Below are 144,179 nucleotides of genomic sequence, written 5' to 3'. Positions count from 1 at the left end.
CTTGAAGTGCAGATATATTCAAACATTTCTGAACCAAGGCTGTACCAGTTTAGTGCGATTAAGATTAGGGCTGTATCTCTTTAATGACCTAACCAGATCTGCGACGCAGCAGCAGAGCCCTGATTACATGTGTGCCTTCCTTGTCTTCCTGTAATTGTGCTTCCCCTGCTGGTGTCTCCATCGTTGGTATATCCCACTTTATGCACATTTATCGTATGTTTTTCTTTTGGTCTTTATTTAAGCTTAGAGATAAAGATGTATTTGCTTACCTCTTCTAACTTGGGTCTCAAAGCAGAAGTCTCTGTTCTATCAATTCATCTTCCTTTCCTAATAACCTATTCAGTACAGATATTTACTGTGCACTAATACCAGCCAAACCCTCTACCAAGCACTAGGATTCAATGGTGAACAAAACAGACAGACTTTTTACAGCCGTAACAGAATAGTCAGATGAATAAGCAGTCATAAACTGTGATCAGTCCCACAGATGAAAAGTACAGGCTATAACAAGAACTGTAGCTGGGTAGCTAATAAAGGCTAATGAGTCAGAGAAGCTCTCCTCAGGAAGTATCCTTTGGATCAAGAACTGAATGATGAATAAGTGAAGCAAGATGATGATCATTCTGGGTTCCAGGAACAGCATGTGCAAAGGCCCTGAATCAAAAGGAATTTGGCATATTAGAGGAACTGAAAGCAAGAGAATGTGGCCAGAAGACAGAGAGCTGGGAAAAAATAGGAGGCAACGTTGGAGGGGTTTGTTGGGGGGGAGCACTGGCCACATCAAGTAGGACCAAAGACATTGTGTTTTTATCTTCAAATCAGTGAGATACCATTGAAAGGCTAATAAGAAGAGAGATGTAAACAGATTTGTTAGTAAGAGATTGTGACTGCAGTATATAGACTCTATCAAAGAGGGGAGTGTAGTGGTTTTAAAGTATGTCTACAAATTCTTTGATACTCCTTGCTTCAGGAAATGGAGCCTAATTCTCCCTCCGTTGAGTGTGGTTGGATTTCATGACTCACTCCTAATGAATAGGACATGATGGAAGTGACAGTGCTTAACTTCTAAGGCCAGGTCAAGAAAGACAGTGTGGCCCCCACCACCCTCTTTAATCGTTTGCTCTGGTGGAAGCCAGCTGCCATGTCATAAGGAACTAAGACCTTTAGCCAAGAAACTGGGAACTCCTGCCAACAGCCATGTGAGAAGCCAAAGTCTGCAGCAAATCCTTCAGCCTCACTCAAGCCTTCAGATGATTATAGCCCCTGCCAACATCCTGATAACTCAAAGCCAGACCAAGCCAGCTTAGTGACTCCCAGACTCCTGACCCTCAGAAACTGTGTGAGATAATATTTGTCATTTTAAGCAGCTAAAAGTTGGGGTAATTTGTTATGTAGCAATAGATACTTACTACTGCAGGTAAAAACAGAAATAGTAGTAGAAAGTTCCTTCGGTAGTCCAGGCAGATGATGATGATGTCTTGACTTAAAGTCATTGCTACTCAAGGACAACTTCACTTCCTTTTTGTAGGAATACACCATGGAGACTAGAGCATGACCACTGGACAGCTGTAGATGTGGATTTAAACCTAGGCTTTGCTACTTAGTTATAGGTGACCTTGCAAAGCCTATTGCCAATGATTTTTTTTCTTCATATGATGGAGTTAATATCACTTCCCTTTTAGCTTACATGGAGGCAATACATGTAAAGTCCATAGTGGAGGGTTTGGAATATTGTAACTGCTTGAAGAGTATTTACTTGCCAGTTTTTATTATATAGGTAGTAATTTCTCTCTCCCAATCTTGTTCTTTGCTACAAGACAAATCCACATTAAACACTATGTCATTCTCCTTACCAAATTGCATTCAGAGATTTCCATTACTTTAGAAATAAACTTTCAATTCTTTGGCTCTGCACTGAAAGTCCTCTAACTTCTAACTTGAAGGACCATCTTGCTACCTATGTGAACCTCTGCTCCGTACGAATTCATTGTCTCTTCAATTAGTTTCCTTTTTTTGTGGCTTGTGATGTTTGGTTGAGTCACTTAATTTCTCTTACCCTCATCCATATATTGTGCATAATAATAGATGCCTGCCCTTCCTTACTGTTCAGGGAAAGCATAATAAAAGTTGTTGCATTGTGACATCATTTGCAAACTCATTCTATTGCATGCATGTTATACTTCCCACACACGCATTTATGAAATGAAATAGCCACCAAAGGGCCTCTCTCTGGACATCTCACCAGCCATGAGGTGGCATTTCAGACCTCAGGTCTCAGAGGATATTAACTCATTTTCAGGACATCAAGCCCATCAGTCTCACCTCTTCTTTCCCACACAAGTTTGAGATGTGATTAATCACTGCTGATGCATGCTCAGTCATGGTTTATTGCCTAATTAACCTCAGGCAGTCTGTTGCCATTCGCACAACAATCCAAAGCAGCTACTGCTCTACACTTACATACAGAGAGGTCGAAGAGCTGAAGACTCCTTCACAGACTGAGGCAATAGCACCTCTCCTAATGGCTGCAGAGATGACCTCAAGTCCCCAAACTGGTCTGGATCCCACTGGCCAAAGGAGCCTGAGAAATGGGTATGTTTGACCCACATTGAATGCATCCTAGATCTGTAATTTTAAATAGTGCATATTTATGGTAACTTCCAAGTTGGATAGCCCTCCCAGATTGGCTCAAAAGTATGTGAGCATAATTTTTCACTTTCTGTGCTCCCTGTTGATAATAACAGGAGTTTTTACTCCTGGTAGAAGGCCCTTCTGTGGCCAGAATCAGTGCCTGAAACACGACTTATGGGTCTCTTCCCCCTCTCCAAGCCTCCTTTAAAAAAGAGAAGCTATCCAACAGAGAGGCTCTTTATTTTGCCAAGGACCCTGCCCAAAGTGCATTTAATGTTTATTTTTTTCTCGATTGAGTTAGCACCAAAACACCATCATTTTAGTTAAGCTAAAGTATGGTAGTGACTTGCAATATGGCGTATCATGAGGATTTTTTGTAGAAATCTTTGGAACTTTTTTTATGTTCATGTTTCCAATAGAGAGGCCCTAAATTTCTCAGCAAGGTTTTGCATATGAAACATAACTACCAGTTGCAAGCAAGTAATTTCACTGCTCCATTGCTTTATCTATAGCCTTCTCACATCTATTCAAATATGTGTCACAAGTTCTTTATGTAATATGATTTTGTGATACAGTTCATTTTTCAATGGCCTCTGAACAGAAATCTTATTATTGATTGATGTAATTAAGATGCAGCCTGAGTTCTGGCGTTAAAAATAAAGTTTAAACTTTTTATTGAAATAGATAAACAGAAAAGTATGTAAGTCCTAAGTCTATAGCTCATCAAATTTTAATAAAATGAGCACAACCACATACATCCAGCCTTTATTTTTAATTGGTTATCTCTTTATAAATCATAAAAAAGCCTGATAATTTTAGCTTTCCCTTAAAAGTGTAGGCATATAAGTTGAATACTAATTGTACTATTGTGTATTGATTTCTTTCTTAGATTTTTAATTAAACTACTTATACATTGGGGCCCCTCAATATTAATAGATTAATCTAGTCATGATTATTACTGATATAGATGTTTATTGTATGTGTCTATTTGCGTGAGTGTGTGTGCACACGTGTGTTGAATATGGAGGTGGACTGATTTGACCAAGTATGAAATGAGGTAATTTTAGATATTTATGCTTAAAAAAAACCTTGGCCATTATTCTTAGTCCTTAACATAATATCTGAAAAATGAATTCCCCTCAGAATAGATTGGGTTGGCCAAGAAGTTCGTTCGGGTTTTCCATCACATCTTACGGAAAAACCCGAACGAACTTCTTGGCCAACCCGATACATATTGAATATACAGATTCAACTTTTGAATGTGAAAAGTTACAGCTGGAAGGGACCTCCAAGAGGAGACCTCATTTGCACATGAAGAAACCGAGTCCCTGTATTTGAGTGAGTGGCGCAAGGTCACACACTGAAGAGTGGCTTACCTACTCCGTTTAGTTTTTCCTCTCCGACACATTCAACACACATTGTGTTTACGCTACAACACAGTCATGTGTCCTATGATGAGTGTAACAAACAAAACCGTAGCAAACAGTGAGAACTGGAGCTCTTGCTGGTCAACAAAGAAAAAGGAATCACTTCTTCTCATGGGGAATGTCTCTGAAATTTCCTCTCTTCCAGCAACTCAACACTCAACCCCACTCAACCCTGGCTGGGGCTGCCTTTTAGATAGATATGTGCTTTGGGGGAAGTGCCAGGAGAAATACTGCGGAAAAGATGAAGAACTGTTGTTCTGAATATAAATTTTAAGTAGCCTAAAATCTATTTTGATGCGACACTCAACATGACAATTTGGGATTCAGGCTGAAACAGAAAATTGGTTTTCTATATTGCTAATCAATGAGATCATAAAACTCTGATCACAGGCATTGGTTATGCACTGGACATGCTAGTGTGACATATGATCAGAGTATTTGCTTCCAACCCCAGGTGAGGTATTCCAAGACTACAGCTCCACAAGGGAAGTATATTGTAATAGCTATGATCTTCTGCCCCACTCCATATGACCTTCTGCCTATCCAGATGTGATGTCTACATCTACATAGATACAGACACACAGAAAAACTTCCTGAAAGGAACAGAAAAGTAATAGATTCTTTCAGATCACAAGTACACTCAACTGTGGAAGATTCAGGTTAAAGAATATATAGGAGCTGAAGCTTATGGCTCTTGAAATATCAGTCCAAGTCGGTAGCACCATGATGGAAGTGCTACCTGTTATCATAGTTCTGAGCAATTTTCTCACCTAAATGCTTCAACAGTACAAGCCAGGCTCATTCGTTGAAATGTTTGCATTTCCTTACAAATATATTCTACCAGTGATGTTTCTAAAAAGTGGTTGCTCTCTAATTCATATGTAAATGATTCTCTTGCATATGTTCCTTTATTTCAAGATGCCTAAGATTGTTTGGGGAAGTAGGCAAGATATAGAAGGGAGTAGGATTCCTCTATAAATTGCCAAGGTGAAGGGGCCAATTCCTCTATTTCTGGGTGGATAGGAAGGTATATGAATTAGGCAGTAGGAGAATTCTTCCCAGAAACTTAATCTAGTTGGGGTGTACTGATCAGAAATGTTTTATGGAAGTTCTTAATTTCCAGTTGGCACATGGGGCATTGCTGACTCAAAGAAATTATGATTATATATCCTAAAAGTGGTCTATTAAATCTAAGTTAACTTTTGGTAAAATAAACTTGCCAAGGTCAACATTGTTTATATAGGACAATGACTCTGAATTTCTAAAAACTCAACTAGATGGAAGCTTTCGAGAATAATGATCACCTAGGCTTATTTAGGTGCGTTAGTCTTTATTTTATAATCATTCACTGTGATGATTGAAGTCAGTTGACTGTTCTCAAGTAAGATTTTAATTAAATTGATAAATCCTTAGGAAAAAAATCTATGAAATGCTTATAGTTACCCCTGAGGTTTTCCTCTGTCAAAAGCCTAGCAATAAATGGTAATTTTAAAATAACTCAAGTTTTTGTGTGTGTTGCTCTAAGACCATATAAGCAAATTTATGGTCTCAGCCATGATGAGTAGTTGGTATTGGACTTACCTTCCCATTTTATATAACTATAAAACCTGTATAAATCTTATAAAATCACTGTTTGCAGTGATAGGACTGGAGCCAAAGCAGAGCCCCAATCCTTGATTCACCTCACAAGGTGAGTCCCACATATATTAAGGCTTTTTCTCTAGAGACAATTTCCAGGTTGTGGTGCAGGGAAATGGAGCCCAAACAGTGAGTGTTAGATGAAAGGCCAAGTACTTTGAAAACATATTCTATAAAAATATATGCCTTTCAACTCATTTAACTCAATACCAAAAAACAAAACAAAACAATCCTATTAAAAGTGAGCAGAGGATCTGAATATTTTTTTCAAAGAAGATATACACATGGCCAACAGGTACATGGAAAGGTGTTCAACCTCACTAATCATCAGGGAAATGCAAATCAAAACCTCAATGAGATATCACCTCATATGTGTTAGAATGACTGTCAACAAAAAGACAAGAAATAACAAGTGTTGGTGAGAATATACGGAAAAGAGAACCCTATCATACTGTTGGTGGGAATGTAAATTGATAAAGCCACTGTGGAAAACAGTATGGAGGTTCCTCAAAAAATTAAAAATAGAACTACTATATGATCCAGCAATTCCACTTTTGGGTATTTATCCAAAGGAAATGAAAACACTAACTCAAAACAATATCTGCATCCCCATGTTCATTGCAGGAAAAAAAATATGCGAAAAAATATGCCCTTCATTTAAAAGTAGTGTTCCGTTGGACTTAGAAATTGAGACCTGCCAATTCACAAGCAAAAGGAAACATTTGCTTCCACTATTGTGGTATAATATCTTACCAAGCATTTTGTAACCTAAATCTTTTCCTCTTCCACTTTCTACCTTTGACTTCAAGAAGTCTAGAGCTGATGAGTGGGTGGAAGCATTGTAGTATATACCGTTCATATCTAATAAAATCAACCTTTTTCTAGTCTCTAAGAATAATTTATTGCATTGAATGTTGAATTAAGGAGTAACTTAATGTATAATATCTGAATGTAATAGTAGACAAGGCACATCCAAAGATAACTGGATGAATCAACCTGTCGAATTGGATGCTGAGTATGTCTACCAAGGCGAAGATTTTATACTGACGTACTGAGGAGGAGTTATTCTTCCAGACACTTAGCAGCCCAAAGTTTCTGTTTCAACCTGAGATCACTTTTAGGTTGGGATAGTAAGGATAAATCAGTAGCACTGGAGATAGGCTTCACCCTTGAGTGACGTTCACCCCTAATCTGCTGGAGGTATTAAAAGTGTGGTTCATCTTCTTGGAAGTTTTGAGGAAATAATCATTTCTTTTACCTTCATCCTCACACATCTATATTGTGAAAATGCAAAATATACATGAACTTAAAACACAAGACTTAAGAAAGGGAGCCTATTTGGTGCATATCCCCAACATCCCATAGGCATCTGTATTTGTTCTTTGCTGCCACTGGGGAGGAAGTGTTTGCGAATGGAGAGCACATGCTTGTCCTATCAGGCTGGGATTCAATCTTGCCTCAGCTTCTCACTAACAGTGTCATTTGGGGAAGGTTGTCTAAAGGCTCTGAGATTTAGTTTACTCATATTTAAAAACAAGACACTATTATTTACCTCCAGTGTTGCCACAAATTGGAGGGGTACCATTCCTACCTAGATGGTTCTCCTTCCTCTCTGTTTTTACCCCCTAAATTATGTGAAGTCATTTAGGTATGAGTTAAAAAGGACAAAAAATAGGAGACCAGAGTGTTTCATCACAGACTTGCACTCAGGTTTGCTTCTCAGGGGTTAATTCCTTCACTGCTTCTTTCATCGTGGTGCTGTCATAAAGGCTGGGAAGGAGTCAACCCTGAGAACAAGGCATGTGTCCCGTGTCTGGCTGCTGCCTAGGGAACCAGGCCTGGAAGGAGTCTTCAGTTGCCTCTGTCTTCTCAATTTGGTAAAGCTGAGTAAGAGCAATGTGAAATAGGAAGGCTATCCTGAAGTGCTCACCTGAGTGACTCTACAAGGAGTAGGACCCAAGGGTGCAATGGGGGCCCAGCCAGGGCTGCCCAGGGGTTCTGGTGGAGTAAAGGGAAGAAGGTTAGGGGAGGGGGTGGAGGAATGCCAGAGAATCTCTGCAAATGTATGGAGAGAGTTTGGGGTCAGGGGCTAAGTTGCTGTTCTGTCGTCTGGGGCTGTCTGGGGCCGTCTGGTGTCTGAGGGTAGCTGTAGGGTGGGAGTGAAGTGGGACCAAATGATGGTGGCAGGGAAGCCATCTCTAAGCCAGCCATCTTCCTGGCTTAGAAGAAGGCTCTTCCTGGCTCATTCCGGAAATGAGCCATCTTCCTCCCAGGTGGTTCGTTCATGTGAAAGGTGTTCCCAAGAGGGGACTTTGTAGTGTGGGGACTATTTAAAGAGTAGTTTGTTCAGTAATACCTTCATTTATTCCATTTGTGTAAATATGGAATCTCTATTAATGATTATTTGCTGAATGCAAAGCAAAACCAAGGACACCAAAATGAGGCAAGACCCTAAGATTACCATTTATCCATTCTGCCTTCATTCAGCAATACCTAGCACCCACCATGTACCAGGCACTGGGACTATCAAGTGAAAAGTTCAATGCTTACCCCTGGGAATATACATTCTACCTAAGATTGTATATATCAAGTCATTCACTTTAAAAAAGTTATATGAAATTCATATTCTCAGTATTCATTTTTATTAATGTAAAAACATTGTCAACCATTTTTTTTTTTCCATCTCCTGATCTGTCAAAAGCTCAGGGATATCTCTGGCACTATTTTTAAAAAATAAAAAATATTTAAAAATTTTATATATACATATAATCTTTGGCTTGATTCTAAACCTATTGGATCAGAATTTCTGCTCCAAAGACCCAGGAAGCTGCTGTTTAACAGATTCCCAGTGTGATCTTATGTAATTAAAAATTGAGAACTATAGTCAACTCTCTCTCTGAACATTCTGCCTTATCGTAAGATAGATGACACCAAGGACTTTAAAAGCAAAAGCAGAAGAGAGCACATCTGCCATGAAATTTCCAAACACAATCTTTCTAAGTATGTGTTGGTGCATAAACGGATTTGTTTTGACTGATTTTATCAGTGATGCCAATCCACAAAACAGCCATGTCTATCAAAAAGTCATTTCCTTTTGTTTGTGTTTTAACATTCACCAGCCCGGGGCTTGTCACAGACAAAGGCTACCTGATTACATTACTGTAGCAGGCAGTTGGGAGGCTTCTGTGGGAGCTACAGCGGAGACATCCATCAAAGTGCTTTTCAGTGGGTAGGTCAGTGCTTAATGAAAGTGTCAATGGCTTTCACGGAAAGTTTATCTTGATTCCTGTTAACACTCTTGATAATAAACTTCACACACTCTCTCAATAAATGTTCTTCCTAAATTTTTAAGTAGGCAAAGGTAATCAATTCTAAGAGGACCAAGGGCACTTTTTGAGGGGTGGGGTGGGAGGGATCCAGAAGCCTTTTTCCCTGGCTTTTGAAAGAAAGCACAGGGAAACTGGACTGTGCTGGTGTTTACAGCATGGCTCTCAGAGTCAGAGGGTGCAAACTCACTCTCACACTTACCAGGCTATTTCGGGCAACTTTTTTCAGCATGGCTAAGCCATAGTTTTCTCATATGTAAAAGGGAGGGAATAATCACTAACACTTATTGACTGTCTGTTATGTACCAGGTCCACTCCTGAGCATTTGACACGTATTCATTCATTTAGTCCTCACAATGATGCTGTAATGGAGATGATAATATTAACCCTATTTTACAGATGATGTATCTGGGGAACAGAAAACAACTTGGTAGAGTTTTTGAGAGCATTAACTATTATACTATTTGGAATGCTTAGCATAGAGCTTGATACTTATAAATGCTAAGTAAAGATTTCCATTAATATGAATTTATTCTATTAGCCTTGTTTTTCCTTTTTAAACCCTCTCCAGTAGTTATTTCAAAATTCACGTCCTCTTTGGCCTGGACCCTTGGGCCAGCCTGTTAGTTAGGATGCATTGTCTGAATGCAACGTGGTGCTCACTCTTCACACTTCAGAAGAATACACTGAGCTTCTTAAGTTTGTTCCAGGAGAGGATACTCTTTATTTCCCCAGTATGTGATCCTGACTCATGATACTGGGCAAGACCAGAAAGCACACACCACCCAGGAGAGGTTTAATCCAAAACATTACTAATCAGTCATTTTGATTACTTCCAAGGGGCGCCTAGCAGGTGCTTTGGCTGCATTGATGCACTTCGGACAGTTGATCCAGATGTGAGTTCCTTGATTGGTTGCCCTCAGAAGGGTAGAGCAAGAGGCAGTGTGGTGCAGGAAAAGAGCCACATCTCTGTCAGGTCCTGGGGAGACGAGGCAGAGCTGGAGCTGAATCCTGTTCCCTTTCCCTCCACTCAAGAGTCCTGTGATCTGGGGCAAGCTAGCTCAAGTACTTAAACTAGAATTACCTCCTAGGGCTATTTTGAGAAAGTCAACCAGAGAAAGTATAGAAAGTGCCTAGTGAAGTATATAAATACAACTGAAATATAAAGTTTATTTTTATTATCAGTAATGTTTAGATACCCTAGATAGGAGGAATAGCCTAATCCTGTGACCAGGCAGCCAGCATAGAGAGAGATTACAGAGGTATGAACTCTAGTCAGGCTGGTGTATGACTGAGTCGCGCACAGAAAATTCTTTTATTGAACCAGTAAATGCTGAGGCTTCTGCATATGGGAAAGCAGGGGCTGTATCTAAAGACAACCCCTATTCCAGTTTTCTTTGAAAACATGGGGTCACTGATACAATTTGCTAGGTGCCTTGGTAGAGAGTGTTTTGAGGGTAGCTACACAGAAAAATAAGTTCCTTCAGAATGGGAATGGAATGAAAGCTGTGGTTGCCAAAGTTGTGGGAACTTGTTCTCAGCCTCCTGAAGTCTCCTAGGGGTATTGACAAGACCTCCAATGGCATGTCTGCATGGTATTCCGCAGGAGCTAGGCCCTAGAACAAAGGTGCCCAGCCCCAGGAATGGTGTGGGACCCCAAGTCTGCCACAGAATGGCAGAATCACCAGAACTAAATGGGCCTCCTGGATTTCTCAGTGGTAACCGGAGTGGGTTGAAAACCTAAGATGACTTCCCGATACTTGCAGGTTTTCTAGAATTAACTCTCACCCATGATTCAATCAAAGACCCTTGTAAAACCGTGGGGAGACGAGGTCCTAAGATTGCCTCTGATTGGATTCACTGCCAACTTGGTGAGATGTGGAATGAACAAAAAATACACAATGTTTCCTACACACCCAATTATAGCGCAAGATTCATATTTGCTGCATATGTTAGACAGACAGTTTTTGAGATCCCTTGTTGAAATCACAGGGAGATTAAACACAAAGTAAAACTGCACTATCTAGAGTTCTTTTTCCCTTCACGAAAAGCTCCATTGAGTCTCATCTGAAAGCAGGGACCTACGTGCTTCTGCTTGAGATCCAGGATGTAGAGCCAGTTTGTATCAATACCTCTAGCACAGTGGTTTACAAACTTGAACATACGTCAGAATCACCTGGAGAGCTTATTAAAATGAAGATTGCTAGGCTTCTCTCCTAGAGTTTCTAATCCAGTAAGTCTAATGCTGCCAGAGAATTTTCATTTCTAGTAACTTCCCATATGATACCCATCCTGCTGGTCCAGGGGGTCCACTCTGAAAACCACACCTATAGAAGGCAGCCTAACAGATTCTGGGTTTGGATTTTCTTTCAACCTAATTTTTAGAGGAAATGCCTTTCTTTTATTTATTTTTTTTAAATTTATTTATTTATTTATTTATTTTTAATAATTATTTTTGGCTGTGTTGGGTCTTCGTTTCTCTGCAAGGGCTTTCTCTAGTTGCGGCAAGCGGGGGCCACTCTTCATCACGGTGCGCGGGCCTCTCACTATCGCGGCCTCTCTTGTTGCGGAGCACAGGCTCCAGACGCGCAGGCTCAGTAGTTGTGGCTCACGGGCCTAGTTGCTCCGCGGCACGTGGGATCTTCCCAGACCAGGGCTCGAACCCGTGTCCCCTGCATTGGCAGGCAGATTCTCAACCACTGCGCCACCAGGGAAGCCCGGAAATGCCTTTCTTATGTAGCATGAATTTATATTCTTGCTTTAGAACTCTGTCCCCTTTCCCCACCATCCATAATTCTGCACAATGCTTGTTACAAAAATGGAGGAAAATGAAATAAAATATAGGAAGAGAGTAATAAGAATAGCCCAGGATCCTGCCACCCAAAGATAATATTGTAAACATTTGGTATTTCTTTTTTTTCTCCCTAATCCTGTGGTTGCACTTGTATGAATGAGGACTCATTCTACCTCAGGTGACTGACAATCTGACTCAAATGGAGCTTAAACATAAAGGAGAATTCATTGGTTCTCAGTGCTAAAAGATCCAAGAGTAGGGCCGGCTTCAGGCCAGGCTGGATCAGGAGATACTGTCCCCAGTTACAGACCCTCTCCAGGCCTCAGCTTCATTCTCAGGTGGCAGGATGCCATCCATGGCATCCTGAACTGGAAATTTCTGAACTGAACTGGAAATTTCTATTTTTTAATGCCCATTTTTCTTTTTTCATTCTCTTTTCCTCTTTCTTTCTTTCTTTTTTATTTTTGGCTGTGTCAGGTCTTAGTTGCAGCACACGGGCTTCTCTCTAGTTGTGGCGTGCGGCAGGCAGATTCTTTGTGTGTGTGTGTGTGTGTGTAAATTAGTATACACACTTTTAATCTGAAAAGGCATATGTCTCTTTAAACAGTTAATAAACATATTTTGCTTCTTAGCTGCACTCAAGAAATAGTATTTGAGTTCAGTAAATCCTTTAAAAGGAAGGTAGCACTTAAGTAAATTGATATCAATCAAAAGAGTCAACGAGACTGAGCTGACTGATGTCTTGTTTAGGGGACAGAAATCAGATGGTTAAAGGCCTTTATGGCTATTGTGCATGCTTGTAAGTGGTGCAAGGTAAGGATTCACTGTTTTGTTGCGTGGGTGTAGAGAGATTATTTTCCATCCCTGTATGGCTTGAAGCTCTCTGACGGTGGTGGCATTTTGAAACACAGAAATAGCTTTAAAAACCTGCCATCTGAGCTTGTGGAAAGTAATAGGTTTCAGTACAGCATGGACATGCTATGAATTTAACAACCAACACAATTGGTGTCAGCCCCACGCTACCCCATCTCACAGGCCCTTCTTTTTTATTTCTAGGCCTCAATTTGAGGCCAAAGAAGCTCAGTCTGATGCATAACCTGGTCCAGCTGTCCTCTTCAGAGATTCATGCCTGTAGCTGTCCAAATCGTGCTGTAGTTCTTTCTTCAAAACCTGATTTCTCTTCCTATACCCCAGCTGAGCTCAAACAAAGAGCAACAGATGACATATTTCTACAAACATAGCATGTTTGTGTTGTTGTAAATATCTACAGAGATCAAGAAAGTTAAGCCAAACTTTGCAAAACCAGAGGTGCTACCAAGAGAAAGCCACTCCAGTCACCTGACAAAAAAAGGAAATGAGATTTGCCAAAGATAATAAAGAGAGAGCTCACATTTCCCCCCCCCTTGACATTTTATAGCCAAAGAGGAAAATGCAATACTGTGATGGATTCTATGCATCTTAGAAGATGATGGATTCCAGTTAGATGCCTATTAAGGCAATTAGGGTTGCTTTATGCTTAATTCTAAATCAAAGGAAACAACCATTGTATTTATTATTGACTGGGGTTACTTCATATTGAAATCATCTTCAAATACCATTTTGCTTATATTTCCCATTATCTTTGGAGATTTTCACAAAGTTTCACTCTCAGAAACAGATGCATGTACTCGGCTTAAAAAATGAAATGTCTCCAATTTCACTCTTTACTGATATAATATTTATATAGTAGAATTCCCCCCCCCCAATTAATCATGCTGTGTGAGTGTTTGATCTAGGGATCCCCTTTAGGAAATAGAGGAGAAATATATACGAGTGAGGTCAATGGGTGTATGTGGCAAATAAGAAAGATGCATTTCACAGAGCACAAGAAAATATATTCAGGCACAACTGGGACACTAGGGAAAAAAAGAACTTTTGCCTACTGGAGGAGAATGGCTTAGAGGGACAACTGGTATATCCTTTATATTAAAAAAAGTCTCTGCATTTTATATATATATATATATATATATATATTTTTTTTTTTTTTTTCTGGGGAAGGTGGATTCTTTACCGCTGGACCAATGGGGAAGTCCCTCATGCCCATTTTTCACATCAGGGTTTGTGATAGCACTAGATAAAATTATGGCACTTTTCTCTCACATTTTAATGCCTAAAGTTTTTGAATTTGTGTTTTTCAAATTTTACTGTTAAAGGGAACTCTGAACTTGTCTCTTTAGTAGCCTTAAGTATTATACATTGAACTTAAGAGTTCCAGGGTTCTAATCAACGTAGGAAAGCAGAGATTGGAATTTGTGATATATATATACCATCATTTTATTTCCTTCAAATACAAGCTACCCAAGTCTCTTATCTGAGTTGGTTTTAAAAAGCCATTTTGTGTGACAAATTGTATCCAATTTTTTCTTGCACCCTGTAGATATTTTTTCATGGACTGATGAACAGAATATAGAATCTGTTATAGAAATTAAATAGTGTAGTGGGTAAAAGCATGGGCTTTGCTGACAGATATACCTCGGTTCAAATTTCAGCTCTGTTCCTTCATAAATAAGGGGTGACCTCAGGCAAGTCAATTTTTCCTCTTTGAGCTTCAGTTTTTTCACCAAGTAAGAGATAATGCCTGCACTTTGGGTTGTTGTGAGGGCTGATTTAGATGATGTTAATAATAATAAGCATTCTAAATAGAAACTATGGTTATTTCTTACAGATGATCATTTTTCCAAACCTTTTAGCCCCTTCTACAACTCAACTTTATAGTTTAGAAACAAAAAGCTCAGTGGAAAATTAGAGAAAAAAATTTTATTTGCACATACTGGATATTACAAGAAAGTGCTATTAACAAACTACATGGTTTTCACTTGTTATGGTAAAGTAGATGTGTTTGCTTAGTGTTTACTCTTATTTTAGTGTTTGTCTGAATCAATATTAGCTAAGAGAATTCACACAGTTCAAGCAAATATCACAGGACTGGAGAGGACTTTTTTCCAGCCACGTAGATCATATTAGAATACTGGGTTAACATCAATACACATGAAACCATTTGGATAACATCTCTCTCTACAAACACAGAATATTCATGGTATAAAAGTATTTGCAGCTTGGGTGAGACAAACCTGGCAAATATATGTGTTTATATATATATATATATATATCTCAAAATGCAGTGAAATCATTTGTGCCAATTTTTAATAGCTTTTATCTTTTAAATGCAGTTCATAACATTATACTTCTCAGGCTTTAGTTCTATGTCATGTGAACCTAAATGAAGATGTTCAGATGGAGCACAGCAAACAAAAGAAAATGACTCTGGTTCACCTAAGACAAAACCAGATGTTTGAGTTGGGAGGGGCAAAAAAATTGAAATTGATTGGCAGGGTATGGGGTAGCTCACTGAATAAAAGAAAGTGGATGAAACAGACCAGGAAGGAACAAGAAGCAGAAGAGCTCAGGTATCCTGTTCAGCAGGCTGACTCTCTCCTGGGTGCCGACTGCTTCTCCATCTGTAAGTCATTCTGCTCAAGAGATAAAGGTCCCTCTCCCTTGTCTGGCTCAGGTCAAGAACTCATCTATTGTCAGGAGAGAGCAGGGAACCATGATTGACAGTTCCACCTGTACCACTGCTGCATACAATTTGTGGTGCTTAGAGGGACTCCCCCCCCCCCACCCAAATAGCCTGCTGTTACCACACATAAAAGGAATGGATGCAAAAAGAATGTAGCTTACTAGTACAAAAAGCACATAAATATATTTGTTTACATTTGTTCATTTAACTTGAAAGAAAAGATGCTATAGGCTTAGAAAAACAGCCAAAAGCATCTTAAAAATATAACTCTAGCCCACAATTTATCCAAATTCTTAAGCCAGCAATGCTATGCACATTGAATTATCTAAAAGTTAGTATTTAATGTAAATATCCAAGATGGCAACATAAAACTCATTAAAAGGAATAATGTTCATTTGAAAAGTTAATTTATTCGCATCCAATGCAATGGCTATTTTGGTGTTCACTTTTAATAGCAGCAGCAATAAAAACTTTGGCAATCCTGTTAATTTATTGAAAGCGATGCCTAGTAAATATTTAATACAGCCCCAAACATTTTAATCTACTTTCCATTAATATTTTACTTGACAGTTTTTCTCTCATATAATCAATTTAATATTTTTAATGCTTAATATTTTAATTGGTCTTCAATTTGGAGAGATGGAATAGGAATTTAAGCTTAAGATATGAAATTGTATCTATAAGCTGAAGAAAAAGTTAAAAATCTGTAAACCCCTTAGGAAATGGAAAATTACTCTATTCTAAAATGTATGTCATAAATTTTATATTAAATGAACACTGAATCATAAATGTTTCTTCTTTCACATGTTTAATATTCAACAATTATGTCTCTCCTTCATATCGTTGGCATTAAATTTAATTGACCTTGGTTGTGTCAATTAGAAGCACTTGTATTATTTATGGGTTTTTTATGAATTGTCTTTATCAGGTCTGTAGGGCTTCAGGCCACTTGCTTATTCATTACCTTCTTCATCAAATCCCCATCTTAAAACAGTGGGATTTTTGAAATAGTTTCTAATACAATAAAACATCTACTTGATGCCTATATTTTCATATAAGTGGCAAACATTTTCTGTAAAGGACCAGATAGTAAATATTTTATGCTTTGTAGGCTACATGCTGTCTCTGTCACCTCCTTTTCTTTGTAATAACCTTTTAAAATGTAAAAACTCTTCTTAGCTGAAGGGCTGTACAAAAGCAGGCTGCAGATTATATTTGGCCCATAGCCTTAGTTTTCCGACTCCTGCACACATCCTTTCATTTTATAAAACATTATAATACAGAAGGCTATAAGATATGTTTCTAAAAGTAAATAGTAATTTTGAAGTAAACTACCATAATAATCATCATTTAATTCAAGAAGTGGAATGTTGTAACCAAGGCCTCAAAATCTCCCTCTTTGCCTCTTGCAGAATTAATAGCATCTTTGGACATTGTCCTTCATTCATTTGTTTTTATCTTTTCAGGAAATTTTTTAGCTGAATTCCTTTTATAATTCAGTTCATCTAAAGATATTTAATAAGGATATTATGTGTTCCAAGCATTCTTCTAGACTCTTGAGGAACTTGTAGTGATGAAGATAAGTGTTGCATACATAAGGAAATAACACAAATTTAATACTAGCTGAAGGTGGGAAATGATGGTGGCTTGAAGATGATATGATAAGTGTTGGGATATATTTTTAAAATAGTGCCATGAGACTTACTGATGGATTAAGTGTGAAATGCATATGAGAGAGAAATCAAAGATGATGAAAATTTTGACCTGAGAAGTTGAGTAGGTGGTGATGCCATTTCATATGATGAGGAAGACTCTGAGAGGGGCAGGTTCTATAGCAAAACTCAGTAGTTATATTTGGGCCATGTTAAGTTTCATACTTCTTAGATACCCCAATGGAAATTTCAGTAGACACTAAGATGTTCAAGTCTGGAGCCACAGAGCTGGATGAAGTCACCCACAGAAATAGTAGATAATAAAAGTAGATAAGGAAGAGATGAGGATCCAGGAGCAAGCCCTGGAGAATTGAAACAACTGGAAGCCTACTGGAAGAGGAAGAGTCAAAGGGGGATGGTAAAACATGCCAAGTCATGTCAGGTAAAACACTGGATGGATGTGAGGGGATCCTGGAAACTTAGGGAAGAAAGGAAAGGGAGTTCAACCAAGATTTAAAAAAAAGAAAAAAGAAAAAAACAGGAACAAGAACTCTAAGAGGTTGAGCAAATTGAACACCTTGCTTTTGGCAAGATATTCTTTATGATCTTGATAATAGCCACTGTGGAAGAGCGGTAAGGATAAAAACCAGTAACCGGGTTGGAATGAACTGAGCAGAATGGTAGATGCACCCTTCAGAGGAGTTTGCAGTGAAGGGAGCCAGGAAATAAGGTGCTAGCTGAAGGGACTTTTTTTTCCCCAAAATCAGTAATATTACATGAGCTTATATATAATCTAAAAACAGAAATGGGGCTTCCCTGGTGGCGCAGTGGTTGAGAGTCTGCCTGCCAATGCAGGGGACGCGGGTTCGAGCCCTGGTCTGGGAAGATCCCACATGCCGCGGAGCAGCTAGGCCCGTGAGCCACAATTACTGAGCCTGCGCGTCTGGAGCCTGTGCTCCGCAACAAGAGAGGCCGCGATAGCGAGAGGCCCGCGCACTGCGATGAAGAGTGGCCCCAGCTTGCCGCAACTAGAGAAAGCCCTTGCACAGAAACGAAGACCCAACACAAGCCATAAATAAATAAACAAATAAATAAAAATTTAAAAAAAAATTTGTAAAAACAACAACAACAAAAAAAAACAGAAATGATTCCAAGAAATGTCTTAGTGATATCACCCTAACTCTGTATCAGCTATCTGAGGCTGCATAACAAATTACTTCAAACCTTACTGGTATAAAACAAGCATTTATTATGCTCAAAGACTTTGTGGGCTGTCAATTTGGATACAGTACATTCAGGAAAGTTTGTCTATACTCTACAACAGGGATTGGCAAACATTTCTGTAAAGAGCCAAATAGTAAATATTCTAGGCTTTGCAAATCCAGTAGTCACTGTCACAACAACTCAACTCAGCCATTAGAGCAGGAAAACAGCCACAGACAATACATAAAAGAAAGAGGGTGGCTGCGTGCCAATAAAACTTTACTTAAAGAAAATATAGGTGTGGCTGGACTTGGCCTGCAGGTCCTAGTTAGTAGACTCCTGGCCCAGAATGTCTGAGACCACATCTGGAAGACAAGATGTGAAGACTTGGGGCTCGGGGTGGGGACTTGCCAGCTGGGGCGGGAATGCTGCCGCTCTTCAGGCATCTCTTTCCATTTCAGTGTGGTGATCTCTCCCCGGGATCCCTCAAGCATGGCACTTCAGTTAGTTACACTCTTAAAATGGCTGTTCAGGGCTTGAAACTGAGCCTCGCAGGAAAAACTGGCAGAATCTGCATGGCTTTTTCTTACCTAGTCTTGGAGGTCATGGAATGTCACTTCTGCTGTATTTCATTAGTTGATGTAGTCACAAAGGTCCACCGAGGTTCTAGGAGAGAAAAAGGAAGAAAAGTTTTCTCTTACTGGGAGGAACGTTAAAATTTATGGACATGTCTAAAACCACCATTCTTTCTAAGAAATAACCAAAAGGTCAAGAGACTTTTTTTTTTTCAGAAGGAAAGTTTGAAGTTTCACAATGGCTCGGATGATTCCAAAATTTACGTTACAAATAAAGAATTGTGGTCACACTGTCATACTGTAATTTTCTTTGGAATGGTACTGAAGAAAAAAATGGCTCCTTACATAATTCAACTATGATGGTGCTTAATTGCATTCAGACTGCCTGTTTTACTAAAAAGAGGAAACACGTTATTGACTTTATCTTTTGGGTGTGTAGATTTAACGTCAGTTGACATTTTGTGGTTTTGGTTTGTCCACTGAGCATGAAAATGGATATCTTACTCTTAGAAATGTAAATAAGTCTATTTGGGCATCTATGGTAGACTGAATAATGGCCCCAAAGATACCTGCATCCTGGAACCTGTGAATGAGCCTTTATATGACCAAAGGAACTTTGCAGATGAGATTAAGGATCTTGAGATGGAGAAGTTATCCTGGATTATCCAGAGGGGCCTTAAGCATAATCATAAGTGTCCTTAAACGAGAGAGGCTGAGGGAGATTTGAGTAGGAGAGCAAGAGAGGTGACGAGGTGTTGTTTTAAGCCACCAAGTGGGTGGTAATGTGTTATAGCAGCCATAGGAAACTAATGAATCCTCTTATAAAAGTTCATGGAATATTTGGTTGACACAGTTGTTTGCACATGACATAAACTGAGATGACTTAGGAGTTTTCTGTAATTCTATGAGGGTTAAAATGAAACTGTAAGTGGAGTGCCTGTTCATGGTAGTTGCCCAATAGATACAAGTTAAATAAGATATATGTTAACTAAATGATTAGAAAGTAGAAGACAATAAAGGCGTGAAACTGGAAGGTGGAACTGGTAAAAGCCACATGAAGGAAAGGGCACAGTGAAGCAGAGTTGAAGTTGAAAGGCCCATGAGAGACTGAAGGGTGGATCTCGGGGTCCACTAGAAGCAGGACTAAGCTGTCTTCCCCCAGTACTTGCATCAAGCCCCCCTTGTGGGATGGAAGGATAAGGTGTGGCGTTTATTCATTCAGCCCTGAGGACGCATCATGTCCCAAGCATGTGCTTCTCCTGGAGACCCCTAGTGGGTAGCGGACTGTCTCCAGTCCCCAGTGCACAGACCAGGCAAGGTTGGTCCCAACGAGTACACATGGAGGGCAGAGTCCTCCCGCGTATCCTCACTAATTGAAAATTGTTTCAATTTCTTTTTAAATAGGAATATGTCAAATGCCAGATTTTAATGCTTTGAAGATATTTTTACATGTCAGCTAATAAAAAGCTAAAGATTCAAGGGGAAAACATTCAGGTTCATAATGCTTAGGCGCCTCACTGAATCTTTGTTTATATCATGTCTATTCCAACTGTCCCCTAGAAGCAGCAAAGCAGAAGGCTCAAGAGCATGGATTCTGGAGCAGGAACCTGGGTTTGAATCCTAGATTTTTCACTAATTAGATTTGTGACTTTGGACAGAAATCACGTACCCTCTGTGTGCCTCAACTCCCTCATCTGCCAAATAGGAAAAATAATAGTATCTACGTCACAGGTTCTCGTAAGAACTGAAAGGGCTGATCATTGTAAAACAGTATCAGCCCACACTAAGGGCTACATGTTTGTTGAATTAAAGTATTAAAAACTTCTTTAAGACCCCGAAGTTCCTAAGAAAGCACATTCATACTCTGTAAATTGCTTAACTTTTTCAGAGGACATTTTCCTGTTTGATATTTTCCATGCTTACTTTCCAAGAGTCCCCATGACGAACTTCCACTTACCATTCAACAAATGCGGACAGAGCGCCATCTGTGAAAGCCAAGTGAACCCATATGTTGCATGAGTGTCAGTAATGGGGACAGTAAGGGTTTCACAATCTGTGAGGGAGAAGAAAGCTCATGAATGCAATCGGAAATGAGATACTCCTTCTGCCATCTCTAAATCACTTCAAACCCTTTCAGACTGAAATAAGTGCTGGGTATGTGAATCACAGCTATTGCCTCAGTGTGGAGAGGTGAAGCGTGTACTGGCTTTGCCGGTTGGACAGAACTGCATTCAAATCCTGACCTAATCCTTACTATCAACGTAACAAGCAAGTTCGTTCAACTTTCTTAATCTAAAAGAGAAAACTTTGCAACTTTGGCTGAATCCTAAAACAGACACCTATATGCAGTCCAGTCATTTAGCAAATCATACCTATCCTTGGCTAAACATAGCAAGAGTGTTTGTAGTTTGGTGCTCAGAAATTGGAGCACCTACGGCCTTTGTCAGTGAGGAAAAGGAAAGCAGTGCTACCTCAAGCCTGTCTTTCTGCCTTTACTTTTGTTTAGCCTTTTAGAAATTGAGAGCATTCAGGCATTTCCTCTGGCACATAGTAAAGAGAAAGGACATAAATACTTTTTAATCTTTCCAGTGAAAGTGGATGCGTAACACACAAAAGAACAGTGGCAGGTTAGACAGCCCTTTCCAGGTGCAAGGTCCCAGGCACTCATCTCAGATTTCATTCCCTGCTGCTCCCACCATTGACCCCAAAGGAGGAACTGACTCTGCAAATGGCTAAAATCATAGTCATCCTCTTCATTTCCTGTGTGACCATCCCACTCTCCCCACAAATAATCCCACAGCCGCATCGGCCAGTGTCAGGGTCCCAGGTTTATCTCACTTCTGAGGAAAGTGATGCCTGAGAGAAAGGGCTTTGTATTTGTCTTTTAATTTTGGCTTCTTCTTAAATGAGACAGCTTTTTAGAGAGATTTTCACAGTATCAGGTTAGTTATCTAAACACTTTGTGACTTAACCCTGGATATAAAGGAACAGGGAAGAGGGCTGGATTAGGATGATTTTGCTATGGTACATCTCATTTTTTATTTAGTTTATATATTCTGTGTTATGAGCTGTATGTGGAACAAATAGGTGTAGGACATGCATTATTATCCATATTTTATGGATAAGAAAACAGAGAGGAAAGGCACAGAGAGGTTAAATGATTTGCTTATGGTCACAAAGCTTATTAGTAACCAACCCAGAACGAGAACCTAGGACTTATAACTACAAGTCCCGGGCTGTTTTTCTTTGCCAAACACCCTTGGTAATCAACATAATTGAAATCTATTTGGAGGTAAGTGGTTACAACAAAATAAATTCTTGTTCCTTTTGTTGGGTGACTTTGATTTGACCTAGATATTAAACTTTCTTGAGAAAGTCTCACTGTATTATTTGGTTGTGTCTATTCTGATTTTTTTTTTTTTTGACAATACTTATGGCTTTGAGACTGTTGATTTACATTAAGGGAGATAGCTTTGATAGCTATCAAAGTGGAAGTCGCCCAGGTGAATCTGGGCCACCTGTGGAATTCAGACGCAAGACCAGATAAGCATTTTAAGTATGCAAAGAATGGAGGGAGCTGAAGGGAGACCAAATGATTTGCTTTACTCTTGGTTTTCCCTAGAGGAAGAGGAATCCTTCCCATTTTAGACCTAAGATGGATCCCAGCCGTCAAGGTTAGAGAGCCATCCTGCCTGCTTCTTTCCAACAGTGTAATTTACTCTCTTCTTTATTCCACTTTGTCTTGTTCTACTGAATAAGTGACATTTCCTTTGGTATTGTTCTAATATCCCAGGACCAACTCACAGTGATATAAACTGGTGAGTGGCCTTGAGCCCAGAGGTCTGGTGGCTCATTCCCTGTATCTAAATCAGGGGATAACATTGATATGGCCCTTAATCTCCTCTACTCTCCAGGGAAGACCCTAAACCTCAGCGTAGTAGGTAAGTAGGAAAGCAAATGAGGAATCTTGGAAAATTCTCTATTCCCGAAGCCACACCACTGTATTCTTCCATCACTTGTTTCCTTGGGTCTGCCCCCAGAAAAGTGTGTCCTTCTTAGCATTACAACAACACTTTCCATCCCATGAAAGTAAGACTTGGGAGACAGAACGTTGCTATACTGTTTGGGGAAACTTTGCCTAGTAGTTGGTTGGCTTTTGTTTTGTTTTGAAGCCTGAGGTGGCTGATGAGGGGGTGAATGAATAAATGTTAATGTCATAAATTATCCTGCAATAGATTATTAACTGATTATAATAAATTTTCCCAAGGGGTCTAAATTCCCCAGGAAACTCTGTCCGGGATTTCTCAACTCTTTTGAGACACCATCCAAAAATGGTGACCTGGATAAAAGAACTCAAGAGCTACATGCAATTCTTCTGGATGCAGCTCTATTCATATTCTGCTAAAGCTGGTTGATATTTTAAAAAGCCCAGCCCCATGATAAGGGTTTTGGAATTTTTTCACTATTCATATCTCATTATATGGTATAGAAATTGGAGAATAATCATTTAATAATAAGGCAGACACTGACTAACAGAAATACACTCTAGAGCCTGGTTGGTGGAGCCAGAGAAAGATGTCATTTCCTAAGAAACAGACAGTAAGAGATATCTAAAAACCAATTGCAGAGTGAAGAACAGAGAAGTGATGAAGATGATTGGGGAAGAGGCGCATTGGGACTAGAGGCATAAAGGAAGAGATCTGTAGACATCTAATAACAAGAAAAAGGGGTCCAATGGCTGAGAAGGAGTAGTTTAGACTTGATCTGTTTGCACCCACAGACCAGTTAGTGAGGAACCCAACTTTCCCAGGGACCAGATTTAACAGAAATATAAAATTGATTTGGAAGGAAGGAAATCTGACTTACTAGTTAAAGTATGTCCAGCTAAATGATGTAACTCGGCTGACTATAACTCATTTATTTGAGTATTTATTTTATAGATGATGTATCAGAGTGTAATAAAACAGATCCTGTACTACAAGGATCTATAGTTGTGATTTGATTGACTTGCCTGAGAAGGATGTGGAAAGGATCCCATGTCTCTTGACAGCAGCCCCCAGGTCAGCCTAAAAAGAAATAAAACATCTTACATCTTGGTTCACAGAGATGGAAGGAATTCAGAGTAAATACAGGGTCTCCTATCTGAGTGGAGTACTGTTAATTTATTGTTAGTTTGGTATCAGTGCTGTCTCTTAAAGATGCTATAAATTTAGGGCCCTCTAATGGATTTTTTTTTTAACCTGTAAGTGTCAAAGAGTATCCTGTTACAAATCAAGCTTAATCCAGCCCTTGATGACATTGTGTCTGTAGACATTTTTTTTCAGGTAGAGTGGAGTATAACTCAGCATATTTTCTTCCTCACAGGTTGGATTAATTCTTAAAAAAATAGCTAGAAGAATCATGAAAAGTAGCCCAACCAAATACTCATTTCTTTACTTACTGTCACATTGCTTGGCAATTTTCTTCACTGTCATTTTTCAGTGGAAAAATACCTGAAGTTCATCTACTGAAATTCAACTGAACAGAGTAATTTAAAAAGAATCAATAGGCATGCTGATAATAAGGAAAAGCATTCCATTGCAATACAACATTTGTTTCTAATTACCACTTCATCAAGTCCCAGTTACAAATTAAGTCTCTTTTATTTCAATTAACAATTTAATGGTGCTTTAGAGAGATAAATAATGTTCTAAAAAGACAAACCTCTGATAAAGCACACCCAATTTTCTCCCAAAATAAAACATGATAAAGGCTTCAAGCTATGAAAAAAAGCCTGGGATAGATGCTTTGTGGATGGTACTGTCCACCATGGGTAGGAGATGCAGGTAATGTTCTTTGTTTGTTTGTTTTAAGGCTCCTCCCCTTCCTGGGACCTTCCAGTCTACTGCACATGTGGGTTCTGATATCCTAGCACGGGGGAGAGGCCAGCTAGTTAGCCATGCATCTATCCAACAAATATTTATTGAACACCTACTTTCTGCCAGACACTTAAGTGGTAGGCCGTGGGGATTCAGGGATGAATAAGATTCAGGCCCTTCTCTCAGGAAGATTATTGTTTAATGGTAGAGACAGATGTATAAACTAATAGTTATAGTGTAATGTATCTAAGACAATAACCAAATGAGAAGAGCTATAAAGATTTATAAATTTATTTACTCTGTGTTATATCATTTCATCCAGAAGTTTTTAAATGGACAGAGGAATATTTCACACACACACACACATACTCCTATGTGTGATGTGTGATGTGTGATGTGTATGTGATGAGGGTAGTGAGATGTCTGATATTCATATAGGTGACCACAAACTCTAATTCTTTGTCTTTAAGGCTGAGCTTGTTAAAAATTTTTATTCCAACTCTGGGCTGGATAAAGCCATAGAATGTTAGGACTTCAAGGAATTGCTGAGTATGTCTAAATGACTCTCTCATTTCACAGATGAGGAAACTGAGACCGAGAGAAATGAAGTTATTTGCTCAGGAAGACATAGGTAATCATTGGAGATCAATGTTAGAGTTCAGCTTTCCTAATCCTTAGTACAACATGTGGGAGAAAATGTTTTGTCTTTACTCAGAATGCCAATGCCTGGCCTTACCTGACTTGACCTCCTTGCAGTCTCAGGACCCAGAATCTTGCTCTCCCTCTTTTACACTGCTGATGAAACCTTCCAGGTCAGCAGCCACATCTGCTAAGTGAAGTTAATACTCCGCATTTTTAAAATAAGAGAATTAGACAGAATAGAGATACCCCAGATAGAAAGCCATTCTGAAAATTCTACTCAAGAACTGCAGCTTTTTTTTGAAGGGTGTCACCAACCTGAAATAAATGCCTATAGGGCATGTTTCGGTAAAACATCTTTTGTCTGATTCATGGACGAAGTATTAGTTTCCTATGGTTACTATAACAAATTATCACCAACCTGATGGCTTATAACAACAGAAATTCATCCTCTCACAGTTCCAGAGAACAGAAATTTGAAATCAGTATTGCTGGGCTGACGTCAAGATATTGGGAGCCTCTCATAGAGGCTCTAGGGGAGAATCTGGTCTTTGTCTCTTCCAGCTCTTGATGACTACTGGTATTCCTTGGCTTGTGGCCACATTGCTCTAATCTCTTCCTCTGTGGTGGTGTCTTCATCTCCTCGTCTCTGATATCTGCTTCCCTCTCATAAGAACACATGTGATTGCATTTAGGGCCCACCTGGCTAATGCAGGATAAATCCCCCATTTCAAGGCTCTTAACCACATCTTTAAGGTCTTTTTTTTTTTTTTTTTTTTTTTGCCAAAAAGATAACATTCACAGATTCCAGGTTTTAGGATGTATATCTCTTTGGGGGGCCATTTTTTAACTCACCACAAGTGGGTAACTGGTCATCCATTGTTTAATCAGAGACTATGACACAGAGTTTCTTGCTTTTGCCCCATTTATTTTGCACATAATTACTGTGCTCGGATATTTCAGGGGCTTTTACTAGAATTTTTCTTTTGCTACGTATCTCAAAAATGTCTTACAATTTTTTTCATAACCTGTCATTTGTGATTTTTTTCTAAGTGTTTGGCTATCTATCTTGGTCAGTGCTCTGAAGTAATCAAAATCACTTTGGAACTGAATAAAAAATCAGGAGGAAGAATCAAGAGATCCGTGTCTTACATGTTAGGAAAACTTTGTTGCTCTTTACGTCTGTTTGTAGAGTTGGAGGTGATCTGCTCACAATGACTGCTGTGTTCAAGGAATCAAGTGTTCTTATCCCCAGCCACATAGTCCCTCCCATAAGACAGCTGGGTGCTTTAATAATCATCATTGACTCACTGTCAGATGGATCTGTACTCTATGACAACTTTTCAGTATTATAGACTTTGCCAAGGAAAAAGGCATCCCCTTATCCTGTGTACAGAAAAAAAAAATTAGTAAATGGAGGTGACAACCAGAAGTCCTGTGGCAAGAAAATACACATGAAAGTGCCCTTTTATGCCTCTGAGAACTCCTATGCTAGAGATGGACTCTTCAGTGTGTCTTGTCTGGTTTTCCAATTCCAACTGATATCCAGGCACACAAGGCAGCTTTGTGGTAGGGCCAGAGGGCACCGCAAATTGTTATGTATGAAGCTCAGGGTCCAGCAAACAGGCCGTGCAGGGATAAGACTTAGTATTGGTCAAAGACATTGGACTGAGAACCACTGTGAGACAAGAGATGCAACCACTTCTGAGACTGGTTTCCAAAGCAGGGTGACTTGGTTCCATCCACACAGTTGACCTCTGGCCCAGTTCAGAACAGAGCTAGCTGCAAGTGGCAACTGCAGAGAGGAAGTTAGTGGGAAGGACAGAGACCCAACCCATTATTGACAACATTAATCCCTGCAGCTGTGTTCCCCATTTTCCTACTAACTTTTTCTGTGTAACAAACAAGTTTCACTCCTCCCAAAGAGAAAATAGTGAGTTCATCTTCATTCATGGTAACTCAGCTCATGCTGTAAAAACTTAGATAATGCTGTTTGAACTTCTTAATTCCTTATCATATGTATCTGCAAGTTCACTGACAGTAGGAAAAGAATTGCCAAGGACTTTAGTTAACATTTCTTCATATGATGGAGAAAAACAAATAAATTATTTTTTATATATCTACCTTGCCCTCCAAACATGATTGTGGATATCTTTCCTATAAAAATTCATTCCTATATAAATGGTACTTAACCTTTTCTCAAAAGGGAAAGATATATTCTGTTTTCTCCGGCCCAAAGATAACCATATTTCCCTCAGATTATAAGTAGTTTAGATTTAATATTCTTTTTTTTTTTAAATGTCACTTAACAACTTTGTCTTAGCTTTTTTTTTTTTAATTAATTAATTTATTTATTTATTTTTGGCTGTGTTGGGTCTTCGTTTCTGTGCGAGGGCTTTCTCTAGTTGCGGCAAGCGGGGGCCACTCTTCATCACGGTGCGCGGGCCTTTCACTGTCGCGGCCTCTCTTGTTGCGGAGCACAGGCTCCAGACGCGCAGGCTCAGTAGTTGTGGCTCACGGGCCTAGTTGCTCCGCGGCATGTGGGATCTTCCCAGACCAGGGCTCGAACCCGTGTCCCCTGCATTGGCAGGCAGATTCTCAAGCACTGCGCCACCAGGGAAGCCCTAGATTTAATATTCTTATAAGAGATCTTCAAGAATTACAAATAGTAAGGTACTGTTACTATTTTTAGTTTGGAAAATGACAGGCCATCAGACAAAGGGAGAAGAAAGGTTGAAGGTGATTTCTGAAAAGAGGGCTTTAGTATATAGCAAAAAGGATGTTAGAATGACTAGAAGCCTTGAGTAACTGTGTGATCACAAGGCTTAGCTGAGCATTAGTGTCCCAATAAGTTAAATGTGAAATAATATTGAACTTGCTGTGTTGTAAGGATAACATCTGTTTGTAAACTGGAAAATCTATGTGAGATGTTTTTAACCACGTGGCTTAGTCATGATGGAGCAATGTTCTTCAGCTGCACGATGATCCTAGTATAAATGAGTAAACTAGATCAACATTTACATTCAGGTTCTAGCTTGCTGATAATTTTCTTGGCTCTTTTTCCAAATCAAATGTGGCAGCAGTTGTGACTGAATTAGTCTAACTGCTCAGACACCTGCACTTCTGTTTGGTCACCCTGGTATCTTTTCCAAGGCCAAGTGCGGTGATCATTTATTCTCATCAGCATTGGCTGCTGTTACGGAGCGCTTGCAAGCAAAGCATCAGCATGTCCCTCAGAGAGCAGCTCCAGGGTCTGCCCCTATCATAATCCTACCAAGCCAGGAACGCCTTCCAGGGCCTCTTCTCTTTATAGAGGCGGGAGAAAGAAAACGGGATGCTGAGGCTGGGAATGAGGGGCTTCAGCCCTGCACATTTTCTACCCTTTGTTTTATTCCCTAAGGGGATGAGGAATGTTACTGCTGCTATGACCCCTCCTCTCTTCTGTTGGACCCAGGACAGATTGGAAGCAGTATACGTGGCCTTACTTGTTGCTGAAACACTGATATTCTTCTATAATGGTTTGTAAAGAAGTGCTGCACAGAACTCGGAGTAACACACACTGCCAGGTGTCAACCCCAGACCTCCCAAGACCTCCTTCATTTCCAGCCTTGAAAAGGTCAGCCTGGCACAGCAGGAGGTCTCCAGACCCTTCTGGCGCCCTTTATGTTTGTGAATAGCGATTTGAATGCCTCTCCTAGCTGTGTCCTCTTTGGCTTTCAGGACAATGCAGAAATTTTCAGGATAATGTAGAGGATCTATTGCTTTCCATCTGAAAATGTTTAATTTTCATTAAAGAATAAATATTGATCAAGAGCTTACCATGTCCTAGGCATTATTCCAGGTACTAGTGATTTTTCAGATGTGTATTTTATGGATTTCACAGGAGAAGACTGTAGCTCAGTCTACCTTGAACTGAAGAAGAAAACCTTCACAGATATTTATAGATTGGCTATTTTGTACTGATTATGACCACCTCCCATCACCATGACAGACCACATTCATGAACAAATGAGGTCAGAGGGCAGCTTCTCTTGGACACTTAACTCCTTCATCCATGAAATCATACTTTATGTGATTTATTTTTTGAAAAGTCCAGGTAGCTTAAAATTTCTATATCATACAGCCTAGGAGGAGACAGGAACTTAAAAACCTATTTTCCTCAGAAAATGTAAAATATAGCAGATGTAGTTAAAAAACAATTTTAGGGAACAGAAAGATAGCCATTATGCATCCACTTGTCAACACAGCATTAGTTGCTTCCTTCAACTTAGATCCTTTGTTCAAACTCAGAGAGCACGAAGTATGGTGATAAACAGATTTAATAAGTTTCCTGCCTGTCCTTATATTTCCCTCTAAGTTTCTTATAGTGTTAGAATTCTGCAAGATGAATCTTCCTTAGCACTGTCACACGTGGGAGGACACTTGGGAATTCTCAGATGCCACATGAATCCCAGGTATCTTTTAAGGTCTCTGAGTTACTTGATAAGATTTGTATACAGTTCACACCTAGTTAATGTATGATTAAATGAATATCCAGTAAAAGACAAATTAAATTGGCTCTCTGTCCACAAACAACAAGGTTGCAAGTATGACTTAGTAAAGCTGGCACGCAGGAAAACAGAGCCTTGTCACAATGAGTGTGTTTGTCAACTTCACAATGAGTCATAGATTTTCTGTTTGTTCTAGGATTGTAAATATCCCTGCAAAAGAAACAGTTTGGAAAGCTATAGAAAACAACTGGACTCTGTCTTAAGTCCTCAGAGATAAGACTGTGATCAAAATCGTTAGGTTGTTATAAAGAAATGTGTGTATGCTTATGTATGTGTGTGTGTGTGTGTGTGTGTGTGTGTGTGTGTGTGTCAGAGAGAGAGACAGAGATGGAGACACAGAGAAGTGGAGAGAGAGAGGATGGAGAGAAGAGAAACAGCAACAGAAAGAGAGCACTCAATGAGTCTCCTTCAGATGAGCCTGGCTTTCTGAGGGCCTCTGGGAGCACTAATCGTGGAGGACAAACCGTGATATCCACTGCACTTTAGTCAAGAAGTTACGAAACAACTCTGAATATTATCATTTCTTTCTATTTGACCACTCAGGATGTGCCTTCATGACATAAACAAATTTCAGCCACGTTTGTGCTGTGTTTGTCTTTTTCTCACAGAGAATACCATGCTTTTGCTCTGCAGTTTACACGGTGCTCTCATATCCCCTTCTGCATACAATCCTCACCTCATAGTTACCAGTAGGTCTGTTTGAGCTGGTGATCAAGCCACCAATAGGCACAGGTGGCTTTTGGGCTTCAGACATAATGTAAAAGTTGTTCTCCTCCTGGAGCTCAAGGCTAGAGCAGGACAAAGCAGGGCAGCTAACTTTCTGAGAGTTTTGTAAACTGCGGCATCCTTGGCTGATTGGATTGTTATTAGGAACCTTCGGATTCAGACATATAACATCATTGTCCAAAGCCTCTCAGAATGAAATGTGGTATAAAGTTTTTGCTTGAGAGTCAGAGCATGGCTTTTGTAGAAGCGTTAAGGAGTAGGTACGTTTATTGTCTCAAAGTGCCATCCTAGTGGGACCTGGAAAATGGTTGTGGTAACATTGAGTTATGCCACAGACCTGTCCAAATACTTCGTGCAGCCAAGGCTTAGTTACCTCAGTTATAACCAGTGTGACTGCTCTCCTCACAGAGAAACTATAAAAATTAAAGAATCATCAAGAATTTGCAAACACAGACATTTCCATAATGTCTAGCAGCTATGTCAAACCTAAGTGTTCTTTTTCTGGTAGAAGAATGGGAAAGAAGCATATTTTATTGGATTTTTATGATTGCTCAGAGCCTGACCAAATTGTGATTGGCTGGCCTCCATCCGCTGCATCACAAAATCTCACAACTGGCAGTAGGTTTAAATAACTTACACTGCAGATGAGAAAATGAAGGTTCCGAAATATTTAATTACTTGCCTAGGGTCATACGGCTTGTTGATGGCAGTGTGAGCCCTGGAAGCCCAAATTTTATGATGTCCTAACTAGTTTCTTTTCCACAAGTCCAAATGGATTTATAACTTGGAGTTAATATCTAGGAAAAGGATGGTAAAGATGTTACCCTGAGTCTTGATTGACAGGGAACCCTGACTGACTGGCACAGAATCCTGGAGTAGGTGTTAAGAAGGGTTTTGGAGTCACATTCAGGCTTCTCAGAAAAGAGCTCCCAAGGTCAAATGCAATTTTTGTCATAGGGAAAAAAATGGAAGAGAGGCCAGATGCCACATGTTTCTGATGTAGGAGCACCAAATTTTCTTATAGTCATTATCAAATGTGTTTAAACTATAGGTGATGGTTTTAGGAATTGATTGTATAAGATTTTAATGAGGGACTGCAGAGAATAAGTGAAGGCTTACAAATGGTAATAAAATATTGTCAAGTCAACAGGTGTCTCCTGTTTGCCTCAGCCTGTGCCGGGAGCCATTAGGGCTACAAAGAGAGTAGAAGACAAATCCTTATTTTCCAGCAACCTGTACTACAGTAGGGGAACTCATACAGCCCTCCTAATATTATCATGGTAATTTTATAGGAACATAGTGCTTTATATTTTCAAAGTGCTTTCAATGCATTTTCTTATTTTATATATACAGGGCAAAGGAATACATGGTCAAGTGCTAAATTTTGTGACGCTCATTTGTAGATGTTTTAGGAAAAATACCATTTGAAGGGAGACAGAGAAGAAGGGGAGTTTGTTTAGTTAAAGAAAAAAAAAAACCTCTAAAAAATAAAGGCAATATATAGTACCTTAAACAATCTATTAATGAATATTTCATTCAGATATTCAAACGGGAGCATTCTGTCAAAAAGAAGTGACTAAATGGAATCAGTAAGTTTATTGTTCACATTTCACTTCTTAAGAAATTGTTTTGAAATTCTCTTTCTATTTCATGGTTAGTTGCTTGGCAGTCCAAGCTATGGAGCCGCACAATGCCTTCAGAGTTGTCAGCATGTCTAAATGAGAAGCCAGAGTTCAAATCAAGCCGTCCAAGCATTATTTTGATCATTGCAAATCTCCTCTACCACTTCTCTATGCTTCTGATGTCTGTCTTTCACTCAGTGAACGGAGAAAAAGAAAACTCAATCGGATCTACATTTTATTTATTTTCAGTTGGATGAGAAAACTCCCTACTGCCTAAAAAGCATGAGAATACTAAAATTCACCGCAGAATGCATTTCACCAAGAGTTATCACTGTGATCTTCCCAGTGGCCAGAATGCCACAAGGAATGGCTCTGCTGTTGGTCAGTATTTCCTCAAGTGGGTCCAGTAGATTCATGTTTCTCAAAGTGTTGTCCCCAAGCATCTCTAGAAGAATTACGTGGAGTACTTTTCCTCCTGAAAATGCCAGAGAGAGAGAGAAAGAGAGAGAGAGAGAGAGAGAGAGAGAGATTTATTATAAGAAATTGGCTCACACAGTTATGGAAATGGAGGCTGGCAAGTCCAAAATCTTCACAGCCAATCCCCCAAGCTTCTGTAGAACCAGGAAGAGCTTGATATCCCAGTTTGAACAACTTCAAGCAAGAAGAATCAGTATTTCAGTTTGAAGATTACCAGGCAAGAGACTTAGGGGAAGGTCATTCCTTTGTTCTATTCAGGCCTTCAACCAATTGGATGAGGCCCACCCACATTAGGGAGAGCAAGCTGCCTTACTCAGTCTATCAATTCAAAATGTTAATATCATCCCCAAACACCCTCCTTGTAGAATACAGAAACACCCAAAGCAATGCTTGACCAACTCTCTGGGCACCCTTTGGCCCAGCAAAATTGGTACATAAAATTAACCATTACAGAGAGTATAGCAGTGACTATTTGGCCATAGGAGCCATATACACACAATTCAATTTCCCCCTCTGCTTAATGTTGTTTCCTTCACCCATCAGAGATATTGTTCCTGAGAGTACCCACCCCCTCCAGTAAACTTCCTGCTCACAAATATCTGTCCCAGAATCTGTTTCCCAGGAACTTGACCTAAGACAATAGGACATAGCAGTGACCCTTCAAAGTGGCCTTAATTAACTTTCACATAAAGTCATTTAAAAACAAAAAGAAATAGATCTACTTCCATTATGACACAACTTAACAGGGGAACTCTATCTCAGAAACATGTGGGGCACCACTGGGAACATAAGGTGATGTAATAAATAAAACAACTCTGTCCACATCTGTAATCCACAGAGTTCTTGATGCAAATGTCACATATTAAGCAGAATATGGAAACAGCCATTTTCTAAGTAGATCCTACATAATTCATATAGTACTCAGGGGTTTCCTCTAGGCCATTCTGAACTAAGAATTCTCTTATGTTCATCCGAAAGATGGATTTTGGGGCTGTTGCTGTGTTCAATTTACGTGTCCAAAAAAGAGCAAGCTCTCTTGCTAGAAGCATTTAGATATATGGATACGGTTTGCCTCTTTCCTAAGGGTCAATTTATTGGCTCTTTACCAAAATATACAGGATTATTTTGTAGTCTCAAAAAGGGAGATGCGTAAGTCTCACCGTGTTCAAAGTTTAACAGACATCTCACACTATTTTTCAAATTGACTGCAAATGTAAAGTCACAAAGCCTTAAGGCAAAAGTAAGCTGAATCTTGCTGACTCTTTTTAAAATACAATACATTCAAATACTGCTATTTTTTTAAATGTCTGGGACAGCTGGTGATATTTCAAGAGGAAAATTGGAAAGATATTCTTTTATACCTTTAGGCAAGAGTGAATTATTTCAAACAGCAAGTGTTTCAAAATCCCATTGAGCTCCAGAGGCTGGGTGGGTTTCCTAGGATTTCTAGTGGGCACTGTATTTGGCATAATAAACTTCCTCTCCTGCTTCATTTCCTCCACCTCAAATAGCCACACGCCCTCTAACCAGCCCTTGAGACAGACCCCAGTGTTGAATGATGGATAATCGTCATTTTCACCAATCCCCTTTAAGAACTATGTTTAGTTTTCAAATACAAAAGCAACGTGAATGGCTCCCTTAGGAAAATAGTAAAAATACAATCAAAACAGTTTAAATTTCAAAGGTCAAATTCATAATTCTACACTCAGCCTAGTTTTCTCCCCGAAGGCAATGTGGTATTACATCCACTGTAAAGCACTGCATTCACACGGAAGGATTAGTCATAGGCTGTCAGAGCTGGCAAGGACCTCGGAGATTATCCATTTCTGTGCCTTTCTTTTACAGACGAGACAAAAGGCTCCAGGGAAGTGATAGCAGAATGGAGAGGGAAAGAGACACAAAGTTAGATACACAAAGTTTCTTAAGTTTGTTCCTAGACGAGTTGTGACCAGCCTACGTATGGAGAGTGTTCTCCTATGCAGCGATTTCTCCCATTTCCTTCACCTGGGCTCCACCCCTCAGCCCTCATCCCCACCCCACCCTGCCTGCCCTCACCTCTGTTGCCTTTCTAGGCAAGTTTACATCTCTGTGAAGGCTTGAGGTGTTAAGTTAGAACCCCTCTGAGGGCAGCTACCATGCTTGATATGGTCTCTGCATCAACCTCTTTACCTAATGGATGAGTGCAAGGCTCTGCTGATGCTGGCTGGGCCCTGAATACGGAAGCAGGAAGCTGATTATATCTCCTCTTTCTTAATCACCTTGTGTGCAGACCCCAGTAACCAATGCCCTCCTTCTCTTATGCAGGACTGAAAAGGTCTCATCTTTGTTTTCTTATCAAAATCCAAGCACTGTGATTCCTTGGTCTACCCACTGTAAACTGTCCTGTAACAACTTCTGTCCTTCCTAAGGCTTCCTAAGGTTTCAACCTCTGCCTCAGCCCCCCATCACCTCTGTTCCTGTACCTTTTCAACTATACTTGCATGCCGGCACGTTTTTAGACAAAAGTCTCTTGTAATCCTGGACAAAGATTGAGGATCTGGGGTGGGAGACTGAGATCTGTTCTAAAATGAAGGGTTGAGAGGTTCCTGGAAGACAAAATTCTGTAAAAAAGATCAAATCACAAGAGATCTTTTACACGCCTTTCTTTCTTTTTTTTTTTTTTTTTTTTGGCTGCGTTGGGTCTTTGTTGCTGCGCACGGGCTTTCTCTAGTTGCAGCAAGCGGGCTTCTCATTGCGGTGGCTTCTCTTGTTGCAGAGCACAGGCTCTAGGCACACGGGCTCGGTAGTTGTGGCTCGTGGGCTCTAGAGTGCAGCCTCAGTAGTTGTGGCGCACGGGCTTAGTTGCTCCGAGGAATGTGGGATCTTCCCAGACCAGGGCTTGAACCCATGTCCCCTCCGTTAGCAGGCGGATTCTTAACGACTGCACCATCAGGGGAGCCCTGTACATGTCTTTCTAATGCTGGAAATCTTTGCTTTGAAGCTGTGATTTCACCACAAAAGTTAGTTTCCTATCAGGCATTTTGTATGGGGCAAATAGTGAGATGCAGTGAATTACCAAATAAATAGATTACATATGTTCTTTTTATAATGTAGACTTTGTCATGTGCAAAAGACAGACTGTTTGGCACTGGTGTTTGCTAAATAAAGGCGTTGCTGCCGGTGGTCAATGTCCGTGCCACAGCTGATCCATATAGGAAGCATGAATGAAACCTGTGCTCCAGAGGCACCACCAACAGGAGGGTATAGTGTGGATGAAAAGCAGGGGCTGTGGAGGCAAAAAGTCCCAGGTACCAAACCTAATTCAGCCACATCTTACATAACCTTACACAAGTCCTGTAATCTCACTGAACCTCAGTTTTCTTATCTGCAAAATGTTTTTTACAAAACTTACTTCATGGGTTTGAGGTGAGGATTCAATAAGATGATTATATATATGTATATAAGTATAATGCACAGATATGTATGTACATATACATATATTACCATATATGTGATGCCCGTCTATGATATAAACAGTCAATAAATTGTAGCAATTGTTTTTAGTAATCAAAATTAATTTTTAGAGATTCAAGTTAGCATACACAATGGCAACACTTTGACAATCTAAAAACTATACTACAACATAAATTTTTAAGGCAAAGATGCCCGTTAAAAACAAACAATTCGTTTCTGTTTCTTTTATTTCTGCATGTTCTGCTATGGGTAAATAGTATAGAAGAGAAGAGCTGAAGTCCAGGAAACTCACAGATTAGATAATTAGGCACTGAATGAATAACTGAGAGTCAACGGAGATGAGTATGAATATTTTAAATGATATCACAAGTTGATACCCCATCTACCAATCAGATTATAATATCATTCATGAAGGCATTTGCTTTCTATTAAAAACTGAAGAAAAGGCAGATGTTTTCATTCTTTTTTTTAATAAATTTATTTACTTTTGGCTGCATTGGGTCTTCGTTGCTGCGCGCGGACTTTCACTAGTTGCCGCGAGCGGGGGCTACTCTTCGCTGCGGTGCGCGGGCTTCTCATTGTGGTGGCTTCTCTTGTTGTGGAGCATGGACTCTAGGCATGCGGGCTTCAGTAGTTGTGGCACACGGGCTCAGTAGTTGTGGCTCGCGGGCTCTAGAGCGCAGGCTCAGTAGTGGTGGCGCGCGGGCTTAGTTGCTCTGGGCATGTGGGATCTTCCCGGACCAGGGCTTGAACCCAAGTCCCCTGCATCGGCAGGCAGATTCTTAACCATTGTGCCACCAGGGAAGCCCTTCATTCATTTTAGAGATGAGAAATTTGAGGCTTGATGAGTCTGTGATTTGTCCAAAGTAAAAGGGCTTGTTAATAACAAGGCAAGAACTCAGATTTTTTGTTGTAAACATTTTTTGAGCTAAAACGTATCTGTAGAAAAGTATGCAGACTTTAAGTGTACAGTACAGTAAGTTTTCATAAACTGAACACATTCATATATTCACTACCCAGATCAAGAAATAGAATATTAGTAGCACCCAGTGCTACTTATGCTACTCCCAGTCACTACACTTCAAGGTAAACAATATCTTCACTTCTATCACCATTGATTTGTTTTATAGTTTTAAAATTTGATATAAAGCAATATAAATGTTCTTTTTTATGTCTGGTTTCTTTTGATCATAATTGTGTTTTTTGAGATTCATCCATCTTGCTGCATGTATCAATAGTTTCTTCAAATTCACTGCTGTATAATATTCCATTATATAAATACACTGTAATTTGTTTATCCATACTTCTATAGAAAACATTTGTGTCATTTATGGTTTTTGTCTGCTATGAACATCATTGGACATCTACTTTGGTGTATATATATGCACTGCTTCTGTTGAGTATATACCTAGGGGTGCAATTGCTCGCCAATAAGGTATGTATAAAAGAAGCCAGATCTTTTGACTCTGGGGTCAGTCTCAACCTATAAATATCCTCAACATGACCGGACTTCCTTCTGATATACACACAATGCAATAGCAAGATCAGGGGGGTGAGGAGGTTAAGATGGACCTTTTGGATGCTATTGGTATTGAGTAGTATTGCACAGAAGTGCCATAGAAAGAACATTTAACAGAGAGCCTGGAAACCAGTTTCAAATACTGATTTGTTGCTCATTAGGAGGGCCATCATCAACAGTCTTAGAGTCTTTGCAGTCATTGTTACCTCTGTCCAAATTGTTCATCCCCTTCCTTTCATCTTGAGTAACTCCTGTCCATCCTTCAGGACTCAGCTTAATTCTCACTTCCTTAGCACGGCCTTTTCTGATATTCCCAATCCACATTCAGTTTGCTGTTACTTGTCTCACAGAAACTTGCACTTTTCCTTTTTATAAAAATTATTTATCTTAATCGTAGGTTTATAAATGATCATTTTTATAAGTACTGGTTTATCACCTATATCATTAGATGGTAACTTCTGTGAGGGCAGAGATGTGTCTTTCTTGCTCACCACATGTGTTTGGGGGAGCCCAAGATCACCCTCGGGTTCAATAATTTGCTAGGCGGATTCACACAGCTCAGCAGTGTTAGTGGGAAAGGATACGAATCACACTCAACAAAGGGAATATCAGGCACAAGCTTCCTCGCCCAGTGAATCCCACAGATGCACCTAATTTCCGCCAGCAACGCATTGTCACAGCACGTGTGAAATGTTACCAACCAGAGAGATTCTTTAGATACTCAATGTCCAAGGTTTTTATTGGGGGCTGGTAACATAGGTACCCTCTGCCTAGCACATCCCTAAATCCCACACTCTCAGAAGGAAAGCAGGTGTTCCTCCTAAACCACATGGTTTGTATAAATAGTTCAGGCACAGTGAGCTACTACTCTTTCTTATCAGTTCTGGAAGTGGAGGGAACACTCCCCAAACTCATGTTCCCAGACACCAGGACATCATTTCCACAGATGGTTCTCAAAATAACAGTTTAGTTCAGGAAAATATCAGGAGGTATTGGTTAACAAATTTAATTACTTTTTTGGTCTTTGTTTAATTGCGGGAATTTCAGAATCTTTAGTTGTATAAATCTCCAAGGTGGCATGGGAAGATAGAGTATATAATGTCTCCCAAATTCTTTGGCCATGGAAAAATTTTTTTCCTCTCTTATTTTTTAAGGGATTAGTGTTCCATGAAGAACACACTGACAAATGTTCTAATTCCAGCGCCTTCTTTCAGGCCAGTCACCTTCCCACCTCAGCATTCTGCTGACAAGGCTTAGGGTGCAACAGTCCACAGAACATCTTTCAGGTTTCCCATAACGTATTAGAGTTACAGTTGTTTCCCCTATTAATTCTTTTACTTCCTTCTCAGCCACTTGTAATCATGACCTTAACCCCATAACACACATCAGTGATTCTGAATCACAGATAATGGAAAAGTCAAGGGGTCAAGCATATATGGTCACTGATAACAAGACAATATTCATCCAACATCCCACCTTATATGACACAATTTCTGTTTCTTGGAAGAATTTTGCAAAGGTAACTTAGTTTTGCAGAGGTAACTTAATTGAAACTCATTAGCATGTTACTGACCATACAGCACAAATAGTGCAGAACAGAAGTAATTAACCATCGTTCCAGTTGAAAACCTACATTCAGTTCCTTTTTTACTTTCTTCACAGCTTCTGGGGTTGAGACTACTGAGGTGAAGCCTGTGTCAAAGAGGTCATAAATAAAGCCACTGCTTTGGATAATTAATATATAGTGCTTTGATTTTTTTTCAGGCCAAGACTATTACTTTTGATAAAATGCTATGTATATTCATACAGGAACTCATTTAGAAAAATGGCTTTCATATAAACATTAGAGGAACACCTTATTTTTCTTCCCAGGTTTAATTGAACAATTTTAATACAAAGCAAATTAAGTAAAATAGGGTCCAGGCTTCTCTGCAAAGCAATAGTTCACTAAGTTTAGCTAGGCGTATGCTTAATGAAAAACCATAATTTTTTCCATCGGTGGAGGAACTGAGACAATGGTTGCTTGTCAGACAATTCAGACCGTACATTTAGACTCCCCAGCTGCTTCTGAATGTATTGGTGAATTAGCTGGCATCAAGTCACAACCATGAACAATGAATACAAACAATGCCCTCAAAACTGACAAATTTTCTTCCAATCCTAAAGATAGGGACCAAGGCTTTATATTTTTATAATGAGAGTAAAAGAGAACTGCCTCAAAAATGACGTTTGGCTGGAGCCTCTTTTATGAGGTCACTAATCCCATTCATGAGGAATCGACTCTCAGGACCTCATCCCAAAGCCTCCTGAGACCATCACAATGGAGATTAGGTTTCAATCTATGAATTGGGGGTGAGGGACATAAACATTCAGTCTATAGCAGGAATGGTCCACAAACTTAGTGCATCAGAATTAACTGGTGATGATAAATTGGGAGATTGGGATTGATATATATACACCAATATGTATAAAATAGGTAACTAATAAGAACCTGCTGTATAAAAAAAATAAAATAAAATAAAATAAAAAGCCATAGGATACAGGGTCAATATATTTAAACAATCTAACAACACAAGGAAAAAAATTGTAACTATGTGAGGTAATGGATATTAACTAAACTTATTGTGGAAATTTTGCAATGCATACATATATCAAATCACTATGTTCTACACCTTAAACTCTATAGTGTTATATGTCAATTAGATCTCAATAAAATTGAATATATTTAATTTCTATACACTAGCAAATAAATAAATAAATAAATGGGTTACTCTGACTTCAAAGTTCCGATGAGGAAACCTTAGCCCTCTTAAATAAACCCTTTGATTTATGGCAATAATAATAATTGTAATTTGAACTTATCTGATGCTTTCTTGGCAATTTTTCCTGGTCTCAGTAAGAACAACATATTTGAAGTCTGTTTTCTCGGAATGCCGTACACAGCTGTGTAATGTTTAGGAAATTAAAAGGAGTCTGTATTTTAAATGTTTCTAGGCAATTATAGTGGGACATTGTCTTATGGTGTTGTGGTGTGTTGTGTATGTGTGTGTGTTTCACTGAAACACTTGAGGTGACCAACTTCATTTCATTCTGCCTGTGATATGTTAATTTCTTTAATAAACAAATCACCAAAATTGGCAATATTAAAAAAAAAAAAGAATTAACTGGTGATATTTTTTTAAATGAAGATTATGGAGCCCTATCCCAGATCTGCTTAATCAGAATCATTGGGAGTAAGGCCTGGGAATCTACATTTTTAATATGCTCTACATATGATTCTTACACACACAAAAACTTGAAAATAATCTTTTCAGATGACTGCAGGTGGACAAGATCATATCCTGTTCTCAGGGCCAGGTTAGGTGATTTTTAGCTGAGTTTTGAAAGATGAGTAGGACTTGAGAGTTAAAACTGAAAGAAAGGGGCATTCTAGGTGGAAACAATGGCACGGGTGGACACACAGAGACAGAAAAATAAATTATATTTATTGAATGGTGAGAAGACCAATTCTGTTGGAAACAAGGTATAATGTAGGACAGTAGAAGAGAAATATGAGAAATCACACAGAGTTGACCACTGGTTGTCTCACTGGAAAGCATCCCCTTCCCATAACCAAGGAAATGCAGAAGGTCCCCCGGGTATAGGTGACCTAGGCAAATAGAGCAAACTTTATAGGTTCGAAGATGGAGAATATTCTATTGGGGAGGGGGACAGGGAGAAGAGGGTTTTCTGTAGCGTATGCACTGTTTCGTTTTGAATTGTCTATTTACTTATTAATATTCAGCTTTGATCCAAAAATTTAGGAATAAGTTCTGATGATCTAATTTTGTTCATGGCATTAATAAATGAGCTTTGTTGATGTGTCTGCATTCTAACATCCTCTGATAAAGCAGTACTAATGGGCTGCTGTGGTGGATGGCGATAAGCACACAAAGACTGTGATGTAGTTGCCCTCCCTTTTTATAATTAATTTTGGAATCTGTTGTGCTGTTTAGGGTCTAAGATAAAATGGTAGGCAGCAAAAGTTTCATCATCAATTCCACTTCATAGCACCGATGGATAGTGGATCTTGCTATTCCATTTAATATTCTATTATTTTTTTTTTTTAATTTAAACTTCTGATCCTATCAGAGTCTAAATTTTCATGCTTTTTCACTCTTAAACTGCTTTAGCTCCCAATTCAGGGGTGTGTGCAGATTACTCTTATCGAGTGGATGGGCTGAACTTTCCATCGACTCTCCTTGGTGGGAAGCCTGTACACTGGGAAAACAATCTAGTGCTAAGCCACAAGCCCCCTGCAGCTGTCATGCTGGAAGGACCCTGGAGCCGCGCTCTGAGCGTTTTTCCTTCTCAGCCAGTCCTTACATCAAGCTGTGTCCCACAGCTGCAGTGGAAGAATAATCCAGGACCATGTGCTGCAGAGCATGGTTACCTGTATAAGCAACCACCTGAAAGCTCCTCTCAGACCCCTCCTTGGAAGGGAGTTGTGGTCATGATAGGTTACACTTCCGGCTTTTCCGCTCCAGGTTATGAGATGCTCGGCACAGGACGTTTTAGAGGCAGGCAACCCAGTAGTATGTAACAACGGCATGCTCCACGCTTAAAAAGAGAGCCAATTCAGCCAAACTCAAATAATGAGGGCTTGATTTGGGATACTTGACCATGACTGACAGATCTCTAGTCCATTGTAGAGAGTGGTACTTATCTGATGTGAGCCGTAAATAGTGGTATAGGAAGTGATTTCTGGCTCAAATTTGGTGGTATCAAATTCAAATGTGGCAAGACGGGAATAAAGACACAGACCTACTAGAGAATGGACTTGAGGATATGGGGAGGGGGAAGGGTAAGATGTTAAAAAAAAAAAAAAAAAATTCAAATGTATCAACAAAATAGATAGACCCTCCAGGAAGAAAAATCTGTGTGAAGCTCAACCAGTAGACCAGAGAGAGCACAAAGTGAATGTCCCAGCCTGAATGCAGAGGTGGCTCCAGCGCTTCATTCCCCAAACAAAAAAGCCAGATTAAGCAAATCACTGTGGAGCTGGAGAGACCTCTCTTATTGCAAGGCCGGGTTCTCGGCACCCACAGCTGCTAGGAGTGGAGCTGGAGGCATGTGCAGAGGACAGACCAGTGGCCTCAACTCTCTCATGCCTGGGCTCTGGGCTTCCATGGCATCGCCCCCGTCCACAGCGCCTAGGAATCCCACAGCCCAGGGCCCCGGCCAGAGGCCACGTGGCTCTGTGCTTCTCCAGCTTTCAGCTGCCGTCTCACTTCAAACTTCAGTCTCTGCTGATGCTAATGTTGTTGTGACTGAAACGACTGATGAATGATTTGAAGCCATTTCCCAAAAGCATGAAGCAGCTTGTCATTCTGGTTTAACACCCAAGCTATTATTTGTAAAAGCTACTTTAACTTCCATATTTTCTCTGCTCAGAAGCCAGCAATCAACTACGGCAATCTCTCTGTTTCCCAATGTATTTACCTAATATCCTCCCATCGGGCATGGAACAATTCCATTTCCGCCCTCCTGTCTAAGGAAAGTGTGAGTTTTAAACAGAGTAGGCAGATGCCTCCCCCATCGAGTGCTTTCTTCCTTGTTTCTGGGGCATTTTCTTATTGAGGAGTGCCCCCGCCAGGCCCCTCATTTCTGCTCCTCTTCCACTCTACCTGAGGATGCCTGAAGTGGCTTGAGGGAAAATCATGCTATTTAAAGTCTGGCAGACAAGAATTAGTTGTGTGACCATGGACACGTTATTAAAGTTGGTTGCGTTTCAGTTTTCTCCTCTGTAAGACTAGGACTGGGTGTGAGAAGTTTTGAATGCAGGGCATGGAAAAAGTACTCCAGTGATGGCTGTCAACCTCCTCATTATTGTTATATATTAGTGAGAGAGACTTTTTACCATCCCATGAACCTATAAAATAAGCCATCGTGGGCCAGCAGTGGGGTACATGGAGTCACTGAATTTGTTCTGGCCCCTGAAGCTACCCCAAGAGTCAGAGTTGGGCTGGAAGAGATACTGGCCACTTAGCAAATAATCTTCCTCTATCTTGAAATTTGACTGCCTGTGTCCTGCCAGGTTAGAACCCAGATGGAAACTGAAATACCTGTTAGCATGAGGGGTATATTCTGCTTCTCCCCCTAATGACATCAATATGTGTCATGCATGCACATTCAGTGGTACTAATATTCTGAGTTTTAGTCATTCCTCTCCCAAAACATGTGCTTTGAAGTACCTTAGAGGCTGAAAACATCAGTGAAATGCGGGGTTGGGTTCTAACAGTGGTGTGCTGGTAAACCTTTTCTCTGGAGAAAAAAAAACAATTTGTGGTGTTCGACGATTTCTGTGGTGTAGATATTCCCACTGAGGTGGATTTCAAGGTTTCAACCTTGAAACCATGCCCCATAGAGTTATCAGGAGCTGATAACTAATAGAAATTCTTGAACTTGTCTTACAGAATAACAGATAAGAGAACCTCTTTGCTTGTAAACCCTTTGATTGTAAACTGCCTTCATTGATTGTTTCAGGGTTTTTTTTCTTTCTTTCATTCTTTTCCTCTCTTTAATTGCATACCTTCCCAGCTTCACGCAGCCCAGTTGTTTTATAGGAAACTGGAGTCCACCTCTGCCCAGTGCAGGCTGGCTGGGGGTTGGTTGGGACCACTGACCCTAAAACTGGGCCTGTGCAGCTGTCTGATGAAGGGCCTTTAGACGTCAGAGGGCTGGAAACCCGACCCTCAGGTCACGCTAAGCGCCTCCACGTTGAATACGCAGAAGCATGTGACCCAGACGCACCTGCGCAGAACACGGATTTCCTCACCTTTTCCCCTGCTTCCAATCACTTTTCCCCAGCCTAAGACCACCTGCTTATCCCATAAATACCCCAACACCCTGGCCTTTGGGGAGGCAGATCTAAGACTTGTTCTCCCATCTCCTCGCTTGGCTGCCTTGTGAATAAACTCTTTCTCGGCTGTAAAGTTCTGCATCTCAGCCTTTGGCTTGCTGCACGTCAGGCAAACAAACCTGGTTATCACTAAACACAGGATTGGAAAGAGATGAGCACAACTGCTTCTTGTGAGCTGCTACAAACCAACTGTAACACCGCGGTGGTTCCAGACCCACTCTGCCACTTCCAAGACATGTGTTTTATGAACCAAACATTACTCTCTGGGTTTCTGTTTTCTCATCTACACGACAAAGAAGTTAAACCAGACTAAAGTTTCCCAATCTGGATGATAATAAACAAACAAAAAAAAATACGTCTTGGCTCAAAGAAACTTGGGGAACTTTGGATTCAACAAAATAATCTGATTACATAGGTTTCTTTATAACAGGACTCCTTAGACACTTTAATAGGACTTTAATACTTCGACTCTGTCGAAGGAAGCTATAGTATTTAGCTTTTCCCAAACATTTTTTTTTAATGGCACAGCTATTAACAATAGCCAGAACTCTGTACTAGATGATATTTTTTTGCAGCTCTAAAATCAAACGAGAGGAAGGAGGGAAGGAAGGAAGGCAGGCAGGCTCAAAAATTTACCACTCTCTCACCCACTCCTACCTCCCAACCCCAGTCCTCACTTTCTGAGTTAAGGGAGCTAACCTGTGTTGAGAGCTTACTTGCTGCTGCCTGCGAAACTCAGCTACACCAAGGTTTTTTAATTTAAAGCTGATAACTATCCTGAAAAACAGGAATTGTTTTCTTCTATCCAATTTCCAGATTAGGAATCCAAGCCTCACGCAGGGTCACAGTGTGTTTGAAGTGAAGGAGGCAACTGATACTGCCAATCCGAAAGTGCCTCTCCCAAAGACCCTGCTGAAAAACAAAATGAAAGCTAAGTTATATATGTATAATCGCATCGGAATCTGTAGGTGGAGAGCTATTTTAGCAATAGTGACACCTTGTGGCTATGTCTGCCTCAGCTTAGTAGCCAGAGAGGCTGAAAGGGACCCTGTCCTGGGCAAGTCACCCCTGAGAGCAGTGGAACGGTGGCAACACGAATACAGCTCGGAGAATTGTGAAAGATCATCATTTTGTCATTTCAGAAATAACCTGAGATGAAAAGAGTCCGTTCTATCTTTTCTCTTCTTCCCTTTTCTCTTTTTCCTCTTCTTTTCTTTGATTCCTATGATTATAAACTAAGAAGCAAATATGTTTGCTTTTACATCCTATCCTACCCATATCCAAAACAAAATAGTACATTTTTTAAATGCATGGGTAACTCTTTGATGTCATAAAGAAACACTAATGGGCTTTAATTTCAATGGGACTTTCAGATTCTGGCATGCCCTCAGTATATCCCTTTCATGTGTTTTCAGAGAGATTGCAGATTTTTCTTAATGAGATGGAAAAACAGACACATTTTTCTAAAGCAGCCAAAGTGATGTTAGGTTCTTAGAAGACAGCAGGGCTGTTGTCAAGTCATTTGAAGAAATGTCTGGAAGGAAACCTTACTAAGATACAAGGGAAGATAGGAAAGCCAAAACTGAACAATCCAGTAGAGAAGGTGGAAGTAAAAAAAAAAAAGACATTTTACCAGCCTTTTATTATAAAACCAAGGCCATACACTAGATCCTTAGACCTCCTGGGGAGCCAAAACATTGTGAAAAGTTCCATTCAGGGGAGTTGAAGAGGAGAGAGTTGAAGATGCACATGAACTTGATGCAGATTTTTAGGGGGTGAGGCGGTGAGGAGAGGAGAGGTTTAAATCTTGCAGAGGCAAAATACAAATGTGGAAAATGGACTTTTTTTATGTCATGCTGCAGCCACACCAACTCTCAGAGCTTCTGTTATTGCCAGGCACAGAAAAGAGATGAATACTAGAGGGCGTCAGGAGAGCCAAGCCATACAAAAGACCAACTCCAAAGCACTTAGCTGTGTGGGAAAGCTCTGATGAGCTTGGTGACCTGGTAATGCACCTGTGCCCTCTCCCATTCCTCTGCAGGGATGAGGATGGCGTGGGGAGCACAGGGCAAGGGAAAAGGGAAATAGGGCACCAAAGAGCAGTGGAGAGGTTAGGAATGAAAGAATGGGAGGAAGGGAAAGAAGCAAGCAGATGAGGATTCCTAAGTGATGTCAGAGTTGGGAGACCAACTAAGCTATTTTTACCAGGTAAGTCTTATTTTCAAATACCTGTGTGGAAATCCCTCCTCAAAGTTCCTGGCTGAAGTGGGAGTCAGTGAGCACAGGAAGTTGGGCAGGGATTATATGTCTCTGGACTGTTGCACCTGTTTGTTTGGTTTTTTTTCAATCAGAATGCTCTTCCAACCTTCATCCCTAACTCTCCAGCAGCACTTCTCCTGCCTAGTAAGCCCTTTCAGATTTACACCACTGCATATCTCTTCTCCAAAATAATGGCTTACAAACACTGTGTGCCAGACTTGCATGAGGCAGTCACTGGGGTACAGAGGGCATGAAGTCCTAACACCTCGTGTTGTTAGGAGCTCACTGCGTGCGGGGGGAGGGAGAGCGGCGAGGAAATTCTCTGAATAGCCCGCTTTCATAACACAGTGCCACATCTCTCTTGATGTGTTTACTATTGTTCTTGAACACAATTGCTTTATCCCCAAAGCAGGTCCCAAACTACCCAAGAACAGAGACTATACTTTAATCTTTGCATCTCTTTCTGTACTATCCCAGGGCCACTGAATACAGTAGCTGCCTACTAAGTGGTCATTTGTTTGAATTGAATACCCGACTGACTCAGTGCAGGAGACATAGCTGTTGCTTCCATTCCTAGAGTGCCACACTCCGGCCTATTCAGATAGAGGTAGTATTTTTCTGGCTGGCTCTTAGCTGAGGAAGGCCGATGTTCAGCCAGCAAAGAGATTTAGTAGGAAGGCCAGCTGGGAGAGTGTCATGGAGAAACAGAGGTCAGTGGGTAAATAACAACAAGTCTGATTAGGAGGCAAAACAGAAAGAGAAATGGACCCAACCAAGGGCTACCACAGGAATCCTGCCTACCTTTGAGCCTGATCTGATCATCTCTTTATTCTTTCTTTCACCAAGTCCACCTCTCATGCCCGACCCTTCAGGACTTGGTTGTATTACTCCAGGTGCTATTCCAACTATGGGAAGCTGTCTTCTAAGGAGTAATTTGCCTGTATTAAATGTGTAGGGCTAGAAACAAGGCAATGCGTAATAACTTAATGAACACATTTTCAGATAAGACAGCCCTAAAACAACAAAAAGAGAGAGAGAAAAAAAAAAGTCTTCATAATTCATCCTTGGAAAATGAAACTCCTTATAATAAAACAACCAAGCTATCTGTCAGAAGCTGCCATTGCACTGCTCCCCAGTCAGCACGACTGGGTGCAAATGCCCTGTGGCGATGCACAGCACAACGAGACCAGCTTGTCAATAGATCCCTGATGAAGACGCAGAGAGCAGTGTTTACCCAGCAATGCTTCTCTGACCCGGCTTCCAAATCCGGCCTCCAAGATTCTCTTTTCTCTAATCAGGAAAAACACAAACTGATAAAGATATTTCATTATTATTTTTAAAAAAAATTCTGGGGTTGGGAGTGGAAAGATGGGGAAGAAGCAGAATCCCTAACCTCCCTCCACACTTTCTTTTGTGCCTGGCAGAGCTGCAAGGCCAGCCTCATTTAATTCTTTCAGGGTATGTCATTCCCCTGAGAAGGAAGATCCTAGATTAAAGGGGTCCAGAGTTGTGTGTTCAGTTTCCTTGCTTCTTGAAGAACTCAGCGTCGGCTCTGCCCCGGCACTGACTTGTCCAGCAGTTTCTTCCATGGCAGACCGAGTACCCACCTAGTTGTCCCCCTCCCCATGCCAAGACTCCCAGAGGCATTGCCTATAGTTGACAAAACGTTTTGTGCCATTTTAATTTGTCTTTAATGATATTTCATGATACTGTTCTCTAGTTTTTTGTTTCTTTTCAGATGTCCTCTAAAGCGATTTCCATGCCTCTTATTCATTATTTTGTTTATAAATTACTGTAAATTATAAATGTGCACTTTAGAAAATGTGACTCTTAGAGAATAATGATACACAGTGGAAAAAAAAACTGGCCCCAAATCTCACCACCTCGAATGGACAGTTGAAGCTACTAATGTTTCTATAAAGAATGTGTCAGAATGAATATACCTATCCAGTCTCTGTCTCTTACAAGAATTTTCTAAAATGCACCTTATCAAGATAGAGGAACACAGTATTGGACACCAGGAAAGGTTTAGGACCTCTTTACTCCCAAGGTCTCCACTATGAAGTGGGTTTATAAAAAGCCGCTCCTCAATACAAGTACCATTTAGGAATCTCTTACCTAATTTAGCTCAACTTCTCGCTGGCCTCTTGATACTACTGAACAAGTTGTCAAGAAACAAAACTACTTTGACTGAACAAAGTGACAGGTGCATAAAATACCAGAATATCTCAAAGTTCATCAAAAATCCTGCCTCACATATGGAAAAAGCAATCCATTTTCCTTCCCAACGAATATGTGGTGAAAGGATTTCCTTCTCAGATATTCATTCCAAGATAAGGAGTAGGGAGACAGAGATGTATAAGTGTTTGATTTTGGATGGTTTCTTTGAAGGTTACTTTAAAGCTATGACAGCCCTTTATCAGAACACAATGAATGTAAATGACAAGTAGTCGTTTACAGAGAAAAATGTGCAGTCTTAGGAAAAGGAATAAATGTGCGGAGATACCCTGGGAGAGCAGACTGGGTCATGGTGGAGCTTCTTCCAGTTATCTCTGAGCGTGAGTGCAGTACACTTGGTAACTGAATTTGTTCAGCCCTTTTTATCAGAGTTTTTTCCTATTGTCACGGAAGGAAAGTAATATAATAAGCCCTTTGCTGACAGCATTCCTATCATTTGGTTTATTAGCATATATTTTTTTACTACTAGCAGCATAGAAGAAGATTCTAGGGTGGGGATATAGGAATTAAGTTAAGGAAATAGGTTTTTGTGATGGCAGTCTAAGGTTGAATCCACGTTCCCTGTATCCTTGTTGAGTGACCTTACCAAGTTGACTGGTCTGATCTCATGTGTAAAAAGGACATAAAACTAGATCTTATTTTACAGGATTACTATGAAGATAAAATGAGATGATGAAATGATGTAAGAGACAGAATGGGTTGCTGTGAAAGTCTCGTAACTTTCTTTACATTTAAAAGGAGAGAACACGTTGTGGGGTGTTATTTGTTTGTTTTTGTTTTTTTGGCAGAGGGCAATGATTCTTAATTTTGGTTGCATATTAGAATAACCTACATAATTTTCTGAAAGTAGCAGTGCCCAGACCCCACCCTCAAAATTCTTACATAACTGATCTGAGGTGGGGTGCAGACATCTGTGTTTTTCAAAAGCTTCCCTAATACTCTGGTTTCTCTTAAGATAGTATAAATCTTTCACCTTCTTTTAAAAGCTTCCCAGTTGATCTGAACACACAGACAAGGTTGAGATGCACTGATCTAAGGATGAAAGAGCTAATGGTGGAATCCCTGAGTTCCATTTTCCTGCCAAGTATTTAGGTTTTTTTAAATTAATATTTCTCATTTTCCTATCTTCTCAGTTTCCTAATTTATTTATCATCCTTTTGTATTGTGTGTATTTTTGTGGGCCAACTCAAATTCTTTTGGGAATAGACAGAGTTTAAATAATCAACTTAAGTTGAAGGATGAACCAATCCAGGCTTCCCTATATATTAAGATGTTTCTATGGAAGGAAAATATTATAAAGTCTCAAAATAAAACTTCTTTCGCTATAAAACTTATTTTTAAAGAATATTCATTACACATGAATATTCATTTGCCGGTACTTTGAATGCTTCTTTTAGCAAAAGGAAACAGCAAAAGAAATAATAGGCATATATCAAAACTTCAAAAAGTTTGGATCGCTTTAAAACTTGGTTAGTTTTCCCAAGTCTCTATTAGCCTAAAATTCTGAGTGCAAAGCTTATTAATTTGTTGACTGAGCTCTTTATGAAGAGAGGAAAATCTACATCAGACTTGGATTATTAAAATAACATAGCCACAATTATTTCAGGATCTGAAATTGTGAGACTGAACTGAATGAAACTGAATCATATGGTTCAACCTATGTATTTTGTCAGAACTCCCTGTAACGAAGCCAAGTCTCTTGTTCATAATTAAATATTACAATAATCTACTATAATTTTATCTTAATGAAATTCTGAGCAGTCGTATTAAGCAATTAGGGCACTATTAAATCTTTCTAATATAAGCAGAAAAATTACATAAAATCTTCCATAATTGATCAGATTTAATTCCATAGCACCAAAACTTGCTACTACAATTGAAACAGGACAGAGATGGGGTGACTGCCTTTCAGGCACTTCAAAACAATAGTAGATATAAAAGGTCACAATCTCAACATAGCAGAGGGGAACACTGCTATAACTGAAACTTTGAAATGTGAAAATACTCCGCTTATTCCAATTTATGTATTTAAATTCAACCTCTTCCCTATTTAGGTTGCACAGAACTTCTAATACCTGATATTTTGATTTCCTTCCTGGCTGTGCTTAAGCATTATCATAAAAAACTATCAGAAAATCAATCTTTTGAAAACTTAATGAACTATGTTTTTCAGAACAAGACAAAGTAAAGAGAAAAAGTGGGTCCACTTTCCTGCCAGAAAGCTCACAGGGATGTAAGAGCCCTGACTTGATCATATTTCAGGCATGCTGGCAAATTATGAGGTTGCTGGAGATTTCACAGTGTCTTTGTGCGATGGTCTCTCCATTTGTAAAATAGAGATGACGGCATCTTCTACTTTCCTCCAGCTGATATGGAAGTTATGCGATACTGACCTCTGTTCTTTCTGGCAAAGAAAGAAGAGAAGAAAGAGTTGTCTGTTGTCATTAATCTATACAGTAGGAACTTCAAAAATATATGAATTATATACATTAGGAATTAATAGAGAATTGTAAAACTCATTAAAAGCTTCCTGCAATATGTGCCAATTTCTATATATATATATATATATATATATATATGACGTTATTTTTGAATTATAGTAGCAAATTCAAAGATGAATTCATCTTCCCTCATGTGCTCCATCTCATAACCTCTGGGATACAGCATATTTCTATTTCCCTGAATTGCTTTTTTCCCCCCCTTAATTGGCCTCTCTCGATAATTCCACAGGATAAAGAGGAAAATAGTCTCTGGGATTAGTAACACTGCACAGGTGCAAAATGTCCCATTGAAAAGCTAGTTAAACCTCAAAGGTGGAAGCTCCAACTATAAATTAAATGAGAGACACATAGCCTCATCAGAGCCCATATGTTGGTCAACTGGGGATGCTCTTATCAGAACAATCTTTGTAAATGTAACAAGGCTGTTTCAATGCTACCCACAGTGTGAAGCTGATTTCTATTTTACATGGTAATAGATTATACAGCTTCAATTTTCAATGGGCATGCCCTAACATATTGGGTCTCTCAGGAGACACAGCAGTGGCATTGACAAGGAGGGGCAGAGGGCTAAGCAGTATCATGCAATATTTAAAATGTTTTTTCATGACAACCAGCAAACTGTGATTACCAAATAGAATGATTCACCACTTTCAGCTGTCAAAAATAATAGCTTCTCCTATTACAGGCCTGTTACCGAATGACTGCCTCAATGTCCAGTTTCTAAAAGATATGTGTTCACATATTGATTTTAAGATAAAGTGTTTAACTTGTTATATATGGAAAAGTAATATTGCTGCATAGCTTTGCTTTTTATGGTGAGAAATAGAGTAAGGAAGAATGTAGCATCCAGAAAACAAACAGCACCGCACCACAGGAAATCGTGATAATACCTGCCAATGTTGTCACCTTTGCTAGAATGGTCTCTAAATATTCACTTAAAAGGTGGAAACTAGTTTGCCCAAGACTGAGTGGTTCCTGGGACCCAGGACTTTCAGTGCTAAGATCAAGTCCCAGACAAACAGGGGTAAGTTGGTAACCTGCTGGAAACTTTTCACTTATCATCAGTACACACTTCAGTCTGAAATAGAGTAAAGCCATATATCAACTACCCAACAACTGACACCTCAGTTGGGTCACTCTTGTGGTGGAATTTAAAGGAAGACAAAGTGATAATGGATTTTTCAAGAATAACTAACTATTATACTTTGGCAAAATAGTTAAAGAATTTCTTCACCTTTTTCTAATTATTTGTACTGGAATTTGAGCACAATGATCTCAGAGATGACTGGGAAGACTTGGCAATATGCTCTCTTTTCAGACAAAAGGGAAATTGAAAGGGTATTAGGGTGGGTTTGACTAATCTCAAACTAGATTAAATTGTTGATGTTATAATTTTAGAGTAATTTAAGACCAGATATCACAGACTTGAAAACTGTACTGTATCAGACTAGGATATTCCAACAAGATTTTCCTTCTGGAGGCCATGAGGCAAGGTGACCCATTATGAGTAATGAGTACTCTGGAGGGAGTGGAAATTTCCACGGTCAACCACCCTGGAAACCAGCAGCTCCAGGACAGAGAATGAAACTGGGAGGGGAAATGTAAAATGTAAATCACAGACACGTCCAGAACTCTCCTGGAGAGAGGGTAGTAACACCGATGAGAAAAGAAGTCGACCAGGACCTAGGTGGAGAGGTGCATTGTGAGGTGCCCTAAGGGAGGATGTGTTCTGAGTGGGACTAGATCTAGCACTTTCCCAGGATGTTCATCTGATGTCACTCCCAAAATCTTTAGTTAAGTAAATCTTGTAAACACCTGCAGGTTCGTCTCAGTTGGGCTATGAAAAATCAAGCAATTTCCCACCCCCCCTTTTTTTTCCCTAACTGCTTCCCTCCTCATGAAAGTTTCATGCCACAGATAGACTGTATATGTACTATATGAATTTCTGTGCTTTCTACATTTAAAGAGTAAGATAAGTAAGATGTTTTCACCCCTCAAGAAACAATTTTCACCCCTGTGGATGCAATAGCATCCCCACTGAGGATGCGCGGAGAAGGGGTGATAGCTTGAGAGACACTGCACTCTCAGCCTATCAAGAGGTGACCTGCAGTGGAGCAAGCAGCAACTCATGGGGCAGAGTAGAGACTAGAGAAGGCTGAGACCCCAGAAGACAGCCTGGATTGGCAGAGTACGTAAATCTCCCCAGGTGAGACACTGGATTCCTTGCAGTTGAATAGAATGCTCATTCTAAGTCATCATAATATGGTTATTAAAGGAAATGTAATTTTATTTTGTAGGTGTAGGCCAGTAAGGCCAGGGAACGTTTGGTTTACAAATATAAGTAAAACATATTTTGATAAAAATTGATGAAGAAGATGAGGCTTAAAGCTCTCAGTAATGACGGAACATCATGTACACACAATAGTACCAAGAAAGAGGCATATGTGATAAAACACAGACAGAACATAATAATCAGGATGATTAGTGTCTCTGAAAACAAAGGTCAAAGTTGAAATTACTAACCAATAGCAATGCTGTAGAGTGTCTCAGTGGCTAAGGCTGGGCTGGAGTTCTGGTAAAATATAACCAGAGACAATAATGTAAGAATCAAAAGGCACAGCCTAAGAGCCATATTTTATAAACTCTATCTATCTTCAGTCTTTTGCACTGGGGACTATGTCTCCTGCTTTGCAGAAAATAGCATGTTGCATAGTGGGAGAATTTTGGTCAGGAGATCAGAGCTCTGTTTCCAGCCATGCTACCCCAGGCTCCTGGTTCTTCACTTGCTGGCCATTAGTCCTGTAATCTGTAAAGTGCAGAAGCTAAAGTAGGTGTCTCTTCCACCTCTAACATTATTTGAAGATATAAAGTTACATGCTTTGCTTTCCTATGACCCAAAGCAGCTAATATTTGATGAGTCAGCCATTAGGTATTTACTAAGTATGTCCTTAAGTCAACTGGATCTCCTTTTCCTACTCACAAATATCTAAAATGTATTGTATACATAATTAAAGGTAAGATTCAGAAGCAAGTAACAAAAGGAGAGATAATACAATGACTTAAATTTATACCAAGATATAAATATCAGATCCTTTTCTGAGAGTACAATTTGGCAAAGAGAAAGGGGAGAAAGACCAGGAGATTCAGAACACCTTGACCTAGAGGCAGGACGTGTGAGTGAAGGAACAAGGAGCTGGGAAGCCAGGGCTGTTTCTGCTGCTGATGCCCTTGACTTAACGCACTTGGATATATCCTGAGCACCCCAATAGGCTAGTGTGACAACGCTTTTGGCTTGAGTTGTATTATATTAAATACGCTTATCTAAAGGTAGATTCAAACCCTTAGCCACCCTTCTATTATGAGGGGGAAAATGACAGGGTTGGCTTCAATTGGTTAAAACATAGAGCATCAAGTCTATAATTGACATGACCTTCAATAAAATGGAATATATCCAAATCAATGAAGTTAATGATACACATGTTTTATCACTTCAAGCTTTCTTTGTTCTTTAAAACACGAGTGAAAGTTATGTAGACTAAGAGAAAGAAGTTAACATTTGAAACCAAAAGTACCAAATAAATAAAGGATTTTTGACTTGGAGTATCTTTATTGCTTAATACACCACTGGCCAGACTCGAGTTAAAAAAAAAAAAAAAAAAACTGATTTATTTTGTTATATGAAAGAGCAGCAAAAAATGCACCTACCCAGCTTTTGTGTAACTCCAGAAGGTAACTGTGAGGAAGATACTTTTCCTTCATTTTTTTTCCTGTGGAATTTGCAGAGCGCCATTGCAGCCCATCTCCTATAACATCCTCCCACTGCACCGTGACCTCCGGCCACACTCCAGAACTGCATACGGACCCCTCAGTCCATGGCCTGTGTCACATGGCAAGCATGTATCTGTTAACCACTTCTTACTACCATTAGTCACAATCTCTTTCCCCCACGGACTACGGGCTCCCCAAGGACAGCCACCATGATTATTCATCTTAGTCTTCCCTGGCACCTGGCACAACATCTGCATAATAGATATGCTCAATTAGTGTTAATTGAATGAAAGTAAAGTACTTTTTATTTTCAGTGGCCTTCTCATTATGTAAAGCAGTCTAGCTATAATGAATACCAGAATCCTAAATGTAACGTTAACAGTGTTTCTCTGTTCAAAATCTTTTAGAAATTAAAAAAGAAATGAATTTTAGTAAAATACATATTTCCTAATTTACATAAGCACAAGATATCCTTAAATTACTCTGTTTCTCATGCCTTCTTTTATATGAATGTATAGGAAAATGGAGCCTCCTGTTACTTTTTATTTGCTCTGTTTGAATTTAATTAGCATCATTAACATAGAACAAAACATGCAAACTTACGAAACGGCTAGATAATGATATTTTTCATTTTTTAATCCCCAAATGTGAAGTCCTGTAGATGCAGCCACTTGGTGTCTAAATATTTATTTACAAAATGTCAACAGATAGGAAAAAGTGTAAATAGAAATGCTAGTGATTTTAATGAGAACTAGCTCTGAAATCTAAGATTAGCTGGGTCTCAAATATTACAAATAAATACTTATTCTTCTGGACCAATACTTATCTGGATCCAACATCAAACACTGAGCTATGACAAACTTTCTTATGACATTTTCCTGAACAATGGGTAAAAAGACAAACATGACGAAGGACAAATATTAACTCAATGGTTCCATTCATCTCCCCTTCACTTGCCCAGGTCTATATAATTTGTTATCTGCTGTAGTGTCCATGGATAGATTTCACATGCTATCATGCCCTAAAAAACTAGGACATATTTTTGAAGAATTGTTGATAATGCTAGCTAAATTGTTAGACAAGAGGACAAGCTCAGGATGGCAGGTCATTTCACAGGTCTCCAAAAGGTCATATTGAAGTGAAGTATCTGTTCAATTATTTTGGAATCTGTTAATAATTATATAAAGACTCAATCAGTTTCTGAATATTAATCTATGAATGGATTTTTAATAAAGCTGTAATATTCGTTGTGTCAAATGTGTTTATAATTCACAACTCCCACAATTACTTGAGGTGGCTCATAATTCAAATACTCATGTAGGAGTCTTAACTATAAAGTCAGTGAGAAGAGATAAGCAATCCAGTGGGGAATTTGGGGAGTGATTTTGCCCTCCAGGGGACATTTAGCAATGTCTGAACACATTTTCAGTTATCAGTTGGGGCAGGGGGGAGCTGTGTAGGTGGATTGCTACTGCTGTGTAGTGGGAAGAGGCCAGGGAATCTGCTAAATGTCTTACAATGCATAGGACAGCTACTCCCCGTCCTCCAACAAAGCATTGTCTGGCCCAAAATGTCAATGATTGGGCAACTGTGATGAAGAAAAAGGAACAATAATTTGACCAGAAACCACCCTGTGTGTAATTAATATAATGAAACATTCAAGTTATCTTGAGCTTTCAGCTTGGTTCTCAAGTCACAATCAATAGAATTTTGCTGATGATAATTTCACAAAGAATGTTGAAGTGTTCTCCATATACCTGTTTTTTGTTTTATTTGTTATTGTTTTTGGATCCTCCAGAAAGCCAAAAACTCAAGATTAGTTTGTCAGTTATGAAAATACTAAGGAGCCAAAATAAGATATATTAAGGATAGAACTCAGTAAGCATATAGTGATGGTTTTTGAACTTTAGTGTGCACAAGATTACCCAGGGAGCTTGTTTAAGATACAATTATAGAACTTCTGACTGAGAGATTATTATTTAGTGGGCATCAGCTCAATAGACCATATTTTTGAGGAATATTAGCTTAGTGGAATGAATCATTAATGTAAACCTTGGGTGAGCACTTCCCAAACCTGGACCATCAGAATTATCTGGGGAACATTTCAAAATATAAAATATCAAGCATATATGTATTGGTCTTATTCCTAGAAATTCTGATTCAGTAGATCTTGGAATAGGACTCACACAATTATGTATATTTTAAAGCCTTTAAGTTGATTCTGTTGATCAACCAGGGATTAAATTTGCCATCATAGTCTATTATTGTATCATTTGGCCTAAATTCACTTTTGACAGAAGCTAGATGAAAGTCTATTCAAAACTGGATTTCTGGACAGTGCTTGGGCTAGGTATAGGACAGGCTTTGATTTACATTTAAGCCCCAGTTGCCCGCCTTTCTAGCTATGAGATCCTGAATACTTCACTTAAGCTCTCTGAGGTTCCTTTCTGGTAAAATGGGAATAAGAATGCCCACTTTGCAATGGGATTTTGTGGATTGGTTAGCAAAGTGCCTGACATGGAGTAGGCATGCAGTAAACAACTGTAAGCTTTAAAGCAAAATAGGTATCTAGGCATATACAGATATAGCTAATATATTGATATCTACATCTGCATATTAGATATAGGTGCTGGTGAAATGTTGATATTGACTATAAAGTACAAATTAAATTATGTGTTTTTAAGTTAGGAATAACTACTAGAAGAATAGTAATATTCTAGGATATAACTACACAAAAGAAGAGGTTTGAAAAGTAAGGGTCATATGTGCAATATGATACCAATAAATATGAAATGAATTGCACAATTTACTAATAAAATTTAAATTATAAAAACTGCCACAAATAAGTAGACTACCTGATTAAACCATCACCCATTGAATATATTGCAATCAATGCAATTTTTACAAATAAAAATATGCCTGACCCTCAAAAGGTACTAAATCCTAATTCCTTTACAGGTGATGTCTACCAAACCTTCAGGAACATGGAATTCCCAGCTTATACAAACTGTTTCAGAGCATAGGAAAATGTGGAAAGCCACTAAATTTATTTTATGATTCACATAAAACACTGGAATCAAATATGATACTATGAATAGTGATAGCAAATTACAGCAAACTATAGGACACTCTCATTTATGTACAAAAATTGATAGTTTGTCTAGAGACTTACATAACCCATTGTAAAGTATAAGAAAAAAGATGTCATTTTTCATAGGCACACAAACAACAAAATAGCTAGTAATATAACCAGTTAATTTTTCTAAATCCATGGAAAAATATAGAATGATACTGAAGGACATAAAAAATGATTTCATATATAGAAAGATATATTTATGGATCCATAAACTCAGTATTTTATGACTATCCATTGTCACCATATTAATTTATCAATTCAATTAATTCCAAATAAAATACCAATAAAAATTTTCACAGCAGTTGAAAATTTAATTCTAATATTCATGTACAAGAGAAAATGCAAAATGGTAGCCAAGACAATATTTAAAAACAAAAGATGGATTTTCCCTGTGTGACATTAAAACATCTTATAAAGTATAGTAATTAAAACTGTGTGAAATTGGCTAAGGAACAAATACATCAGTGAAATTAAATAGATAATACAGAGAATGGCCCATGCATAGTTGGGAAATTAGACATGATAGATGCAGCATTTTATATCAGTGGAGAAAAGACAGATTATTCAATAAATGCTTTCTAGGCAACTGTCTAATCATTTTGAAAAAATAATTATATTCTTCCTTACGGAAATTATAATATTAAATTCTGGATGGATTAAATACCTTAATGTAAAAGACAACAAAATAAAAATAATAGAAGAAAGTAAAAAATGGTTAAGTTTATGTCCTTGAAATGGGGAAGATCCTGTGACACCAAAAATTGATGTTTGTATCAAATGTTAGAACTTCTCATTGATGAAATACATCACTAATAGAAAAAACGATGAAGACATACGAAGAGAAAATATTTGCAATGTAATGATAAAGGGTTTTCATCAAGAATATACAAAGAATTTCTACAAACCAATAAGAAAGGACATGCGGTACAATAACAATTAGCAAAAGAAAGGAACAGTCAATTCATAGACACTACAAATGGTCAATGCAGATGTAAAAATGTATTCATCCTCACTAACATTCAGGGAAATAAAAATTCAAACAACATATTCATCTATCAGATGGTCAAATATTAAAAGGTTTAATGACATCAAGTGTTTATGAGGATGTGAGGAATGCGATACTCTCATACAGTTTAAAATTTCAAATGCTTATAACACATTTCCCAGGAACAATTGGGCACCTGAAAAGGTACTATGCCTGGGAAAAAGGTGACATAAGTAAAAGTGTTTGTTACAAAAAGGTAGAACTAGCCTAAGTATCTCTTAGAATTATCAATATTATATTAGTAAGAAGCAGTTAAAAAGGAGGATTTGGATAACATGGTTAAATTTTTTTAATTTATTAATTAATTAATTTATTTTTGGCTGCGTTCAGTCTTTGTTGCTGTCATTGCGGTGCGTGGGCTTCTCATTGCTTCTCATTGCGGTGCATGGTTTCTCTTGCTGTGGAGCATGGGCTCTAGGCGCACGGGCCTCAGTAGTTGCAGCATGCAGGCTCAGTAGTTGTGGCTCGCAGGCTCTAGAGCGCAGGCTCAGTAGTTGTGGCACACGGGCTTGGTTGCTCCACGGCATGTGGGATCTTCCTGGACCAGGGCTCGAACCCGTGTCCCCTGCATTGGCAGGCGGATTCTTAACCACTGCGCCATCAGGGAAGTCCGAACATGGTTAAATTTCTAAAAATCTTTTATTGAGTTATAAAAGTATGTTGTAGAAAGGTATATGTAAATCAATATCATTTATACATTTCAAAATCTCAAAGGACACTATTTTCCATGGATACATATATGTACATATTAATATTTTAAATAGTCTGGAGGAAAGGGTCACCAAACTATGGCTTGTCTGGTTTTGTAAGGTCTGTGGCTAAGAATGGTTTTTAAAATTTTAAATGGTTGAAGGAAAAATCTGAAGAAGAAAAATAGTTTGAAACACATGAAAATTATGTGAAATTCAAATTTCATTGTACATAAAATTTTATTAGAATACAGTCACAATCATGTGATTAAATTTTGTCGATGGCGAAATTTAATGATACTTTAAATTTAAATGTAGCCTGATGCTTTCAGGCTACAATGGCAGAGTTGAATAGTTGGTATAGAGACAGTAAATATAAGCCTAAAACTTTCCATTAGTTAATTAGTATTTAATTAATAGAAAACATAAGCCAAAATATTTACTATCTGGCCCTTTTGCAGAAAAAGTGTGTCAAGCCCAAAGAATAAACACAAACTAATTATAGTGGTCAAAGAGACTTCTACCCTTACGTTAATGTTCTGGGTTTAAAACAGAATGTTTTCTCCTTGCGTTGGTTGGATTTCTGAAACAAATCACAGAGTCTTTAAAAAAGAGAGAAATTGGGGGATGGGAGGGAGGTCCAAGAGGGAGGGGATATATGTATACAAAAAAAAAAGAGAGAGAAAGACATTGTTGACTCAAGTAAACTGAAAAAACCTAGGTTCAAGGTAACTTCATCTGTGGCTTGACTCAGTTTGGCTCTACTTCCCCCGGGCTGTTTCCATGCTCAGGCCCAAATTTTTCACAAGAGGAAATTGCCAGCAATTCCTGGGGTCTTGGTTTCCCTATTTGAATCTGGAGAAAGAAGCCAGTTTCGTCATCATAGTAATCCTACCCAGGATGTTCCAGTTAGGGAAAGGGGCTGGCAGTCAGAGCAGACAAATTGATAGGGAGGAGTAGTTCCTCATTAACATTTCTTAGAATTGCCAGTACATGGTGATAATAAATAGCAACTGACTCATACTTAGTTTTACTATTGCTTTTAAATTCTCCACAGACCATGCACCCCTTTACTGTCTGCACCTGTGGCAGACCTCTGGTAGCCTGTCTTTGTTGAGCCACTGGTCCTAGAAGGAGCCTGAGAATTGCTCCAATTAGACTACTAAGTAGTTAGGTGCCCAAGTCTGGACCAGAAGAAAGAAATGATAGTGGCCAGAAGAAAGCAGTACACTGATTGGCTGAGAGCTCAGCACCTGTAGGGCACTGACACCATGAAAACTAAAAGTCTCGAATAAAACTTGGAACTGCTACTAAAAGAGGGAGAAGATGCCAGAGAGGCAAATAATAAGGATGTCCTCCGTAAATGTCTACCTATGTAGTTAAACATTCATACTTTTAAAAAGAAAGAAAAAGCATGTGTTTGGGCTCTAGATTCAAATCCTCTAATTTACTAGTGATGTTTTCTTGGAGAAGTTATCTTTCTTGTTCTTTCTTGGAGAAGTTCTTGTTTCTTGGAGAAGTTCTTCTTCCTCTATAATAAGTTGTACCCCATAGGCTCAGTTTTGAAGGTTAAAAAAGATTAGATAGGTAGATAGTCTGCCTAGCATTAATACTTGGCATATATAGCAGCTGTTTAACAAATGTTATCCAGTGTTATCTATCGTGTGCTAGCAATATAACATAAAGCCAACAACACCCAAAGCCACTGGTAATTACAACATCAGTTATAAGGAGAGGTTGATGAATGGCAGGTTGTTCCATGATCTGAAGTTAACTTTTGTTTCCTTTTTTTCCCCAGCTTCTATCATTTCATGGGGCAATGGTTTGTTTTTTTTTTTAATAAATTTATTTATTTATTTTTGGCTGTGTTGGGTCTTCGTTTCTGTGCGAGGGCTTTCTCTAGTTGCGGCGAGCGGGGTCCACTCTTCATCGCGGTGCGCGGGCCTCTCACTATCGTGGCCTCTCTTGTTGCGGAGCACAGGCTCCAGATGCGCAGGCTCAGTAGTTGTGGCTCACGGGCCCAGTTGCTCTGAGGCATGTGGGATCTTCCCAGACCAGGACTCGAACCCGTGTCCCCTGCATTGGCAGGCAGATTCTCAACCACTGCGCCACCAGGGAAGCCCAGGGCAATGGTTTTGATGTCGCTAGTCTATAATTTGTCTACAATAAAAGTCTTGTTTCCCTGAAGACTGCTTATCTCTTGTGAGAGAGACCGAGTGCACTGATGGTCCAAGTAACGGTCTCCCTATATCCATACTCTTTAAGATATGACTTTGAAATTCCTCCCACCAAGAGGTAGAGTCTATTTCCCCATTACTCAAATAAGAGATTGTCTTCTGACTTGTTTGGCCAATAGAATGTGGGGGAAACAACAGTGTACCAGTTCCAAACGTACATTCTCAAGAGATCTCATGTACCTCCACTTTCTCGAAACCTGGCCTCCACTAGTAAGAATGAGCCTGATTTGCAAATGAAACAACAGACAAAGGATTAATCTCCAAAATATACTAACAGCTCATGGAGCTCAATATCAAAAATAACAAAAATCCAATTAAAAAATGGGCAGAAGACTTAAATAGACATTTCACCAAGGAAGACATACAGATGGCCAAGAGGCACATGAAAAGATGCTCAACATCACTAATCATTAGAGAAATGCAAATCAAAACTACTGTGAGGTATCACCTCACACTGGTCAGAATGGGCGTCATCAGAAAATCTACAAACAATAAATGCTGGAGAGGGTGTGGAGAAAAGGGAACCCTCTTGCACTGTTGGCGGGAATGTAAATTGATACAGCCCCTATGGAGAACAGTATGGAGGTTCCTTAAAAAACTAAAAACAGAACTACCATATGACCCAGCAATCCCACCACTGGGCATATACCCTGAGAACACCATAATTCAAAAATAGTCATGTACCAAAATGTTCACTGCAGCACTATTTACAATAGCCAGGACATGGAACCAACCTAAATGTCCATCAGCAGATGAATGGATAAAGAAGATGTGGCACATACGTACAATGGAATATTACTCAGCCATAAAAAGAAATGAAATTGAGTTATTCGTAGTGAGGTGGATGGACCTAGAGTCTGTCATACAGGGTGAAGTAAGTCAGAAAGAGAAAAACAAATACCGTATGCTAACACATATATATGGAATCTAAAAAAAAAAAAAAAGGTACTGATGAACCTAGTTGCAGGGCAGGAATAAAGATGTAGACATAGAGAATGGACTTGAGGACATGGGGTGGGGGGGGAAGCGGGGGCGAAGTGAGAGGAGCATCGACATATATATACTACCGAATGTAAAATAGTTAGCTAGTGGGAAGCAGCAGCATAGCACAGGGAGATCAGCTTGGTGCTTCGCGATGACCTAGAGGGGTGGGATAGGGAAGATGGGAGGGAGGCTCACAAGGGAGGGGATATGGGAACATATGTATGCATATGGCTGATTCACTTTCATGCACAACAGAAACTAACACAACATTGTAAAGTAATTATACTCCAATAAAGATCTATTAAAAAAAAAAGAACGAGCCTAGGCTAGTCTACTGGGCAATGAGGGACCATGTGGAGAAGAGCTGAGGCACCCCAGTTTCTAGTTAGTTGATGCTTGATTTTGCAAGGGAGCCCTACCTAGATCAGGAGAGCTGCTTACCCAACCTGCAGATGACCAGATACGCATGAGTGAGTCCAGCTGAAATTGAAGAATCATCTAGCTGCCATAGATGCTTGAACAATAATAAACAGTTATAATAAATAGTGATAGCAAACCAATTCACCTTGTCTATAATATGCACTGGACTTTCACACATTTGCTTTGTCTTGAAATAACATGTTCAGTTTCCCCATTTCTCTCTTGGAGTTCTTTAGTTAAGAAATATTTAAGTGAGTGTGCAAAAAATCTAACAAAGAAGGAGATTAAATCTCTAAATTTTGAGGAAATTAGGGTCAACTTTGGACCAACCTTTTGGTTGGCCTTTTTGAGTTCATGAGCAAAGGTTTGTGCCTTTTCCTTCTGTTTTTGTTGTTACTGTTGTCGTTCAAGGAGGGTAGAAATGTATAAATAGCCAGGCAAAACGTGCATGATTTTTTTTTTAGAAAGTGTTAACCTTTAAAAAAAAAAGAAAGAAAGAAACTAATACTTTTACTTTCTTTCCTTCAGGAATTGTTGTTTTCCACCTGGGATGTTCTCCACAGTTTCAGGGAGAATTGGTTTTAGTTCTATTCCCCCAACATCTAACTCTTAGACCAGTATGTGACTGAGCATCTTTCACTTTAATTGATCTAATTTGCACACATAATTCTGATGGAATTATTCATTGTAAAGTGTACCTTTGGGCCTCCCAGAATTCTGCCTCTTTTCTATGAATCCATTTCATTAATTTACCTGCAAATTCTCCCTTTCTCTAGAGGCTTCTCCTGGTTATGTAAATACTTTTGTACAGATTTTTCATTACAAACTGTTCTGAAATATTGGGTTCTCTCATTTTTTTTCCTGCTTAGATTTGGACATAGACCTTGAAGCTACACAGTTGCAGTTTTAATGATCTCTTTTTCTGATAAATCGGAAATATTTGTCATGTATCTGCTTCACTAATAGCACAGTTGTAAGAACCACTAAAATCTTGATACAAAATTCTAGCCCTCAAAGACCCGAATTTCAATTCCAACACAATTTAATCTTAGTTTTGAAGGTGTGTTAGTAATAAAGATACATGCTCTTCATAATTTTAGCCTGCTTTATTCTACCATAGACGAGTTAAAGTAACAATTGAAGAGGGTGAATACAGAAAGAGTTGTGATGGCAATACAATTTCATTATTTCATTTCTGTGTGGCATTAGTATCTTATCACTATTAGCCATTTCTAAGGTGCTTGAATTGTGACCTTATAGCGCCTTGTAAATAGGCTAAAGTACGTGGAGACCAGCAAATACACCCAATCTATTAGTCCATATAGCTCACTTTACAACTCCATCAGCTTTTAATTATTTGTTCCCATGTTTCTGTCCCTCATAGACTGTGTACTTGCAGAGGACAGGGTTTTGTCTGAAATACAATGGATATTCAATTAATATTTGAGGAGAGAGGGAAAGAAGAAAGGGAGGGAGGGAAGAATTCAGCCCCAGTGCACACATATAACTATGAATATAAGACTTAGAAAACAAAGAATAATCATACTGCATATATTGCAGCTGGGCTTATGTTCATAAGCTTTATGTATATGAGCAGGGAGGACCCATCTTTGGTACAGAACATCACAGCTGCCACTCTGAGTCTTGTGCTAGGAGTCTTGTAGACCAAGGTACTTTCGCAGGCAGGTAGGAAGTAGGGGAAGTAACTTGTTACTTTTAACTGGTACCAGCTGTGCAACACCAGTCCTTAGATTTGGACATAGACTTTGAAGCTTCACAGTTGCAGTTTTAATGAGTTTTTTTTTCTGATAAATCGGAAATATTTGTCATGTATCTGCGACATCAGTCCACACCTCAGGCTGCCTTTTTGACCCTTGATGTTTATTTTAACTCCCCTTCTCCTGGCTGGTGAGAAATGAGGATAGCTCAACTCTTTCCTTCCTGCCTGCCTCCCTTCTACCCTCTTTCCTCTTTTTTCCTTCTTTTCCTTCCTGCTTTTTTCTACAAAGATAAAAGGTCTTGAAAAAGTCTCAGGACATGCAGTTCTAACTTATATGTTAAGTATACTAACTACATGTCCAAAAACTGTTAATTTGGTCCCAGTTACAGAATTAGCGTGATTTTATATACAGCTAATCAGACTTGAATACTTACAATCGATTGATTTCAGCAGTTTCATATCCACAAAGAAAACATCATGACTAATCAGTTATGCTCAGTGGAAGAGACCCAGACAGAATAAAGAGGAAACTGTAAATTGGTGAATTGTCCTCATAGTACCTCCTGATCTAGATTGGATTATATCTTGAAACATTAATATTCTGGCTAACAGTGAGGTGTGACTCATATAGGCTAACAGTGAGGTGTGACTCATATAGGCTGAATTGAATATGGATGAGTTTTATTAAGGAGCTAAATGGTTTGCAGCAAATAAACAGCATTATACATGTTGGTGCTTATTCCTGGAACAGATGTAATCATCCGGAAGAGAGAAAGCCAACGTGTGTATTAGGAAGGAGGTAGTTTGAGGTACTACTGCGTAGGGGCTAGATTTAATTTACTTAATGATATGATGTCATTCTCTAAAATCAGGACAACTATCTAAATGAAAATTCTCATGACCCTAACCTTTTGCTGGTTTGAACATAACCTGCATGTTAAAGTGTATTTTCTTACCGTCTGTCATAAAGCAAACTCAGGATAATTCTCCCCATATATGGTGCCGTGCATTTCATTCTCTTTAACAGAGCCACCTAAGTCTGTGGACAGTCAGTGATGAAAATGGAAGCTATTTACTTTGATGGCACTACTCCTGAATCATTTATCACTGCCAATACTCCACAAAACTACTGGGACCCCAACACTGTTGATAAGTTATTACAGTTTGAACCTGCTACCTTATTTCTGGCGTGCAGTGACATGAACTCAGTATCTAACTTTCATATTAGTTTTCTTCTCTGTTGGTAAATGGTTATCGTTAATGTTTACTATGTACAATGATGATTGTAATAAGTCAGAGGCACCCATCTTTTGCTCCAACCTTCTTATCCATACACCTTTGCCCCTCCACCTGGGGACCTCAAAAGGCTGGAAGAGTGCTTTTATTTTCTCAGTTGTTACCTTACTTCCAACTTGGCTCCACAACTCTGACTGCTCCCACAACCCCTCCAGAAATCTATCCAGAGTCTAGGGCCACCTTGGCCACCTTTATCTATAAGATAACTTCTACAGCATAGAACTGACAGGAACACGAGGGCCAGCCGTCATATTCTAATGGTTGAACATCGGAACGAATGATTTAGAGAGTGTCGCCTCAGATTATAATGCTAATCCTAGCCAAACATGGTTTTGTCAAACTGTTTTCTCTCTGCTCTCCTGTCTTCCCCTCTCTTCTATTTTTGATCTTGAAAATTTAGAGAAAATGTCCATAGGAAAAAAAAGAGGAATTTTAAAGATCCCCTCTCCCTCTAGCATCAAGCCTTTTACCCAAATCTAACGTTCGTAGGTCTTTTAGCTCTAAATTGTCCCTGCAAGCCTGCCAACAAAGAGCAGGGAATTGAGAAGGTTCAAATTTCAAGTTGTAGAAAATTCTCGAAAGGATTCTATTTCCGATAACTAGAAACTAGTGCGGGTAGTTAGTGTTGCCTATAATTTGCTAATATAAGATGTTTATTTAAGTCATTAATTCTGACACAATAGCCTCAATTTGAGGAAATTTTGTTGTTGTTGTTGAAGGTTAAAAATGCTACCTAGTGGCATGCCAGGGTCTGTGAGCTGTATATTGGATATAAGCCATAATTTATTCCTTTAGGAGCTGACAAAAATTTAAAGATAGGATTCTTCTGTTTCTGTTGCACATTTTAAACACATACTAATTGAACTCGGTGGTTACTGAGTGTCACAGAAATATTTACTGTGTTTACCTGCTTGTGGGATTGCTGGGGGCAGCGAGCTGAGGATAAACCCTTAAGTCTGGGAGACAGAGAAGTAATTACTCGTTTGCCTCTAAAGTATATGGAATAAATATGTGTGTCTCTAAGTAATTTCATCTTCTGACTGACAGGTGTATGATGAAGAAAGAATTAAAATCCAAGGAGGAACAGAAGAAAAGTATGTAGAAAATGCTATTTCCCCAGGCTCACTATATCGTCTCATAAGGAAAGACGGGTCTGACTGCCAGTAACAGTCTTCAAGAAAATAATCAAACAAGTGAGACTGAGGAAGTAGCTTTCTCACATAGGTTCCAGTCTATTAGGTAATATGGGATAATTTAGCTAATGATAATTATGATGATGCCAGCAGCTATGTAGTAAATGCTTATTCAATGCCAGGTACTACTAACTCATATTATCTTGAAAATACCTCTATTGATAACTTAGTACTCACCATTGTTTTTTTCTCATCCCTATTTAACCAATGCAGATGTTGAGATAGAATTGGAGCTAGTATTTGAAACAGTCATTTTGACTTGCAAGCCCGTATTCGCTGATACTTTTATACACTGTTTCTATAGAAATTGAGAGTAGGTAGCAAAAACAAATAACCATCAAGCAAAAACCCTTTAACCATATAAGCAAATCAAATTGAAAATGATATTCTTGAGCTTGATCAATCACTTCATTTTAAATAGTTGTAACATGTTTCCAAAATCCAGAACCAATTTACCACTATTAAGCATAATCTGAAAGAAGCTCTGTGACCGGTGAAGGAAATTTCACGTATACAAGGAACTGTGTCAAAAAATTAATGGCAGCATTTTTTATGATAGTAAAAATAGGTGTTTTAGGAAAGCTTTACAAGAGGTGTGTAAATAACTAAAATATGGTATATGCCATCAATGGAATACAAGGCAGTAGTCAGAAGTAATTAATTAGATTTAAATATAGCGGCATGAGCAGATCTCAATAACTTGATGTTGATTTTAAAAAGCAATAAACAGTATGGAATTCATATACAACGTCGGTTGATGTAAACCCCATCCATATAATAAAACTTTATCTTTTTTAAAGGTACACATGTATCTGTCAAAGGATATTCATTAAATAAAGAAAGAGTGGGTACCAAAGAGGAAGCAAGGAATAGGACTAAGTATGGGGAACTAAGGGAGAAGAAAAAAATAATATAATAAAACAAAAATAGGGACTTTTCAATAGACTAAGAATTTAATCAAATCAATTTCATGCCTCTGTGATTTTTAAACAAAAGACCCTAAAGAAGGGACTAAAATGAGCATGGTACATTCAGAAGATTTGTAAAGCTACCAAGTTTTAAGCCAAGTTTTGGATTTATAGAGGTTCTGGTTTGAGAAAGGATGTTCCAGGGAAGAAGCATGTCATGGTCAAGGCTGGGACAGGAGAAGGATGTGTGAAAATTGTATGGGACTTCTTCTGGCAGAAGTTTAATGAAAAGTTGACAGGGTGTGACAATAGATGAAAGCATAAGGCAGAGTCCTTTAATCTGTCACTAGGGCTTTTATTTTGATCTTCCCATAGTTTTGGAGGCCTTTGGGAGTACCCGGGGACAATTAAACAGAACCTGATAAAAAGGAGAACCTTGGAAGAGAAATTCTTGAACACATAGGTGCCACTCCATTTCTTTCAGAAATCGTGGCTATCAGAGGTTCCATGACATTTAATTGGTCTGAGACACTGATAATAAGAGAAGTCTTCCAAAAGTACTAGGAATTATTCTTCCCCTGAAATATAAAACAAACAAATAACAACAACAAAACAGAACAAAGCAAAACCTTTGGTGGTTGTTTCAGGGAACAACCATTCAACCCACATCAGGAGAAATTATTAAGGGGCCAGCAATTAGAAAAAGACCTTACAGGGTTCTCTATTTCACCAGCACCTAGTACAGGCCCTGAAATTATTATCACCTTTTCTTTAAGTTAAAACCTTCCTTCACTGGAAAAATATTCTGCTTTAAAAAAAAAAAAAGTACTTTGAGTCACTTTTGAAGAAACTAAATTGGCAGGGAAAAGTATGAAGGGTAGTTTGACAATGTATATTGTTTTAAAATGTCAATATTTTTTAATTCAAGAATTTAACCCTGAGGAACTTTCTATTTCTAATTTCTAAAGAAATAATTAAATATGCACAAAAATATATGTGCATAAAAATATTCATCATAATGTGATTATAATAGCAAAAAACGAAAGCTAGCTAAATGAGCAAGAACAAAAAAATTAGAATTAGGCGCTTTTGTTTGATGAAATGCTATTAAGTCGTAAAATATTTATTTAGAAATATTTAATAACATGGGAGAAAAGCTCCAAATATATTGGTATGTGAAAAAGGTTATAAATATATACCAACATTGAAAAAAAACCTTAAATATTAACAGTGTTTATCTCTGAATGTGAGACAACATGCAAAATAATTTCTTCATTCTTTTTTTTCCAAATTCCCTTGAGTGATTGTTTGCTGAGTTTATAAAACAAAATAACACGTTATTTAAAACTATAAAACTGTATTGAATAGATAAGTTAAATATTGCTGAAACTGGTCATTTAAAAATTCATAAGCATTCATTTGTTAAAATATATGTTTGAATTCCTCCAGGCAGTCTTTAAGAATAGAAATTTCAGGTATACATTCAGCCATATTTTGAAAATTATCCAGGAATAGTCAAGGTGCATAAGCTACATGGATATGGAGGATTGGATGAAATAGAAACGACCAAATTAAAAGGGAATTTTACACCCTTAATGAATTAAAGAAAGTTGAAAATGCAACAAAATCTATGTTTTTGCAAAGCATAGTGAAGTACCTTTTTCAAAAGAGATTTATTCTAGTTTATACACCAAGCCTCAGGATGGACTCACACACCAGTTCACTGCTCAGTAACCAGGGCCCTGCTCAAGTGCCAGGCGCACGTAGCGGTGTTTTTAATAACAGATAGCAAAAAGAAGAAGTAGCTTGCTCTGGAAATTAAGAGGGGAATTTAAGGAAAGGAAGAAAGGCTATGAAGGCGATGAACATAACCTATTAAATGCTGGTCACTTTCTGTTTTCTTATTTCTCCCCTGGGGTTTTTAAACAAAGTATCCCCAACAACAGGTACTATTACATTCAGCCATGTCACCACCTGCAGAATTTCTGTCTAGCAGGAATCAGAGTATATTTTCATTTGCAGGAACCAATCCATTAATCCTCAACATAGAAAAATGAGCCACGAAGTATGACAGATCCAAAACACAAACAGAATGTTGACTTTTCTTGCTTAGATGATAAATAACAGCGGTCATCTAGCTTGATTTCAAGAGATAGTACTGTGAGGCTCAAAACTGCAGTTGGAAGGTGCTCCCCAAGGAATAAAGTCAATCCTGTAGATTCCTTCCCTTGCATTGAGTGCTTCCAAGGCCAGACGTGTGTATTTCTGGGGTTCCTCAGATTATATGAAAGTGAAAGGTAACTTATTCCTGTGGTTTGCTCCATCAGCTACATATGCCTACCATCTATGAGACAGAGTGCACATGCACTGCCCTATTTCTTAGAAGTTTCAGGAAGTGCTCTGATGTCAAGATGCCAACAGATCAGACAGATACTTTCTGTCCCCAAACAAAAGGAAGAACATCTCTCCTCACTCTTACTTGGAAATTACCAGCCAGAAATCCTGTGAGAGTGGTTAGATTCCTTCATAACATCGGAAGACACTAAAAATAAAATCATTTGCGCATCATGGGAATATTTGAATTGTAATTTTCACACAACTTTCCCAAATTGCAAGACTTCTGCTGCCAAAGAAGGAACACCTATGAATTTACCAAGGACTCAGAGGCTTGGAATGCACAATGACCCGTTCAAACTGAAAGTGAACATTTAGGTTGGTGTTTCAAGTAAGCACCAAGTCAGACTAGAAGGCAATAAAAAATCATATGAAAACTTCATAAATATAAAAAGGGTCAGGACTGGGGGCTTCCCTGGTGGCGCAGTGGTTGAGAGTCTGCCTGCTAACGCAGGGGACACGGGTTCGAGCCCTGGTCTGGGGGGATCCCACATGCCGCGGGGCGACTGGGCCCGTGAGCCACAACTACTGAGCCTGCACGTCTGGAGCCTGTGCTCCGCAACAGGAGAGGCCACGATAGTGAGAGGCCCGCGCACTGCGATGAGGAGTGGCCCCCGCTTGCCGCAACTAGAGAAAGCCGTCGCACAGAAACGAAGACCCAACACAGCCAAATAAATAAATAAATAATAATTTAAAAAAAAAAAAAAAAGGGTCAGGACTGACTCTGAGGTCTAAATGCCAAACGAGAGTCATCTATGGCCTCCTGAAACTTGTTTTTCTGTTTTAGTAAATGGGGCTGGAATCACTATACTTGTGTGAGTACAGTACATCTCTGAAATGCCATCCTCATTTTTTTCAACATTGCCTTGGCATACTTTCAGCTTTTACTTCTATAGTTAAGTTTGAAGATCATCCAATGTAGAGAAACTGAAATGGATTACATTTTGACAAATAGGCAGCTGGAGGAGGAAGAAAGGAATTGCCCTGAACAACAAAAATCATTAAAGACACAGAGGATGGAACAGGATCTGTTTTCTATCTCCAGCGGAAACAGATAAAGAAAAAAGAGTTTAACTGGCAAACGGAAGATTTAATTTAGACGTCTTGAAGATATTACAGGTTTGCCAGATACTGATAATCGCCACCTTTTAGTAAGAGCTAAAGGCTTTAAATGCATCATAGGTATGAATTTCACGTCGCAAACCTGAGTATGTAGCAAATGTGATTTTCGTTTTTGCTGTAACTGTCAGATCTCTGATTTGAGCTCTGAGCCTGCCTCACGCAAGCAACTTAACAGTGTCGTTTCTGATTTTTTTTTCTTTTCAATTCAGTGATTTTGTTTGTCCATTCTTGCCTAGAGGGTCAGAAACTGTACAGTTTAATCTTCCTTCCAGGTTTTCTCTTTCTTCTGTTACCCAAAAACCTGCAGGAACAAGACCAGGTGAAGCCTGGCATGCTCTGCACCCTTCCACTAGTCCAAACAAGTCCTTCGCCTTCCACCGGGGGCTGGCTTGGTCTTCAGGCTCCTAGGATTTCTCCTAGCTCCTGACCAAGCTCTCTACCCCATAGCCCATCTGCAGTGCCCCCCCCATTCAGAAGACTGAAGCTGAAACATTTAATTGGCCTTGGAGCATTCCCTGAACTCTTCTGAATTCATGCCTTTTTTTTTTCTCAAGCAGTTTCCTACATCTAATTTTTAATCAAATACTACCCATTCTTCAAAGCTCCCCATATTTCTCCCTGATACCCTCAACCAGAAGGGAATTTTCTGAATTCACAGCCTGTCCCTCTCCTAAGAACTCTGTCACCTTCTGTTAGCACAAACATTCACCTGGCATGCACCTCTGCAGGTGGAACCCTTGTTGACTGCGGGCATGTATATGATTGGGACAATGTTCATTCTGATTGACTCTTGGCTATGTCCTACCGGTTGTTTTGCATTTTTAATACCACCTCTGCCTTCTGCCCTAGATTATGATAAATTATATCCATGCCTTCCTCTCCTATTGTAAAGTCCCTGAGGAAAGATAAATGTCTCAATTTGATAGTTCAATTCAATTCCTTGCACATAGTAGGCAATCAAATATATTTATTAAATGAATCCTCAGGTAAAACTAGACTAGGCCACAACATTGCCCATGGTATAAGAATGAAAAAGGCAGGAGGTATCATTCATCATTGGCATATAAATACAATTTCCTTGCCAGCATTACTCTCTTCTGTCTACTCCCTAATGCCTACTTAAAGTCTCATAATTTTTAATTTGAGAAAAGAACCAGTGGGGTACTTTTGTTTTAATTTGTGGAGAAAAAAAGAAAATAAAATTATTCAAACTTTGCTCTTCTATCACTGACAGTTAATAATATCACTGTCATCATAAAGGGCATATTTAAAAGTCATTTGAGAAATCCATCTTTTCCCTGATTTAACATCACGTTTTAATTCTGATTCGCTCTCAGGAGGATTAAAATTCAGCAGCCACTTGTCACTTTTGTGCTCCTCCATTACCATGATATAAAAACAGAAATAGTAAATACAGTATAAGAATACTTACAGAATGTATATATATATGTATGACTGAATCACTTTGCTGTACAGCAGAAATTAACACAACATTGTAAATCATTGCACAAAGAACTGGCTTTTGTTTCAGAAACATTAAGTGAAAACAAATTAAAATAAAAATGAGTCAGACCCGCCCTATGGTAGATACCGAAAAGCAAAATTTTTCTTATCACTTTAGAAGCCTTAGTTTGTGAGGATAGATGGAGATGTTGGTTAGAGGGCCTTGCCTACCTCCCAGCTAAAAGACTTGTGTTTACACCAGCTTTCCAGAACATGGATTCAATTTCCTGTCTTTGCAATGTTACAAATGAATATTTGAGGCACCCATGAAATCACCTGCAAACTGTTGAAACTATGTTAAATCCACAAAAGCCAGAGGCCTGCTATTCCAGCAGTCACCAACTTAACACTAACTTTAAGCATTCTCCATGTTTAAGTGGTTATTGCTACTACCACCACTCCCATCCCTTCTCAACTCCCAAAACTTCTGAAGGAACGGCCAGCCCCCATTGCCATCCTCAGCCTCCTGGAGTCGAGTGTTCAGAAGAGTCCAGCACTCGGAGTTTAAGATTTGCTGAGGTTCAGAGAGCTCAATGTCTGGAAGGGGCTGGGCTCTCCCTTCAAATTCATAGTCACGATTCTCAGAGCCTGGGCCACAGTCAAATGCAGATTTTTGTTCCTGATACCTGACCTACTGAACTAGACCTTCTAGTAGACCAGCCCGGGAATCAGCATTTTAACTCACTCCTCATATGATTTTTTTTAAAATAAATTTATTTATTTTATTTATTTTTATTTTTGGCTGTGTTGGCTCTTCGTTGCTGTGCATGGGCTTTCTCTAGTTGAGGTGAGCGGGGGCTACTCTTCGTTGCCATGTGCGGGCTCCCCATTGTGGTGGCTTCTCTTGTTGCGGAGCACGGGCTCTAGGCATACGGGCTTCAGCAGTTGTGGCACGTGGGCTCAGTAGTTGTGGGTCGCAGGCTCCAGAGCGCAGCCTCAGCCGTTGTGGCACATGGGCTTAGTTGCTCCACGGCATGTGGGATCCTCCCCGACCAGGACTTGAACCCATGTCCCCTGCATTGGCAGGCGGATTCTTAACCACTGCACCACCAGGGAAGCCCATCATATGATTTTTTTTAATTAAAAAAAAAAATTGCCATGTTAGAGATACTGTGTAAATTTCAGATTGCCTACAGTCCCAGAAAAATAAGCTCCCAACATAAACAATTTCAGTCAAGAAACCAAGGTTGCCTTCCCAAGTAGTGCCTCAACCTGGGTAAAAAAGTTCATGACATTTTAACCTGCACATAGAGCAAAACTAAATTTTTAATAATCTCAATACAATAAACCAACCTTTTAAAGGAATATTTAAACGATTCCTTTGTTTCCAAAAACCCCAAGCAAAGAGGCCCCTTTGGCTATTGTTAAACCAGAACCCCCTAAATCAGGATGACCCTGGTGACTATGCAACCATAATGGGGCCTGAGAAGGGGTTGCCTTTGCCCGGCTCTGTCAGACCAAAATTATTCAGATAACTTTTACACAAATAGCACATCTGTAGTGAACATTCCAGCTTTATTTACTGTCAGCAGCCTTGAATGATAATTGCAATAAAAACATATACTCTCATCAAAAACCAAATAGAAGAGGCTACCGCTTTTCACTTAGAGCTGAAAGATTCTATTTTAGAGAGGAATTGAAATCTTTTGTTTTTCAAATAGCACATTATAAAAATCACTTAGAGCATTTCCTTATTCAGTTTTGTGCAACTAATAGTTTCTTCAAGTTAGTTAGGTGATTGTTAGCAATTAATTAGTAAGATTAACATTGTTTTTATTGATCAGCCTGGCAGCAGTGATTGACAACATTAATATAATTGCTTTATTTCTCAGAAAACCTTGACATAAGAACCTAATGGTACTGGGAAACAGTTGGGAGGTAAAGAAAAATAGATTATATGCTTTAGATTGGGCCAATTACCTTAACATTCTGCCTGGGCTTTGATAAGTGAATTAAGGGCTAAGAATTCCTTCCCTTAGGCGCTAGGAGCTTGTTTTTCTGTCCTTCTCCAATAGCCAGCGTGACAATGAATCTCCACATACGACAGAGAAGAGGTGACTCTATGCTCTGAGCTAGGACCCTACATTACCGTTTCAATTATAATCACCATAAGCAAATAAAGAAATAGTTTATAACCAAAATTTGAAAACTCAAAGTTCAGTGGCTACATTTAACATCTTTTCTGATGAAATCAGAGACCAAAATGGAAAGAAGGACAAGTTTGCTCTGCTTTCTACCTCTCTAAAATTCGAATCAATATTGGTGATGTCCCAGAATGATTCTAGATCTGGCTACAATATTATAACTGTAAGTCATCCTTGTTCAAGGGTTACTAGGAAGAGAAGGTAAGACCTGAGGATCAGGTCCATCTTGTGACCCGAGTTCTTGTAGTTCTTGACCAGAGTTCAGTAGTTCCTCTGGGAATTCAATAGAAACCTTCAGTCCTTTGTTGTACTTGACCTACTCCTGCAAAATGACTAGCTTGTTATTGTACCCAACCTGTCCTTCAAAATGACTGTTAACATCTTTATCAAAGCTGCTGAAAATTTTAAAAATAGTTTTTCTTTTAGTTAAAGGGGAAAATAAGTGTAGGTTTTGTTTGGATATTTGCTCAGGGTGTTATATGTATTCTAGTTCAAATAACTGTTTCAAGCTACTTACACCAAACATAAAATTGCAGATCCCTCTCATTAGAATGACCACTTACTGGGCATTCTTGGTTTCAGATACCTTTCAAGATAAATTGAGAATATTATCTTCAATTCTTACAACGATCTGGCAGATTAAAACCCAATTTGAAAAAAAAAAAAAACCTCAATTTGACAGATAAGAAAACTAATAAAATAAATGACTAGTACAAGGTCAGGCAAGTAATAAGGCGCAAAATCCAGATTTGTCTGGTTCCAAAGCCTATGTCCTTTCTGCTACTTGGTGGAAACCGTTAGGTTTCCTTTAATGTCCCACTGTTCAAAGGTTTAATGGTTCCTTTTATTGTACTTTATCTGTTAGAGATTTGGGATCCCTGCTGTTGGCAGTGCTATCACACACAAAAAATAGTATTGTGGTTTAGATTTTCAGTACCATGCCAGCCTTGCTGGGTCTGAATCTTGGCTCTGACCCTTCCAAGCTATATCTCCTTGTGTATGTAACTCAACTTCTCAATGCCTCTGTTTCCTCCTCTTTAAAGTAAAGGTAACAACCTTTCCACTTCACAGGGCTGTTGGAAGAATTAAATGAACTAATTCAGTGCTCCTCAAACTTCAATGTACATATGAATCACCTGGGAGTCTGGGAAACCTGTGGATCCTGGTTGCAAGGGCTAGGGTGAAGCCTGATGTTCAATGTGCAGGATATGTAGACCAGGGGCTGACATGGAGTGATTTTTCAATAGTGGTCAACTATGATCATTTAATGATTAGATAAGGGAAGGTCACTTGGAGCAAACGCTACTTTTGAACGAATTTCTGAGGGAATGATGATTGAAGAGATCCTACATTGTGCAGGCCAGCCCACCATTCCAGATCTTCTCAAAGGTTTCACCATGGCATGGCTGAAGGGTCAGGCACAGGCTACCTTCTTCCTGGAAATGGTATAATTCTGAAAATGCAGTTAGGACCGATGTGGCAGTGATGTAACCTACTAAAGAGCAATTCACTTATTGAACAAATATTTATTAAGCATCTTATGCTTTAACTGTTAGAGATTTGGAGTCAATTAAGCATTTAGTATATGTCAGGCATTGAATTAGGCATGGGGAATCCTTGGCCATGCCATTATTTTAAAAGCTCCCTAGGTGGAAAATCCCCCCCAACACCAGCTGCGAGGTGAATGGTTTTTCTTTATGGGGAATATCTGTCCTTCCCCTGCTGCAGTGCTCCTTTCCATATTATATCTGTCATTCCCTATTTATTCCCTTTGGTTCCCCCATTTTGATCTGTTTGTTTTAAGTACATCACTCTTCTGGACAGTCCCTGAGCTTATTCACTTTCTCATCCACCCCACACACCTTTATTGAGTGCCCAGTTCATATATAATGTACCGCTGTTAGCACTGTGAGTGCTGGAAAAAATAATTAACAGGTAATTGACCATAATTTACATGATCTGTAGTGTTCTTAAAATTTTCCTATTTGCCTCAAAATAACATCTTTCTTGTTTGCATGCCTAATGTATCTGCAAGCAAATAAAAGAGGGCATCTTGCCACAATAACCTGAGATCCACCTTAAACACTAACACTTTGCATACATGTTTAACTCTGTAATATAAAGGTGTTAGAAACTCAGCGGAAAGCAAACTTCTCAGTCCCCTTGTTTTGATAGATGCCTTTTTCATGAAACATATTTATATTAACATACTTTGTCCACTTGTCCATCCTGTATCAGCTTCATCTTTATGGGCATCAGTCCTGTATTATCCTTAGGAGGCAGTAATCATGGTTTCAGATGTTAGAAATACCAACTTGTTAACATCATCCATAGGATTCTCTGATTTGCTGTGGAACCTTTGGTGATCCCAGCAGACTTTTTGCACATATTCTGCTAAATGCTCAAAAGAATGAAACAGAAGGCAGGCAGTTGTTCTTTTTTCCCCCCAGCTTTATTGAGTATACTTGACAAATAAAAATTGTATACAAAAGGTGTACAAAATGATGTTTTGATATACATGAACATTGTGAAATGATTACAACAACCAAGCTAATTAATGTATCTATCACCTCACATAGTTACAATTTTTGTGTGTGTGGTAAAAACACTTAAGCTCAACTCTCTTAGCAACTTTCAAGTGTACAATATGGTATTATTAGCTATAGTCACCAAGTTGTACATTAGATCTTCAGAACTTATTCATCCTGCGTAATAACCTTTGTACTCTTTTACCAACATCTCCTCATTTTCCCACCCACAGCCCTTGGCAACCACCATTCTACTCTCTGCTTTTATGAGCTTGACTTTTTTAGATCTCACTTATAAGTGAGATCATGGGGTATTTGTCTTTCTGTGTCTGGCTTATTTCACTTATCATAATGTCTTCAAGATTCATCCATATTGTCACATATGCCAGGATTTCCTTCTTTTTTAAGGTTGAATAATATTTCATTCCATATGTACATGGAACATCACATATATATCACTTTTTTAATCCATTCATCTGTTGATGGATACTTAGGTTGTTTCCATATCTTGAATAATGATGAAATGAACATAGGAGTGCAGATATCTCTTCAAGATCCTGATATCATTTCCTTTGGATATATACTCAGAAGAGGGATTGTGAGATTATATGGTAGTTCTCTTTTTAATTTCTTGAGGAACCACCATATTGTTTTCAATAAGGCTGTACTAATTTGCGTTCCCACCAACAATGTACAAAGATTTTCTTTTCTCCACATCCTTACCAATGCTTGTTATCTTTTGTCTTTTTGATAATAGCCATTCTAATAGGTATGAAGTGATATCTCATTGTGGTTTTGATTTGCATTCCCCTGATGATTAGTGAGTGTTGTTGAGCATATCTTCATATACCTATTGGCCATTTGTATGTCTTCTTTTGAGAATTGTCTATTCAGATCCTTAGCCCATTTTTTAATGAGGTGTTTGTTGTTGTTCGTTTATTGTTGATATTTGCCATTGAGATGTTTGAGTTCCTTATATATTTTAGATATTAACCCCTTATCAGATATATGGTTTGCCAATATTTGTATCCATTCCACATGAGAGTGTAGCTCTATTAAAGGTGGGCCCTTGACACAGTTCTCAGGGAAAAGAAACAAGAGAAAACAGTCAATGCTCACCAACCTTCTTCAAAGAAGGGATCTGGGCACATGGGTTTTTATTTATACAAGCTTATGGAGGTACATGCTGCCATAATGCCACCAGCACTTCCTCTTTGGAGATAAAGATGTGGGTATAGCTGTGATGGTAGATGATAGACATAACACTTGTCTGTTATTATGGAAAGAATTCTGACTCAGAGCCAGGAACACCAGGATTCTCATCCTGATTGCTGTTAAATCCATGATCTTAAGCAAGTCATTTTATTTCTCTTGGCCTAAATGTATTAATCTGTTAAACTCATGGAATGGCATGTGACTTTCATACCTTAAAGAGTGTTCTGAGTATAAAAAAAACCTGATAGGCGCTAGTTTAGAAAAAACTATAAATTTGCCCCAAAGCACTGTACATTATGATTATTTTCATAAACACTATCAGAGGTGTTGGGAGACTCTCCGATTTTTATCATTCACTCATTTTACTATTACTACTTGTATAATTACTGCCACTCATAATATATCAGCAGGCAATTGCTTTACTTGCTTTGATGTTCAAGTTTCTCTTTTTGGAACCAAGGGTACCAGATGGAACGTCTCTTATGTATACATGGAGAAATGAAGTCATTGGAGGAAGACCCTATGATTTTAGTCTCAAGAATTTGCTTCATCATCGACATCCTAAAAGACTCTCTAAGTAGGTTAAACTAATTTAGGAAGAGACTGAAGATAATGTTGAAGGTGTAATTCATTGTGATTAATAAAGAATCTTTAACCATAGAAAAGTTCCTCTTGATTTCTAAAAGAGTTTCAAACTTCAAATGCAAGTTTATCATTCTTTCTTAGAAAATGAAATGTAGCAGAGATGTACTTTTGCTTCAACTTGGTTTTATACTAATGGACAAATAAGTTTTACATTGTTCTATTTTCATGGTTTTTTACCGGGCCTTAGTGGACGTAGAAAACTCAAATTGTGATACCTTAATCTAATAAGAGACTTTTAAAAGGTAATGACTGTCACAGAGCCTGTCTCTCCAGTTCAGAGTCTTCCCTGATAATTCATCTAGTTTGGGTTCTCTGTAATTATATGGCATTTATATTCTCTTCTCAATGTACTCATATTACTTTTATGTCAATTGACAGAATTCTTCAGGGCAGAATAAGTTGAGCCCTTATTTCCCTCTGCTGCTCCTCTGGTAATTGTTTGAAGAGTACTGTGAAGACTTCTTTTTAATTCCTCTCACTTTGAGGTAAGCCTTTATAAAGGTGGTCATAATACAGAAAGCAGAGACTTGTGCTGAGAATGACATTGTTTCATAAAAATGTCAGTGATTATTAATTCATAGAAGATTTGTGAGGCAAGTGGAAAGACTTGATAAGCCTCATTTCCTTGACCATATTCATTTTTTACCCTGGAATATAGATTTTGTTAATCACTATTTAAAATTTCATTTGCCTTTTACCCAGCCACAACTGTGTTCATTTTAATTAGTTCAAGTTTGAGGGATGTAAAAATGTTTTCCTATGCTAACACATATATATGGAATCTAAGAAAAAAAAAAAAAAGTCATGAAGAACCTAGGGGTAAGACGGGAATAAAGACACAGACCTACTAGAGAATGGACTTGAGGACATGGGGAGGGGGAAGGGTAAGCTGGGATGAAGTGAGAGAGTGGCATGGACATATATACACTACCAAACGTAAAACAGACAGCTAGTGGGAAGCAGCCGCATAGCACAGGGAGATCAGCTCGGTGCTTTGTGTCCACCTAGAGGGGTGGGATAGGGAGGGTGGGAGGGAGGGAGGGAGACGCAAGAGGGAGGGGATATGGGGATATATGTATATGTATAGCTGATTCACATTGTTATAAAGCAGAAACTAACACACCATTGTAAAGCAATTATACTCCAATAAAGATGTTAAAAAAAAAAAAAGATGTTCCTAGAATAATACTGTCCAGAGTCCTAGGCATTCTTGAGAAAACAGGGTTCTCTGCAGCAATTCAAAGAGCACTTCTAAGGGCACTTTCCCAAGTATGTATACCTAAGGAGTCCAATAATATATAATCACAAGGAGAATAACTTATTTTCAAACCTCTTATCACTAAAAATTCAGTAATTCTAAGGAATAATTACATTAACTTACACTGTGCTCTAAATTTGTTCAACTAAATCTCCAAGAACACAAAGTACTTTTTAAAACAGTACCACACTAACCCCAAAAACTATTAAACTGCAAGTAACGTTTCTTTCCAGTACCAAGTTTTCACAGCTTGCTTTCAAATGCTGGGAATATCCTCTGAGGCTCCTCTGTGGATCCAAAGGTCAAGGAACTGACATTTTAATATCAGCCACATAATTTTGGAAGCTAGCAGAAAGATAAACGTGGTGAGTTACTTGTCCAATCTTGACAACTAATATGGCTTGTAAAATGTGAGGCATCCCAAGTGAAAACAACAGATGTTAGTATCTGCTTTGGGTAAGAGATCCTGGCAGGTCATAGCCAGAGTCGGAATGAGCATCTTGAACTCCTTTTTAATAAAAAAGAAAGAGCTATTAGGCTAAGAGGATCTAAGTCCAGAAATTATATCTACCCTCAGAATTCATATCATGAACTCTGATACTGGACAAAATTAAATGCCAGTCTTCGGAGACTTTTTTCTGAACCACAGATATTTTTGTGCCAATCAGTGCTACAATCGAGTCTTAAGTGGATTTGAACCAAGAGAGAAGAAGAATTTTTAATGAAGGCTTTAAGAGGGTTTACATTTAACTTAATAATAAACTTTCCTCTGAACCTTGCTGAAATGGACATTTTAAAACACATGTTTAGGAGTTTGGGATTAACAAATACACACTACTATATATAAAATAGATGACCAACAAGGACCTACTGTATAGCACAGGGAACTCTACTCAATATTCTGTAATAACCTATATAGGAAAAGAATCTGAAAAAGAATAGATATATGTATATGTATAACTGAATCACTTTGCTGTACACCTAAAACTAACATAACATTGTAAATCAACTATACTCCAGTATAAAATAAAAAGAAAAACACATATAGCCATTCAAATCCATCATTCTAACACAAGACTTCCTAGTCAGGTTCTGATGAATTCTAAACCTTTCTAGAGCAAAGAGTTGGACTCATTCGTCTTTCCCCCACAGCACCAGGCAAAATCTCTTGCCAAAAGTGGTGCTATTTGTTGAATAAAGAATGCTTTTAACATATTATTCCTTTGCTGAAAAACCCCTAAAAGACCTCAACCCCGTGTCTACCGTGTTCAAGTTGAAACTCTCCTTCAGTCTTGTTTCCCACCACTCTCCGCCTCCCCCACTGTTCTGGGACTTATTTCCTTGTGGTATTCCCACTACTGCGGTTGTGTCCCCTCTTTCCCGTTGTTTTCTCAGTCCTAGCCACCATCAAGTCCTGATTCAAGTTGTCTTGTCCATAAACTCTCCTCCTACTGCTTAGCCCACAAAGCTCTCTGTGTGATTGTTTCACCCTTAGAGTCCAGTGCTTCTCACTTAGCTCTTCTCTAATCACCAAATGCATGTTAGGCTTGTGATACATCAGAGTGTAATCACCTTCAGGGTAAAGACCAGGTCTTCTTGGTGGTCTTTCCCCTCAGGTTCCAGCCTACAGTGAAGAATGAGTATGAATATTCATATGAATGAATATGACAAAGGATATGATGGTGTCCTGAAGCACTGAATTAAGAGATTCTCATGGAGCCAGGACAGCCCAGTTAACTTGAAGATTCTGTTCACTTCCATTAATTAAGAAATCAGGCTCAGATTTAGGTTCAGATCGTGAGGACTACTCCAGACCCTCCCTAAATCAAACAGATGTGTGATCTTCTTGTAGAATTACTGCTAACTTTCAATAATATATGACCACATACCCACGAATTCAATCTTTTGGGTTTATAAAACTTCTACATTGATACCAATCTCTCTCTTTCTAGTTTCTTAAAAATCAGATGTGCTGATGTTTGTATCATAACCGTGAGCTGAGACTGAGCTGTAAAAATATCTCTTACAGTTCCTGTGGGAGGTATGCAATTCCTTTTGGAGAATAAGCTTGCGTTGTTGAGATGTCCACATTCTATTTCAAACTCTCTTCTGGTATACCTGTGACTCAAAGATCATAGCTGGAAGAGAAAAGCTGCCTTTTCCCACTGACTAAACTAAAATTTCTACATAGAAAGAGAGTCAGTTTCCCTTTAACCCAGAGGTTTGTGACATTAACATCTGTAAAGAGAGTCAACTAGACAAAATGGATCACCATCCCTATGGGAGGATAAGGGCTGATAGTTTATACACACTGGATCGATAAGAAATGCAAAGGAAAGCCAGAAAGAGAGAGTGAGGAAGAAAAGGAAAAAAGCTTTGCCCCTCTTCAGCTAACATAGACTAGGATTCAGTCTTCACTACAAACCTGCTGTAAATTTTCTCAAATTGTTTCAAACACTTGACCAGTTTCTGAACTCCTAATATGTGCCTGGTACTGTTCTACATGCTGGTATATCAGTGAATGGAACGAAGTCTCTGTCTTCATGGTGTTTAGATTCTAGTGAATGACCAGAATCTACATATCAGACTATATTTATATCAATAGTAATATGCTTTAATTGAGTAACTGCTAAGTGCTAGGTTCTTTGTATGTCATTTTGGATTTAATCCTCAAAATAATCCTAAGAGGTAGAAATATCACTATCCCCATTTTACAGATGAGAAACACTGAGGTTAAGAGAGAGCTAAATAACTTTTGCAGTGTCACACAACTACTTAGAAGTGGAGCTTGGATCTGAACCCACCTTCCCTGACTGCTAAGCAGGACAGCCAAACAGGCTTTAAATACCAGCATGTAACTCAAATGCTGAATAGATTCCACTTCATACATGCAATGTGTTATAGGGAAAAGTCCAAACTGGGAAAGATTTGATACATTCAATTTCTTTTATATCATGAGTTTTATTTTATGTAGAGTTATTGGGATAGTTAATAGCAGGGTATTTGTTTTCATGTTAAACCTTTTAACCATTAAAATAGTGTACATTATATAGCCTCCTGTAATGTCCCTAATCTTCCATTAAGGGCAACATTTTGCCTACAAAGTCTAATTTTAAACATTTCTAAAAATCTTCAAATGAAAAGTATTCTGGTGATCAAAAAAGACTGTTCAGTATTTCCTTTGAGCTCTCTTTGGCTTCCCTTTGGGTTGGTTCTCACCTGTCAGCTTTCACAGGCATCTGAGCCGTGGTCCAGGGAACCCATAGGCCGTGGCAAGTGGAGCTCTGGGCAGTGCTGGGCTCACCACCAAGCAGGAGGCTGGCAGCTGTGGGCACCATCATTTCATAGGTTTCCAGAAATGTGTGCTGTTCTCCAGGATGCTGGGATTCCTTTACACGGACAAGGGCTTAGCTGCCTGAGAACTGTTAATGAGAATTTTGCAAGGGGGTGGGAGGGGCCCAACCTCGGGGCCTTTTTAACTCTCAGCCCCTGGGACCCACTTATAGTTCCTAGAAGGCCTTTGGGAAAATGAAAGCCAGACAATAAGACCTGCTGTGGACCTGCAGCTTACAGAACATTATTCTACAGCACAAGGAAAACGATACGCGTTGCTGCTGCCCCAGAGGATTTTATATTCTAAAGGAGGAAGGAAAATATTTTGAAATACCTAACTCAGTCAACAAGCCATACATCTAATTAGAGCTATGTAACCACTGGAGAAATGTATAATAACTATAGCATCCTCCTTTCCCGAAGGACAGTTTCTCTCCAGAAGCCGCATAATATCATAGATGAAAGTATAGCCTCTGGAACCAGACAGCCTGGGTTAGAGGCCTGATCTGCAACTTTCTAGTCGTGTGACCTCAGCTGAGTCATATAACTTCTTGTGCCATAGTTTCCTTATGTGTAAGACACAATAATAAAAGTATGTCACTTGTGGCACTGTTGTGAGTATTAAATGAGTTAATACGTTGAAACCACTTGTATTAGATGAGATAATATATTGAAAGTGCTTGTAACAGTATTTGAGTAATAGTCAGAGTTATAGTAAGTCTAGGTAGTGTCACATTCTATTTATTTTTAAGACAGATCTTAAGACTGAGTGAGTTATTATTCTACAGTAATAATAGCAATTTTTCATGTGTACTGAATGCTGAATGTGAAATGGGACATGTCCTATCTCACTTAATTCTCAAAACAATCTTAGGAAGTAGATACCATTTTAAATTTCATTTGAATATGAAGAAAACAAGGCTTAGAGAAGTTTAAATAACTTCTCAAAAGCTCAAACCCAGATTTGTCTGACTCTTCTGGAAGCCATATTCTATTAAGATCTCTTGCTTCCTCCCCTCCACCATGAAAGAATGTCAGAGACTATTTTGGCATTTGAGATGGGACTTGATACTAAAAGAAAGTTGGTAAGTGGACAGAAGAAGGAATTGAACAGCTCTCTAAATCTTATAATTAAAAGCAACTGAAGTGCAGCTATTGCAGCAGAGTTTTGTTACCCCTGAAGTTTCTTTAAGAATCTGAACCACACATTGGAAGTCCATTCAGGTTATGTTTCCCATTTCTAAATTTTCTTCCACTAATATTTATGACAAGAGATGGAAACATGGGTTAAAAAGGCAGCATTTCTGAGGCCAGAGTTACTGGTACCTTACTCAGGTTTTGATCAGAAAAATATAAAAGCTGATGGAGCTCTTAGAAATGCGGTTGAGGCAGATAGGAGGGAGAAAATGGGTCTGTGTCTTGGGGACAGACATGCTGGGCTGCATTAGAGCAGTAGGTGGCTCTTTACAACTGGTGACTGCACTGCCCATGGTCAGCCGGTCTAGTTTTAAAAGATCTAGACTGAGAAAAGAGCTTTCAAGAGGCATTAAGATAATGCTGAAGTTTCAGTCAGTCCTTTGGGGCAGACTGAAAAAATAATAGGTTTATTAAAATTGCCTGTGCATTATGCTATGAAAACTTCTACAAGGATGCACAGATGGGCTTTAATTTGGTCAACACTGTTGCTGCATATTAAAGGCCTTTGATTTTAATATCCAATAATGAATAAAACTACTGGTGGGTGTCCTCCTGAGTCATAATGTAATCGGAGGAGAATGAATCTGGCTCTCATTTCTTTTTGCTATTGAATATTTGCTCTCAGACAGATGTACCTATGCTGAAAACACAACAACGAATCATTCTATATGTAGTGGAGGAAACCAAGGGGATTTCATCAGGTGGGAAGCAAGAACTGACTAAAGTCAAATAAAAATGTGGCTTTGAAATTCTGGGGTTTTCTAGAAGAGGTCAACTCTAGGTATCCACAGACCTTCAAGTAAGCCAAAACTTTCCTGCAATAAAACATAGTTTACTGAGAACTGCCACCTCCACTCTCTACCAGTCGGCTCAGCCCCCTGCTCGTCATAGATAACGCTAAAGGTAGAGCTTAGTACTACGATTTAGCACTACCTACCTTCTCAGGTGCCTCAGTGCTGGCTGAAATTTACCTAGGCTGGTGATACCTGATATGACTTCTCTTTATGATCCCGAAGACATTGTTGCCTGAATGGTGGGTAAGATCTCTATGTGCTTTGCATCCTATACCTTTCTCACTTGGCAAATTGCATTTTCTTAGTTGAGGTAGTTTGAAGCCAAATACCACTTCCCTTATGTTCTTTCCTGTCCCCAAGTAAAGCCATTGTGTGGCCCCAGTTCTTCACCCTTTCTTCTGTGCACCTTCTTTTCCATGTGATTTTGCAGTCCCTCCCTTCATGTGGTGGAGTCTCTCTCTCTACCCTCTGATTTGACTTGACTGTCCCTTTGACCTGTTTTTCCCAGTAGATTGTGGAAGAAAATGCAGAGAATGCCAGCTTTAAGCTTAGCCCCAAGAGGACACGGACACGTTGGCTATCTCTATTGCTCCCCTTCCTTCAGCATCTCATGATGATCACTTGTTCTCAACAAGAACAGGCTAGCCTGCTGGAAGATGAGAGGCCACATGGAGCAGAGCCAAGCGAGCTCAGTTGTCCCATCAGGTCCCAGAAAAAGTCTACACAAAATCAGCAAAGCCACCCTGATGACAGGAAGCTGACGTGATCGAGTGCCAATGCCTAGCAAAACCACCCAGCCATCCTGATGACTCTTGAGGAGGGAGGGTATGATAGCTGTTTAAAGCCACTAAGTTTGGGGGTAATTTGTTACATGACAATATCTAACATACAACCACCATGGTGTATCCCCCAGCTCTGAGCTCTGACGTGCAAGCTTGAGTGTGAGCTGGTATCTTCAGCTCCTAGTATCTGACACTCAGTACCTCTCATAACATAATTACTAAATAAATGATACCATCTAATTCACATCAGTGAACATCTGGATTGCTCTCTAATTTGTAATCAGATCTAAGTTTATTTTTCTTATTAATCAGCATCCTCTTTTGCAGACTGTGTCTCTTTTTTATTCTTAATTTGATGTCCTCCCTGTTTCTGTTTCTCTTTCACTTAGAAATGAATAATATATTTAAAAGATTAATATACTTTTAAAATTCCTTTAGTAGAGAAATTTAGAAAGTAGAAGGAACCACATGAAGGGAAGTGCAAATAATCCAAAAGCAAATGAGAATGGAAGGTTTGCCTTGATCTTATGAATTTGATGATGAAATTCTGAGTCACCAAACAATTATTAGGGGTATTATTGCATAATAACAAATCTTTATATTTTAATTTATTCATTCATTTATTTTTTTTTCTGCATAAAATCATCCTTTATTTTTTTTTAGCATCTTTATTGGAGTATAATTGCTTTACAATGGTGTGTTAGTTTCTGCTTTATAACAAAGTGAATCAGCTATACATATACATATATCGCCATATCTCCTCCCTCTTGCGTCTCCCTCCCATCCTCCCTACCCCAGCCCTCTAGGTGGTCACAAAGTACCGAGCTGATCTCCCTGTGCTATGTGGCTGCTTCCCACTAGCTATCTATTTTACATTTGGTAGTGTATATATGTCCATGCCGCTCTCTCACTTCGTCTCAGCTTACCCTTCCCCATCCCCATGCCCTCAAGTCCATTCTCTATGTCTGCGTCTTTATTCCTGTCCTGCCCCTAAGTTCTTCAGAACCATTTTTTTTTTATCCATATATATGTGTTAGCATACGGTATTTGTTTTTCTCTTTCTGACTTACTTCACTCTGTATGATAGACTCTAGGTCCATCCACCTCACTACAAATAATTCGATTTCATTTCTTTTTATGGCTGAGTAATATTCCACGTATATATGTGCCACATCTTCTTTATCCATTCATGTGTCGATGGACACTTAGGTTGCTTCCATGTCCTGGCTATTGTAAATAGAGCTGCAATGAACATTGTGGTACATGATTCTTTTTGAATTATGGTTTTCTCAGGGTATATGCCCAGTAGTGGGATTGCTGGGTCGTATGGTAGTTCTATTTTTAGTTTTTTAAGGAACCTCCATACTGTTCTCCATAGTGGCTGTATCAATTTACATTCCCACCAACAGTGCAAGAGGGTTCCCTTTTCTCCACACTCCCTCCAGCATTTATTGTTTGTAGACTGTTTGATCATGACCATTCTGACTGGTGTGAGGTGATACCTCATTGTAGTTTTGATTTGCATTTCTCTAATGATTAGTGATGTTGAGCATCTTTTCATGTGTTTGTTGGCAATCTGTATATCTTCTTCGGAGAAATGTTTTTTTAGGTCTTCTGCCCATTTTTCAAGTGGGTTTTTTGTTTTTTTGATATTGAGCTGCATGAGCTGCTTGTTATTTTGGAGATTAATCCTTTGTCAGTTGCTTCATTAGCAAATATTTCCTCCCATTCTGAGGGTTGTCTTTTGGTCTTGTTTATGGTTTCCTTTGCTGTGCAAAAGCTTTTAATTTCATTAGGTCCCATTTGTTTATTTTTGTTTTTATTTCCATTACTCTAGGAGGTGGGTCAAAAAGGATCTTGCTGTGATTTACATCATAGAGTGTTCTGCCTATGTTTTCCTCTAAGAGTTTTATAGTCTCTGACCTTACATTGAGGTCTTTAATCCATTTTGAGTTTATTTTTGTGTATGGTGTTAGGGAGTGTTCTGATATCATTCTTTTACATGTAGCTGTCCAGTTTTCCTGGCACCACTTATTGAAGGGGCTGTCTTTTCTCCATTGTACATTTTTGCCTCCTTTATCAAAAATAAGGTGACCATATGTGCATGGGTTTATCTCTGGGCTTTCTATCCTGTTCCGTTGATCTATGTTTCTGTTTTTGTGCCAGTACCATACTGGCAGTCTTGATTACTGTAGCTTTGTAGTATAGCCTGAAGTCTGGGAGCCTGATTCCGGCAGCTCCGTTTTTCTTTCTCAAGATTGCTTTGGCTATTCGGGGTCTTTTGTGTTTCCATACAAATTGTGAAATTTTTTTTCTAGTTCTGTGAAAAATGCCATTGGTAGTTTGATAGGGATTGCACTGAATCTGTAGATTGCTTTGGGTAGTATAGTCATTTTCACAATGTTGATTCTTCCAATCCAAGAGCATGGTATATCTCTCCATCTGTTTGTATCATCTTTAATTTCTTTCATCAATGTCTTATAGTTTTCTGCATACAGGTCTTTTGCCTCCTTAGGTAGGTTTATTCCTAGGTATTTTATTCTTTTTGTTGCAATGGTAAATGGGAATGTTTCCTTAATTTCCCTTTCAGATTTTTCATCATTGGTGTATAGGAATGCAAGAGATTTCTGTGAATTAATTTTGTATCCTGCTACTTTACCAAATTCATTGATTAGCTCTAGTAGTTTTCTGGTAGCATCTTTAGGATTCTCTATGTATAGTATCATGTCATCTGCAACCAGTGACAGCTTTACTTCTTTTCCGATTTGCATTCCTTTTATTTCTTTTTCTTCTCTGATTGCTGTGGTTAAAACTTCCAAAACTAAGTTGAATAATAGTGGGGAGAGTGGACAACCTTGTCTTGTTCCTGATCTTAGAGGAAATGGTTTCAGTTTTTCACCATTGAGAACGATGTTGGCTGTGGGTTTGTCATATATGGCCTTTATTATGTTGAGGTAAGTTCCCTCTACGCCTACTTTCTGGAGGGTTTTTATCATAAATGGGTGTTGAATTTTGTCAAAAGCTTTTTCTGCATCTATTGAGATGATCATATGGTTTTTATCCTTCAATTTGTTAATACGATGTATCACATTGATTGATTTGCGAATATTGAAGAATCCTTGCATTCCTGGGATAAACCCCACTTGATCATGGTGTATGATCCTTTTAATATGCAGTTGGATTCTGTTTGCTAGAATTTTTTTGAGGACTTTTGCATCTACGTTCATCAGTGATATTGGCCTGTAGTTTTCTTTCTTTGTGACATCTTTGTCTGGTTTTGGTATCAGGGTAATGGTGGCCTCGTAGAATGAGTTTGGGAGTGTTCCTCCCTCTGCTATATTTTGGAAGAGCTTGAGAAGGATAGGTGTTAGCTCTTCTCTAAATGTTTGATAGAATTCGCCTGTGAAGCCATCTGGTCCTGGGCTTTTGTTTGTTGGAAGATTTTTAATCACAGTCTCAATTTCAGTGCTTGTGATTGGTCTGTTTATAGTTTCTATTTCTTCCTGGTTCAGTCTCGGAAGGTTGTGCTTTTCTAAGAATTTGTCCATTTCCTCCAGGTTGTCCATTTTATTGGCATAGAGTTGCTTGTAGTAATCTCTCATGATCATTTGTATTTCTGCAGTGTCAGTTGTTACTTCTCCTTTTTCATTTCTAATTCTACTGATTTGAGTCTTCTCCCTTTTTTTCTTGATGAGTCTGGCTAATGGTTTATCAATTTTGTTTATCTTCTCAAAGAACCAGCTTTTAGTTTTATTGATCTTTGCTATTGTTTCCTTCATTTCTTTTTCATTTATTTCTGATCTGACATTTATGATTTCTTTCCTTCTGCTAACTTTGGGGTTTTTTTGTTCTTTCTCTAATTGCGTTAGGTGTAAGGTTAGGTTGTTTATTTGAGATGTTTCTTGTTTCTTGAGGTAGGATTGTATTGCTATAAACTTCCCTCTTAGAACTGCTTTTGCTGCATCCCATAGGTTTTGGGTCATTGTGTTTTCATTGTCATTTGTTTCTAGGTATTTTTTGATTTCCCCTTTGATTTCTTCAGTGATCTCTTGGTTATTTAGTAGTGTATTGCTTGGTCTCCATGTGTTTGTATTTTTTACAGATCTTTTCCTGTAATTGATATCTAGTCTCATAGCGTTGTGGTCGGAAAAGATAATTGATAAAATTTCAATTTTCTTAAATTTACCAAGGCTTGATTTGTGACCCAAGATATGATCTATCCTGGAGAATGTTCCATGAGCACTTGAGAAGAAAGTGTATTCTGTTGTTTTTTGATGGAGTGTCCTATAAATATCAATTAAGTCCATCTTGTTTAATGTATCATTTAAAGCTTGTGTTTCCTTGTTTATTTTCATTTTGGTTGATCTGTCCATTGGTGAAAGTGGGGTGTTAAAGTCCCCTACTATGATTGTGTTACTGTCGATTTCCCCTTTTATGGCTGTTAGCATTTGCCTTATGTATTGAGGTGCTCCTATGTTGGAGGCATAAATATTTACAATTGTTATATCTTCTTCTTGGATTGATCCCTTGATCATTATGTAGTGTCCTTCTTTGTCTCTTGTAAAGTCTTTGTTTTAAAGTCTATTTTGTCTGATATGAGAATTGCTACTCCAGCTTTCTTTTGATTTCCATTTGCATGGAATATCTTTTTCCATCCCCTCACTTTCAGTCTGTATGTGTTGCTAGGTCTGAAGTGGGTCTCTTGTAGACAGCATATATATGGGTCTTGTTTTTGTATCCATTCAGCTAGTCTATGTCTTTTGGTTGGAGCATTTAATCCATTTACATTTAAGGTAGTTATCGATATTTATGTTCCTATTACCATTTTCTTAATTGTTTTGGGTTTGTTATTGTAGGTCTTTTCCTTCTCTTGTGTTTCCTGCCTATAGAAGTTCCTTTAGCATTTGTTGTAAAGCTGGTTTGGTGGTGCTGAATTCTCTTAGCTTTTGCTTATCTGCAAAAGTTTTAATTTCTCTGTCGAATCTGAGTGAGATCCTTGCTGGGTAGAGTAATCTTTGTTGTAGGTTTTTCCCTTTCATCACTTTAAATATGTCCTGCCACTCCCTTCTGGCTTGCAGAATTTCTGCTGAAAGATCAGCTGTTAAACTTATGGAGATTCCTTTGTATGTTATTTGTTGTTTTTCCCTTGCTGCTTTTAATATTTTTTCTTTGTATTTAATTTTTGGTAGTTTGATTAATATGTGTCTTGGCGTGTTTCTCCTTGGCTTTATCCTGTATGGGACTCTCTGTGCTTTCTGGACTTGATTGACCATTTCCTTTCCCATATTAGGGAAGTTTTCAACTATAATCTCTTCAAATATTTTCTCAGTCCCTTTCTTTTTCTCTTTTTCTTCGGGGACCCCTATAATTCGAATGTTGGTGTGTTTAATGTTGTCCCAGAGGTGTCTGAGACTGTCCTGAATTCTTTTCATTCTCTTTTCTTTATTCTGCCCTGTGGTAGTTATTTCCACTATCTAATCTTCCAGGTCACTTATCCGTTCTTCTGCCTCAGTTATTCTGCTATTGATTCCTTCTAGAGAATTTTAAATTTCACTTATTGTATTGTTCGTCATTGTTTGTTTGCTATTTAGTTATTCTAGGTCCTTGTTAAACGTTTCTTGTATTTTCTCCATTCTATTTCCAAGATTTTGGATCATCTTTACTATCATTACTCTGTATTCTTTTTCAGGTAGACTGCCTATTTCCTCTTCATTTGTTTGGTCTGGTGTGTTTTTTCCTTGCTCCTTCATCTGCTGTGTGTTTCTCTATCTTCTCATTTTGCTTAACTTACTGTGTTTGGGGTCTCCTTTTCACAGGCTGCAGGGTTTAGTTCCCATTGATTTTGGTGTCTGCCCCCAGTGGCTAGGGTTGGTTCAGTGCGTTGTGTAGGCTTCCTGGTAGAGGGGACTAGTGCCTGTGTTCTAGTGGATAAGGCTGGATCTTGTCTTTCTGGTGGGCACGACCGCATCCTGTGGTGTGTTTTGTGGTGTCTGTGACCTTATTATGATTTTAGTCAGCCTCTCTGCTAATGGGTGGGGTTGTGTTCCTGTCTTGCTAGCTGTTTGGCATAGGGTGTCCAGCCCTGTAGCTTGCTGGTCGTTGAGTGGCCCTGGGTCTTAGTGTTGAGATGGAGATCTCTGGGAGAGCTTTCGCCATTTGATATTATGCGGAGCTGGGAGGTCTCTGGTGGACCAATGTCCTGAACTTGGCTCTCCCACCTCAGAGGCACAGGCCTGACACCCGGCCGGAGCACCAAGACCCTGTCAGCCACATGGCTGTAGTCCTCCCCTTGGTGCTCTGAGGCATAATCAGGAGAAAACTCCGAGTTCCTGGCTTCTCCCTTTGGTGCTTTCCAAGTCACCTCGATTCTGCCTCCAAAAAGTCCTCTCTCCTTTCCTTCCCTTCTTTCTTGTTAAATTCTATATTTTTATTTATGTAGTTTCAAATATTTGCTACCTGTCCTACATTTTATTCATTGTACTATCTTTTGATTTTTCTTGAAACTTCACTCAGAAGCCCAGGCATTAAAGATATTTGTAAATCTTTTTTTTTTTTTTAGTGATGGGGTCCTCTGCTTAGGAGAATTCAGGACATGGCTATATTTTCTCCTATCTTCTAATACTTTGAGATCTTCAGCCAAGGAACTACTTTTTTATGATTGTCAACAGTTTGCATTCACAAAAGGTGCATAGCCATGCTTTTTCAGGCATGATGTCTTCAGAAGAGAACATTCTACAAACGTAAGGAATTTGGGACTGGACATAAAATGCAGTTTTTTTGCATTATTTCTCCTTTGGGATAGAATCCACCAAATTCCAGTATTAGTTTAGGTGGCAAAGTAATGAGTGCTTTTGAGTTATTTGCCCCTTCCCTGCATCTAAAGCAGTGTGCAATGTAGGGATTAGAAAGCTGTTGTACTCTATGGAGATGCTGAGGGTGTTGTTCCCTTGCTGTGGCTGAGGACTGGCTGCTTGTTTCCCTTTTCTACAGAGACAAGTGAAATTGCAATCAAAATGGGCAATTCAGAAAGGGGAGAATAAAAAGGAAGTAGCCATGTTTTTCTCTTAATTATCCCATTAGACTGCAGCCATTTAATAAGGTTTGGCGCTTGATTGCGTTCCTTGTCTCCTGAGGAATAGAAGCATATCCCATCGTGGCTTGGCTATTGATGCAAAGATTCTGTGAAAACCTTGTTCTTGTCTCATTCTTTCTCTGCCTCGTTAACTTGTTCATTTTAATGATTACATCTTCATAAAGTCTAACATTTCAATATCAAATGGTCTGTTCTTAAATTAAGCATTAAAAAATAAGGAAGGGAGGGTTGATCACCATACAGTCTGTCCTTATCTATTTCAACACTTACAATGATTCCACTTCATTATTTGAGAGGTGTGCAGGGGTTTACGTATCCCTGTGTCCTTACCATCTATTAATACAACTCCACTTTCATTTGTCCCTGTATTTGACACACATTTATTGAGCTCTTTCAATGTTCAAGGCCCTGGAGAGAGGCTTTGAGGGAAAGAAGGAGAAGAATCGAACCCTCCTCAAAAGAGCATGTATCTCATTCCCTACACAGGATCAACTTTGAGGAAACCCTGATGAAGAAAGATAACACACACTAACGTAAAGGAGAAAAGACTTGAATAAAGGCCTGGAAGACTAGGAGTAGACACAGGAAATGAAAAGTATATTCGGGAGATTCACCAGACTTGTCTTCAATAACTTGTTAAGCTGTATATTTATGTACTTTTCTCTAGATTCATTATATCTGCAATTAAAAAATATCAATAAGATTAAAGTATACTGGTAATGCTTCAAAAGGAGAGACAGGAGTATAGTTACCAAAAAATGATTGGATGCTCTTAGGAAGCTAAGGACAATTAATTTTCAGGAAGACAATTAAATTGGTATCTCATTTCAGTATAATTTAGACCCATAGTAAGATTAGAAGATATTCAGGTATGATTTTATTATTCTCCCCAAAGAACAGAAATATGGCCTGTATGTAGGTGTCATTAATTAGCTTTCTCTTATACCCTACTCTAAATGCAGTCTGTCGACATTAATTTTTTATGTCATCCAAGTTAACAGATGTTGAATATTTGATCAATTAAATATACTAGTTTGTTTTACATGGGAACAAATACCTCCTTGTCCTATGCAATTGATCTTTTTCATCTAAATTAGGTCTTTACAACATCCATAAAAATTTGATCTGCATAATTCCAATCTATCTAGATTATTTAAAAATTTTTGATTCTATGTCAATTATTCACTCTACCTATAAGGTTTTTTACTCACCATTTACTAAATTATTCAGTAAGTATTTATTAAGTGCTTCCTATGTGCTAGACACTATTATAGGTGCTGAGGATATAGCAATAAACAAGAGACAAAGTTTCCTACCTTCATGGGACTTAAATTATAGGAGGGGAGACACATAATAAAAAGAAGACAGAGAACAAGACAGTACATATGAACTGTGGAGACAAATAAACTAGAATAAAGGGGTTAGGGAATATAGAGGCCTCTAGGTACTGGTACCAGCCTTGGGTTTGGAGAGGAATGGCAATGAGGTCAGTGGCTCTAGCAGAGGGAAGGGAAGAGGCAGGATATGAATACAAAGATATGAAGAGAGCTGTGCCCTGAGGGCCCTTGTGGACCGTGGGAAGGCTTTGGCTTTTACTCTGCATAAGATGAGAAGCCATTGGAGAGTTTAGGTCAAGTTGTAACATACCTAACGCACATTTTAATAGATTTTACATTTTTAAAAAGTTGTTGTCCTGAGAATAGATTGAAGAGGTGCAAGAGTAGAAATACGCAGATGTGCTGACTATTGCAATAGTCCTGGCAAAACGATATTGGTTTGGACCAGGTGGTAGCACTGGAAGTTGTGAGAAGTGGTCAAATGCTGAATATATTTTGAAGGTTGGATTATGTAACTTGCTGACTGGATATGAAGTGTGAGCAAAAGAGAATTCCGGGCTTCCCTGGTGGCGCAGTGGTTGAGAATCTGCCTGCCAATGCAGGGGACACAGGTTCGAGCCCTGGTCTGGGAAGATCCCACATGCCGCGGAGCAACTAGGCCCGTGAGCCACAACTACTGAGCCTGTGCGTCTGGAGCCTGTGCTCCGCAACAAGAGAGGCCGCGACAGTGAGAGGCCCGCGCACTGCGATGAAGAGTGGCCCCTGCTCACCACAACTAGAGAAAGCCCTCGCACAGAAACGAAGACCCAACACAGTCAAAAATAAATTAATTAATTAATTAAAAAAAAAAAAAAGAGAGAATTCCAAGTTGAGTCCATGGTTTGGAGCCTGAGCAAGCAGAAGGGTGGAGTTGCTGTTTACTGAGATGGGGAAGGCTGCAAAGAGCAGGCTTGCAGGTGGGAGTTAGGAGCTGTGTTATATTTGACATTTTTAACAGACATACAAGTGGAAACATTAAGTAGACAGTTGAATAATTGAGTCTGGAGTTTAGGGGGAGAAGTCCTGGCTGGAAATATAAATCTGAGGGTCATCAGCATATAGATGGCTTTTAAACCCAAGAGACGACATTGAAGCACGTAGGGAACGAGTGCCCAGAGAAGAGGTGATCTCCCAGGACAAAGCTCTGGAGAATGCAAATGCTGACAGACCCAAGAGTTGAAGAAGAATCAGCAGAAGAGAGTAAAAATGTGTAGCCAGTGTAGTCGGAGGGTGTGAGATATGCTCTCCTGTATTTGATCAGAGTGGCTCACTGTATAAGTATTTTCAATGAAATATCTTATTACATTTATTTAAAAATATAGAGAATATACAGTGAAAATTCATATACAACTCTTTGTTTGTTATTGAATCTTTCCTTTTTTTTATGCACTACAGCATTACAGCTACCAAACACTTCCCTGTACCCTTCTCCTTCCATTCCATTCTCTCTCCCCGCAGAGGTCACTGCCACTCTTTTAACGTTGATATTTATTATTCTCGTGCAAGATTTTCATATTTAAGTATAAGGAAGTAATTTTGTACTATATACATGTGTTCACATATTTTATATTATATATGTATATATACATATAATATTATTTTCCAGGTTTTTCAACTTTTTTTGTACAACCTGTACATTGCCTTCCACATCTCTTGGCCTGTGTTTGCTTAGTAGTATATTTTTAACATATTGTTACATGTAGTTTTGGGTCATTTTTTTAAATGCGATACCACATTTTATTTTAAGAATATGCTACAGTATATTTCCCCAAACACTTTATGCACGACATTTATGTTTCCAATTTTTGCTGTTTCCAACAATGATGCTTCAAACATTCACACACTATCTTTAATGTACCAATGTGTGTGGCTTTCTCTAGCGTAAAAGTTCAGAAGTGGAGTTGCTGGTTATATGGTATGTGCATCTTTCATCTTATTGAATGTCATTATATTCTCTTCAAAGCGGCTGTGCCAGTTTCCACTGCTATCAGCAGTGAAGGACAGTTCCCTTTGCTGGACTCCTCGGCGATCCTTAGATCTGATGGGACCAAATAACATCCATTGTTGTTTTAATGTTCTTTTTTCTGAGTACCCCATGAAAATAAATTCACATTCTCAAAAGTTTATTGTCCTTTGGGATTTCCTCTTCTGTGAATGGCCTGATCATATCTTTGTCCATTTTGTGATTTTTTTTGTTAATGCTCTACAAATGGGAAAATTCACATTAAATTCTGGTTTTTGTTTTTGTTGAAAAAACAAGATCTGGAAGTAGCCACCAGCTTTTTTACAAGGCAAGAGTTGATGGGAACTCTTGAGCTGAAGCATACACTTTTCGCTGTGCCACAGTCTGAAATACTCCTAATTGCATTACTACTAGCCTACTTCATTCATTTATTCTATCTACCTGACCCCAAGAGGCATCTGAATTGGGGATCCTGTCTTAGAACCACCTGAAAAAAGGTAGGGATCCAGGATTAATAGGGTTTCTCTTGAAAATATTGTTTAACAAGGTTAAACATGTAGGAATGCTATTCTTAAAAAAACAAACAAACAAAACCCAGAATCCCCTTAGTTTATTTTACAGACATATCCCTGCTTTAGGTAATTTCAAAGCATGAAAATCCAGATTTTTAAAAGCAGAAGGTGATTATTCTCCCTGTTCTAAATACTTCTGTAGGTGGATTTTAAAATTTATCAAAACTCATTACGGGATTTCTTTTAACAAAGCGACCTCCCCTAACGCACTTAAAACATACATTATTATTCATTCAACATAAACTTAACAACCTACCATTACCGCCCGTTTTCTAAAAACATCTACTATATAAGGGAAGTTACATGTACACTTAGATTGTGACAACATCTTCAGCTGATTAAAAAAATAATACATTCATTAGCACCTGCCTTACTTAAAGGTTAGAATGATGGCAACCCTGGCAAAAATAATAGAAAAACTAGAAATGAGAGAAAGAGGAAAAGTGTGAGAGGTTTTGAGTGGCAATCAACAAATGAGTTATTCTGGAGCATTTCTTCACTGATAAGAATCTGGGATGCAAGGCTGAGCCAAAGGAAGTGAATTATTTCCCCATGGCACTATATCTGCTCTTCTGGTAGCTGCTACCACATAAATATTAATGTCTGTTTTGGGTAGCATAGCCCCAATGACTACGCTCACTTCAGGCATGGGTAATGCAGAAAAACAAGATATGATACATTATTAACTTCCTGATGTTCTTTGTACAAAATAAACTTTAAAAATGAATCTACCTAAACTGATTAATTTCTACTATGATGTTATATTGTTATATTATTATTAAAGCAAGTATGAAAAAAATAATCTAAGTTCAAATTGAATACTCTTATCACTTATTTGTTAAATTTCCTTCAACAAATACTTACTGAGTACCTACTATGTGCCAGGAACTAGAAATAAAACCTTCAAAAATCTCTGCTTTGTAGAGCTTATACAATGCTTGTCCAGCCCATTATATAGCTCTACCGCATGTGTATTCAGATATATCCTCGGCTACTGCTTACCTGGTATATCTCTACTCCTCTTGGAAGTTTAGTGTTCTTTCTGTCTCCTATGTTATTTCTTTTTTGTCATTACTCAGTCAGTCCCAAGAAGTGGCAGAATTAGATGCCTGAGGAAAAAGAGAAGAGAGCATTCTCTAAAAGTGGTGCCATTTCAGAAACATACAGAAACAAAGGTAATACAGGCCCATTTCCTATCATACGCCGAGTATTCGTACTTTATCTTCTCCCAGGTAGACTTCAGAAAGATACATGCTATGTTTACATTTTTTGATACATTTCTCCTCTGCTAAGCCAAGACTGTTTAGGGCAATAGCTTGATCTTCATTTGATGATTCCAACAATCACACTCAAAGTCACCAGAAGACACAGGGAAAGAAAATCTAAGGGAAAGAAAGTAGAAGGATTCAGAGGTAAATGAACAAAGAGCAAAAAATGTAAATGATTGCAAAGATTAGGAAGACTAGCAGTTGGGAGATTGAATTGAGATGATTGGCAGAAGCAAGGTGCTTGTGGTCCTGGAACTAACAAGGAAGTTTACCAGTTCCTTAACGGAGAAAAATTTGAAGGATATTAAGAGTTTAAAGCAGTATTTAAGGATATTAAAGAAGGTTTTGAAAATATCCGAGTTTTCTGCTTCCTATACCACATTTGAATTTCTATCTGAAGAAACACTCCCTGTACAGAGTACCTGAAATGCATGATAAAATGTAAACATCATCTTTTTAAAAGCATGGCTGAGCTTTTTGGAACGTTCAGGAAATCACCAGAGACCAGAGCTGTAAGGAATCATGATCTGGAAAGATAAATAAGTGCTGGATAAATAGGTGTTTATTATGGGCATATCTGAAAATTCCTTGTGGTTGATAAGGTGGGTTTTGAAGGTCTGTGCATGCAGAGAACAGAAGTCAAACCTGTGAGCTAGATCAGAGACCAAAACAATCAAAAAGTGGTACTTTTTTTTTTTTTTTTTGTCATTGTCCCAAAGCTCCTAGGCTTGGGCAGTGAACTCTCTGGACAGAGGGGCATTGTGCGCTGCTTGGTTTTTGTTTTTGTTTTTTTTTTAAATATTTATTGATTGATTGATTGATTGATTGCTATGTTGGGTCTTCGTTTCTGTGCTAGGGCTTTCTCTAGTTGCGGCAAGTGGGGGCCACTCTTCATCGCGGTGCGCGGGCCTCTCACCATTGTGGCCTCTCTTGTTGCGGAGCACAGGCTCCAGACGCGCAGGCTCAGCAGTTGTGGCTCACGGGCCTAGTTGCTCCGCGGCACGTGGGATCTCCCCGAACCAGGGCTCGAACCCGTGTCCCCTGCATTGGCAGGCAGACTCTCAACCACTGCGCCACCAGGGAAGCCCAAAAAGTGGTACTTTTAATGGCAATTAAGCTAGCTAGCTAGACAGACAGCTAGACAGATAGCTAGACAGAAGAAATCTCTCCATGGGCAATGCCTAACCATATAAATCTAGACATTCCCCATACAAATTTGAAGCTGTAATTCATAGTAATTATATGACCAAAAAGCCCAAGGTAAATATGAATTTTAAATAGTCCCAAATTACCTACAAGAATGACAATTAAACTTACACTGCATCAAGAACAATAGAAACTGGGAAAATATTTTTAAAAATCTTTAAAATCTTGAGAGAAAATAGTTGTCACTCTAGAATACCCAGGAAAATGATTGTTTTTATTTGGAATGAGGGCAAAACTAAAGATGCTTTGAAGCATTAGTAGCAACAACAAGAATTGAGTTTACCAGTAGCAAACCTTCACTAAAAGAACTTCTAAAATTATACTTCAGGAAGAAGGAAAATGATCCTTGAAGCAAAGTCTGAAATTCAGGAGACAATAGTGAGAAAAAAAAAAAAAACTGGTAAGAAAAAAAACAGAAACAAAACAAAACAAAAAAACTGGTAAGGCTGAGGGAAAAACTAAACAACATTGACTGTTAATAATAATAGTAATAATAATAATATCTCACTGTGGAGTTGAAAATATGGGGGGAAAACTGCCTCTCAAGAAAGATGGCTCTTGTGCTTTGAGGCAGCAATACTTAAAAGACATAATTTAGACAGTGTCATACTGACACATGAGTAAGTAAACAAAGCAATGAAATAGGAAAGGGAGCCCAGAAAGAGACCAACATGTACGTAGAAACTTGATATTTGCCTTGGCAGATCAGTGGGGGGAAGATGGACTGTTTAGTATATTGATTTCACAACTGGAAAAAAGCGAATCAAGACCACACCATGAATTATGACTCACACCATACATAAAATTCAGTGCCAGATGGACATACCTGTGGAAAGCAAAACTCCAAAATGCTTGCAAGACAATATAGGAGAATATTTTTCTGCCCTCGATTCACAAAATTATTTCATTTAAGACCATTTACAAAAGCACAGAACATACAGGAAAAGAGTGAAAAATATGTCAACATTTATATCTGGAACTGATTATCATCAAAGACATCATAAAGAGAATAAAAACACAAGCCTCCAACTGGGAGAAGCTATTTGCAAAACACACAACTGTCAAAGACGAGAAATCAGAACGTAGCAAAGACTTCTATAAATCAACCATAAAAAGTCAAACCAAGAGAAAGAACAAAAGGCGGTTCATGGAAGAGGAAACATGAATGGTTTGTGAGCAAATTAAAAGATGCTTAATTGTATTAGAAGTCAGGGAGAAGGAAAATAAAATCACCGTAAAATACCATCTCACCTCCCACAAATCAGGGAAACAAGAAAACATCTGATTAGAGTACGTGAGGCAACAAGAACACCCTTCGAATACCGGTGAGAGTGGAGATCAGCACAACTTCTTTGGAGACAATTCTCATCCCTTGGTCATGTTTAACAACCCTCTGATGTAGCAGTAACTCTCTAAAGAGTGTGCTCTATGAGTGAGAGAAGAACATACCCCGTTTGATACCACGCTTCTACTGTATAATAGAAGTAAAGCAAAAATCACAACATTTGGTATATTCTGTTTCTTAAGCTAGGTGGGTGTTTTCTTACTTTTCTGTAAACTGTACCTGCATGTTATATGTAGCCTTTGGGGGAAAATGAGGTACCTATTAGAAACTATGTATTGTTCTATGTTACAATGCATAAGTAAATCAGTTGGTAAACTGAAATTCTCATTTCATGGTGACTTCATAGCATGGATATAATGATTCTAAATCTGTTTTCTACGTGCAGTCCTGTGTCCAAGACTGTCTCCTCCCCACATAGAGATAGATCTTGGAATTGTAAAGATGACTCCTCCCACTCCAGTTCAGCCCTGCCTCATTACCTAGCTGAGAAGGAGATTTGCAGTCCCCTGGCCAGCAGAAGTAGATGAGGCATGCCGTTTTCCTGGGCTCTAGACTCCGTGTGGAGGTGTGGCACCTTTGATTTTACACACCCTCAGCTTCTCCTCCAGAGCACACACGCGGCCAGCGTGCCAAGATGTGACCTATTCAGACATCAGTAACCTCACAGAACCTGGAACCACCCTCACTTTAGAACCTCAGATACTGCTTCTGGGTCTGGCTTCTTGTACCAGACTTCTCCTTCTCTTGGGGTGGACTCTTCTACAGACAGGCTTTCCCCTCCTCACCACCATCACCACTTTTCTCTACCACAAGACTGCTCAGCTTCCACGTATTTCAGAAAAGTACATAGCTGCTGGAGAAGGAGGATCATTGGTTTCACACACCCAGTCTTTACTTGGGCCCTTCAGGAATAATCCACAACAGGGATATCACCTTTCTTGGTAGAGTGAAAGAAGCGAAGTTCCAGAGTTTGATGGTTTGTATCAGGTTAGAAATATTCCAGCATCTTCAACTGTATTTCAATCCTGACATTGGATTGCTTACTAACTCTTATAATTATTTTATCTGTCTATTTTGATATGCATTGTTTTAGAATTCTGATAGGGTTGTGATAGCCCCGGCAAGTAGAGTTAATCATCATTAATGCCAGATGGTTGCAGAAAACATTGAAAGGGCAGAAGCCGCAAAAAAATTCCCAAACCTCATGCCACCCCTTCAAAAATTATTAATTATATACAACTTAGAAGCTTTCATTTGAATGTGGTTGATTCACTGTGGCTGTGCCTCTATAATCCCCTTTATCCTTAAGATTTTCCGTGGTCTGACACCAACATCACTTCGGCTTGCAACGAGTTAGTCCTGTTGCTTTTCCAATTTATATAAGACATATTTCCTTCTGAATTGATCCCCCTGGACAGTGGTTTCCAGGCTTTTTAGCTTGCAAGTCTGTATTTGATTTGAGGTAGACTCATAGCTTTCAAAAAAGTGTTGAATGCCACATAAATATTTAAAGACGATAAAAAGGAGTTTTGAGAATTTGAGGTCGAGTTCTTATACAGCTAAAAAACATGGTTGAAAGTCACTGACAAAGTGTATAGAAAAGCACAAGAATAGAAGACAGACATGTCCTAATTAGGATGTCACTGTTTTGGTGTAGAATCTTCCAAAATGAATAACACTGTGCCCATCATTCTCTTAAGTTCGGAATAACAAAGCCTACAGCCCTGCACTGACATCTTCTGTTCCACGTGGGCTAGTCATTCTTTTATTCATTGTGTTATTCATGAATATCATGATCCTAATCTAACTCATATTTCAGTAATTAAAGAAAAACTTGGCTATGGTTCTCAAAAAACATGTCTCTGCTTTCAGCTATTTTTTTTTTTTTTGGTGTGTGTTCTTCATAAACTTTGGGAGTTTTCACAGTAAAGAGGAATATCAGTTGTAGCATCCTCATTAGGGAGATGTATCTGTTTACACTAGCTTTTTTCAGCAAATATAGGAAGTGTATTAAAAATGCAAAATATGATCTCTGTATCTGCCTCTCATAGAAACTGCTAAATGTTATCATCCATAATGCACAAGAGTTGGTAACTTTTTGCACATTTTCATTTTCTCATTATTTCCTTTCCCAAACTTAGAAAATTAAGTTGGCAAACTGAAATTTCTCAAAAGCTTCAGAAGGTGGTTTCTTGGTCTTTCAGTCATTGACTTAGTCAGCATCAAATAAATTGTAGAAGAGGGGAAGAACTTGGTGAACATGATTAATATAAATAACCATATATGTAAGTCCAAATCTCCCCTTTTTCCTCAAATAACCGTTATCAAGGCTCAGACAATTACCATATTTCCCATTCCACTTAGCTTCATGAATTGGCTTCTGTTAATTAGTTTGAATTACTATTGTTTTCTTTTTAATTATAAAATATTGTTCTTTTTTGAACATTTGAAAAATACAAGAGACTAAAGAAAAATATTAACATCTGCTGAATATTCCACCTTCTAGAGACAATAAAAAGCTTCTTCACAGCCTAGGGAACAATTAGAATGAAACAGCAACCTACAGAATGGGAGAAAATGTTTGCAAACCATATAGCTGATAAGGGGTTAATATCCAAAATATATAAGAAACTCCTTAAACTCAATAGCAAAAAAGAAAACAACCTGATTTTAAAATGGGCAAAGGACTTGAATAGACATTTCTCCAAAGAAGACATACAGATGCCCAAAAGGTGTATGAGAAGATGCCCAACATCACTAACCATGGGGAAACGCACAATAAAACCACAATGAGATATCACCTCATACCTGTTAGGATGGCTATTATAAAAGAAAAAGATGACGGGTGTTGGCAAGGATGGGGAAGAAGGTGGAACCCATATTCACTGCTGGTGGGAATGTAAACTGGTGCAGCCTCTATGGGAAACAGTATAGAGGTTCCTCAAAAAACTAAAAATAGAAATGCTGTATGACCCAGCAATCCCACTGCTGGGTATATATCCAGAAGAATTGAAATGAGGATCTCAAAGAAATATTTGCATTCCCATGTTCATTGCAGCATTATTCACAATAGCGAAGAAGTGGAAACAACCTCCGTATCCATTGCCAGAGGAGTGGATAAAGAAAATGTGGTTCATTACAACGGGATGTTATTTAGCCTTAGGGAAGGAAATCCTGCCGTTTGCGACAACAGGGATGAACCTGGAGGACACTGTGCTAACTGAAATAAGCCAGTCACAGAAGGACAGATACTGCATGATCCCACTTATCTGAGGCATCTAACCTAGTCAGACACATAGAAGCAGAGAGTAGAATGGCGGTTGCCAGAGGCTAGGAGGGTGGGCGGGATGCGGGACCTGCTGTTCAGGCATAAAGCTCATTATGCAAGATAACTGATTAAGTCCTTGAGATTTGCTGTACAGCACTGTGCTTATAGCACGTACTAATACGGTATGGTATCCATACAATTCTGTTGAGAGGGTAGATCTCATGTCAAATGTTCTCACCACAATAAAAAAGAGAGAGGGAGAGACAAATAGATTTTGTCTTAACATTCTCTCTCTCTGTTGAATGTTGTTTTGTTTTCAAAACAAAACTTGAGCTCTTTAATACTGCATTACCACTGAATTACCTTGAAATGTAAAGTTGATATTTTTTTGTGAACTGGCACATTGTTCTTCCTGCTGAATTTTAAAATTTGACTTTGCTGAGGGGAATTTCATTTTCTCTCGTCTGAAATTACAAACGGATCTCTTCTGTGCCTGAGTTAAGCAAGAAATTGAGGTAATTAAAGATGAGTAAAGCTAAAAGTTCCCTGAGCAAAATCAAAGTAAAAAAAAAAAAAAAAAAATTAAAGACTGTCATGACTGAAGTAGCATTACTCATAAATCTTCTGGGGGTTGTGTTTTTGTCTTTGTTTTAATTTTTTCTCTGTTTTCTTTTTCCGTGTAGGTTTAGATCAACATTTGAGTCCAAGAGACTGATTGGAATGGATTGCAAGCAGGTGGGTTATTGCAGTGGTCTTTTCTTCATTCCTGTAAATGCTTGCTTGTTTGTCTAGCAAATGTTCATTATGTGCCCATGGTGTGCCATTCCACAGCACTAAAACGCCAGTGCATCACATATAGGCAGGCAATTGCCAATTTATGAATTTCCAGCCTACTGTCAGTGCCTCAGCCAGAGGCCACCAGGAACCCCTTTGTAGCTGAACAAGTTGGGTTTATTACTCACCACAGCACGGGGGAGCACATGACATGGGGAACTGTGGGGCATCTCAGTAAAGAGGGAGTCAGAAAGAACCTGTTACAAGACTTAGGCTTGGATTGGGTGATTGGGAGAGGGTCTAAGGAAGCAGAGTTTGCTCCGGATGGGATGTTGTTAGAAAAAGAGGGTATTTCTATGTTTGGGTGTTTTATTTGGTTATTTTGGCACAATAACCATGTTTTTTGTCTGTGTTTAGATAGAATTATGACGTGGTCTTGCTCTGTTTCATTTTATCCTTGTCTCAGGTGATCTCATCTGGGGTTAGAGATTGTTTGTGTCCAACGGGAGAATAAAATGACCTGGCTCTGAATGTCAGACCAGCTTGTAACAGCATTGAGGTCTACCTGTAAAACTCAGTTCCAGATATCGAGGGCTGCTTTCTTTTGTTTTTCTTCTGTGCTGGCCTGGCCAGGGATTCTCCTCCCCACTGGGAACAGACCCCCAGAGTCACTCTGTTCCTTCATCCTGCTTTGCTTAGGGTGGCTCACTTTCCACCCTTGCCTCTGCTGTGGCCACCTGCCCAGGGACTCCTTTCCTGCTCTGTGGCCTGTGCCTGAACAGGACCACAGTCAAGCCCCTCCCACACTGCCTGGATCAGGTGAGGAGGCAGGTATACTGCGGGCATCCCTTCCTGGAACTTCGAGGGTCCAGGGCATCCCAGCTCCTCTTTTCGCCTCGCTCCCAGTTCATCAATCTCCAATCATCATTCATTCTGTGGACTTGCTACCGTGCACTTCTATTCACCTTTGTTGCCAATACCTTAGGCCAACCTACTGTGCACTGTCAATAGCAGTATTAGCCACCTGGTCTCCCTGCTGTCATCCTTGACCCTTACGACTCCTCCCGTAGACTGCTTCTAGAATAATCTTCCACAAATGCAAATCTGACGCTGTCCTGCCCACCTTTAACTCTCACGACATTTAAGACAAAGACAAATCTCATTCCAAAGCTTGCCATGATGTGACCTTTACGTATCTCTCCAACATGTAGCTTTGTCTCACTTTATTCTTAGTACTCTAGCTGCGAGACAGTTCTTTTTGCTACTCAAATGGCCTCTATATGCATATTTCCTCCCATGTCTTGACCTTTACACATGATCTTCCCTCTACTTGGAACCCATCCTTCCTCCTTTTCTCTCCAACCTCCAGTTTACATCTAATTCACCCTTAAAACCTCAGCCTAACCCTGACTTAAATAAGAAGCCCCAGCCCAAGCAGCTCCCTTGTTGAACGCTACCATAACCCACGGTCCCCTCTTCGTAACACTTAGTGCCCTTTATTATGATCAATAAATACTCAATGTCTGCTTTGCCCAAAAGACCATTCATTCTGTAAGGAGAAGCTTATATGAGTGGTTCATAGCTATACCCCAGTGCCTGGCATGCAGTGGATGCTCATCATAATATATGTTGAATATGTGAACATATTAATCCATTAATTAAATTTGACATACAAATAAAAATGCTATAGTAAGTGCTACTACATTATATATCACTGTTAGTCCTAAGGCCTGTTCTAAATTTAATAAATAGGATTATATAAGCTATCTAGTGAAATTGATTAATATGTCAAATACTGTTCTGTGGGAAGATGGGACCCGAATTCTGGTCAAAAAGAAATCATAAATAACTTTCTGTAACACATCTCAATTATAGTAGGTGGGCTGTCCATGATTTCTCACGTATCTTTGTATTAAATTCTATTTTCTGTTGTGCCATTTAATTTTTATATTTTTTGTCTCCTTTCTCTTCAAGTAGATCATAGGAACCTTGAAGACAAGGAATACATCTCTCATTTATTTGTATTTTCTAAAATTCCAAGCAGTTTCAGACGTACACCAGGACTAGGGTAAATGTTGGTCTATTAGATTTGATTTCTGCCCTTAATGAATTGGGCTTGCTTAATAAGATAATCAGTTTCCATGAAATAAATAAGTGACATCTGCTTCCTCTTGGTCTTGTGAATTATTGCTCATTCATTATTCATTTGGCCACTCACTGTTTATAGGACCTTTGCATATTGGCTCTATGTTAAGTATTTGTTGTACAATATGAAGGAAAAGCAGCTGTCTTCTTTTCAGGAGTTAGTAAATAAATTGATAATCATAATGTGAGATAAATGCTAATGGTATAAGCACAGAAGAAGCATTAACTCTAAGGGAGTATATGAGGTCTTAAAGAGGCGGGAAGAGAGTGTGCCCAGGTTATTGTTTTCAACAGCATAGAGGTATACAAGAGTAGGGGAGTTGGGGCCTTCCCTGGTGGCACAGTGGTTGAGAATCCGCCTGCCAATGCAGGGGACATGGGTTCGAGCCCTGGTCCAGGAAGATCCCACATGCCGCGGAGCAACTAAGCCCGTGCACCACAACTACTGAGCCTGCGCTCTAGAGCCCGCAAGCCACAACTACTGAAGCCTGCGCACCTAGAGCCCGTGCTCCGCAACAAAGAGAAGCCCCCGCTTGCTACAACTAGAGAAAGCCTGCGTGCAGCAATGAAGACCCAATGCAGCCAAAAAATAAATAAATAAATTTATTTAAAAAAAAAAAACAAGAGTAGGGGAGTTGATTGGCATCCAGGATACAGATAGGCTCATAGTAGAGAATAAATTGGGAAAAGTATGTTGGATCTGGCTTTGGACTGTGAGCTATATTGTTATGATTTCATCCTGTCGAGTGGTGTGTAGATGCCATAATGTGCCGCCCAGATCCCCCTTCAAAAATAAAGGATTTAACTTCCCCAACTGCTGCCAGCAGAAAGCCCTCAGCCCTCCCTGATTGGCCCCCCTCCAGGGACTGCCTCAGCTGAAGGAGGCCATCTCATCGAAGGTCATGCCTCCTTCTTATGGTGGCCCACACTCAGTGACTGATTGACATGGGCAAGAAAGCCTGGTTCCTTGACCCCAACTCAGGACAACTCAGACGGGTTATTCCAACCTCAGAACTCCTCAGATGAGGCCACATGGAGACAGATTCTCAGTTTCACTTCTCCCCCTGCTTAATTCTGCAATTTTTTCTTCCTTTCCATCAGTGTTGATCCTAAAACCATTCCCTAATAAAACTCCTACACAGTAACATAGTTTCCAAGTCTTCTTACCTAGGAAACCAACCTGCAACAGGTGGTGGTAGGGAGTCATCAAGGGGTCTTAAGCAAGAAAGTGACACAACCAAATATATATATTTTTTTAACATGAGCTTTCCTGCACTTACGAACACTAAGTTTTAAAGAAAAATGCACATCAATTAATTTATTTCATTAGGGATTATTCCTGTAGGACTGAAAAAGCTGCTATGGCAGCTGCAAAAACATGTAGTGTTGATATTTTTCAGTGATGGATCATTTCTCTTCATTACTGACACCGTATTCATCTTTTCAGGATTTTTTTTTTTTTAAAGGAATTCCTTTATTTTTATTATTTATTTATTTATTTATTTATTTTTGGCTGTGTTGGGTCTTCATTTCTGTGCGAGGGCTTTCTCTAGTTGCGGCAAGCGGGGGCCACTCTTCATCGCGGTGCACCGGCCTCTCATTATCGCGGCCTCTCTTGTTGCGGAGCACAGGCTCCAGACGCGCAGGCTCAGTAGTTGTGGCTCACGGGCCTAGTTGCTCTGCGGCATGTGGGATCTTCCCAGACCAGGGCTCGAACCCGTGTCCCCTGCATTGGCAGGCAGAGTCTCAACCACTGCGCCACCAGGGAAGCCCCCAGGATATTTTTTAAACATCCGAATTTATTAAACTTTGAGAGCAAAAGAACTATAAAGTAAAATCTTTATACGTAGAACTTGATAATCAGGAAATTATTCTAAGACATAAAACACATTCCTGGTGTATCATCCTAGGTATAAAATGGGAAAACAAGAAATTTTCCCCAACATTTATACTAGCTTTTAAAATTCTTTGACTTTACTATGACCAAAATTGTTTAGATTCTACAAAATGGGATTGTTTTGTTCCACCATCAGATGATTGAAAAAAGCATCCTTTTAATTCTGTCTTCCAAATGTTTAAATCCTAAAGACAGATTAGGTAAACCAATGAAGAATCATATTGAATAAGGGTTGCAGTTGCCCTTCTATATTCTCATTTCTTTCTTCCACCTCTGTTGAAAATTATCAGATTACCTTTACATTATTCATTCAATCTACAGTTATTGAGACTCTATTATAAGGAAGTTACAGAGATTGGTCATAAATAAAACCCATCCAAACCTACTCATGGAAGACCCAGCCCCTGACTTTTCCTTCTCACATATCGTTGGGAGTGTCTCACGTGAGTTCCCATAAATCCAAACACCATGGGGTCGGCTGCTGTGTTGGTGATTCCTTTTCCTTCCTCCCCTGCTTTGGCTCCTCAGTGCTGAGTACGACCACTTTTACTTTCATGGGAGTTTTCCACATGCTGCAGGCACAACAGTCTCCTGAAGGCACCCCTGGGGTTCCCTAGGCCTCGAAGAGTGGAAATTCTCTCATGTCAGTCTCTCCAGAGTCTCCTCAGCCCCAAGTTGAAGCACTGGAGCGCTGCAGTTGTCAAAAGGCTGTGTTTAGTTCAAAGAGCAGGATGGCTCCTCCCCTGTTCTGTGTTTCACCCTGTGGTGGGGGTCTCCTTTTTACTCCCTCAGGCATTAGTCCTCATACTGGTACAGGAAATGAGCTGGGACAGGGACACCATGCTGAATGCAGACTTGCTCTTCCCTTCAGTAACTAAGGTTTTGTCAACCTTTTCGTGTCCAACTCCTTCTCTTGGAATGATTTTCCTTCCAAGAATCCTCTTCATTCCTTGTACGCATAGACTTATATGGATCTATCCCACAGTTCACTCAGTATTTCTGAACCCTGTAGTGGTCACAATTTAGACTGGAGATACTGCAAAACAACAAATTATTATGCAATGTCTGCCTTAAGAGATTCTAGAATTTCTCTAATTGCTAACACACCTCAGGACGAGTTGAAGCCATCAAATATTTGTAGCTGTCAAGGAGGAGAGAACAAATTGCTGCTGTTTCCAAGTACCCCACTCTTTTTTCTCTCTCAGATTATCATAAATTCCAGATTTTTATTAATATATTTTTAAAAGAATAACTGATTCAGTACTGTTCCAAATTTTGAGAATCATCTTATCTCACAGAAACAAGATTTAAGCATTTGTGTGATGAGGGAGATTTATTTAAAAGGTTACTGAGAATTTTATTTTAATACTTTAGAGTCTTTCTTGACAAAAGGTGATAGTAAAACATTAAAAGGGTTATCATCTTAAAAGTGGAAAGAGGATTTGTGACACAAAGTCAGGCAAAAAAAAAAAAACCTTTAAGAATTGTATTGTATGAAAAATATTGTAATTTTCAACATAAAAAAATTAATCCCTATTCATCATTCAATATATCATCATTTAATATGAAGGACAGCAGAATGCACTTATAAAACGCTGAATAAATTTGCATTTTAGAGTAATTTACTTTTCACTAACATAATTTGGATGACTCAAGTGAAACATAACACAGTCAACTGAACAGATTATTTCAGGTATAAATTTTATAGGCAAAATATATGTCAGGTACAACTCACGTATTTATTCCTAAGAGAAATTTTGATCACTTTACAATGATAATCATGTTGCAAAAATCATAAAGTTCCAATATATTTGAATGACTTAATTTCGATAAGACTTTCTTTCTTTCCTTTGTAATCATGAGTTCAACTTCTGCATCCAGCACTTTCATTATCCAGAATACTATTCTATGTCATTCAGAATTGTTTCTTCATACACTGAGGGTTTATTGCAGAGAACTACACAAAATGTTAGGATTTGTTAGAATAAAAAAAATCAAAATTGTATTTGCGTAGATGGCAACACTGATATTAGCTATCTGCATTTCCAATTCCAGATAGTTAGGACTACTTGACTTTTAAAGACATATAAGGAAGAAGTCTACAACCTCCCTATATCACCATTTCCAGCAACGAACAGCCCATATTGCAGGAAGTTTGACACAAGTGCTGGTTTTGATTCACAGACTTACACCCCGTGTTTCTTTAAAAAAAATAATAAGTTAATGTTGTCACCTTGTCTTTTCTTGAAGGCCTGGGGGTTAAAAGCCTAGGAGAGAGAAGTCAAAAGGTTGGTGATGTCTAACAGAAACAAGATCTGTACAGAAAAGCAGCAGTGCACTAAGACATTTTATTTAGTTTGAATTTGGAAGTGGTCTTAAAAGAGCTTAGAATGCCTAAGAAAGAATGAGCCTTTTTTTTTTTTTTTTTTTTAAACTTGGAACTATACAACCCTATTTGGAGCAATTGGACTAATATTGCTACGAGCCAACTGGGTCCTTACAAGTGGAGTTCATCGAATCTATGCTACTCAGAGATTTCTAGACAAGTCTACCTTACACCTTACCACTTGAACACATGGTCAACACATGAATAGCTCATTCTTACTTTGAGCAGATACAGAAACAGTTATAAATTGTAGACCAAGGTGACAAAATATTTAAATTATACATCCTAGGCTTGTACCTTCCAGAGACCATTTAGCTTAAAATGTGTATGACTATTAAGGTTTTTATGGGGGGAGGGTGTATGAAACATATGCACACATTTGCAACATACATGTCTTTTAACCTCCAGATTTTGAGAATACTTTTAGCAATGTGAGCTGTATTTTTTTGCTTTTGGTCTACCTGATTTCAACATTAAGCCATGTGTAAAAATTAACTGTGATGACATTTATAGGTCTCCATGTAGCATTATGAGAAATTTAAAATTAGTTTATATTTTAAAATATAGCCTTAGCAACATTGTCAGTCGATAGTAAATGATAAAAAGAAAATCTTTTGAAAGTTTCCCCATGTTTCCATCAATAAAATATAACTAGACTTATTTGAGATGTCCATACTCTTTCCAATTGAAAATATTTTTGTAAGAAAATAATTCTTCCTTCATATTTTCATGCATTTAACTTATTATTTAATAAATAATCTATTAATTTATTAAATATTAATATTTATAACATGTTAGTGTTTAATATTTATTAATGTATTATTATTATATTCATTTAATTTAGTTCTTTGCAGAATTTTAATGACCATGGTTTTTGTGGTCTCCTCTGTTGATGTATAATTTACATAGTTTTTAATTTTATAAGGATACTTTGTAAGAAGCATGTGCTCAGTTTTGTTCACTGTGACCAAATATATTTTTGTGGTGCTCATATTTTCACGATTCTCACAAGCCATTTTTTAAAGTAGAGAGGCAATTTTAACATGATTTGTGTTGATTTCCAGAAATTCAGGAAGTTTAAGCAGATTTAAACATTCACTTCATACCATTTCACAATGAACCTCATGCTGTGGCCAGTTGCATTTAAATCTTATGACAATTCTCATGACAAGAATTTGTTCTGTTATTTGAATGTTTTATGTTTTGTGTTTGAACTTGATTTTTGGTTTTGAACACGATAAACCATTATTTTAATCCTTATTTCTGGTTATTATGCCTTTGATTCAGTAAGGAACTCTCATTCATTAGTCATTAATTCTTAATTTTATGGACCAAGCAATTTAATTGTGCATCTCTAAAATAAATATGGTGAAGTTGAAAATATTCTCTGAGGAAAAACGTACTAATGTTTATTAGCAAATTTACTAATAATTACTGGTATACCACCATTAGTGAACTATTACAGATCAAATGCAAAAGATAACAGTTCATACATTACATCTTCTTTTAATAAAAATACATCTCTAAGACACAACATATTCTTTTGGGTGTGACAAACCTTAATACACTCTCTCAAATGATGGCTCATTTCTCCTGTCAAAATCCTAACTTTACCACTAGGTATTTTGGGATATGTTACTTAACTTCTCTGTGCCTCAGTTTGCTTACCTGTAAAATGGGGATAATAGTAGTACCAACTCATGAGCTGCTGTCAAAATTTATATTCGTTTTCTATTGCTGCTGTAACTAATTATCACAAGTTTAGCTTCTTAAAGTAACACCCATTTACTATATCTCACAGTTCTCTAGGTCAGAATTCCAGGTAGAACATGGCTCAACTGAGCCCTGTGCTTAGAGTTTCACAAGGGCAAAAACAGCAAAACTATGTTCCTTTCCAGAGGTTCTAGGGATGAATCTGCTCCTGAGCTCATTCAGGTTGTTGGCTGAGTTCAGTTCTTTGCAGTTATAGGACTAAGGTCCTCCTTTCCTTGTGGACTGTCAGCTTGGGGTCAGTCTTTGATTTTACAAGCTGTCATTATTTCTTCTCATGCTTTCCATGTGTCTCTCTCCAGCTATGGTGGATTGAGTCTCTATCATACTTTGAATCTTTCTCGCTTCTGCTACATCTCTCTGATCTCCAGCCAGAGAGAGTTCTGTGTTTTTAAGGGCTCATGTGATAAAATTGGCCCATAAATATAATCCAAGATAATCTCCCTAATTTAAGGTCCATAATCATATTTATCTCTGCAAAATCCCTTTTGTCATCTATGTAATATATTCACACGTTCTGGGAATTAGGATGTGGAAATCTTTGAAGGGCTATTATTCTGCCTATACCACAAGATTAAATAAATTAATTCATGGAAAGTGCTTAAAACAATGTTTGATTCAAAACCGGTTCTTATTTTTTATATTTTAATAACTGTGGAGTTTCATATATACTGTGTACCATGACATCATCTGCATCCAACATTTTGTACTGACCCATCATCAGCACTTATTAGTACGATGGGCTGTGGCTGTATTATCAAACCACAACACTTAAAAAAAAAAATCACTCTGCCACAGTCATTTTTTGTGGTGTCAAACGAAAGGGATATTTTAAAATATATTTAAAAGCTAAAGTCAAATTAGAATATATCTTTCAGTTGTGAGTTATCACTTTAGAAGAGAAATTTTATGTATTTAACTAGGAAAATAATTCAATCTGAGCACTTGACAGGCTTTGGGCTATTGCTATCACTTTGACATTAGAAAGTTAACAGCAAGCAGGCAAGCTTATCAATGCATTAAAAAAAAAAAACCGTTGTTTTAGGGTGCCAGTTTGATCAAAAACTCAAACACAGATATATTTTAAGTCTACAGCAGTTCTTGGTTATAGGAAAGTCATCTCAATGTTCTTGAATAGGAATCTATTAATATTTCCAAAAGATTTTGAAATTACAACATAAAATGTAAAATATCTCATAGGAGACTAGAACATCCCTTCATAATACATGGAGTCCAGCTGGAGAAATATTTAGGCCTGAGGAAGGTTTTTGTAAAAATATATTACAGTTGTTTATGTGAATCCTTTTCTGTGGCTTAAGCTCTGAAGAAAGAAACTGTGCTTCTTTTTACATTTTGGAATCTTTAATTCTACGTAGAAACTTGCTATATAGAGTTTGTTAAGTGGAATTTAACATGTTGCTTAATAAACATAGCAAAGTAAAAGGAAAATTAGCTAGGCTTCAATACCCATAAATATGTTAAGATTTTCATTTTGGCTTTCATATGAAGTATGATTAATTCTTCAATTTCACAGAGTAAAAATCAAAATGAAACAAACAGGGAGAATTTCTAAGGTACAATTTCCCTCCAGTCGCATTACAAGATTAAAATCTGTATATCTGGAGTGTTATATATTTTCCGGATGCTTTTCAAGCATTTAATTTTCTATTTATTGCTCTAAGAGTCTGTCATTACTTCGATGTGGCCGATGAAAAGACCAGAAACTATTTAACATGCTAAAAGCTAGTAGACAAAACAGAGCAAAAAAATATACACACAAAAAGCCCTAATGATCAATATGATCCTCATAGACTTTTAGACTGACATCTCTCAAATCCTTTAAGTAACAAGATGATTGATAAATAAATACACACCTTATTAAATACAATGGCAAATTGATTTGTTCTGAGAATAACCTCTAGGGCTGAGAGGAACTAAGTCTCCCCGGTTCTGACTCTGAAATCTATACTAAATGGAAAAGGTCAAATAGAAAAACAAAACTTCAATAAAGGGGGGGTTGAGGGAGAACTAAAAAGGACACATTAAAAAAGAGAAACAAACAAAAAAAACTGTTCAGAACGTACCCATGAAGCCATTTATAATTCCTGGGTATAACTCACTATTTAAATTACTTGTCTCTTAATTATCTGGGCTGCAATTTATCACCTGGTCACATGTTTTAGGCAGAACACAGGCTAGACCAGAACAAAATAGTGATCAATGGGAATTAGTTCCATGATGTACTGTTGATCGCATATAAAACAAGGAGGATTTAGGGTTTGTCACTTTGTTGAAAAGAGTTTGTTTTCTTCCACAGATGCAGCCATTAGTTAGGAGCGTAACATATGGCTGGAGGGTAATTAAGATGCTGGTGCCTAACAGAATATGAATAAATAAACCCCATTACATCTCTCTGCCCCTCCTGGCCTTTGTAACAGAACTTTGGCCCATAAATATCAGTTCTATTTAATGACATGGGGAATTTTGAGGGAAAAGCAAGTTTAGGGAAGAGAGGAGAGGATATCCAGAATACAGTTTGCACATGCTAAATTTAAGATGTCTGTTAGACATTCATCTGTTGGGATCAATAGACAGATAAATCAAACTCAAGAAAAAGGCTGGAGATATGAATTTGGGAGTTAAGTATATGATGGTATCTAAAGCCACTGGGAAAGAACGAGATTACCCTGGGAATAAAAGACAGCTGAGGACTGAACCTGTGGTTCTCTAGCATTAGATGTCAGGCAGAGGAGAAACAAACAAACAAAAGGAGACTGATAAGAAGCAGCAAATAAATAATAAGAAAAAAGAATGGTGCCCTACAACACCAGTCCTGAGGTGTTCTAAGAAGGAGGGAGTGACCAATAATGCCAAATGACAGTGAGAGGCCAAGTTACATGAGGACTGAGAATTGACCACAATGTTTGGGAACATGGAAGTTGTTGATGACTTGAAAAAAGTAGTTTTAGTGGAAGGATGGGGACTGCAGTAAGATAAGAGAGCGTCAGGTAAAGAAACGAACATCATTGCTCTTTAAAGATACTTTGCCATAAAGAGGAGGAGAGCTATGCGGTAGTAGACAGAGGGTCTACCGTCAAGGGGCAGAACTGTAATTTTTTTTTTTGATTGGAGATTTTAGAGCATTTGTGTATGCTGCATTGGGAGGGAAACATTGATAATGCAGAAGAGAGGGATAGTCATTGTAAGATCAGAGTTCTAGAGCAGCTAAAAATGGTACTCCTGGAGGAATTAGTCCTAAACAAAGCCAGAGAGTTCATTGTCCATTACAGGAGAGCGGTTATTGATAATGACAAGGGCAAGAAGACAAGAAGGTCTTGACTGCTGCGGTGGGTGACTGATGCCGGGTGGAGGACAGGATCATTGGAAATGTGAATATGAAGGAACTGAGTGGAGGGTAAGCTAATGGACGAATCATCTTGGCACAATCTACGCTCCACGGGCAACAATCATTAGAAGTTCCTAAAGAGTGTTTTACACACACCCATGAATGAGAACAGAGTGCCTCTTGCCTTTGATCATAGCTACTCTGAACTCTTCCCATGCTGGCTACAGAGGCTCCTAACTTAAGAGTTAGGACAGTTCTGCAGTCTGTTTCAAGACAATAAAGGGAAAGGTTTACCCTCTGCTGTATTACACTGTTCAAGTGCTGCACCTGAAGGCACTGCTCTCACTTTCAAATCACAGCGTTTCTTTGTGTCTTCTTCAATTTCTTTCAACAGTCTTGTGGTTTTCAGTGTACAGGTCTTTAACCTCCTAGATTAATTTTTTTCCTAGGTATTTTAATCTGTTTTTGCAATTGTAAATGGGATTGTTTTCTTAATTTCTCTTTCTGCTTGTTCATCATTAGTGTATAGAAATGCAACAGATTTTTGTATATTGATTTTGTACCCTACAACTTTACTGTATTCATTTGTTATTTCTAATATTTTTGTGTGGTATCTTTAGGGTTTTCTGCATATAAAATTATATTATCTGCAAATAGTGACAGTTTTACTTCTTCCTTTCCAATTTGAATGCCTTTAATTTCTTTTTCTCGCCTAATTGTTCTGGTTAAAATCTTTAATCCTATGTTGAATAAAAGTGGTGAGTAGGCATCCTTGCCTTTTTCCTGATCTTAAAGGATAGTTTCAGTTTTTCACCATTGAGTATGATGTTAGCTATGGGTTTGTCATTTATGGCCTTAACTATGTTGAGGTACATTCCTTCTATAGCCATTTTATTAAGAGTTTTTTATCATAAATGGGTGTTGAATATTGTCAAATGCTTTTTCTATACCTATTAAGATGATTTTAGTCTTTTATTTTGTTGACGTGGTATATCACATGTGGATTATTTAAAAATTAAAAAATAAGGAAATGAACAAACCCAAACAAACAAAAACAAACACATAGATACAGAGAACAGAGTAGTGATTACCAGTGGGGAAGAAGGGTGGGGAGAGGGCAAAATGTATATAGAGGGTCAACTGTATGGTGATGGATGGAAACTAAATTTTGGATGGTGAGCATACTATAGTGTATACGGAAGTTAAGATATCATGTTGTACACATGAAACTTATATAATGTTACAAACCAATGTTACCTCAATTTAAAAAAATAGAAGAAAAAATAAAATAAAAAGAGACACAAATCACAGCACTTTTTCTCCGTGGGGGCTGTTATGCCAGAGAAGAGGCTTGGTCCAGGTGCTCTGACTACATTCCCCCTTCAAATTTCAGATCTTGTCACAGAATCCCACTCATTGTGTCAGACTCTTTTTTTCTTATTATAAATTTTCTCTTTGGGTCCCAGTTATTGGAATTATTTATGTTCTCCTACCAAAAGAGTACCAGCCCTATGTAAATTAGTCATTGAAAATATATAATGGGTGACACCTGCAAGCTATTTCTAAGTATCAGTTACAGCCCTGCTGGGAAAACCAAGGTGTCCATCATACAAAATAATACAAATAAGTAGAAAACATGCAGGTCTTAGAGTATAACGGTAGAGCCCAATGGTCAACATTGGAACATGCTCTCATGCAATTTCACAGAGCATTGCTTGGTGTGGAGATTTCAACTTGCATAGCCTTGATTTTAAAAGTATCCTTTTGCAAAAAGAATATTCTCCTGTTCAACCAAAGGTCCTGTTTGGATGGGAAATATTTTACATGGAATGGTGAGAAAAATGGGGACACACCCTGGCCAGATAGATAAAGTTATCTTCTGAATAATGAGTGACAGATACTACAGCTCAATCACTTTCCCAAGCAGGAGGCTGAATCCATACTCCTAAGCTCCTGGGGACAGCCTATTTGGGAAGGAAAGCAGGAGTTACCAAGAGGAAGGCAGTTGGTTCAGGTCTCCTAAAGATTTCTTGTCTCAGTCAGGACTGCATTACAGGGACAGAGGTTGATAGTACATGACCTGGACTCATTGTTAGTATTGCTGATAAGTTTCATAAGGCAAATGATTAGAGATGTCGAGAAGGAGAAGATGAGCATATTAGCAACTGATCTGAAGTTATAAATAGCATAATTTATGGATATTAAGATGTGTAATGGATATTGGGATGATTTTCAATATAATCTTCAATAATGAAATCAGAAATCATATAAAATTAAAGTCACAGCTAAAAAAGGTCAGAATTAACTTTTTTTTCCTTTTTGAGGCAATAATCTTAAGACTTTATAGCTCATGGAGACACAGAATCTAGGTATACATTTCAATGAATCTCAATTTATGAGACATTTTGCTGAAAGGGAAAAAATGTACCTGTTGGAAGTATATTTTTTTTCTTTTCCTTTCAACAGGAAAAGTTCAGCTAGCTTGAGAAAGAGACGATTCGAAAGTCTACATCGCTTCTATAATTCACATCATGACATTTCACTGTCAGCTATTATTTCTAAACTATTAACTTTTATGCAAGCTTTTTGGACAATGATGTTGATGGTTAATAATATCGACTTCAAAAATATCATTGAACAAAGGACACAATTCTCATGGCAGTTCTTAAATTCTGAATATTTCCTTTTTTTTTTTTCAGAGGAAAATGTTGGGGCAATAGTTCAGCATCATCACATTTTCTTTCACTAAGAAGCATTATTTTTTTTTTTCAATATTAAATACCTTTAAGATTGATGCTGGGCTTCCCTGGTGGTGCAGTGGTTGAGAATCTGCCTGCCAATGCAGGGGACACGGGTTCGAGCCCTGGTCTGGGAAGATCCCACATGCCGCGGAGCAACTAGTCCCGTGAGCCACAATTACTGAGCCTGCGCGTCTGGAGCCTGTGCTCCGCAACAAGAGAGGCCGCGATAACGAGAGGCCCGCGCACCGCGATGAAGAGTGGCCCCCACTTGCCACAACTAGAGAAAGCCCTCGCACAGAAACGAAGACCCAACACAGCCATAAATAAATACATAAATAAAATAAATAAACCCAAAGTTAAAAAAAAAAATAAGCTGAAATATAAAAATAAAAAAAAAATTTAAAAAATTAAAAAAAAAAAAGATTGATGCTGCCCTGAGAGCATCGTAAGAAGATTTTCAAACTTCAGGTTAAGATGGCCCCTGCAGGTGGCTGCAGAACCATGGTGATGTACACAGTGCCTGGCACACAGTAGGTGCTCAAGAACCAGCTGCTGAAAGAGTTATAATAGCTGGAGCAGGTGCTTTATCCCAATTGAGACTTGATAGTGATTCAAATATTAGGCAGGAAAAGCCAAAGACAAAATCAACACAAAATATGCCTCTTACTGCATTAATTTTTGGCTCTACATTTCCTTTCACAGTTTCTGCTCATAATGTTGTAAACAGTTCCAAAATTCCTAAGCCATGCCAGTTATTAATTTCTTGAGAAAATTCAATTTTATTTTATAAAAAAAGCAAAAATTTCTCTAAATCTTGTTAGTAGCGTTATTTAAGTTTCACCTAACTAACAATATAAACTCAGGGATTTTTAAGGATATTAACTAGGGATACTTTTAAGGATACTCGGGCATTTCATGAACCATAAAAAGGAGTTGTTACACTCTAACATTTGAACTATATTTTTCAAATATTAGTCCATTAAGATTTCATTTCTCTGATCTGATTTTTTTCCTGAGGCTTAAAAAAAAGATATATTTGTTTATGTAAAGGATCAATAGAAAAGTGATTCTCAGAAGGAAAATCATTAAATTCTTCTCCCCAGAGGTAGATAGAGCTCTACTCAGTAAGGCATGAAGTAGTTTTATTTCTTATTAATAACTCCAGATAAACAATTCTTATTTTTGAATGTGCCTGTATCTCCAGGTTAAGCTAAAATGCTCACATTCCTGTTGGCCACTGTCTCTCAGAGCACAAAACAGAGCCTGGGTTTTTGTGCATCTTCATAGCGAAACCTCAGAGTATCCACTCGGGAGAGCTAATTCCTCTGCCCGTGATCATAAAAGAATCCCAAACTTCCAGGTGGTGTCAAGTCCAGGGGGCAGGGCAGGGACCACAAAACCATCCCTAACAGTTTTGGTGCAACACAGAGGAATGTCAAGGCATTGCCAAGCAGCATTCAGAAAATAGCCAAAAGTAACCAATCCTCCTTGTAAAAATAAGGTCTGCTGGAGGCTGAGTGACTGGTCTCTGTCTAACCAGGTCATCATTTTTGTTCCTTTTATCAATCTGTAATATTAACTCAAAAATTTGAAGAAATATCACCTGGAACTCATATAGCAACTTTCAATTTTCAAAAATATCTTTATTGATATCATCCCAATGTGATCCTCAGAACCTATCTGTAAGAGATATTTCGTAAATGGGATCGCTGGTATACAGAACAGTAGAGTAGCTGTCAATGGAAATTGAGTGTCTGGGTGCCACTCAGATCTCATAATTCTGAACATCAGGCTCTGTGCATAGTTCACTGCTGCCCTTTTGCAAGGAAAGAATTTAGAATTCTCATCTTTGCTCTCATGACAGAGACATTTGGAAAACACAGACTCACTAATTATCTACATCCTAGAGCAAAATTTGAGTTAATTGACACCATTTATTTTCATGGAGGAATTTAGTCAAGTAATTATGAAAATTATTTCAAAGAACAAATCTGTTGGCAATGATGGACTCTAATGAGCAAATATTAAGCTGCTACATTAGTTCTCCAAAATTAGTGCCCTTTCTCTTTCTTCTTTAAATGTAGCAATTTCTGTAAGAAGAATTAGATCTTATTAGTCCTTGACATCAAAAGCCACAGGGAACTAATTACATAAAGTTGAATGAATACCTTAACTTTGTTGTGTGGAAGGCCTTGGCCAAGCTGGTTCATGAAAAGCCCCTAAATAGATATAAGTGGAAAACACCTGGACTCTACAGACACAGAGAACTGTGTAATTGTGGCTGAAGATAGCCAGCTGTCCACAGAACCCTTTTCCTCTTCCTTCTGTGCTACTCACTAGAGGTGCAGGTAGCCACCTGACTTACTTCTAGCCTATAGAATCTAGAAATAGAAGTGATGGGCATCAATTTCAGGCCTGGTCCATAAAAACGTTTCCAAGCCCTTTCCCATTTACCAGCTTGATGAAACAAGCACAATGGCCTAGAAGGCATGTGCTGAAGATGACAAAGTTGCAAAACAGTACAAGCCCAGAGCCCTGAATCACCACATGGACAAGAGTTGTCTACCAATCAGGAACACCAATTTTGGAAGTTATGAAAGAACTAAACTTCTATCATGTTTGAGCTATTACACAGGTAGGGGTTTGTTTGTGACAGCAGGTAGCATTACCTTAACTAATGTGTGTAACACCAGCATATGCACAGAAAAGAGGAGTTTGCATTAGAATGGTTCAGCAAGATTTCAAGGCTTGGAATATGAATTGTTGGCATGCCAAGATTGTGCTGAATAACAGAATTAATGTCTTGCGTGGAATCATAATCACATGAGTATTAGTGTGGCCCTTTCAGGAGGAGTGAAGCTTAAAATCCAGTGTAGCCCTCCTTTCCGGTTCCCTGAGACTAGGAATATTCCTCTCCTGGAGCAGGGCATAGACCATCATCACCCATCCACTCCCCCCCGCCCCCCACCCCGTGCATTGTCACGAGGAATGAAAGGAGGATCAGGAGGCCGTGATCACTCAGATGAATCCATTGTCCATGCTCTTCTCATAACCCCTTGGTATCTGAATAAGCTTGTGAGTAGGATTACTCGGTGTTGGTGATTTCTGCCATCAATAAACCTAGTCCCAGACTTAGTCTTCTCTGATCATTTATATGTGCAACCGCTGTGTCTAGAAAGCAGAATTTATTGAATGGTAATCAAAAAGCAACTTATTTTTATCCTCATTGTACCTGTAAAAGTATACTATGGGGGCTCCTTTGTCCTCTTCCCCTGGATGAAAGTTGGGAAATACCATTTTTCTGGGTGTTATCATATAGAATATAAGTGCAATTCAGTCATTACTTTAAAATTCTATTAAAGATTCATGTTTGGTCCACTTCATTCTTCTGCAGGAAAGCCATCTGCAGGGGGAGAGTGGAACATTTCTCTTCCCCTTCCTTGTATTTAAAACTAGTTACAAGTATTTAGACTGAGAAAAATAAAAGGTCTGCAGATTTAAATATGTGGAAATATAATATCTGATATCTAATAATCCAAAAGTATAAAATTAATATAACAAAAGTGAAAATGTCTAAACTTAGAGAAAAATTAAATTAAAAATTTTTCTCTGTTAATGGTTATAATTATTTCTTAGCTACTACCCGTTAGAAACTATTGAACATCAGCCAAATAATAATTTTGAATTCTAGACCTTAAATCCTAATTTCATCCAGAACACTGGTGTTTGTTCTTAGGAAAAAATAATATATTTTCTCACTGAATTATAATTCAGTGTGAGAATGTGTTACCTCAGGCAACCATATGAGATATTATTAAAAATGCAATTTATTCTACTACATAAAAAATAACTAAAAATGCTCCAAATCACAGAAGTGATGTAAGCAATGAACTGAAACATATTTCAAATCCATTAAATTTCGAAGTTTGTTTGTCCTACATCTAAACACAAACTAGCACTCAAGAAAGTCAATGCTGTTTATTAAAATCTAAATTTCATTATAAGAAGAAGCGTTTTGAAAACTGTTGATAATTGTTGAAGCTGGGTGAGGAGTGCATGGTGATTCATTATATATTCTCTCAATTTTTATGCATGTTTGAAAATTTACATAACAAAAAATTTGTTGTGATAATCATGAGAACTCATTCAAATAAAAAGATATTTATACTTGAGCCAATTTATTTAACTACTAGTAGGAAATCAGAGTCGCTCTTTCTCTGGAAGACAATTTCCAAAAAGAAATAAGATAAGTAAAGAGGGTAAAAAATATGGAATAGAAATAGTTGCCAATCAAAGGGGCAGACCATTTCTAGGAAGTGCAGAAGGCTGGGTATCACTCCAACACTGGGTTCAGGTGTAGCATAAGACCCAGAAAAATATGAGGTTATCACATTAAGTGTGCACCTTCATCAAGGTGAAAAACCTCAAAGGTCCAAATTGATCTCCTGTACCAATCTGAATTTAAACGGCCATTAGTGTTTCAACCACTTTGCAATGTATAACCACCTATAGAACTATGTATAACCAGAATCCTGACTTTTGTGACAACAAGTGCCTTGTTTCTTAATAATGTTACCATACATAGATTCATCCCTAAATGACATATTGCTTAGTTTTGTCTACTTCTGAACTTTATGTAAATGGAATAATATTATATGTATACTTTGTTGACTCGTTTCTTTCATTTAGAAAATCATTTGAGAGGTTCATCCATGTTGATGTGCTTAACAAGTGGTAGTTGTTCAGTTAATCAAAAAGCCAGTTTCAAATGAGTAGGTATACAAGGAATACATACATTTTAAGCATTTCTACTTAAAATATACAAATACATGTTCATTTGCCAATCTTTTCATGTGGAGCTTTTTCATTAAGCATGGATCAGATGATCGAAGTTCTATATCATCTTTGAGCAAACCAATATTGTATCATCCTCAAGCTTCAGTTTCACTTTCTTTAATGTGGAGCAAAAAACCTTTAATGTGGCGTATGCAACTTAGGTTCCATAAAATCCAGGACTCTTCAAACATATTTCATTGGTTTGTTTATATCTAATGAAATATCACAATTTCAATGTCACACACATTTGGCACTTACAGGTTTGGTAACGATCACAACTTATACTTAGTAAGTGTATAACTCAGTTGGAAGTAGCAGAAGTACGTGGGCTGGCCAGAGAGTAGCCTCATAGCCATGAGGTTAGCTCATATGTGCTAAATATCAATTGGTATGATTTACAGAAGGAGTGGAGAGTGGCAGTTAAGTTCGCCAAGTGGTTAATTCAAAGTTGGTTAAGGAAGCTTCTATTGTATTTCCAAACACAAAGTGTTAACTGAATTATTCTCAGATTATCTGTATTCTCCAAACATTAATTCATTCACTTTTCCAAAATGTTATTTAATTTTCATAATTTTCATCTAATGCCCCTTCCCCAATATACCTGTCATTAATACCTATTGATTCTAAAGTATTGTGGAAGAATTCTGTTCTAGGTGGTCATCACCATATTATATTTTTTCATAGAATGAACACATAGAGAATTAGCCAAAGTAAGTGTGTGTTTGTGTGTGAATGAGGGAGTATGTAATATTGGTGGGGCAAAATTCAGGAGATATTTCAAGCATCATACATTTTTTTAAACCTCTGAATTCTTTCAAGAAATATCAGTGTTTCATGGTGGCTGATTGAGTTTTGATGTTCCTCTCTCTTTGTTTCTCGGGGATTAGGGATGAACTCACAAACTAATTTTAGCCAATATGGGATTATTTTATCACTAATTACAATTTTACATACCAGGGTCAAGTACCATCATTTTAGGAAAAGAAAGTGTGTTTTTCTCAAGGAATCAGAATAGATAACAGCTTAGAAAAAAATAAATACTAATCAAATTCTTTGACTTGGAATTAAGATTAAAAAATTTTAAGTAAATTTCTGAGGTATATATATTAATTTTTCTTTGAAAGTAGAAACATACAGTAGGAAAAGTGAATGGTAGAGAGAGGTAAGCACCACCTCAATGTTCAGCACATCTTCCTTTCCTCAGTTTCCAAGTGCTCTCAAAATATGGATAAAGTTAAGTCGGAGCTTTCTAAGAATCCCAAGAAGAGAGAGATGAGTAGCAACTCCTCTAAATGCCTGACTCCCAAAAAGGTCAAACTGATAAACTGTAGTAAAAACAATCTCCCTCCCCACAATACAATCCACAGGGGGGGGAAAAAAAAAAAAGCTCTAGATATCATGCATGTATCATCTAAAATTATGCATTGTTAAAAGAGACAACTAAATTTGATGGAAGAAGCTCTGGAAAGTTCCACCGTGTGTGTTGGCTACCTTAGTAATTCCACCTCCCAGCCCAACAGAGAACATTTAGTGAGCCCAAAGAGAAGTCTCAAAAGGTTTCTCTTTGACCTTGGACAGCACTTCTTCCCCTAAAGACTAAAGTATGACTTGACATTCAGTAGATTTTCCTCACAGTGAGGGCCGCTCATCTGCCTCTCCCACAGGTGGAAGAAGGAGTTAACGAGATTGACTCAGGACTGTCAGGCTCTGTCACGATTGTTCCCAATCTTGAAAACGCACCCACAGGAGACTGAACAAAGCACATTTACTTAATCTCATAAGACATAATAAATTATACTAGACACAGTTAAAGAAATGATTGATGTTAACCTTTTCTTATTCCTTTCATATATTTTGGATATTTTGAAGTTGTCTTAAAAAACCTAGCAGGGTATTTGGGCCCCTATCCAGGACTCTGTTACTCCATTGTATGAAAAGGGACCCAGCACTGTGAGAAACACACATTTCCCTCCTTTTAATAATCACTCAAACTGATTTTTTTTTAAAAAAGAAAAACTATTAAATTATTTTAATTGTTTAGACTAGGAAAAGAGATCTATTGGCAGGAAGTAAGCAACACAATAGTCTTTCAAAACCCATAGTATTTATGTAATAGCCAAATTTACCAAATCCCAAGTCAGGAGATGTGTTTTGATCGATATGAATATATTTATGCTAACATACCTGAACAAATAGATTCACAGAGGACAAAACTAAACAATCAAAAATTAGGACAAACAATTTTCAGAAATTTTCTAGAAAATGTATCAGTGTGTTTGCAAATTTCACATTGACTTCCAAAATTTTTCAGGATCAGCCTTCAATAAAACTACATTTCAGGGGCTTCCCTGGTGGCGCAGTGGTTGAGAATCTGCCTGCCAATGCAGGGGACACGGGTTTGAGCCCTGGTCTGGGAAGATCCCACATGCCACGGAGCAGCTAGGCCCATGAGCCACAACTACTGAGCCTGCGCGTCTGGAGCTTGTGCTCCGCAACAAGAGAGGCCGCGACAGTGAGAGGCCCGCGCACCGTGATGAAGAGTGGCCCCCACTCGCCACAACTAGAGAAAGCCCTCGCACAGAAACGAAGACCCAACACAGCCAAAAATAAAAATAAATAAATAAATAAATAATTTTTTAAAATAGTAAAAAAAAAAACACTACATTTTATTACATAACTTCAGTTCTCTCTGTAATTGCTAGGAGTCAGGCTCATAATAATAGCAAGATCTGTAGAATAACAGACCTGATTCCATATCTATTGATTACTAACTAGCTGTTTTCATCTTGAGCAAGCCTCTTAAATACTCTGCTGCAATTCCTTCCATTTGTGAAATGAACAACAATAATTCCTATCTATAAAGTTAGAATGAGAATCAAACAAAATCTACAAAAATGATTTGAAAATGAATTATACTTACATACATATAAAGTATTATTACTGCACAGAAACCATTCGTTAAGGTAAGAGTCAGCTAAAGCCATCTCAGCTCAGGGTGTGGCACAGCTGAGATCCTGACTGCATAAGTAGATCACCCATCACCATTTCCTTTTCTCCATTCTTTCCTAATAAAACAGATCTCTCTTTTCTGACTTCTTCCACAGCTTCTTAGGCAATCGCCAGATTCCAAACCCTTGTCCTGACATGTTGACACATTCTTCTAAAATCCTCATTGATCCCTTTAAGTTTTCTTCCACTTGATAGAATCACACCTGCCTGATCTCTGACACTGGTCATATTGATAAGTAGGAGAGGCAGCTACAGGCTCTCTTCTCGTGCTTCTTGATCTACTTCTCATACTTCTATTTTAACACTTACATTTTATACTATAATTATTTACAAGTCCATCTCCTGGTCCTCAAGGACAGGGCTGTGTTTTACTGATCAGAATGTCCCCAGGGCAGCAAAAAAGACCTGGAATGTGCTATAGATTCTACAGATATTGATTGAAAACATGAATGAAAAGATAATGAGTTAGGTTTGGTTTCTTGAGTATGAATGTAGAGATATTAATTACACAGTTGAAAATATAGATCAGGATCACAGAGACGACGCACAGATACGGATGTAGGATTAATTTACATCACTGAGAAAGAATGTATACCAGAGGGGGGAAAAAGAAATGGACAAAGGTAAAGGAGGCAGGAAAATAGAGAAAAAGCAGTCCCCAAACCGGGTGGAGAATCAGGAAAGAGTAGTTTTATATAAACTCAGAGAGGAAGATAGTCCAGATGGAGGAAGTTGTTAATGGCGTCAAGCAAAGCTGCTTCCTTCTCTATAAAATGTGGAATAAAACACCTAATACACAGGATTATGTTGAGGACTAAAAGGAATATGTGACAATTATTAAAACAATGCCAGGGACAAAATGGTGACTGAATAATTATTTCAAAATCAACTACAATGAAAATGGAGATGAGAAAATCAGATGTGGCAATTAGGAAGTAGATGGAGATGACCATTGTGAGAACAGCTTTATTAGAAAGGAGGGGATGGACGCTAACTTTCTGTGGGGTAAGCAAAGAAAATGAAGTGAGAAAATAGAAAGCAAAAAGATACTTTCCTTTTAAGGACTGTACTGATGAGGGAGAGAGAGTTTGGTGGTCTCAGGGAGAGGCAGGCTTGAGTGGGAAATGTTTGGTTGTAGAACATGAGAATTTTGAGCACGTATGTGGCACAGGCGAAGTAGCCAATAGAGAGGAAGAAATATTAAACCAAGGGAGGACAGAAAAGAGGCTTTGACATAGCTGTACACTTAATGGAAAGTTAAGGGAAGTTACAAGAGTTCTCTCTTTTCCACAGGATGGGAAGTTTCCTGATAACATTCAGGGTGGTTTTGGGGTTTAAGAGAAGTCGTTAAATGTGTGACGTGGCCATGATAAGACTGGGAAAGGAAGCTGTTGAGGGGTAAGTAAAAGCAGATTATTAAACTACTTAATTTAACCTTAAATTAAATTTATCTTAAATTATTATTAGTGTCTGTCTGTTGCTGTCTGCCGCTCTGATCTTGCCCATCTGACCCCAAGTCTTGCCTGCCACCTGCAGGGTGAGCCCTTCATCACTGAGGGTCCCTTTGTCCTGCTTGGAAAGCCGGATGAGTCAGGAGATGATCTCTTATTGACCAAAAGTCACAATGGAGCCCTGGGCACAGATAGCTGGTTCATGTTGCCCACAGGACTGAACCAAGCAGATGAATTTCCAGAGGGTCAAGCCAAATGAAAGATAACATTACCTGGATTCAGTTCCTGGAATAATTTTTTTAAAGGTCATTTTCATTTAAATGATATAATCTAACCCTAGTGTTTTGAATATGAAGCTCCCAGTCTCCCAAAGATGACCCAAGGACTCTGACTCAAGGCTTCACAAAGTCTTTTACAACTTTAATTACAGAAAAGTCATTTTCATGTGCTTTGCTGCCTCCAGGTCATTTCAGCTTTCAGTAAAAGCTCTGCCATGGGAGTCAGGGTCCCCAGCTCCACTACCCACCCCTCCCAATCAACTTCAATCAGGGACACTTATGGAAGAGACTTCATCGAATCCTTGAATTATGAAATAAGATAGGTCTATAAAGTGAATATGACCTGTGAGGAGTAACTTCTCCATTCAGATAGCCAAAGGGTCCCAGGCTGTTTCTCAGGTGCATGCGGACTTTGGTACACTGTCACAAGCCCAGAGACTCAGCTTGCTTCCGTCGTCTTTAGCAGAGGCCAGCAACCACTCTGTCCCTTTGGTTTCTGGGCCCCCCACCATGGGTGGATGTAGAACCAGTACATTCTTCTCAACTCTTTCCACCTCCATCCCTTCTACCCACCCTCCTCATCCTTTCTTTGCCCGCACAATAGACAAGTGCCCTGGTATTCTTACATTTAAATGTGGAACTGCTTAACATTAAGGAAAGAGACGGGAGGTGATCAATATAACAAATGGGTACGTTACAAATTTTAACGTATCTCACAAAGTTTTTACAGGAAACATCCCTGACTCCCTGGATGAGGTGGTAACTGGAAGCCTTTGGGTTTCAGCTCTGTTTTGACTCTCCCAAGGCTACATGGATGCCTAATGTCACCCAGCTCGTGGGCAGACCAGGCCCTTGCCCTCAGGTCCATCAGGCTCCAAAGCCCATGTCCACAACAGTTAAGCTACTCTGGTTCAAGCAGAGCTTGAAAACCTGCTGTGCTATGTTACCTTTATTTATGTGGCAGGTATTATCTATATTTACTTGACAAGTATTACTCTTGAGGATGGAAAAATTTTTATAACTTTCACATCTTTTTCTTCCCCGCTATTACTTGTAAACATGGCTGATAGGAATTCACCTATATGCTGGTGTGGGTCTCCTAAGCACCCTCACATAAAAGGCACATGGGTGCCTTCTGGCTTTGCAAGACGGGTAGATCTTCCATTGTCAGAGCAGCTAAAGGTTGTACTAGAAAGCCGTAGAATATTCCCATGGGCCTTCACTTTCTCTAGGTCCGACTATGTGACCTATCTATATGAGAGTGGGCAGGGGTAGGGAGAGGCTGGCAGATGTTACACCTTCCTCCTGTACCCAGAAGGACACTGGGCTGGCTCTATGTATTCAGTTTCTGTTTGCTGCTGTTATAAATTACAGAAATGTGGTAGCTTAAAACGATCCAAATGTATTATCTTTAGATTAGAAGTTCAACATGTGTCTCACTGGGATAAAATTAGGATGTCAGCAGGGCAGAGTTCCTTTCTGGTGACTCTGGGCAAGATTCTGTTTCCTTGCCTTTTCCAGCTTCTAGAGGCTGCCCCTGCTCCTTGACTCATGGCACTTTCCTCCAGTTTTAAAGCCAGCAGGGCAGTGTCTTTAAATCTCTGATTCTTCCGCATCCCTCCTCCACTTTTAAGAACCTTTGTGATTACATTGGCCCTACCTGGATAATCTAGGATAATCTCCCTCTTTTTAAGACCAACTGATTAGCAACCTTAATTCTACCAGCAACCTGAATTCCCCTTTCCCATGTAAGATAAAATATTTACAGGTTCTGGGAACTAAGACAGAAATACCTTTGGAGACCACTTCTCTGCCTACAACACTTTTTTAGGAATCACACATGAAGAATAGGCCAACCATTCCAGGAAGGCCAGAGACAAAATTAGGTGGTACATAAGGAAGCATTCTTGAAGCAGAAGCTTGAAGTCAAAACATCTCTCCTCTCTCTTCTTCTCCCCTCTGCTCCCCATCCAACCTCTCCTCCCCTCTCCCATATATGAGACATTAAGGCAATATTCCAGCCAAGAGCAGTCTTACACAGGCAGAAATCCAGAGAGAAGAAAATAGGTCATTCAGTTGGAGGTGTACAGAGTTGCAAATTGCCTACCTGAAACCAGGGTGGATAATTCGGCGCTTTCGTCTTTCTCATCTGTAAACTGGAGTTGCTCTTTGCCTATCAGGTTTGCAGAAGGACCCAGCAACATAACAGATGTGATGCACTCAACACACAGTCCTGTCACGCTCTGGACTACCTCATGAGTGCGGGGATGTTACTGGTTTCAGATCTGTCCAAGGACCAAAAAAAAAAAAGTTCTGTTTCTCCACAGTTTTTCAGAATTTTAGTTCTGAAAAGGAGACAGCAGGATTTAAATAGCTGGTTCATAAGCAATGAATTATAAAAGTTAATTAGTGACATTGGCCTAGGCTTATTGGTTAAGAACATCTTTATTTTATTCAAGCAGATACAAAAAATAAGGTTTACTACCATTTAAGAAAAGTTCCCTGGCAAAGGAAATTTGCCTAATCTTTAGGAAAGGCTGCATTTAGTGAAAATAGGTATTTATCATAATTCTTACTGGCAAGCACCTAAAATTAAATCCTGCAGAGTTAGTAATGATGTTAAAACCCATAATACTCTTTAATTATTAGAATATTTTACCTTTAGCAAATGCACTACAAGTTTCAAAACACTCAATTTACATTGGTTCACTTTTAATGCATGCATAGTTCTTGCCCTAATCTCATTTCCAGTTGGCCCGTAAATTGATTTATTTATGCTACTTAGCCCTTGGGATTAATCAACTGTTGCAACTGTTTTGAATTTATCTAAATAAATAGGGCTTTCCTGATACAATTAGTCCAGATCTTACTTATGAAGTAATATAGGATTTAATATGAAAAATGCATGTCTTCCTAGGAAAAGTCAGACTTTCCACAGTATAGTCTAATCAACGTTAGCCTCCTGCCTCAGCCCATTTAGCATTTACAGTATATGCATAATAGCAAACAATGCTACAGCTCCTAATCAGATAAAAGTTCTACTTAATATCTGTGCTCACAGATTCAGGATTTTTGAAGACAGCAGAAGAATTTGCTACTATATTGCTAAATCCACTTGACAGAATAGAATCCTGCAGCAGGGATTTCACATGCACTGAGCCGTAAGCGAGTTATCAGCTCCGCTAAACCAGCTTATCATTGCTGGTTGTCGCCTCTCCCTGTGTGTAACTGATGGAATGGACTTCTCTCCGTAAGTCTCAGATCATCTGAGCTGGACCTGTAACACGTGCTCAGCTTTTGTTTCCTAACCCAGGAATGTTCCAGTGTCGTGATGCAACTCTCCTGCGCTCCATCCAGAACATTCTATGTGTATTCACAAAAGAGATACATGGAACATTTGGCACATGCTGTGGGATCAGCACCCTAGACTGGAGGAGAGGAGGGGAGTGGGAATGGACGTGCAGGGTCAAGGCTGCCTGCTTCCTGTTAGATCAGAATTCTTGGAGCTGTACCAGTGAGGGGGTGTTTTAAATCCATTTTGTTAGAAATTACTGACTTTATACTTAGGATCAAAGCTGAAATTGGATTCTCTCCACTGCATGGAAAATGGGTACAATGCATTAGACGTTTCCACGGAAGGAGTGCCTTGGAACGCTTCCAATAGCTTCATACCCAGTCTTACAGAACTGAATGCTAGAAAACGGTATGCATTACAGTGTAAAGCATTTAATTTTTTTTTTTTTTTTTTTTTGGCCACACCGCGTGGCATGCGGGATCTTAGTTCCCCTACCAGGGATCAAACCCGCACCCCCTGCCATGGAAGTACAGTCTTAACCACTGGACCACCCAGGAAATCCCTTTTTTAAACAATGTAAAGCATTTAAATAATTTAAAATAACTTTTGCAAATGATCAACATGAATATTGAGTTTGTTAACAAACTATATATTTTATTTTTGAGTTATTTGTAGTGAGGTGGATGGACCTAGAGTCTGTCATACAGAGTGAAGTAAGTCAGAAAGAGAAAAACAAATACCATATGCTAAAAATTATCTTAATTTTTAAAATTCGGAATAGCTTGTCATCCAGAAAACCTTGAGACAACATGATAGTGACGATTATTTCATCTCTTGCCCTGTTGCAATACTTGAATTCTTACAAACATTCTATGTCTACATTTTGAACACATGTACACACATATGCATGTTCACACACACATAGAGTTTCTTGTGGTAACATTTCCCTCAGCGTTAAGTTTGTCATATAGAGAAAACTATCCAATTTTAAATAAAAGTAGGATGTGTAGGTAATTATTTTGAGATTTTCTTAACAGTGCCTGACAATTTTTGTAAACAATCTAAAAGATTACACCTAAAATACATTTATTTTTAATATAACAATTTGCCTCTAGCCAGTGCAGACTGACTTATTAACAATTTTTCCCTATTCTCTCCTATTTAAACTTACTTGATAACGAAATGTCATATTGTTGTCTTGTTTTCAAAATTTTTTAATAACAACACAGGAAGATGAGAATCCTATTGCAGAGAGTTTCAGAAAAACAGCTCAGGTCAATAAGCTGATATATATTTTCCTGGGACCTAATTTGAAAACTTGTAACAAACAGGGAAAGTAAGGCTAAGGGACACAAACGAGTCACCAGTGTTACCCAGAAACCCGTGACAGGACCACGAAAGCACCTCTCGCCTCTGTGGTGCAGTCCTGCCCCCCTCTCAGCACTGCTGCCCTGTGCCCTTTGGTAGCTGATGAAATGGAAGAAGCTTCCTGTTCAAACCATGGTTACAGTTCCCTGATCTCTATAGTAACAATGAAAAGATAGGAAAGCAAGGTGACTCCACGGCAAGTTAACTAAGACGTTAGAAATTCTTCTGAGCTGATTAATCATCCTTCTGCTAATTGAAACTTCCTGTCTTTAATTTAAGAAATTCTGTTTGTGTCACACTATAAAAGTGAGATCCCAGACAGCAATGTCTCTCGTAATGAAACAAAAAAACATTACGGGGACACAAGGCATTGATGTAAAAGTTTACTATTTGTTAGTGTAAATTTGGAGTGATGATGTTTGGTCAAATTCCCTGTCATATAAACAAGCAATTTGGGAAGAAATAGTATTTTATTTTCATCAAAATACTATTACATACAGGATCGGTTTACAATAAACTTTAAAAAACTGTCTAAGTTTGTTGGATAAAATATTGTTTGAAGTTGATGGAATTTCAGCTGGTGACTGATCATCATTTTGCTACATGGAGACTTGTTTTGGTAATAGCTTTACTGAGATATAATTCACATACCATACAATTCATCCATTTAAAGTCTACAATTCAATAGTTTTAGTATATTCACAGATGTGCAGCAATAACCACAGTCCGTTTTAGATAATTTTCATCACCCAAAAAGAAACCCCTGTACCCTTTATTTACCACTCTCACAATTGTCTCCCAACACCCCCTATCTCCAAACCCCAGCCCTAGCCAAGCATTAATCTACTTTCTGTCTCTATAAATTTGCCTATTCTGGGCATTTCATATAAATCAAATAATATAATATTTGGTTGTTTGTGACTGTCTTCTTTCATTACCATAATGTTTTCAAGGTTTATCCATGTTGTAACATGTATCAGTACTTCATTCTTTTTATGGCTAAATAATATTCCCCTGTACTTATATTCCACATTTATTTAACCATTCATCAGTTGATGGACATTTAGGTTGTTTCCACCTTTTGGCTATCATGAATAATGATTACAATGAACATTCTTGTACAACTTTTTGTGTGGACGTGTTTTTATTTCTCTTGGTTATATAACTAGGAATGGAATTGCTGAATAAAATAAGTGTTGTTTAACTTTGTGAGGAATGGCCAGAATATTTTTCAAAGTGGCTATAGCATTTTACATTACATGGAAATTTAATTTATCAGAATTTGACCCTGTCATTAGTTGCTGCTTCAGTGTTATGAATTGGCACTTAGTCTAACATATATTAAGGTTACATGTCTGGTCACCTCAATTATCAAAACTCCAACAAATCAGAAATCAGATGAGAAGGTGTGTGTGTAGCGGGGAGGGATCCCTGAGGGGCCAAAACCAATACTAAATAGTCTACTCACTAAAATTCATATCTATATCTACCCCCAGAAAAATCCCATAAGTTCTCACTCTTAGTAAATTTACTCTTTGTTTGGGCTAGTTATAAAAGCTTCTTTTCCTGATTTCCTGAACTCTTAAATATTAGAAGAAGAAAATTAGAAAATTGGTGAGAGTTTCTGGAGACCAGATTATTGATGGCAGCAAGAAAAGGCAGCTAAATATCTCTTAGTGAGAAAAGGAACTGAACACAGAACCGTAAAGGAAAACCTAAGGCCTCTAAACACTGAGAACTGTTTAATTTCAGGGGAGATGTCCCTATAGACCTGTAATTACTCTAAGATGTCACTGTATTGTATCATTGGTGCAATTATTGAAACTTAGATTTACAGTCTTCAGTAATCAAAAAAGGATACAATCATACCATTAATAAAATGTGGAAGTTTTCAATAATGATTTGAAGGGTTACATCCAAAATGATGCAATTTTTGAAAGCTCACCTGTTAAAATCATAGACTCTCAGGGCTGGATGAGACCTTAATGATCGTCTCCTACTTAACGTGATGCCACAGAACAATCTAATAGGGGGATTACAGAGAGAACTGGTCGTAGGTTTGTAGGTCTGTGAACTTGAGCACAGAATAGTAAATTTGGATCTTACTTTCATCATACATGAAGTTCTGGATCTGAAATGGATAATACACAAAGCTTCTTTTAGATTTTTTAGTCTAACAAACTTATTTATTATTATTTATTTAACCTCATCCTCACAAGGAAGGCTCTATGAAGGATTAGGAATATTCTAATTTCCCAAAAGAAAAGAACAAGATACTTAGAGAACCTGGAGAATGTTTTTGAACTAAAGAAACAGTCATTCAGGAAGCATTAAATATCTAAGTGTCAAGCTTTGTGACAGGCTCTTGAGACAGAAAGATGAATGAGTGAAGCCTAGTTCTTTCCCTCAAGGGTATGCAAACCATTTATCATGTAACTATCACTGTAGATGACAGAAGTTATACAGAGGTAATAAGGCTGACAGTAGATCTCATTTATTGGTCATTTACTATGGACTAGGAATTGCACTAAGTGCTTTATACACTTTCATAATTTAATTCTTATCACTTTGTGAGTCAGACACTATTACTATCCTCAGGCACAGAGAAGTCAAGTAAGTTGCCAAAGATCAAAGAGCCAGTGGTCTGGTTCTGATTCCAGAGGGAAAGCAATAGGAAGAGAACAATTAGACTGGGGGTGGGAGGTCAGCTGGACATTCAACACATTTAGTCCTTTTCTTTCCTAAGCCCTTCTGGCAGCATGTGATAAGGATGTATTCTACTATTGTGTAAAAGTTCAGTTTGCTGGTAATAGAAAATATGTTAGGTGTTTTAAGCAGAAAAGAATTTAATACAAGAAATTAGAAAATAATTTAATACAGGGAATAAGATATTTACAAAATTGTTACAAGAGCTGAAGGATCAGGCTCTGGGCTGGGCCTTCAAGAATGATTCCCAGAACCGCACAGTAGACGTGACCTGCCAAGAGAATTACAACTTCTGGGAGAGAATTCAAGAGTCAACTCCTGACTCCAGAATCACCCTTGGCTTAGCTGTGATCTGAGACCAAGAGACCCACCATTGCCACTGTTGGACCCAGAGTCAGTGCAAATCCTACTGAATCTGCACCCGCAAAATTAGCGTCTCACACACTGGGCCTCACTCCTCCATTAACTCAATTCTGAACATAAGTGTCATTTGAGAGCGTCCGATCGGCAGGACCGAAATCACATCTGGAATCCTCACTTCGAACCCATCTGGGATTTTTTATTTTTATTTTCAGCCTCTGCTTGTTAGAAGGAAGTCGAATCAGATGTTTAAAAGAGCCAATCCAGCATATCCACCATAACCAAGAAAGAATTCCTGGACAAACTCCACAGCCCTCGACAGTATTTCATTCCAATATTTAAAAAATCCTTGTGGTTTCCTTCACTGTTCTTGATGGGTCTTCCCACATTTCAAAATGCATTTCTTTTTAAACATGCAGTATCATTACAACTTCAATTTTGTTTGTTGTTGCTGTTGTTTTGTTTCTATGTATAAATGGACAAGCAAGAAACATTTTAAATAGAAGTATCTATTTGGTGGTTCATCCTCTAAATTTAACTTGAAAGTTACAGTATTTTTTTAAAAGAGTAAGCGTTTTCTAATGTTCTTTTTTTCCACACAAGCTGTCATTTTGTCCATAGAATTATTATTTGTATTTGAATCTAGCAAGCTGAATATTTATGAACCTGAATATTTATGATGTTCGTGATGTTTATGAGGTCTGGGGAGAAACAAATGGAGGAAGTTCCAGGTTCCTTATGCTCCCTTTCTGTGCAGGACATTCCCACAGTGCTGACATTCACTTTCCTAATCTATCCTCAGGACCCCTGTTGCAATGCCCGATGTTACTGGGGTTACAAATTCCATCAGCAGTGCCCCCCCCCCCTTAGAGATCACTGGATATCACTAAGATCCTTCACTAATCAACCCATATTCTTGTCCTTCGACAATTTCACTTCCTTGACCCAACACACAAACACACATCTCTGTTAAGTAGAAAACTGAACTCATGTACAAAAGGTAGATCTCTCACCTAGAGGAACCAGCCCATCTTTATGGAGTTTCTGAATTGATATTTCAATAGTGCATGCAAAGGAAAGCTAAGTTTCCCCAAATCAAATGAAATCTTGATGAACTCCTATAATTTATTTCGGACTTTTAAATTTGTAATGGCATATCTTCAAAAACTATGAAAAGAAAAATATATTCTGTAGAAAATGTTAATGAAATAAGGCTTATGCATCGTCCCTAAAATTTGGAAAGAATATCATAATTCAGAGCAGAATACCTGAAAATGCTGATAGACAATACACTTTTTAGCAATGTCCGCTTTACCTCTTATTTATTTAAACTGCTAATTTTTTTCCTGATTTTTAAAAACTTGTGTCATTTAAAGAAAATATCCTGGAGTACCCCTTGCACCCAAACTCTGCTGTTATGTAGAAGGTAATGAGGCTGCAAATATGCTGTTTTTCCATAGCCTATTTCTTGTTTTCCAGCTTTACAGGGCAATTTTAGGTACTTGTGCTTGCAGCCAGAGTCACTATATGCTTCTGATCTTTTCTAAATGTCAACTACCATAAAAGAAAATAAATAACAGGACAGTGTGCCATTTTCATCACTTTAAAAACCACTTAATCACTATCTTAAGTCCCAGGCTCTGGGTGCTGCTAAAAAAAATTTAGTGCCCTAAGAAACAGGCCAAGATCACACGCTAACCAAATATTGCTAGGACTGAACATACCATTAGGTACTTACGAACCTGGTTCTCTCCCCATTCTGAATGGGATTAAGATGCATAAATAAAATTGCATGTGTGTGTGTGTGTGTGTGCGTGTGAATCTGTGCATGTATGTGTGTTTGGGGGGGGGGGTGGGTATTTTTTACTTGGCCAATCTCATCCAGTAACAAAAAAAAGATGTGTAATCCCTTTTGACAGCAAGACTAACTGGGAGACATGATGGGTTTCAGTCCTGGTCTCCTCTAACCCGACCTACGTAACCATGGGAAAGCTCCTGATGCCTGCAGGATCCACACTTTTTCACAGGTAAAAGAGGAATTAAAATAAATGCTAAGATTCTATGTGTCTATAACTGAATATGACAGAACACCTTTAACTCAAAATAGAGTATTTGAAAGGTTTCTTAGAGGAATCTACCGGAGCTGCAGGTTTAGCTATTATATGGTCCCTAACTGCTTGACTTGATGTTTTATATTTTCAGTCTTCTATAATGCTTTTTCAATTCAATAGGCTACAAATATTATAATTTGAAATCTACAAAAGAAAACATATTTGGAGAATAGTGAGAAGTGTACAATTCTTACTAAATTCTATCTTGTTGCATTTTCTGAAATACCTAAAATAGCCATTAATAATCACAAGGACTCCTTTCCTTATTATACTCATTTCGGTTTTTGAGAAACAAAGTAACTCACTGGGTTACCTCAGTCATAATTTCCCTACATATGATTGCAGTTTTCTAACAGCTAGTTTTCAGAGTCTTTCATAAACCGTATTCCTTGAAAAACTTGGAAAATGTGTTCTATTATCATCTTGAAACCTCTTCCAAGTTATGCCTTCTTGATCAATTCAAGTAAAGTGTTCCTGACATTAGTTTAATTGTATCAACTATTTCCTATTTATAATTCTCCTAGAATTTAATCCTGCTTTTTAGGATGATCCAAAGGCTTTTTTCTTTCATATAATCATGGTTTTAGCAGCAAACAACATACATTGTATACTAAGCAGCATCATTTATTTTTAAGGAACATTTACATAATGTTGCCATATGGATATTGAAAACAAGATGGGTAAGGTAAGCCTATAATATTGCTTAAAATATATTATGAGCATAACTAAAGGAAATATTGAGCCAATTTGTCACAGTTGTTTATTCTAAAGTAAAGGGGAAAAAAGCCTTTGTTTTATAATAACCAGATGCCCATATCAATGTTGGAATTTAAATTACTTTGGTACTCCTTTTTCAGATAGCCTAGTTTATTTGTTGTAACTTTATCAATTAGATATTTTTCAAAAGAAAAATTTTAATTGATAAATTCATTGAATGAATATTAAGATGTTTACAGTTGTGGACATGAACACAATACAATGATTTCCTATAACATATGGCTTATTCCAGAGTTGAGCAGATTCTTTCTCACAAGGGCTACATTCTCCTTTATGGTTATGGCCCACTTGAACTTGTAAGACATTCTGGATACTTATTTATCCAATATATATTTGCTGAGCATCTACTATGTGCCAGACATTTTTGGAGATGCTAGAGAATCAAAAAAAGCAAATAAAAAGGCTGAAAATCATGCTTTCATGGAGGTATAGTTCTAATGGGGAATGCAAACAATCTGCAAAGTAAATAAGTAAAATTTATTGTATTTTAGAAAGTGACGAGTGTCTTAGGAAAAAAAAGAGGAAGAATATGAAATATCAGCGGAGGTAGCTATTATGGAATGAATGTTTGTGTCCCCCCCCCCCAAATTCATATGTTGAAATCCTAACTCCCAATGTGGTGGTATTTGGAGGTAGGGCTTTTGGGAGGTAATTAAGTTTAGATGAGGTCATGAGGGTGGTGCCTTTATGATGGGATCAGTGCCCTTATAAGAAGAAGAGACAGGAAAGCTCCCTCTTGCCCTATGCACATACACCAAGGAAAGGTCATGTGAGCCCTCAGCGAGAAGGCAGGTTTCTACAAGCCAGGAAGAGGACCTCACCAGACACCAACCCTGCTGGCACCTTGATCTTGGACTTCCAGTCTCCAAAATTGTGAGAAATAAATTCCTGTTGTTTAAGCCACCCCGTCTATGGTATTTCGTTATGGCAGCCAGAGCCAACTAATAATGGCCAAGTTTGAAGTTTTAGGTAGAGTAGCCAGGGAAGTAAAGATGTGAAGGAAGTGAGGAAGGGAGCCATGTAGATACTGGAGGAGGAGCACTCCAGTCAAAGGGAAGAGCAAGTGCAAAGACCTTGAGGGAAAAAGAAGATGGAATGGAGGAGATAATAGGGAAGGCGGTAGAGTATGAGGACAGAAAAGTAACCATGAATGGTCTTGTAGCTCAGGGTAGCTATTTGTGTTTTTATTTTGGGTGAGATGGGAAACCACTGCAGGGGACTCAGCAGAGAAAGGAGAGACATAATCTGGTTTATGTTCTAATCATATACATTTTGCTGCTTTGTTGAGAATAGATTGCAGTAAACCAAGGTCAAAAGCAGGGAGACCAGTTTGGATTCTATTATCATCATACAGGTGTGAAATGACAGTGGCTTAAGCCAGGCTAATAGCATTTGGGATGGTAAGAAGTGGTGGGATTCTGAGTGTGTTTTGATGTTAGAAATGACAAGATTTACTATCAGACTAGAATTGATTTATGCAAAAGAGAAATCAAGGACGACACCAAGGTTTTTGGCTTGAGCAACTGAAAGAGTAAATGTGTCATTAAAAAGAGTTGGTTTTGTGGGAAAAAATATCAGAAACCCAACCTGGGTCATGTGTTTCAAAGAGGAAAGAGTGATCAAATACTTCTACTTTATCCTTTCAGATGAAAACTGAGAAATGACTTTTGGCCCTGATAACTGTGATAAGAGCAGTTTTAGGGTAGTCGTAGAACAAAAACTAGATTTGAATATGTTCAAGAAAGTATGAAGGAGAGAAATTAAGGGTAGTGTGTCTAGATTCCTCTTTCAAGGAGTTTTGCTGTAAAAGACAGCACAATACGGGGTAGTGTATATAGAGAGAAGGTGATTTAAAAGAATTTTTTTAGAGGGGAAAAGTAGCAACATGTTTTTAACCTGGTAGGAATAATCCAATACTGAGTGAGAAATCGATGGTGCCCCAGGATGGGAATGATGAATGAATAGGTGAAAGAGGGTAGAATCTAATGCACATATGTAGGGGATGGCTATAGCTTAAATAACCTCTTTGGGAAATTGGGTGAATCTAGGTCAAAGGTTAGAAATGTGTAAAGTGAGCCTAGGACCTTTAGCTGTGCCAAAAGGCAAGAAACTTCTCAAAAAACCACTGGAGTTGTATCAAAAGAACAGTAGAGTCAATTCAAAGGGGCTTCCACTAGGCCGACATAGATAATTTGTGCAACGAAAGGATAATGGCTGCAATAGATTGAAACACATTAAGAATATGAAAACCCACAAGTTCATAGTGATATAAGCACCATACATGCATTCAATGACCACCATTAGTCGCTTCTTGGAAACTAACATGTTATTCTTAAAAAGTAACAAATAAAAGGCAAAGAATGAAGCCAGTCTTAGCTGTACCAAATCTGTTTCAGTGTAATCAATTAGTTGATAAGGGAAAGTTCTTTAGAGAATTCCAGCTAATAAATGCAAAGGGAATGAGAGAATTAGAAAATCACAATTTTGTAATCCTTAAGGAAATAATGGATCTATGCAATTGTCAACATGGATATAAAACAATTAGTGAGGAGTTGTTGGGGAACTTTATAATGGATGCATCACACTGACATCACCTGGACCCATCTGGATCTTATTTAAACAGAAAAATCAGGCATTTTGCAACAGGAAGTATACGGCATCCCTTACACAACACTCTGGTCAAAAACTTTTAACCAAGCCTATATATCTATCATTTTACAGTAAATATAAGGAAAAACAAGTTAAATAGCATATTGGAAAGCAAACAGCTGAATTTGTCTTGTGAGAAATTCTACACAAGAATATAAATGGGTATGAGTATAAAGGAGTATGTTTTTTCAATTAATGAATGGCATTTAAAAAGAGGGAGAGGAGGAACTGTTACAGATTTTTAAAGAGAAGAAACTCAAAGGCATAATGAACCAAATGTAATATATAAAACTTAAGATCTTAATTCAAACAAACCTAAAATTCTAAACA

This window comes from Eubalaena glacialis, chromosome 8 (assembly GCF_028564815.1).
Source record: "Eubalaena glacialis isolate mEubGla1 chromosome 8, mEubGla1.1.hap2.+ XY, whole genome shotgun sequence".
Classification (NCBI taxonomy): Eukaryota; Metazoa; Chordata; class Mammalia; order Artiodactyla; family Balaenidae; genus Eubalaena; species Eubalaena glacialis.
The sequence above is the reverse complement of the archived record's forward strand: the minus strand, read 5'-3'. Positions refer to the sequence as shown.